The sequence below is a fragment of the Somniosus microcephalus genome, chromosome 29, assembly GCF_052327205.1.
Source record: "Somniosus microcephalus isolate GS21.2 chromosome 29, FLI_Smic_1.0, whole genome shotgun sequence".
NCBI classification, from domain to species: domain Eukaryota; kingdom Metazoa; phylum Chordata; class Chondrichthyes; order Squaliformes; family Somniosidae; genus Somniosus; species Somniosus microcephalus.
Genome location: NC_141015.1, coordinates 16129550 through 16273728, shown reverse-complemented (window position 1 = coordinate 16273728; position 144179 = coordinate 16129550). Strand labels below are relative to the sequence as shown.

General features: G+C 47.2%; 2 protein-coding genes across 13 annotated transcripts; one reads left to right on the top strand and one right to left on the bottom strand.

Moving 5' to 3' along the window:
• Positions 1-7657: 7657 nt before the first annotated feature.
• LOC147098486 (melanopsin-A-like) lies at positions 7658-24866 on the bottom strand (the record flags this gene model as incomplete). The annotated part of the gene is made up of 5 exons (XM_085969984.1): positions 7658-9235; positions 11587-11694; positions 11916-12077; positions 16596-16759; positions 24756-24866. Coding segments are annotated over 5 exons (585 nt in total), but the record flags the coding sequence as incomplete, so codon positions are not given.
• A 58677-nt stretch (positions 24867-83543) lies between these two features.
• LOC147098485 (WASH complex subunit 2-like) lies at positions 83544-136399 on the top strand. Of its 12 annotated transcripts, none has more exons than XM_085970238.1 (33): positions 83544-83677; positions 84652-84784; positions 86120-86257; positions 89084-89248; positions 94761-94826; positions 95910-96083; positions 97081-97174; positions 101982-102034; positions 103175-103240; positions 104855-104950; positions 105037-105124; positions 105307-105381; positions 107455-107570; positions 108349-108421; positions 109978-110037; positions 110962-111141; positions 113092-113204; positions 114231-114329; positions 115151-115258; positions 117252-117377; positions 119160-119335; positions 120562-120661; positions 121658-121837; positions 123175-123351; positions 123434-123553; positions 125236-125352; positions 126022-126126; positions 126448-126561; positions 126956-127018; positions 128327-128530; positions 130348-130911; positions 132588-132762; positions 135339-136399. In XM_085970238.1, the coding sequence occupies exons 3-33, from the start codon at positions 86120-86122 to the stop codon at positions 135485-135487; spliced, it is 4134 nt and encodes a 1377-aa protein (XP_085826364.1). In that variant the 5' UTR covers positions 83544-83677; positions 84652-84784; the 3' UTR covers positions 135488-136399. The 12 variants fall into 12 exon arrangements, with proteins under 12 accessions (XP_085826364.1, XP_085826368.1, XP_085826370.1 ...); XM_085970235.1 differs by having other exon boundaries at positions 83545-83668; positions 121655-121837; XM_085970237.1 differs by having other exon boundaries at positions 83545-83677; positions 107458-107570; positions 121655-121837.
• Positions 136400-144179: the final 7780 nt, after the last annotated feature.

Below are 144179 nucleotides of genomic sequence, written 5' to 3'. Positions count from 1 at the left end.
TGATAATTCAAAAATGTTTTTCTACACAAAAATTAAAATTATCTAGTGATTCGTAATAACCAACTTCATAATTAGGAACAGAATTTAATCAAACAAATATTTTTCAAAAACATTACATCCTATCATATATTCACCAATATCATAGTATTATAACACTCCCTGAAACACCCCTCATTATAACACTCTTTGATACACCACACACCTACTCACTGTAACACGCTGATACGCCCCACACCCCTTAATGTAACACTCTCTGATATACCCCACACCCCTTAATGTAACACTCTGATATACCCCACACCCCTCACTGTAACACTCTGATATACCCCCACCCCTCACTGTAACACTCTGATATACCCCCACCCCTCACTGTAACACTCTGATATAGCCCACACCCCTCACTGTAACACACTGATATACCCCACACCCCTCACTGTAACACTCTGATATACCCCACACCCCTCACTGTAACACGCTGATATACCCCACACCCCTCACTGTAACACTCTGATATACCCCACACCCCTCACTGTAACACTCTGATATACCCCCACCCCTCACTGTAACACTCTGATATACCCCCACCCCTCACTGTAACACTCTGATATACCCTACACCCCTCACTGTAACACTCTGATATAGCCCACACCCCTCACTGTAACACACTGATATACCCCACACCCCTCACTGTAACACTCTGATATACCCCACACCCCTCACTGTTACACACTGATATACCCCACACCCCTCACTGTAACACTCTGATATACCCCACACCCCTCACTGTAACACACTGATATACCCCACACCCCTCACTGTAACACTCTGATATACCCCACACCCCTCACTGTTACACACTGATATACCCCACACCCCTCACTGTAACACTCTGATATACCCCACACCCCTCACTGTAACACGCTGATATACCCCACACCCCTCACTGTAACACTCTGATATACCCCACACCCCTCACTGTAACACTCTGATATACCCCCACCCCTCACTGTAACACTCTGATATACCCCCACCCCTCACTGTAACACTCTGATATACCCTACACCCCTCACTGTAACACACTGATATACCCCACACCCCTCACTGTAACACTCTGATATACCCCACACCCCTCACTGTTACACACTGATATACCCCACACCCCTCACTGTAACACTCTGATATACCCCACACCCCTCACTGTAACACGCTGATATACCCCACACCCCTCACTGTTACACACTGATATACCCCACCCCTCACTGTAACACTCTGATATACCCCACAGCCCTCACTGTAACACTCTGATATACCCCACACCCCTCACTGTAACACTCTGATATATCCCACACCCCTCACGGTAAAATTCACTTATTTATTTTGATGTCTCCTTTATATCTCAATGTTTACTCTATGTAGACCAATGTACCACTTATGCACAACATCCTCCAGCATGTACTGCACTACCTTAATGATATAGTTCAACATTCTACTTGTCTGCGTGTTTACTGCCTTGAAATGATTGAACATGTCGCGCGCTAAGTCTTGTAACACCCTTGATCTCTTTCAACTTTGCTCTTACCTATTTTGATACTATTTGCGATGCCATCCATTTTTTCTCCTTTATGCAGTCCACCTCAAATGTTCTCTCTCACTTGTCTGCCTATTGATGTATTGTACCTAACTCGTTCTATAGGTTCTCTCTGCCTCTTCAGACTCAACTCTCCGTTCCCCAGCTTGGTGTCAGCTGCACATTTCTATCAAGCTTCTGAACTAAAGCCACTGATGTAAATTGGAAACCAGAAGGGCCCCAACACTGATCTGTGGTGTGTTCTTCTCAGCCCTTCCCACCCCCACCACCACCACCATCGCCTAACAAATGCTCTCTGCTTCCTACCCCTCGGACAATTTCTCTGCCATTCGGAGAGTTGTGGCAGATGATGCTTCCTGCTACATATACAATTAATGTATGACACATTTATTTAAAGCAGTATATGCGCTTAGATGAGAGTTTATAATTATAGAGTTTAATTTGGAGATTATGGGGGTTATTGATCGAGTTTGCACTATCGGTGGGGAGCCTTGCCCGTGGACGCACATGTTGGGAAATTGCAAGCACATGGACCATGACTTTCTGTCCATTGACAGGAATTGATAGAATGCATCTGTAATATCTCAATATATTCACCTCTCCGTGGCAACACAAACTAGAAAGGGGCCCCTTTAATACCAGTTTACGGTTTTGGTTTGAAAACTTTTTTAATATGCTTATTTTTTACCCTAAGTATTAAAGTTTTACATTTCAATTTCTTGTTGCTCAACTGTGTTTTTAAGTGGGCTTACAACAGCCAAGGTTCTAATTCTGCCATTACTGAACAGTGACTTCCGTCACCAAGTGCAGACAGTCTCACTCGTGATGCATTTTGCAATTAGATGGGCTTTGTATGAAGGAGAATGAGTTAATGTGATTTACATTCATTGCTACTATTGATCCATCAGTGGAATTAGCTGGAACAATTGACTGAACATAGTTGTGAGTGTAAAATTGGTAAATGAGCGTGAAGGAGAGTGGGGTGGATAGAATTCCCCATCCCTCACAACCTGTCAGTGCATGAGTTAGCGAGCCCTAGTCATAAAGAAAGAACTTGCATTTCTATAGCGCCTTTCACAACCTAAAGATGTCCCAGAGTGCTTTACAGCCAATGAAGTACTTCCAAAGTGTCGTCACCGTTGTAATGTAGGAAACACAGCAGCCAATTTGCGCACAGCAAGCTCCCACAACCAGCAATGTGTTAATGACTGGATAATTTGTGTCTTTAGTGATGTTGGTTGAGGGATAAATATTGGCCAGGACACTGGGGAGAACCTCCTTGCTCTTCTTCGAATCATATCATGGGATCATTTATATCTACCGGAGAGGGTAGACGGGACCTCAGTTTAATGTCTCATCCAAAAGATGGCACCTCCGACAGTGCAGCGCTCCCTCAGTACTGCACTGAAGTGTCAGCCTAGATTTTGTGCTCAAGTCTTTGGAGTGAGACTTGGACCCACAGCCTTCTGACTCTGGTGAGAGTGCTACCCACTGAGACACGGCTAACACGAATAGCCTACGCTCTTTACTCTGGAACCCTTCAGCTGGGCTCAGTTCAACTGCTCTGTGGTGGTTGTACCTCCATCTGTGTGCAGTTCATAGTAATGAGGAGCTCCTGCTGCACCGTGTCCTGGTGCTCTCTTTACCATTGAGGGCCAAACACACTCTTGCACACTATCCAAATGCCTCTGTGTGCACAGCCCTGCTCCTGTCCTACTTTCACTTACTGTGGCCGTGCCTTCAGCTGTCTTCTCCCCACGCTCTGGAATTTCCTCCCTAAACCTCTCTGTCTCTCCACCTCGCGCTCTTCCTGTACGACCCTCCTTAAAACCCATCTCTTTGACCAAGCTTTTAGTCATCTGTCTTAATGTCTCCTTCTTTGGCTCAGTGTCACTTTTTGTCAGATTATGCTCCTGTGAAGCACTTTGGGATGCTTTCCTACATTGAAACCCTCATCCATGCCTTTGTTACCTCTAGACTTGACTATTACAACGCACTCCTGGCCGGCCTCCCACGTTTTACCCTCCATAAACTTGAGGTCATCCAAAACTCGGCTGCCCGTGTCCTAACTCGCACCAAGTCCTGTCCGCCCATCACCCCACCGCTGACCTACGTTGGCTCCCGGTTAAGCAACGCCTGGATTTTAAAATTCTCATCCTTGTTTTCAAATCCCTCCATGGACTCGCCCCTCCCTATCTCTGTAATCTCCTCCAGACCTACAATCCTCCGAGATATCTGCCCTCCTCTAATCCTGGCCTCTTGAGCATCCTCGATTTTAATCGCTCCACCATTGGTGGCCGTGCCTTAAGCTGCCTGGGCCCTAAGCTCTGGAATTCCCTGCCTAAACCTCTCCGCCTCTCTCTCCTCCTTTAAGATGCTCCTTAAAACCTACCACTTTAACAAGCTTTTGGCCATTTGCTCTAATATTTCCTTATGTGGCTCGGTGTCAAATTTTGTTTGATTACGCTCCTGTGAAGCGCCTTGGAACGTTTTACTACATTAAAGGCGCTATATAAATGCGAGTTGTTGTTGTTTCTCAATGGTCTATCCAATAACTTTTATACCCAACAAACTGATGTTGACATCACCCAACATTAAACAAACGCCAGATGGGTGATTATCAGAATTCTCCCTGTGTGGGAAACCTCACTTGGCGCGAATGCATTTTGGAAAATCAAGAACATTGCGTGAACTCAGACAATTGCCTTTAGACCTATCAAGTAACAATTTTAGAAAGACGATATTTTGATGCATCCTTCTGTTAGATGATGGGAGGTTCTTACTTATAAGTTACTCCTCAAAATAATAGGGGTCACAGCACTGAATGTCAGATGTTCACAGATTTATTAAGCATACAATAAGTATTATTGACAATAATTAAATATACACTTTACAACAGCGCTTACAACAAAACCTTGCGTGTTTTTTCTGGGAAATTCAAAACACATTACAGATCCAAGCTCGGTGTACTTGGTTGGCCAGTCCTCCAAATTCAAAAGCATCTGTCACAACATTTTTCCCCCTCACTGTGTTATGTGACAAACCACACATTTCTGCATTACCCAATACTCCCTTGTCAATAACTTTAGTGCTAACGAGTTCTTTTTTTTTTAAGAACTCCCCGGCTTGGTTACACTGCCTAACTTTCCGGATCTATGGTATTTCTCAGGCAGGTGCTTATCTTCAGAGGGAGCATTTCAGCTTGCTCTGTGTCTATGCAATAATTTGTTATCAACTACAACTCTCTGACTGGAATATTTTTAAATTAGGTTTACTGACCGTTGATTGTCATTGCATCTATAATTAATAAAATAAAGCAAGCCCGTCTAATGATTACACTTTCATTCTTCTAACAGAGTCTCACTTAACAGGCGAAAGCTAAAAGTTAATATTCCTACATTACAATGGTGACTACACTTCAAAAACATTTCATTGACTGTAAAGCACTTTAGGACGTCCTGAGGTCATGAAAGGTGCTATACATATGCAAGTCTTTCCTCCATTTTACAATATAAAGAGAGACTTCAAGACCGTCTAATTAACCCTCTCCTTAAAAACAATGGTCTGGCGTTTTCGCTATATTGCACTGGCTTCCAGCACAATTCACCCAAAATCGGACAAACCAGATTAAAGATCGAGGAAATTTAAACGCAAGTTACATCTAGTGCAAATCTAGCTTTCGCAATCTTTTGCGCTGGTTTAAAAAACCATCGTGCTGGAAGTCGGCCCCGCCCACAAAACTGGCCACGCCCCCCAGATCAAATTAATCCCCATGGCGAGTTTCCGCTAATTGTGCCCATTTCTGGATCTACGAGGAGGCTCTTAAAATGTAACTTTTTTTTTAGATGCATGGACACGAATAGGCATGTTTTAAAAGCTATTAAATAGTAAAAATATTTTATTTTACTAAGAAACTGACTGCTGTACACCAATGAAACTAGTAAATGGTTCTGTATAGTTTTTTTTAAAAGTCATTTTCAGTTATTTAAAATCAGGTTACTCACTGGTGGTGGACGAGACACTCTGATTAAAAATGCTTATTCTTTGTGATAAACCCATTTTCAGCTGTATTAATAAAACTGCTCCAGGTTACCGCTCTTAAATACATCAATACATTTTTTAATGCAAATTTTCTTTAAAAAAATGGCATTCTAAAACATTGCCAGATTGCGCCGGTTCATGGAAGATTTTGCGTTCGACAATATGCAAATGAGATTGAGCGGAAAGTTGAGGAAAAAAATTCCATTCAGAAAACTAGTGTAATTGTGAGCGCAATTTGCGCCCAGATTGCCGATTTCGCCAAAAACGGAAACTTTACCCCATCTCTTTAAATGAAAATATCAGTGATCTGGTCAGAGGTGAAACTGGAGGCAGAAGTGACACGTGACAATGCACGGTTAATGATTGACCACTGAGCCCAATGCTGTGATATGATTCTGCTTATTTAATTTTTTTTATAAGGATGTATTTTGTAGGATTTGTTTGGCCCACTGGTGCTGAGGTGGAAAGGACAGGAGATGTCCCCAAGTAGTGTTTCTGCCCCTGCCTCTTTCTGCCTTCCCCACTGATTGTTGTCCAGACCCAACCCGAGGGCAGGACACCAGCCACGCCTGTGAGAAAGACACGTATTATTTTTTTTAAAAAGCCTTCAACTGAGCCAACAACTTCTATCCTCTTTTAGAATGAGCCGTCCACTTTCCTGAACCCTGTGGTAACTCTTTAGTGCTGATACCAGGCGAGGAGAGAGAGTGAAGGGGGAAGGAGGGAAAGAGAGATGCTGGGGAGGGCGGGAGAGGGAGGAAGTGGGCAGGCAAGGGAGAGAAAGAGGGGAGGGTGTGAGAGAAAAGGGGAAAGGTGAGAGGGGAGACTTGAGGGAGAACAGAGAGAGTGAGGCAGAGAGACGGTATGGAGGGAGATAGAGAGGACAGGGAGCGAGGGTAGCGGAGAGAGGGAGATGGAAGGGGTGAGGTTGAAGGGATAATTACTAGTCCTAGCCCTTTTCGGGCTACCCCGGATCAGGCACATTCCCCAGACGTTCACCTTCAACTAAAGTTAGAGATAGCTGAATCCTATAAGATGCTTAATTGGGTCTAAAGGTGCAGACTATCTCTCCCTAAAGGAAAGGAACGACTTGAAGATGTTACCATCCTCCAGATAGCACTTTCAATAAGTTTAACTAGACTGTAACCTTCCGGATATTATGAGGGACCGGAACACTCCCCCAGAATTCCGACTTGGACCTATATCGTCATTCCTTTATCGTCGCAGAGTCAAAACCTTGGCATCCCTACCTAACTGCACTGTGGGGGCACCTTCACCACACGGACTGCAACGGTTCAAGAAGGAGGTTCACCACCACCTTCTCTAGGGCAATTAGGGATGGGCAATAAATGCCGGCCTTGGCAGTGACGCCCACATCCTGAGACTGAATTTTTTTTTAATGACGATTAATAAATAACAAGATCCACAATTACACAACTGGTGATGGATTTATGTAATGTTTTATCAATCATATTGAATGTAAAATCTTTTTGCCTCTGTGTAAAGTTTTACATGGAATAAAAATCTGAAACTCACATTGCAAGTGATGGCAGAAGAAACCAGCAATGTACGTCAAATTAAGCTTAGTTATCAAAGCAACTAACCCAAGCAATAAGGCTGCCTGAAATTGCCAATGTACCACTACAATGGTCCTAAATTTGCGGTCAGCAGCGAAGTGACGGCGATCACCGCGGACCTCGAAGAAAGCTGCCCACAAAGATCGCGCGATCTCTGTGCCGAAAACTTAAGCTTTCTCGATGTTAAATTGATTGTAGCGCTGTCAAAAGGGAATCCCCAGTGCAGAGCCGCTGTGATGTCATCAAGCTGTTTAAGCAGCCAATCACATTGAAGACTTCCCGCAGCCAGCAAACCAGGAAATAAAAAGCACTGATTTAATTCACTTTTTATTTTTTTTTTACAGAGAACGAAATAAAGATTGGGACATACACACGGGGCTAAGGTGGAAGCTGAAATATCAAACAAATTAAATTAAAAAAAAAATATTTTAAAAATCTAGTAATTTTCCATCATATATCAAATATAGCTTTTCAGGGCCCGAACGGTTGTTCTGCAGCCAATACGCCATTAAAATTCCAGGTACACCTATTCCATCAAGGCTTAACTTTTAATGGGGTGTTTAACAGCAATATTAGAGCGGACAAGCTTAAGTTTTTGTCCGTTCAACTGATTTCACTGATTGCCGGCTATGGGAGTCCACAGCGCAGCCTATGGTGGAGCAGGGAATGACTGATCGCAACTTCAGGATTTCCGCGTTTGATGCGCATGCGCTAAATCCTGAAGTTACGGTCAGTCTCAGAGGGATAATGACAGCGTACGCTGACAGCTCGCCATCATTACCACCGCAAAATCTGGGCCAATGCCTCTTTAATACAACAATAGGACAATGACAGGGACATACACCAAATACCGAAAAACAGCAACATGCAGTCTGCTTCAGGTTTATGGTAGTGCTGGGGGTTTACCAAGTCACTGTATCTTTCGCCCAATAGCTTGTACATTCAATGTGCCCCATATTGTGAGTCTTACATCACCAACACAGAGGCCTCTACATCTCAATATGCCCTGAAGTGACTGCTCTATAGATAAATGGGTAAAGACCTGCGTTAGAACAAGGGACAGAGGAATGTAACCCAAGTATTTGGCAAGTAGTAACACAAACACTAATTTCTGCATTAGTACCTTAGCCATTTGTGTAAGCTACATCTCACTCTTGGAAATGGTGAAAAATTGCCGCCTATTGTTCTCTTATGAATAATCACAAGAACATAAGAACATAAGAAATAGGAGCAGGAGTAGGCCAATCGGCCCCTCGAGCCTGCTCCGCCATTCAATAAGATCATGGCTGACCTGATTTTAGTAAAGCTCCCAAAAATCCCGTGACGCCATCTGTTGATGATCCAAAATACAGTTTCACCACCATCCATCGCTCTATGCCAACGTGTTGGGATTTAAAAGTTCCACATTCATACACGAGAAAAAACAGCACAGTTGCAAAACATTTTAGTTTCAAAATCATCAATGCTAGAGCAATATTGAAACAAACAAGTTCTTATAGGACAATAAGTCAGCTCAGCTACCCTACCGAGGCGTTACAGGTGTGTATCCGTGGTGTAGATCGCGAACTACACTGGTTCATTGATGTGTGTGTGTTCGTGACTGAGTCCCCAGAGTACAGGACACACTGAGGTGTACCAATGTGTAATGTACAAAAACACAAAACTTTGCTGGCGTGCTGTTGATGTAGGGAACGTGATACAGATTACACACAGGAACTGGGTCAGCTGTTTGGACACAACAGTTGAAGATAATGATTTGTCATTAAACCAATGAAGAGGGTAGCTCATAAACTGTCCAATTTTTAAGAAGATGACCACAAAGATACGACCTCACACATTTTGGGCAACTGGGCGCTTTCCTCATGGGAACATTTTGGAACATGTTTGTTATTTACAGTACATGCAGAACCAGCTCCATTCTTTATTCCTTTAACTAACAGAACGGGTTGTTATGTACCTTGGGAGGGAGTCTCCCATCATCTCTAGGACTCACTTCAACCATCGAGATGTTGTCCATGTCAGAAGATGTCTGAAAAGAAAGCAGTCCAGATTGTTGAAATTAAAAGATGCTGAGACCATGAACCTCAAGAGATTGCTGCTCCTCAGACTGCAGCAGTTCAAGAGGGCAGCTCACCACCACCTTCTCAAGGGCAATTAGGGATGGGCAATAAATGCTGGCCTTGCCAGCGACGCCCACATCCCATAAATGAATGAAGAAAAAATAAAATCAGCTGATCCTTCAATGCTTCATTGCAAATCAAGCGATGATCCAAATCAAACCTTAAAGTTTGTTCTCCTCCAAGAAGCTTTGATAAATCCTTCATTTGATCCCCATGCATTACATTTGTTTAGGCACAGCACCAAGACCCTGTCTAATAAATTTAACATACATTGTTAAAGATAACTGCTTCTGGGCTGTGTGTCGCAGCCTATTCTATACTTTTGTTTTCCCTCTCTCCGTCTCGAGTTCCTCGTGGCAAGCACCATGCAGCAGCTGAAAGGACAGGTCTGACAACTTACCCCGAGACCGTTATTACATATTCCAAAATGGCAGAAAGAAGCCTCATAGCAGTGAGCTGGGGTGGATTATTTCACCTTATTGATTTACTTTACTTATCTGATCTTTCCTTCTTTTTCCCAGTTATTTACATGACAATAAAAGATTCTCCCCACTTACTTCTCAGGGTGACTATCTCATTCTTTTTGAAGCGGTCAATGGTGCAGCGCTACCCAGGGAAGCGATCTCCACTGTTGAAGCTTCAGTGAATCGCACCTGAACAGGGCAGGTTTGATTGATTGACTGACTGACTGGCTGACTCTGGCCGGAATGTGAGGGCTCCGTGTCAAAGTGCCACATAAGCAATCCGCTCTGGCCCTGGTACAAATATTAGTCCCCGATTCCCATGGGGTCTGTTGCCAGAGTTATGGTAGGAAACTGGCAGAACCCCGGAGGAATTTCAGGGCCTATACAGCTTTGACATAAATCCAAAAGAACAAGTATACTTTTCAACATCGCAAGTTGAGTTATTCACCTGTTACAGCATCAGGCAGTACTTAAGTTTCTTGCACTGTTCACTAAGCTACAGAACTTCCAATAAGACCTCCCTTTACAAGTCTTACACTTCGGGTGTAATTCTGACTGGTTGATAGTGTAATACGGGCTGTATTGGATCAGCCACCCGTTGTACATCTCTCCTGAAAATTGGGAAAGATGCAGAACAGGCGTCTGATCTAATAGTGCCCGTTTTACACTATCGCCCAAATTCAGAATTACCCCCTTTATTACTCAACAACTCGGAGTCAAATACTCCTAGCAAGAGCTCCCTCTACAGGTCTCATAGTTCATCACACATTATTTCAGTCGAGGCTGAATGCAATTCGCAGGTAAAATTGAGTTACAGTTTACCCTCAATGAGTTGCATCTCATTATCCTTAGCTGTTGCTACTTAAAGCCAGCTCATTACCTTCTCAAAGATGCCCGAATCATTGCTTTTCAATTTTGATTTGTCCTTGGTGTTACTTGGCTCAGTTGTATCTCTGCTGAACTCACAGGAAACTTCTCTGCTGATGGGTCATGAACTCAGACTGGAAATATCAGCCTCGTTATCAGTCCAGCCCTAGAGCAGGAATGCAGCCAAATGTTGGGGACTGTACAAGATCTTGAGTATTGAGACCAACATTCTTTTAACGAGTGATAACTTTGTGTAAACTTTCTCTTCACAGCCACTAAATATTTTGGAAGTTACCTATTTAAGAGCAGCAGACAGGAGCGCGACAGACTGCAGTCAGTCAGGCATTCTTAATTTTACTCATGCCATCAAGGGAAAACAGCCTGTGAATGTTAGATGCTTTCCCAGAGGACGGAAATAAAGAGAAAATCACTTACGACATCAACACTTTCCATTTATGTAGCACCATTAATCTAAAACGAATCCCAGGACACTTCACAGGACTAACACAAAGACAACAGGTGCTGAGCCAGCGACGGGGCGATTAGGAGGGGTGATGAAGAGAGCTTGGTTGAAAACATAAGTTTTAAGAAGGTTCGTTAAGGAAGAGATAGAGATTTAGGGAGGGAATGGCAGAGGATAGGCCCGAGGTGGCTGAAGGACTGACTTTCAATGGTGAGACGAAGGGAGGGAGTCCGCAGAAGAGGCCAGGGTCAGAGGAGTTGAGTGTTTGGGATGGGGCGAAGGTTATAGAGCTGGAGGAAATTGCAGAGATAGGATGAGGTGAGGCTAAAGCAGATTTAAACTCACGTTCTCTGGATTATTAATTCAGGATTACTAGTCCAGTAACATAACCACTACACTACCGCACCTATTGGGCTCTGCTCCATCATCCCGACTGAATTACAAGGAACAATAGAAAAAACCTTACCTGTACTTGGGATGAGTGACAGCATAGATGATTGGACGGTGAATGGCAGAGGCCTCAGCAATCACAGCTGGGACAGAGTTCATGTAAGGTGTGAGGAAACTGGCGTACCTAGAAATACAGAGTGTAAATGAATATGCAGCAACACTCAAAGGTACAGAGAGCCGTCAAGGAGTCTCACTTCTCATTTGGGCCCTGACTCCAGATTTACAGTGCCAGTTAAGCATTGGTGCGGAGCTGAAATCACTTCAGATGGATACTACGGTTGTGGTGTAAACGCACCCAGAGTGTTCCAGCAATTAGTAGGAAAACACAATAGTAAGTGTACATACCCAGCAAAAGCAGTGAGGGCCACTGTGGAACATGGGGACCAGGAGATGACATAAAGCAGGATGATTATCAAAGCAATTTGGGCCATTTTCCACTCATGCTTTATCCTCTGAAATCGTTTCTGGGATTCCTTGTTGGTGTTTCCTCCAATTTTCTCTACATCCCTGTTGAAAATAAAAACTTGTTTTGTTTGAGTCAAATTCCACAAAGATCCAAAATGGGAACATTAGTGAAGAAGTGGGCAAATGATAAATGTGACCTGCATTAGCTTTATGTATTCATAGAAAGAAAGAAAGATTTGCATTTCTATAGCACCTTTCACAACCACCGGACGTCCCAAAGCGCCTTACAGCCAATGAAGTACTAGTTACTGTTGTAATGTAGGAAACGTGGCAGCCAATTTGCACACAGTAATGTGATAATGACCAGCTAATCTGTTTTAGTGATGTTGATTGAGGGATAAATATTGGCCAAGACACCGGGGATAACTCCCCTGCTCATCTTCCAAATAGTGCCGTGGGATCTTTTACGTCCACCCGAGATGGCAGACGGGACCTCGATGGCATAGTGGTTAGCACTGTTGCCTCACAGCGCCCAGGGACCCAGGTTCAAATCCGGCCTCGGGTGACTGTCTGTGTGGAGTTTGCACATTCTTCCCATGTTTGCGTGGGTTTCCTCCGGGTGCTCCGGTTTCCTCCCACAGTCCAAAGATGTGCGGGTTAGGTTGATTGGCCATGATAAAAAAATTGACCCTTAGTGTTAGGGGGGATTAAATACGTGGGGTTACGGGGTTACGGGGATAGGGCTTGGGTGGGATGGCTGTCGGTGTAGGGGCCGGATGCTAGGGTTTGGATGATCAGCCATGATCTCGTTGACTGGCGGAGCAGGCTCGAAGGGCCGAATGGCCTACTCCTGCTCCTATCTTCTATGTTTCTATGTTTAACGTCTCATCTGAAAGACGGCACCTCCAACAGTGCGGCACTCCCTCAGCACTGCTCTGGAGTGTCAACCTAGATTTTTGTGCTCAAGTCTCTGGAGTGGAACTTGAACCCACAACCTTCTGATTCAAAGGCGAGAGTGCTGCCCACTGAGCCACGGTTGGACAGAATATGGCATTGTTGTAGTCCATATTGATGGTCACCTAGACACTACAGGGTAAATTTTGCAAGGCTCTATAGCGTTAACCACCCAAAATCAGGAGCACCACGAGTTGGGCCTCCAAACAATTGTCCATTCCGTGCTCCAGGAGCAGAGGGTTGTGAAATTTACCCTCATATATAAAGATTAATGAAGAAGGAGAGAATGAAATTTGTGCACCATATCTGCATGTGGTACCAATCTAGACTTCACACTGCCACACAAACCCCCCAAGTGACCTGAAAGTGGACCATGATAACTCGCAGTAGAAGTCAGTATGAATGAATGATCTGGACAATCCACACGGAATGTAATTTGAGTTCTTTATAAAGAAAAGGAACACACAGAGATGAGAGTTGGAAATTGAGTTGTAAACGAGTTGGAAGTCAAGGTAATGAGACTTAGAGTATTGGAATTGAATTAATAAGGGAGGAGTTGAATACAAAGAGTTGGTAAAGATAGACAAAGTTGGAGAAATTTAGAGGTTTAGACACTTTTTTATGAATAAAAGGATTTTTTTTTTAGATATAAGGTGAAACATTCAACAATCTAAACATTGGATGTCATTGGCCAAAGAAGATCAATATCACAAGGTGTGGTATAATTATTCCAAAAGTACTGCTGCATTTAACTAACATAATGGTCCAGAAATTCGGGTCGGGGGCTTCCCACGGGTGCAAGCCCCCGACCTGCACTTACCTTGCGCGCCGGCCGTTGAGCTGTGGGCCCGCGTGGAATTGCGATCCTGGGCCTCCTACAACTGCCGGCGCGCAGTGCTTGTGTATCCCAGGGGCGCAGTTAGTTTGATGCGTCCCCTGGGATCACGTGGGCCATGGAGAGCCAATGGTAGCAGGGAATGCTTCATTCATAAGTTTGACAGGAAGATCTGTCAAACCTATAAATACTATAAGCCCCAAAACATCACTAAAACTTCAAATAAATTTTAAAAAAACATCACATTTTTAAAATAAACCATAAATTACATGAAATAACTATTTTAAACAATAATTTAAATTTTTGAAAAAAATAATTACATTTTCTAACGGGGCTAAAAATAAACTTACCTTTCTTTAAAGTATTTAAAAATAATAAACCTGTGGAAAAAATGTTTTAATTTTAATTAATTCACCACTTACCTTGTTAAAAGCAGGCCTTGCGACTGCTTTTTACATGTCTAACTTCTGGAGACTTACCTTCCTGGAGAAACCGGCAAAAAAAACGTAAGTTCGATGCGCACGCGCCGCCTCTCCGGCGCACGCGTTCCACCTCTGAACCCCTTCTTTCAGGGGAACGGAAGTGCCGGTTTCCCGCGCATGCGCACAGTGCATGCACAAAACCGGCACTTTCGTTGGGCCTACGCGTGAGTACCCCGTGCGTACTCACGCATTGGGACCCGAATTTCTGGGCCAATGACTGGAAACAAGAAACAATGATGACAGGAGAAAAAGGGGCAAAGAACTACTAGGCATAGGGGGAGATGCTTTGCTCCATTCCTGGACAAATACAGTATCCCCGCATTATAGGTCTTTCATATTTCCTTACCGCAGGAGAAAAATTGCGTCGTAAACATCTCCCAAGAAGGACGTCTCCCCCTACAACATAAGGGCCTGGAGTTTCCGCTCAGTTGTGCTGTTTTTATCAGCGCAATTCACCCAAAATCGGGCAAACCAGCGCAAAAGATCGCGCAATTTTAAACATAAATTATGTTCAGCGCAAATCGAGTTTCCCCGATCTTTTGCGCGGATTTTTAAAAATATTGTGTTGGAAGCTGGCCCCGCCCACAGCACTGGCCATGCCCCCCTGGATTAAATGAATCACCATGGCGAGTTTCCGCTAATTGCGCCCGTTTGCGGTCCTTCGAGGAGGCTCTAAAAATTAAGCTGTTTTTTTAGGCGCAAGGACACGAATAGGCAGGTCTTAAAAGCTTTTGAATATAATTTGTTTTTTAATTTACTAAGAAACTGACTATTGTACACCAATGTAACTAGTAAATGGTTCTGTATAGCTTTTTAAAGTCATTTTCAGTTATTTAAAATTGGTCTACTCACTGGTGGTGGACACTGATTAAAAATGCTTATTCTTTGTGATAAACCCATTTTCAGCTGTGTTAATCAAACTGCTCCAGGTTACCGCTCTTAAATATATCAAGGGACATTTTTTAAAGCAACATTTAAAAAAAAATTCTGTTCTAAAGCACTGCCCGATTGCGATAGTTCATGGCAGATTTTGCGTTTGGTGATATGCAAATGAGTTCGAGTGGAAACTTGAGAGAAAAAAAATACTTCTGAAAACGAGCGCAATTTCGGGTGCAATTTGTGCCCGATTCGGCAATTGCCCCCAAAGCGGAAACTCCAGGCCAAGTCCTGCACTTCTCGGTCCTGTATGCTAAGGGCCTTCCCCATCCCTTCTCAAATGTACTGGTAGAGGCTTACGGTGACAAAAATTATATTCTTTGTTTAGGTTTCCGTTTGGTGGCTGCCCCTGTAAATCCAGTCATTGTGCCTAATAGAGAGTTTAACATCTAAAGCTATCAAATCAATCCCAATACAGTGTTGCAAGTTTGGTTGGTTACAGGGTTGTGAGAGCACACTACATAACTCAAGTGTGAACAATGTTATGTGACCGGTTCAGTTTGTAATTGACTGAACGTTCCTTTTTACATTTTAGGGGTCAGATTTTCAAAATCCAGGATGACCTGGTAATTTTTTTCTCTCTTCCACATGGCAGCTGTCTCGCCTTCTGCCAGCGCCATTTACACTTCATCTAGAGCCATCTTTTGTTTCTTAACTTGTCCCATTACCATCTCCTTTTGCCTTGCACTCTTAATGTCTCTTAATCTCTCCTGCCTTCCATCCTATCACAGACCTTCCCTTTTGTTCTTTCCTCCCCTCCCCCCTTTCCCTGCCCCTGCACTTGCTTAAAAACCTGCTCCATCTCCAGCTTTTTCCAGTTCTGACGAAGGGTCATCGATCTGAAACGTTAACTCTGTTTCTCTCTCCACAGATGCTGCCTGACCCGCTGAGTATTCCCAGCATTTTCTGTTTTTATTTTATGTCCTGGTAATTTTATGTCGGGATATTGAAAGACTGACAGCACTGTTTAAATTGGGATAGAGAGGGGATAGCTCAGTGAGTTTGAACTTCAAACAATTAAAACCTGAATTAACAAGGAATGGAGTGAGTTACAAGCGGAGTTGCAAAAATGTGAAAATTAAGTTTCAATGATTTGAGAGCCGAGTTAGAGTTGGAGGCCCAGCTGCAGAAAGTTGATGGAAATTTGAAGTTTATGTTTATCAAAGTTAGGCACAATCAGAAGTTAGGTTGGAGAAGCCGCAAATTGAATTTTACGGGATTCGGAAACTGTGTTGGTCATGGGCATTCCAGAGGGAACAGAGAGGGTACAGATTCCCAAAAATAAACCCTGGAGTTGTTAAAGAGTGAAATGCTAAGAATGACAGCTAGCGTTGCATTAACACTCTCCCAACGTGCACTGAATACACAGGAAGAAGCTGCTTGCTATGGGGCTCAATCGCATGCTGACCTCACCTGTTGGTGGACAGAATGGCACGGAAGATGAAGATGTAGCAGATGATGATAATTCCCAAAGGAATGAAGATGACAAAGCAGAAGAGCAGCATGGTGTAAGCCCGGACAGATGGGGTGAATGTCATGTAGTCCCAGGTACAGGAGGTCATCAATCCTTCAGGCACCTAGACACAACAAGCAAGTAGACACTGTGAGTAATCTGTCTTTCAGGCAAACATCGAAATGATGGCGCTGCCATTTTGAGGCATCGTTATGCTGATCAGTAATGTAGGTGTTGCTGTGCATCGAGCAGCCAGTGTCATATACACATTGCGTACAGCACCAGCTTCAGAGCAGCCAAAGCCAACCATCGCCTAGCTACAGGAATTCCCGTGTTTTACAGGAAAGACCATGCAAGTTGGATTTATGAATAAAAATTACAAAAACTGGGGAACCATCTCAGTTTAGAGCTTTTGTTTTTGTCCGATTCCAAAATTATTTACCCCTTCTTCTAAATGTAAAATGCTGCCACAACCTCCACACAAGTGATGTTCACAGGCTGATGAAAGAGTTTATCAATTCACTGTTTAGCAAATTAGAATGATAGAAATGTCACTTCTATAGGACACTCTTACTCTTCTTGGTGCGAGTTCACTTATGGCTGTACTGAAGAAAACAGAAAAATGATCAAGGAGTGTGAAAATAACCAGGCTAAAGTGTTTAACACAGGGGACAATCCCAGTTATGATCTTGAAGCATTCAGAAAATTGCTGTGGTGTTGAGGCCATCAAAAATTGCTCCATCTTTCTCTATTTTATATCGCACAGTCAATGAAGCACTTTTTATGAAGTGTAGTCACTTTTGAAATGTAGGGAAATGTGGCAGCCAGTTTGAACACAGCAATGTCACACAAGCAACAATGAGACAAATGACCAGATATTCTGTTTTGGTGATGTTGGTTGAGGGATAAATGTTGACCAGGGCACTGAGAGAACTCCCCTGCTCTTTAAATAATGCCTTGGGAGATTTTATGTCCACCTGAGAGGGCAGACGGGGCTCTCGGTTTAACATAAGATGACCCTCAGTTTTGCCTCCTCGTCTCCAACTTTGATCCCATCGCTGTTGCCTTGCCTTCCAACTTTTTGTTTGACACAAAGCTCTGGAGAAGTTGTAACTTCTTCCAGCCTAATGTCTGTAAAACCAAAGGCATCCATTTTGACTTCAGGCAGCACCTCCATGACACCGGCCTAGACTCCATCGACCTTCGTGGCTGCCACTTCATGCTTAGCCTGGAGTGCAAAACCTTGTCATCCTTCTCGAGTCGGAGTTAAGCATCCTACCCACATCCAATCTGCTCCCAAGACTGCTCTTTAACATCTCTGTACAACAACAACTTGTATTTATATAGCACCTTTAACGTAGTAAAACATCCCAAGCCGCTGCACAGGAGTATTTTAAGACTAAAAAAATTGACACCGAGCCACCTAAGGAGAAATTAGGGCAGGTGACCAAAAGCTTGGTCAAAGAGGTAAGTTTTAAGGAGCGTCTTAAAGGAGGAAGGAGAGGTAGAGAGGCGGAGAGGTTTAGGCAGGGAATTCCAGAGCTTAGGGCCTCGGCAACAGAAGGCACGGCCACCAAAGGTTGAGCGATTATAATCAGGGATGTTCAGGAGTGCAGAATTAGAGGAGCGCAGATATCTCCGGGGGTTGTGGGGCTGAAGGAGATTACAGAGATAGGAAGGGTGAGGCCATGGAAGGATTTGAAAACAAGGATGAGAATTTTGAAATCGAGGCGCTGCTTAACCAGGAGCCAATGTAGGTCAGCGAGCACAGGGGTGATGGGTGAACGGGACTTGGTGCGAGTTAGGACATGGGCAGCCGACTTTTGGATGACCTCAAGTTTACGTAGGGTGGAATGTGGGAGGCCAGCCAGGAGTGCATTGGAATAGTCAAGTCTAGAGGTAACAAAGGCATGGATGAGGGTTTCAGCAGCAGATGAGCTGAGGCAGGGGCGGAGACGGGCGATGTTACGGAGGTGGAAATAGGCAGTCTTAGTTATGCTGCGGATATGTGGTCGGAAGCTCATTTCAGGGTCAAATATGACACCAAGGTTGCGAACAGTGTGGTTCAGCCTCAGACAGATGTTAGGGAGAGGGATGGAGTCAGGGGCTAGGGAACGGAGTTTGTGGCGGGGACTGAAAACAATGGCTTCGGTCTTCCCAATATTTAATTGGGGAAAATTTCTGCTTATCCAGAACTGTATGTCGGACAAGCAGTCTGACAATTTAGAGACCGTGGAGGGGTCGAGAGAAGAGGTAGTGCTGGGTGTCGTCAGCGTACATGTGGAAACTGACGCTGTGTTTTCGGATGATGTCGCCAAGGGGCAACATGTAGATGAGAAATAGGAGGGGGCCAAGGATAGATCCGGGAGCGGGAAGAGAAGCCATTGCAGGTGATTCTCCGGCTATGATTAGATAGATAAGAATGGAATCAGGTGAGTGCAGTCCCACCCAGCTGGACGACGGTGGAGAGGCGTTGGAGAAGGATGGAGTGGTCAATCATGTCAAAGGCTGCAGACAAGTCAAGCAGGATGAGGAGGGATAGTTTACCTTTGTCACAGTTACAAAGAATGTCATTTGTGACTCTGATGAGAGCCGTTTCAGTACTGTGGCAAGGGCGGAAACCTGATTGGAGAGATTCAAACAGGGAATTGCGGGAAAGATGGGCATGGATTTGGGAGGCGATAACACGTTCAAGGAATTGAGGGGAAAGGGAGGTTGGAGATGGGGTGGTAGTTTGCAAGGACGGAGGGGTCAAGGCTTGGTTTTTTGAGAGGGGTGATGCCGGTAGATTTGAGGGAGAGGGGGACAGTACCTGAGGAGAGAGAACCATTAACAATGTCAGCTAACATGGGAGCCAGAAAAGGAAGTTGGGTGGTCAGCAGTTTGGTGGGAATAGGCTCGAGGGAGCAGGAGGTGGGTCTCATGGACAAGATGAGCGCAGAGAGGTCATGAGGGGAGATCGGAGAGAAACTGGAGAAAGATGTGAGTTCAGGACTACGGCAGGGGGGGAACCTTAGAGCAAGTTTGGTCCTGTGGGCTAGGGGAAGGAAGGGAAGTGGCAGAGGCAGCTGAATGGATGGTCTCAATCTTAGAGACAAAGAAGTCCATGAGCTCCTCACACTTGTTGTCAGAGGGGAGGGTGGAGGAGGCAGGGGAGAGGGGTTTAAGAAGACAGTTAGCCGTAGAGAATAGGAGCCGGGGTTTATCTTTGCATTCCAGAATGATTCTGGAATACAAGCAATTTTGGCAGATGAAAGCAGGACCCGATAATGCTTTATGTGGTCCAGCCAGATCTGGCGGTGAATGGCTGAACCAGTTGTCCGCCATATCCGTTCACGTCTGCGTCCCTTGGGCTTAAGGGAGCGAAAATGAGAGCCGTACCAGGGGGAACGGCCAGGGTGAGAGAGGGTCATTGTTTTAGTCGGGACTAGGGCATCAAAGGTGGTGGTGAGGGTGTGGTTGAGCAGAACGGTAGCTGCAGAAATGTCATGGTGAATGGAGGGCCAAAGGCTGGACAGTTGGGACTTCATAAGTGCAGTTGTAATATTGTCCGCCTCTGGCCCTAACCCTCCCCTCTGCTGCCAAGACTGTAGTCTACGTTTTCATCATCTCAAGGATCAACTTCTCTTCTTGGCAGCCTCTTTATCTTAACCCTCCATGAGACATTTGGCGAGAATTCTGTGGCCCACATCCTCTCCCACACAAAGCCCCACATCTCGCCTAACTTCCTGTATCCCATCAGATTGATCGTAAGGTCCTCATTTTCGAAACTCTCCATGGCCTGTCTGCACCCTACCTCTGTGATCTCCTCCAGCTGTACATCCCCAACGTATCCTCTACTCCTTAGGCACCAGTCTACGTCTCATGTCCCACTCCCTCTGCTCCACCATTAGCAATTGTTCCTTCAGCTGTATGCCCCAGTCCTCGGGAACTCCTTCTCAAAGTCCTTCCACTTTACCACCTTGCTAGGAGTGGGCCTTTGGCGTAGCGGTAGCATCCCCGCTGCTGGGCCAGAAGGCGTAGGGTTTCGAACCCCGCTCCAGACAGTCCCGACAAGTGGAGTCGGAGCTCCAGCTCTAAATTCTGGGTTGACATCCAGTGGGATACTTGCGTCCGTGGGTGTGGGTGGCCCCCCCCCCCCCTCGTATGGGTTGTGGGAGCCCGTAAAACCCTCCCGCCATAGGACTAACCACCCTAATGGCTGCGGTCACGGAAGGAGCGTCAATCGCGGCCAGAAATCCTTCCACCACTTCATACAGTTCCCCAAAGGGAACAGTGTGAAGACACGTATGACGACGACCACCTTGCTTCCTGCTTTCAAAAGCCTTATAACCTTTCTCTTTAACTATGCCGTTATTTCATAGAAACATAGAAGATAGGAGCAGGAGTAGGCCATTAGGCCCCTCGAGCCTGTTCTGCCATTCAATGAGATCATGGCTGGTCATCCAAATTCAGTATCCTGTCCCTGCTTTCTCCCCATATCCCTTGATCCCTTTTTCCTCTCCCTAACTCCTGATTTCCCTATAGTTTGGTGTCCACCTTTCTTGTAAACTGCATGGAGACATTGTTCGGTATGTGAGGAGTACTACAGAAATGCAAGTTGCTGTTGTTACTTTAGATCTCATTTTCACATCTTCTCACACCTCAGAATTTAAAAAAAAAGCATTTGTGTGTAGGCATCAGAAAAGGATTAGGCTCATCTGTGATGCCTCTGATGATAGATTAATCTGTCAACATTCACTGCCTGGGCTCAGAGTGACACACAAGAGGATGGTTAGCACCTGTGCAATATTACCCCAGCAACAGTGAGCTCCCTCAGGAGGAACGATGGTAATTGGAGAGTAATAAAAAAACATGAATTTATTTAAAAATTACATTTCAAATGAGTGGTGTGAATAGAACATGTGACAACCATCATTGAACTATGGTAAGTTATATTAACAGTGATTCTTATATCTGGGCTCAATAATATAGCAGTTCTGAATACTGTCCATGACACTGCACCATTTCATTCATCCATGTACAGTGCCTATCCATCCATCCATCCATCTATGTGTCAATCTATCCATCCACGTGTCTATCTTTCTATCCATCTATGCGTCAATCTATCCATCCATTCATGTGTCAATCCATCCATCCATGTGTCAATCTTTCTATCCATCCATCCGTCTATCTTTCTATCCATCCATCCATGTGTCTATCTTTCTATCCATCCATCTGTGTCAATCTATCTATCCATCCATGTGTCAATCTATCCATCCATCCATCTGTGTCAATCTATCTATCCATCCATCTATGTGTCAATCTATCCATCCATCCATGTGTCAATCTATCCATCCATCCATCTGTGTCAATCTATCTATCCATCCATCTATGTGTCTATCTATCTAGCTATCTAATATTAAAAACAATACCTCAACCCTTCAGACGCTACAAGTGGTCTATTGCGAATTTTTGTATGACACTTAATGCTGGAACCAGAATGTCTCAGCTTTTTATTTGATCTTCCCACAAAAAAGCCATGGTTCTGGTCCGCAGCCCAATGTCGAACTAATCCCATCAATCGCACCGTGTAGTCTCAAAGGGACACTCAACTACCCTAGCAGTAGAATAATACATTATTTTACAGGGTATAAATGTTCGTGTCCATTTAACATGGGAGGCCGGGGGGAAGAATTGAAGAATTGATCCTCTCGGTGCAGGTTGGATTCTAATCCAAAGATGAAAGTGTTCCAAGTTTCAAAATTTCACTCCTTTGTTAAGGCTGCGATGCTCAGACCAGGTTCGGGGTTTCTCGCATGGGCTTCTATTCTTGTCTACCTGCTTTATTCTTTTAGTACCGATATACATATCTGACTACGTGGACAGATATCAAACATTTTGATGCTTTGGTGTACAATATTTCCACCCAAAATATATATTTTTAAAACTTTTAAGTGGACTGAAAAGCTTTATGAATGAGGCTCTGAGGTGGGACCAGCAGAGATGTAATATGAGTGATCCACTAGATTGTGTTTTTACTAAAGGCCAGTGCAGTAGGTGCTCCACCTGCACTTAGAAATGGAAGTGACCTGAACTAACAGTGTTAAAATGGCTGTGTGATTCTGGCACAGGCATGATGGGCTGAATGGCCACCTTCTGTGCTGTGTGATTCTATGTATTTCTGGATAAACAGTTCCCCACCTCGACTGTCTAAAGGAGGGTGCCCCGCCCGCCACCCTTCCATCAGGGAGAGGGCACCTCTGCTCAAGGATCACTTCTTTTGTCCCAATGCACATTTTTCGATTTATTTTTCTTGACTTTAGATGCTCAACCAGATGCTGGGTCAGCAAATAGTTGCCCATTTGGGTTTCAGAGGCACAATGTTTAATTATTGTGCACCAAACGGTTCTGCCAAATCCATGTCAGCTGACCGGCGATGACCTCTTCTAGGTTTAATAATACAATGTTAGGTTTCTTTTTTCCCATTTTCACAGGGGCTGTTTTCTGAAACTTACACTTTGTACTAACCACTGGGAGATTGCGCTCACTCAAAGAACGAGGACTAGACCAGGCTTGGCTGTAATGGCCTCGTGATTGAATAGGCTGCCAACTCTCACGTCGCGCCGCAGTATTGCAGGCCTTCCTCCCCTTCTTAAAGGGGAGGGGCCTTGTGCAGCACGACCCGGGGCCCAGCTGGGCCCCCGGGGATCGGGAGTGCCGGCAAAAGAGCCCGGCACTCAAGAGAAGTGCCGGGCTCATGGAGCACAGCCGGCACTCTGCCGGGGTGGGGGGGGGGGGCAGTTCAGGAGGCCTGGGACGGGAGTGCAGGCAGGTGCTGGCAAGCGACCAGCAACAAAAATGGTCGCTCCGCTCCGCACCTTTAAATAGCGCCTCCCTGGCCACAGGTAGGCCTCCTTGACCCCGTCGGACATAGCGTCTGGCAGTAAGTTAGGGGGCGCTCCTGAAGATCGCGAGCGGGTCACTGCGCACGGTTATGACATCATTGCCGGCGCTAACCTCCCGCTGAATTTCGTGGGTGGCGCCACATCCGGGCGCTAGCTACTAGCACCCTCTTACGGCACTAACGGGAGGGGCAAAGCAACCCAATTTTTCCCCCTTTGTGTTTGGATGATGTATTAAACTCAGGTCCCCTTTGCCTGTTCAGGTAGATGTAAAAGACTATTCAAGGAAGAGCAGGAAGTTCTCCTGGTGTCCTGGTCAATATCTAGCCTGCAACTATCACCACCAAAACAGATTAACTGCTCATTTATCTCATTGCTGTTTATGGAACCTTGCTGTGCACAAAATGGCTATTGTGCTCGCCTACATAACAACAGTGACTACACTTCAATATAATTCATTGACCGTGAAGTGCTTTGGGATGTCCTGAGGAAATGAAAAGTACCATGTAAATGCAAGGTTTTCTCTTTAACTTAACCACCTGCATTGAGTTAGAGCCCAGGTGAACTCAAACTGGGATATGATCAGTTCAGCAGGGACTGTTGTGGCTAAGATTACAAACCTGACCGAAGAAGTATATTTACATTCAACGACCTGCTAATTGAACCTGCTGTTTGTACGGATGTGAATCCAGCCTCTGACAGAATAGCCTGCCAACACACTGTCTGGACTTATGCAACAGTGATTAGGGACAACTACCAGTGCTCTCATCAGCACCTTCAGGAGAGGAAGGCAGAACCTTATGGGGGTGGGGTAGTACTGATAGTCAGGGAGAGAGACAGACAGAGAGAGAGAGAGAGAGCCACACAGAGAGAGAGAGAGAGGCAGAGAGTGAGGGAGAGGCAGAGAATGAATCTGCCATGTCCTGTTGGATTTAAAGAGGGTAATTTTTCAACTTTTATGATTGGAGCGTAAAACTTGCATCATGGGTCAGGTGTCTGTTATAGAAACTGTCTGATTTTCCCTCCCATTGTTGAGAAATCGGGCGTTTTCTGTGAGGAAGCCAGATCAGGAACATAATCTTTACACTCTGGCGGATAGTTGAAAATGACCTTCAAGGTATCTGTCCAGTGATGAAGCTTGACACACCAAGAAACAATGAATGCAGGAATTTAATTACATATCGTATAAAACATTCTAACGTCTGCATTTCCCTGACAGCATCATTCAGTACTTACTCCACCCAAAGAAAGGAGGCAGGCTCCAGGCCAGCGAGTACAGCCAGACCCCCAGCAGAATGAGGACAGCTCGCTTCTTAGACAGAACTCCGATGGAGGCCAGGCGTCGGGTGATCACAAAATACCTGTCGGCGGCATTTACAACCAGCGTGATCATTGAGGTGATCCCAAAGAGGGCGCCGCAGAAAGCGTACAGCTCGCAGCCTGCAGGGAGAGGGGAGAAGGGCAGCGTCAGTAACTGAGGCAGGGCTGTCTATTAGAGGGTTAATGTCTAGCCTCAAGCTTCATTAACATTGGGTTAGTTTAATGATGTGTATGAGTGCTTCTTCGGCAGCACCTCCCAAACCCGCAACCTCTTCCACCTAGAAGGACAAGGGCAGCAGGCACATGGGAACACCACCACCGCCAAGTTCCCCTCCAAGTCACACACCATCCCAACTTGGAAGTATATTGCCGTTCATTCATCGTCGCTGGGTCAAAATCCTGGAACTCCCTCCCTAACAACACTGTGGGAGTACCTTCACCACACGGACTGCAGCGGTTGAAGAAGGCGGCTCACCACCACCTTCTCAAGGGCAACTAGGGATGGGCAATAAATGCTGGCCTCCTGGCACCCGCTGAGGGAGTGCTGCACTGTCGGAGGTCCCGTTTTTCAAATGAGACGTTAAACCCAGTCCCTGTCTGCCTGTTCAGGTGGATGCAGAAGTTCCCATGGCGCTATTCAAAGCAGCACAGAAAGCTTCCTTGGTGCCCTCACCCTCAACTAAAACCATTAAAACAAACACAGATGAACTGGTCATTGATGAAGCTTTTGATCACCTGTCCTAATATCACCTATGTGGCTCGGTGTCAGATTTTGTTTGAAGCACCTTGGGACATTTTACTGCATTAAAGGCGCTATATAAATACAACTTGTTGTCTCCACATGCGAGCAAGAAGGAACGTGCATTGATAGAGCACCTTATCACATTTTCAGGACATCCCTGTTGTACTTCACATTAAATGTAATTACTTTTATAATGCAAACACTGTAGTTATGCAGGCAAACAGAGCAGCCAAGCAGTGCACAGCAAGATCACTTGAAGGTAGAATGTTGACCAGACACCAGAAGTATTCCCTACCCTTTAATACCACAGTGTCTTTTATTTCTACCTGAACAAGCCATTGAATAGATCATCTGAAAGACAACACTTCCAACATTGCAGCTCTCTCAGTGCTCCACTGAAGTGTCAGCCAAGGTTGCGTGCACAAGTCTTGCAGCAGAGCTTAGGACTCACAACCTTCTGATTCAGAGGCAAGAGGGGCTACCAACTGAGCGGAACGCGCTACACGGGAATCACAAGTTTCTGTGAATTCGCATGGGTTGAGAAGTCTGCCAATTTTTGGGATGAAAATCGGTAACGGTTGATTAGGATTGATTTCAAAATCTGGGAATTTCCCAGCGGAAATGAGAAATAACTGAAAACAAGCAGCCTTAGATTGGAATTAGCTGTTAAATAAAGAATGAAAGCATAAAGACTAGAAATTCACAATGGAAAGCAGCTGTTAAACAGAAACTGGAAACAAGCAGATGTAATTCAGACCCTGAACTCAAATAAAGATTGAGCGTAGGAGCATAAAAACGTTAGGAATGAGAAATGGCCATTCAGGCCATCGAAGCCGATCCCTCTAATACCCTAACTCTCCCATCGAAGCCCATCCCTCTAATACCCTAACTCTCCCATCGAAGCCCATCCCTCCAATACCCTAACTCTCCCATCGAAGCCCATCCCTCTAATACCCTAACTCTCCCATCGAAGCCGATCCCTCTAATACCCTAACTCTCCCATCGAAGCCCATCCCTCTAATACCATAACTTTCCCATCGAAGCCCATCCCTCTAATACCATAACTTTCCCATCGAAGCCCATCCCTCTAATACCCTAACTCTCCCATCGAAGCCCATCCCTCTAATACCCTAACTCTCCCATCGAAGCCCATCCCTCGAATACCCTAACTCTCCCATCGAAGCCCATCCCTCTAATACCCTAACTCTCCCATCGAAGCCCATCCCTCGAATACCCTAACTCTCCCATCGAAGCCCATCCCTCTAATACCCTAACTCTCCTATCGAACCCCATCCCTCTAATACCCTAACCCTCCCATCGAAGCCCATCCCTCTAATACCCTAACTCTCCCATCGAAGCCCATCCCTCTAATACCCTAACCCTCCCATCGAAGCCTATCCCTCTAATACCCTAACTCTCCCATCGAAGCCCATCCCTCTAATACCCTAACTCTCCCATCGAAGCCCATCCCTCTAATACCCTAACTCTCCCATCGAAGCCCATCCCTCTAATACCCTAACTCTCCCATCGAAGCCCATCCCTCTAATACCCTAACTCTCCCATCGAAGCCCATCCCTCTAATACCCTAACTCTCCCATCGAAGCCCATCCCTCTAATACCCGAACTCTCCTATTTTACCATCCAGTTGTATTTCGAATGTCCCTAATATTTTGCTCCTCTAGTCCTATCTGGTCGATTATTCCCAATATTTATCACTTAAATTAAAAATAGTTCTTCGGAAGGTCTAGTTCAAGTGTTAAAACGCACAACTTTAAATTTCTATTTTCTGGCCCTGTCTTGCTGACTTCAAAGTGTGTAAGGATAAGAGTATTCTTGGTTTATCCTATCTATTCCATTTAATATTTTATATGTTAGTGAGATAGCACCTTAACCTTTCCAGACTTGAAGGCCTGAGTTTCTCGCACGTTAGAGTTGCTCTCTGCACTCTCTCCGACACTTGTGTCTGTTTTTGTAGTGTGGGACTGGGGAAACTGGGACGGAACTGTCGGTTTGCAGGTAACGTGCAATAAATTGTAATGAAATATACGAAATACTGAAGACAGCAGAAAGTCCGTATGACATTCCAATATAAATCCCGGCTGGGTGACTGCACTCTCTCTGGCTTGAGTTAAGGGGCGAAAAAGATGTTCAAAGCAGCAGAATAAGAAGTGTCGGTCAGTGTGTGGCACATGGACTTCAAGAGGAGGAAAGGGACACTCACAGATGGAGAAAGATTACTGAGGAGATTACAGACAGAGCAAAGACCGACAGAAAGACTTGCCGATAAACGGAAAGACAAACAATTGTGATTTTATTTTTTAAAAACACAGACACAGGAAGATACACAGATGGATCATTTCAAATGTTTAAAATATTCAGAGGTAACAGGCGGTTAAAGAGAAATTTCATATTGAAAGGTATTCGAAGCTGGGTGAAGATGGATAGTTGGAGAGATGAAAGGGTGGATTAACAGGGAATAAAAGCAGGAAATGCTGGAAGTACTTTATCAGCATCTGTGAACAGAAAGGAATCAATTAAATATCTTGCACCTCCAGCGTTCTCTGTTTTTATTTCTGATTTCCAGCCTTTGTTTATTTGGATGGATAGATGGCGACGCAAAAGAAAACGCCAAATTCAGATTTTTAAATAAACTGCCCAAGGAAACTAACAAAAGTCTAATTTATGTACAATCAGTGAGAGCAACTGTTGAAAGACACGAGAGATGCTAATGGCCGAGATAATATGAAGTTATACATGATGAAACTGTACAAATATTTATGAAATTATACAGATACTCATTACATACCACATACGCATTGCTTATAACAGAGGGATCTGTGCAGCCGCAGATTGAGAAAACACACACAGAACAGGGAGAGAAATGGGGAAGGTTAATTCACACCAGGAAAGAGATGGAGCTGGAGGCGAGGACTGCATTCCTACCGTGGCAGGTCGACCACTCCAGGAACGCTTCCAGATTGATTCCAGCCAGCCGTGGGTCCCACGGTCCCGGTGCAGTTGGGGTCCTGTTGACATGGACTCACTCTCCGGACGCCGAGGTCACTCATCCTCCGGCAGGCTGCCTCCCTCACATTCCACCATGCCCGAGACAGCAACACGCTGCAGGAGGAGGAGGAGGGGCTCCTGGGGAGTGAAACTGCTGGCTGACTATTTGTACAAGGTTCCTACTGGCTGAGGAGGGAGGGGAGAGCCCGTCACATTGGCCCAAAGTGCACAGTGAGGGGAGCTCTCCCTTTAAACAGCCTCGACAAAAAAACACGATGCAAACGCCCCTGCTCACCGCATTTCACGTGGACAGCAATGTGCCGGACTCCTGTGCAAAAAAAATTGCTCCCTCCCCATTTATTTGTAGACGCTTTTAGATTAAAATGAGTATGTGAGCTTTTAAACTGTAGCTTGTTCAGCCAAATATTCAGAGCATCTGATCAATGCGCAAGCGGCGCCTGACACGGTGGCGAAGCACAGTCTGATCTGGAGAGGCTACCGGTGAATAGGGTCTGTACACAAGGCTAGGTCCTGCAGTCAGAGACACTGCTTGTATCTCAGCCTCCAGACTGGTTTCACACCATGCATCTCATTGTTGTGCCACATGGCCTTTCACAGCGCGTTTGACAAAGTACCACATGATAGACTTGTTAGCAAAATTGAGCCTGTGGGATTAAAGGAGCAGTGGTAGAATGGATACAACACTGGCTGAGGGATAGAAAGCAGAGAGTGGCGGTGAACGGTTGTTTTTCAGACTGGAGGGAGGTATACAGTGGTGTTCCTCAGGGGTCGGTATTAGGACCACTGCTCTTTTTTGATATACATCAGTGACCTGAACTTCAGTATAGAGGACATCATTTCAAAGTTTGCAGATGATACGAAACTCGGAAATGTAGTACAGTGAGGCAGATAGTAACAGACTTCAGGCACACATAGACTGGTAAAATGGGCAGACACATAACAGATGAAATTTAATGCAGAGAAGTGTAAAGTGATACTGAAGGGATCATTACAAGTCCTAGCCCTGTTCGGGCTACCCCAGATAAGGCGTATTCCCCAGACGTTCACCTTCAACTAAAGTTAGAGATAGCCGAATTCTATAAGATGCTTAATTGGGTCTAAAGGTTCAGACTATCTCTCCCTAAAGGAAAGGAATGACCTGAAGATATTACCGTCCTCCGGATAGCACTTTTAATAAGTTTAACTAGACTGTAACCTTCCGGATATTATGAGGGTCCGGAATACCCCCCAGAACTCTGCAACTCCTCACCAAAGAATGTACAGAGATTTGAGTTTGCGAGTTTATACAGAAATACATTGTGAGACAATTCTAAAAATATATAAATTTATTAAAGAACTGACATGTAGTTAACAGCTGGTGAGTCCATCACATTACAGTTCAAAAACAAATAGCTTACATTTCTTATTTCTCAGAGATCCTTATTTTCAAATCTTAACTTCATTACATTTCTACATGTCTTACTTATTTCTAAATCCAGATTATCCACCAAAAACAAATTATAGTACCGTTTGATCCCCGAGACTCAAAGTTAAAAACTTACAGATGGTGCCTGTAAAGTTGAGAAACGCTTGGCTCGTTCAGCGACTTCTGACTTTCTGTTTGAAAAGGTCTATCTTTTATACCCTTTTTGCAGTGGTTTATTCTTTGAAATTCTCTGCTGATGTAAGCTAATTGTCTTATTCATTCTCTCTGTTGAATGCTTTCTATTCTTACTGTCAATTCAACTGCTGCATGCATAATTATGTCTCTACCTTTAGGTGTTTCAAAAACCATCATAAAAACAATATGACAGCAATGGTTTCTGTTTGATGCCATTCTTATCGAAGATGTTCCATTCAATTTTTAATATCACTTTTAGCTAGTTTAATAGACTTTGAGTCTCCTAACTGCTCCAAGTTCAATACAAACACAATGTAATTGCTTGGTGTATCTATTGAAGTCATATCTTCAAAGTGTTCTTGTTGGTATCATATTTACTATGTATAAATTAAAGACACTTTGACTGAGTGTTTACTTGTTTTCTAGCTATCTCAATTGGTTGCATATTTAATCTTATGTTTCCTGTCTTCCAAGTTTAACATAAAAACTATTTGACCAGCAGGTGTTTCTTTTACTTGATGTCATCTTTTCAAAGGCACATGCCTCTTTTAATGTTTGTGTTTCTGTTCAACGAACACTTCACTTGGGTCTTTTCATTGTGTTTTTCCCAAACTTCAGACCCTCTGGAATCACCAAACTGCCATTTCAATAGAGTCATTGTTCTAGTATATTTAACTAATTCCTATTTCAAAGCTTGTATGTTTACAACTTTGTTAAACAACTGATCGTTATCTCAGAAGCCTGTTTTTCTGTTTACAGCCTGTGTCTCTGAGGTTTTTTAGATTTTTAAACCCAGTTTCTCATGTATTAATAATATCAGAAATCATAGGATGGTGTATTTTTCTGAAATATGGCTTATTCCTTCACAATACATTTTGGTAGGAAGAATGAGGAGAGGCAATATGAACTAAATGGTACAATTTTAAAAGGGGGTGCAGGAACAGAGAGACCTGGGGTTGAGAAGGCTGTTAAAAAAGTATCCTGGATTTATCAATAGAGGAATAGAGGGAAAAAGCAAGTAAGTTCTGCTAAACCTTTATAAAACACTGGTTAGGCTTCAGCTGGAGTAGTGTGTTCAATTCTGGGCATCACACTTTAGGAAGGATGTCAAGGCCTTGGAGAGTGTCCAGAAGAGATTTACTAGAATGGTTCCAGGGATGAGGGACTTCAGTTACGTGGAGAGACTGGAGAAGCTAGGGTTGTTCTCCTTAGAGCAGAGGAGGTAAAAAGGAGATTTGATAGAGGTGTTCAAAATCATGAATGGTTTTGATAGAGTAAATAAGGAGAAACTGTTTCCAGTGGCAGGAGGGTCGATAACCAGAGGACACAGATTTAAGGTGATTGGCAAAAGAACCAGAGGCAACATGAGGAAACATGTTTTTTTACGCAGCGAGTTGTTATGATCTGGAATGCACTGCCTGAAAGGGTGATGGAAACAAATTCACTAGTAACATTCAAAAGAGAATTGGATAAATACTTGAAGGGAAAATATTTACAGGGCTACGGGGAAAGAGCAGGGGAGTGGGACTAATTGAATAGCTCTACCAAAGAGCCGGCACAGGCACGATGGGCCGAATGACGACCTTCTGTGCTGTATCATTCTATGAATCTATGATTCTTATCAGTTTCTGCACGTGACCTTCATAACTCAGAGGTGAGAGGGTTACCACTGAACCAATAGTGAGGGTGAGCAATAATGAACATTTTAGATGTTTATAAGCAAGCTTACTTAGTGAGTAAATAAAAATGATCCTCCAACAAATTATTCCAAAATGCATATTGATAAAATTGGAGAAGTATTGGAAAAATCTCAAATATGAACAACTCAGTAGTAAAAGGGGGCTGTAAATATTGCAACAATAAAAAATAGAAATGTTGTTCCCCTTTAAGAACTTCATCATATGTGGAGCTTTCCCTAAAGTGATTCAAAATGGGCTTGGAAGAAAAAAAAACACAACTGTGCCACAAGTACTGGGAAGTTTTGTCAAGTCTTTAAATATTTTATATGCATTCTGGAGCCTCGATGAGGCTGAGTCATGAAATGTGCAGAAGGTCTGTACCTGTTCAACCAATGGAGCTAAGTGCAGTGTCTGCTGTATGGGGCACTGTGGTCTTAACAAGCTCGGATACTGATAATGACAAAGTAAATGTTTGTATTGCATGTATCTCTTCCTCTCTCTCTCACTCAGTCTTATCATTATAACATTAAGGGACGATGGGCGGTTGCTCACTCCGCTGAAAATGTTGCCTTATATTGGGGATGATGAAATGATGCAGGGCCACCCCTTCTCCGAGATGCTGTAAGGTTGCTAAGGAGCATTGCTTAGCAAAAATGTCACTAGGAGACAGGGGGTAGGGTCACATGGCTGCGCCATTTTACAGCTGGGGCGGCTGAAGCGAGAGGATGAATCGGAAAGAGCGAGCGATGTCGCCCGTACCGAGTGCTGACGAAAGGTCATCCACCTGAAACGTTAACTGTTTCTCTCTTCACAGATGTTGCCTGACCTGTTGAGTTTCTCCAGCATTTTCTGTTTTTATTTCAGATTTTCAGCATCTGCAGTATTTTCTTTTTGTGTTATCGTGCCATCTGTGGCTCAGTGGGTTGCGCTCTCACCTCGGAGTCAGGCGATTGTGTGGTTCAAAGTCCCGCTCCAGAGACAAAATCTAGGCTGACAGTGCAGTGCAGTACTGCCAGAGGTGCCGTCTTTCGGAGGAGATGTTAATCTGAGGTAGATGTAAGAGATCCCATGGCGCAACTTCAAAGAGGGGAGAGTTTGTGAGACTTGCTGTGCGTAAATTGGGTGCAGTGTTTCCTGCATTCAGTAATGGCAACGCTCACGAATTAATCACGAGACATGCGATTTTTAATAAACAAATTGCCCAACTCGCGATCTCACGAGTCAACTGTAAAAAGTCATGATTTTCCTTTTCCCCTTTTTGTTGAACCATTACTAACTGTCAATTAACTGTAACTTAATAAAACTTTAACTAAAACTTAACAAATTAAACTAAAATTTGGTTTGCTGGAGTGACGATGCACTCCAGTCCCCGTGGCGACCATCGGTCTCGGAAGGCCTCAAGCGTGCCGGCGGACACCGCGTGCTCCATCTCCAGGGCCACCCGAGCACGAACATAGCTACGGAAGAGAGACAGGCAATCGGGCCAGACGACCCCCTCGACCACCCGCTGCCTGGACCTATTAATGGCCACTTTGGCCAGGCCCAGGAGCAGTCCTACGGGAGCAGTCCCACGAGGAGGTCCTCCGACCCGCCCGTTCCCCTCCGCACCAGGTGACCGAAGATCAGGAGCGTGGGACTGAAGTGCAACCAAAAATCAAGGAGCAGCCCGTTTAAGTAGTGGAATGGGGGCTGCAACCTCTCACATTCTATATAAACATGGAATAAGGACTCCTCGAGGCCGCAGTAAAGGCAGGCGGCCTAGGAGTCCGTGAACCTACTTAATGTTTTGTTGCACGGGACTGCTCCGTGCAACACCCTCCAGGCCAAGTCCCCAATAGAAAAGGGGAGGGCTCCCGTGTAGTGAGCCCCCCATTGGGGACCACCGCCTCCGCGAATGATTGTCCTTTTGGAGCAGAGGGAGGGTTTCAAACGGCGCCGCGCTGACGTTGCTGCACCGGAAACCACTTCAGGTTTAAATCAGTCTTGACAAAGGGTTTCGACCTGAAACATTGACTCTGTTTCTCTCTCCACGGATGTTGCCTGGCCTGCTGAGTTTTTTCAGCATTTTCTGTTGTTATTTCGGATTTTCAGCATCTGCGGTATTTTGCTATCAGATTTAAATCCATGATGTGGAGATGCCGGTGTTGGACTGGGGTGGACAAATGTAAGAAGTCACACAACACCAGGTTATAGTCCAACAGCTTTATTTGAAATCACAAGCTTTCTGAGCGCTGCTCCTTCGTCAGGTGAAGTGAAGAGATGCATATAGGCACAGCATATATAGTTCTCTGACTATATATGCTGTGCCTATATGCATCTCTTCACTTCACCTGACGAAGGAGCAGCGCTCAGAAAGCTTGTGATTTCAAATAAAGCTGTTGGACTATAACCTGGTGTTGTGTGACTTCTTACATTTAAATCCAACCGACCCCGCGCGAACACGGAAACCATTAGTTACCGCCGGCCAATAGGAGAAAGGGGCGGAAAAAAGATAGCCAATCAAAAGCAGAGTTCTGGGTGAGGCCCCGCCCCCGCTCCCGCTCCCGGGCCATTTTCAGTGACGGGCAGAAGTGCCCAGTGACGGTGGGGCCGCCTTTCTCCAGACCCCTCGCCCGGCCGCCCAGGCCGATCTTTGCCGATCCAGTACCGTCACCGAACCAGCCAGCAGGTACCCCGGCGCCCGTCTGCCCCGAGATAAAGCACTCGGTACGGGCGACATCGCTCATTCTTTCCCATTCATCCTCTCGCTTCAGCCGCTCCAGCAGTAAGATGGCGCGGCCACGTGACCCACCCCCCCATGTCTCTGAGTGACGTTTAAGCTAAGCAACGCTCCTTAGCAACCTCACTGCATCCTGGAGAAGGCCTGGCCCTGCATCATTTCATCATCCCCAATATAAGGCAACATTTTCAGCGGAGTGAGCAATTGCCCATCGTTGCTTAATGTTATAGCGGTATAACTAGCAGACAGACAAGCACCTGGAAAATCATTGAAAGAAAGATTTGCATTTATATAGCGTCTTTCACGACCCCAGGATGTCCCAAAATGCTTTACAGCCAATGAAGTACTTTTTGAAATGTGGTCACTGTTGCAAGGCAGAGAAATGTGGCAGCCAATTTGCACACAGCAAGCTCCCACAAACATCAATGTGACTTGGATACTGACTTGGATAGAGAACTGGTTGGCAGACAGGAAGCAAAGAGTTGGAATAAGCGGGTCTTTTTCCAAGTGGCAGGCAGTGACTAGTGGGGTACCGCAGGGATCGGTGCTAGGACCCCAGCTATTCACAATATATATTAATGATCTAGACAAGGGAACTAGATGTAATATCTCCAAGTTTGCAGACGACACAAAGCTGGCTGGGCGTGTGTGCTGTGAGGAGGATGCCGAGAAACTCCAGTATGATTTGGACAGGTTGGGTGATTGGGCAGAAACATGGCAGATGCAGTATAATGTGGATAAATACGAGGTTATCCACTTTGGTGGCAAAAACAGGAAGGCAGATTATTATCTGAATGGCAATAGATTGGGAGAAGGGGAAGTGCAACGATACCTGGGTGTCCCTGTGCACCAGTCGCTGAAGGTAAGCATGCAGGTGCAGCAGGCAGTTAAGAAGGCAAATGGTATGTTGGCCTTCGTAGCGAGAGGGTTTGAGTACAGGAACAAGGATGTCTTGCTGCAGTTGTACAGGGCCTTGGTGAGACCACATCTTGAGTATTGTGTGCAGTTTTGGTTGCCTTATCTGAGGAAGGATGTTCTTGCCATGGAGGGAGTGCAGCGAAGATTCACCAGACTGATACCTGGGATGGCAGGAATGGCGTATGAGGAGAGATTGGGTCGATTGGGCTTACACTCGCTGGAGTTTAGAAGAATGAGAGGGGATCTCATTGAAACTTATAAAATTCTAACAGGACTAGACAGACTAGATGCAGGAAGGATGTTCCCAATGGCGGGGGAGTCCTGAACCAGGGGTCACAGTCTAAGGATAAGGGGTAAGCCATTTAGGACAGATGTGAGGAGGAATTTCTTCACCCAGAGAGTGGTAAACCTGTGGAATTCTCTACCACAGAAGGCAGTAAAGGCCAATTCATTAAATATATTCAAGAAGGAGTTAGACATATTTATTAAGGCTAAGGGGATCAAGGGATATGGGGAGAAGGCAGGGACAGGGTACTGAGTTTGGATGATCAGCCATGATCTCATTGAATGGCGGAGCAGGCTCGAGGGGCCGAATGGCCTACTCCTGCTCCTATCTTCTATGTTTCTATGTTTCTATGTGATAATTACCAGATAATCTGTTTTAATGATGTTGGTTGAGGAATTAATATTGACCAGGACACTGCTCTTCTTAATGAAAATTTACCCCAACTCACGAAGGGTGGTGATAACATGTAGGATTTAAAAAAAGTTTTTTGTAAAGCATTTTCAAATGCAGTTTCTGTAAAGAGCTGTGACCTGATAGAGATTAAATGAAGCCACTAATAAGATTTATAAACCAAAAAATAGCAGCTCATGATTTCTTACCGAACCTCATCGGATATACAGCACAGAAACAGGCCATTCGGCCCAACCAGCCCATGCCAGTGTTTATGCTCCACTCGAGCCTCCTCCCGTCTTTCCTCATCTAAATCCATCAGCGTATCCCTCTATTCCCTTCTCACTTATATGCTTATCTAGCTGCCCCTTAAATGCATCCATACTATTCATTTCAACCACTCCCTGTGGTAGCGAGTTCCACATTCTCACCGCTGTCTGGGTAAAGAAGTTCCTACTGAATTCCTTCCTACATTACAACAGTGACTACACTCCAAAAGTACTTCATTGGCTGTAAAGCACTTTGAGATGTCTGGTGGTCATGAAAGGCGCTATATAAATACAAGTCTTTCTTTCTTTGAATTCCCTATTGGATTTCTTGGTGACTATCTTATATTGATGGCCTCTAGTTTTGCTCTTCCCCACAAGTGGAAACACTCTCTCTGTATCCACTCTATCTAAACCTTTCATGATTTTAAAGACCGCTATTAGGTCACCCCTCAGCCTTCTCTTTTCAAGATAACAGGGACCCAGTCTGTTTATCCTTTCCTGATAGGTATACCCTCGCATTTCTGGTATCATCCTTGTAAATCTTTTTTGCACCCTCTCCAGTGCCTCTGTATCCTTTTTATAATAGAGCAACCAGAATCGTACACAGTACTCCAAGTGTGGTCTAACCAAGGTTCAATACAAGTTTAGCATAACTTCACTACATTTCAATTCTATTCCTTTAGAAGTAAACCCTAGTGCTTGGTTTGCTTTTCTATGGCCTTGTTAACCTGTGTCGCTACTTTTAGTGATTTGTGTATTTGTACTCCGAGATCTCTTTGCTCCTTTACCACACCCAGACTCGCACCCTCCAAGTAATAAGTGACCTCCCTATTATTCCAAACAAAATGTAATACTTCACATTTATCATCATTTTTAAGAGATTGTCTCATGATTTATGAGGTGGTGGAGTTGGCATTACCGTACAGGACAACAGTGCTTCAAAAGTACTTAATTGGCTGTAAATCACTTTGGGATGTCCTGAGGTCGTGAAAGGGACTATTCTAAATGCAAGTCTTTTTTGTCTTTCTGTCTCTCTTGTTTCTATGTTTACTTTATCTGTGTCCATATTTTTTAAAAATTTGTTTTATGGGATGTGGGCGTCACTGGCAAGGCCAGCATTTATTGCCCATCCCTAATTGTCCTTGAGAAGGTGGTGGTGAGCCGCCTTCTTGAACCGCTGCAGTCCGTGTGGTGAAGGTACTCCCACAGAGCTGGTAGGGACTGAGTTCCAGGATTTTGACCCAGTGACGATGAAGGATCAGCGATGTACTTCCGAGTCAGGCTGGTGTGTGACTTGGAGGGGAACTTGGAGGTGGTGGTGTTCCCATGTGCCTGCTGCCCTTGTCCTTCTAGGTGGATGAGGTCGCGGGTTTGGGAGGTGCTGCCGAAGAAGCCTTGGTGAGTTGCTGCAGTGCATCTTGTAGATGGTACACACTGCAGCCACGGTGAGCCGGTGGTGGAGGGAGTGATTGTTTAAGGTGGTGGATGGGGTGCCAATCAAGCGGACTGCTTTGTCCTGGATGGTGTCGAGCTTCTTGAGTGTTGTTGGAGCTGCACTCATCCAGGCAAGTGGAGAGTATTCCATCACACTCCTGACTTGTGCCTTGTAGATGGTAGAAAGGCTTTGGGGAGTCAGGAGGTGAGACACTTGCCACAGAATACCTAGCCTCTGACCTGCTCTTGTAGCCACAGTATTTACGTGGCTGGTCCAGTTAAGTTTCTGGTCAATGGTGACCCCCCCCAGGATGTTGATGGTGGGGGATTCGGCGATGGTAATGCCATTGAATGTCAAGGGGAGGTGGCTAGAGTCTCGCTTATTGGAGATAGTCATTGCCTGGCACTTCTGTTGCGCGAATGTTGCCTGCCACTTATCAGCCCAAGCCTGAACGCCATCCAGGTCTTTTTGCATGCGGACATGGACTGCTTCATTATCTGAGGAGTTGTGAATGGCGCTGAACACTGTGCAGTCATCAGCAAACATCCCCATTTCTGACCTTATGTTGGAGGGAAGGTCATTGATGAAGCAGCTGACGATGGTTGGGCCTAGGACACTGCCCTGAGGAACTCCTGCAGCGATGTCCTGGGGCAGTGATGATTGACCTTCAATCACCACAACCATCTTCCTTTGTGCTAGGTATATGACACCAGCCAGTGGAGAGTTTTCCCCCCGATTCCCATTGTCTTCAGTTTTACTAGGGCTCCTTGATGCCTCGGTCAAATGTTGCCTTGATGTCTAGGACAGTTACTCTCAACTCACCTCTGGAATTCTGCTCCTTTGTCCATGTTTGGACCAAGGCTGTAATGAGGTCTGGAGCCGAGTGGTCTTGGCGGAACCCAAACTGGGCATCAGTGAGCAGGTTATTGGTGAGTAAGTGCCGTTTGATAGCACTGATGATAACACTTTCCATCACTTTGCTGATGATTGAGAGTAGACTGATGAGGCAGTAATTGGCCGGCTTGGATTTGTCCTCCTTTTTGTGGACAGGAAATACCTGGGCAGTTTTCCACATTGTCGGATAGATGCCAGTGTTGTAGCTGTACTGGAACAGCTTGGCTAGAGGTACGGCTAGTTCTGGAGCACAAGTCTTCAGCACGATAGCTGAGATGTTGTCGGGGCCCATAGCCTTTGCTGTATCTAGTGCGCTCAGCCGTTTCTTGATATCACGTGGAGTGAATCAAATTAGCTGAAGACTGGCTTTTGTGATGGTGGGGACCTCAGGATTAGTCCGATATGGATCATCCACTCAGCACTTCTGGCTGAAGATGTTTGCAAACGCATCAGCCTTGTCTTTTGCACTCACGTGCTGGGCTCCACCATCATTGAGGACGGAGGTATTCATGGCACCTCCTCCTCCTGTTAGTTGTTTAATGGTCCACCACCATTCACGACTGGATGTGGCAGGACTGCAGAGCTTTGATCTGATCCGTTGATTGTGGGATCGCTAAGCCCTGCCAATAGCACGCTGCTTCCGCTGTTTAACATGCATGTAGTCCTGTGTTGCAGCTTCCCCAGGTTGGCACCTCATTTTTAGTTACACCTGGTGCTGCTCCTGGCAGGCTCTTCTACACTCCTTATTGAACCAGGGTTGGTCCCCTGGCTTGATGGTAATGGTAGAGTGAGGGATATGCCAGGCCATGAGGTTACAGATTGTGGTGGAATACAATTCTGCTGCTGCTGATGGCCCACAGCACCTCATGGATGCCCAGTTTTGAGCTGCTAGATCTGTTCTGAATCTATCCCATTTAGCACGGTGGTAGTGCCACACAACACGATGGAGGGTGTCCTCAGTGTGAAGATTGGACTTTGTCTCCGCAATGACTGTGCGGTGGTCATTGCTACCAATACTGTCATGGACAGATGCATCTGCGACAGGTAGATTGGTGAGGACGAGGTCAAGTAGGTTTTTCCCCTCGTGCTGGTTCTCTCACCACCTGTCGCAGACCCAGGCTGGCAGCTATGTCCTTCAGGACTTGGCCAGCTCGGTCAGTAGTGGTGCTACCGAGCCATTCTTGGTGATGGACATTGAAGTCCCCCACTCAGAGTGCATTCTGTGCCCTTGCTACACTCAGTACTTCTTCCAAGTGGTGTTCAACATGGAGGAGTGCTGATTCACCAGCTGAGGGAGGGCGGTAGGTGGTAATCAGCAGGAGGTTTCCTTGCCCATGCTTGACCTGAAGCCATGAGACTTCATGGGGTCCGGAGTCAATGTTGAAAATTCCCAGGGCCACTCCTTCCCGACTGTATACCACTGTGCCGCCACCCCTGGTGGGTCTATCCTGCCGATGGGACAGGACATACCCAGGGATGGTGACGGAGGAGTTTGGGACATTGGTGAAAGGTATGATTCTGTGAGTATGACTATGTCAGGCTGTTGCTTGACTAGTCTGTGGGACAGCTCTCCCAATTTTGGCACAAGTCCTTAGATGTTGGTGAGGACTTTGCAGGGTTGACTGGGCTGGGTGTGCCGTTGCTGTGTCCGTAGCCGGTGCTGAGGTCGATGCCGGGTGGTCCGTCTGGTTTCATTCCTATTATTTTGTTTCGTAGCGGTTAGTTACAACTGAGTGACTTGCTGGGCCATTTCAGAGGGCAGTTAAGAGTCAACCACATTGCTGTGGGTCTGGAGTCACATATAGGCCAGACCGGGCAAGGACAGCAGATTTCCTTCCTTAACGGACATTAATGAAACCAGGTGGGTTTTATGACAATCCGGTAGTTCACCATTACTGATACTAGCTTTTTATTCCCGATTTATTTAATTAACCGAATTTAAATTGCCCAGCTGGATTACTAGTCCAGTGACATTACCACGATGCTATCGTTCCCTACATATACTGTATATGCTGAAACAGAATTAACGGTAAGGGACAAATGACTGTTGATAAAATATTCTCTAAAATGTCATTCTCTACACTTTTTTGATAGTACAGGAAACTTTTTTATCCGGCACCGACAGGACCGACGTGGTGCCGGTTGATCAAAAAGTCCGGATTACAGAGAGGTATACTTACCAAGGTACGAGAGCCCCGTACACGGCCACAGGTGCAGGAGCCCCGGTTACACGGCACTTGTGCAGGAGTCCCGGTTACACGGCCACAGATCCAGGAGTCCCTGTTGCATGGCCACAGGTGCAGGAACCCCGGTTACACGGCCACAGATCCAGGAACCCCGGTTACACGGCCACAGATCCAGGAACCCTGGTTACACGGCCACTAATATAGTAAAACGTACCTGAACCTACTCCTGAATTTTGCCGGTTAAGAGAGAGTTTCCTGTAATTTGTGTGGAAGCTTTATTGATTGACAAAGCTGCTGCTTCATACTGGGAGGTGCAGTCAGGCACAGTGACATGCACTCCACCAAGCTGCCAGACCATCAGCGGATGTTTTTCTGCAGCTCAGTCCTTTAGGAGAACATGTTCGGAGCCTGAATATCCTCTTCCCTGGAGATTCCCAAGTGCAGATTTTATTTTAATGGAGAAATTGCCAACATTTTTTCAAAAAAAGTTATTTTTTGTACTCAGCGCCATTCACAACTCCTCAGATAATGTCAGGAGTGTGATGGAATACTTTCCACTTGCCTGGATGAGTGCAGCTCCAACAACACTCAAGAAGCTCGACACCATCCAGGACAAAGCAGCCCGCTTGATTGACATCCCATCCACCACCTTAAACATTCACTCCCTCCACCACCGGCGCACCGTGGCTGCAGTGTGTACCATCTACAAGATGCACTGCAGCAACTCGCCAAGGCTTCTTCGGCAGCACCTCCCAAACCCGCGACCTCTTCCACCTAGAAGGACAAGGGCAGCAGGCGCATGGGAACACCACCACCTCCAAGTTCCCCTCCAAGTCACACATCATCCTGGCTTGGAAATATATCAGCCGATCCTTCATCGTCGCTGGGTCAAAATCCTGGAACTCCCTCCCTAACAGCACTGTGGGAGCACCTTCACCACACGGACTGCAGCAGTTCAAGAAGGGGTCTCACCACCACCTTCTCAAGGGCAATTAGGGATGGGCAATAAATGCTGGCCACATCACATAAACAAATTTAAAAAAAGATATGGGGAGTGAAAGATTTTTGTTAACTGAACACTAGTTGGCCCTCTGATGGGGGTAAGTACATTGTAGCAATTACACGCCAAGGTCTTTCTTCAACAACAACAACTTGCATTTATGTAGCACCTTTAACGTAGTAAACCATTCCAAGAAGAAGCTATTAGAATGGTTTTAAGGAGGAGAGAGAGAGAGGTGGAAAGGCGGAGAGGTTTAGGGAGGGAATTCCAGTGCTTAGGGCCTAGACGGTTGAAGGCACGGCCGCCAATGGTGGGTGAAGCAAGGGGGGGAGGGGGGCGGAAGGGATGGACAAGAGGCCAGAGTTGGAGGAACGCAGAACTCTTGGAAGGTTGTAGGGCTGGCGGAGGTTACAGAGATGGGGAGGAACGAGGCCATGGAGGGATTTGAACATGAGGATAAAAATTTTAAAATCAAGGGGCCTGAAATTCAGTACTTTAGCACCGGCTGTTAACCCAAATTTTGTGGAAAAATATGGCGTCTGCCTCGCTTCCGCCCACTTCCAATGTGGGCCGCGCTGGACACTATATTGGTGACGGCAATAAAAGAGGCATTGTTTAGCTTCATCTGAAGCAGGCATTAGGCCATTAACATATTCAAATAAGGGGCCAAGCATCTGCTTCTGCTCCCTCTTGCAAATTTGGCTTGTGCCTGAGGCAGCCAGAGCCAGCGATGTTTACTCCTGGATAAACAAATGTTAAACAGCGCTGCATGAAAAAAACTTAAGTACTTACCATTACCATCTCCGACCTCACTCCCGACTCCGACCTCCAGGCCTTCTCCGATCTCCCCGCAATGCTGGTCCCGATGGCCCTGATCTCCCCCCTCCACATTCCCCTCACCCCACCCCCAATGCTGGCCATAATCCCGCTTGCCCCAACCTTCCACCCTGCCCCCCCTGTGGTGTATGTAACCTGTTCCACCTTAAGAGAACTTAAGCCTGGTCCACCTTAAGAAAGGTACTACTTTCTTTGGCTGCTGTATACGTAATACCGGTGGTGACCACACCGGTATATAAGCACAGTGTAATAATATTGTATTCAGTATAGTCCGACCTCCAACCAGTAAAGACCTGTTGAATTTACTCTTGTGGTCTGTGTAGTAATTCTCACTGTAACACACAGGCTTAACAGTGGCGACGAGTCTGATTCTTACCCTGCTGCAGTAATTTCCACGGCGACTTCGTCCACAGACAGGACGTCGAAGAGAGGTTTCCACCCTCATCACCTACGGGAAGACACGTCGAGCGGCAGGCATCGAGCAACCGGAGTGCAGAAGACATCCTGACCTCGAAGTCTCCATCAGCGACTGTCAGCTTCTTCTACTACCTCGTGGTGGGTAAGCTGGGCAGCGACGCGACAGAAAGTCAACCGCGTTGGCTGTACAGACGGGGCTGGGAAGACGGAGGAATAAGGGCGGTGAGGTCGATCGCGACCAGAGATAAGGGCCGGGCCGCTTTCGAGCGAGTGGCGCGGCGCGGGACATCGATCACGACCGGAGATAAGGGCCGCATTCGGGCTAAAGGCGCAGCGTCTGGGGAAACTGAAGGCGCGAGAGCCGCGGTGAAGCGGAGACAGCGTCGGGGAACGGGTGAAGACCGCCAAGCGCGGGAAAACCGCCATTTTGTGGGCGGAGGACGACGGCAAGAGCGGGAAGCCGCCATCTTAGATAACATTAAAAATACGATAAATTGCTACGATGCCTAAACATGGGAACATTAATGCCTTCGACAGTGATATAGAAGACTGGGCTATGTATGTAGAACGCATACAAAACTATTGTAAGGCAAATAAAATTCCTGAGACAGATAAAGCACTAACATTACTAAACTTAATGGGTGCGAAGACATACGGGCAATTGAAACACCTGTTATCACCAGATGAACCGGCGGATAAGACGTTCGAACAGATTGTTACCGTCCTAAAAAAATCATCTTAGCCCCACGCCGCTGATGCTAGCGGAACGATTTAAATTTTACGATAGAAGACAGCGGCAAAATGAAAGCAATGCTGAATATTTGATGGAATTACGTAAGCTAGCAAAATATTGTCAGTTTGGAACGGGACTGACAGAGGCACTTCGAGATAGATTTGTGTGTGGTTTATTTAAACAGGATACACAAAGGCGACTGCTCGAGGAGAATGAGCTGTCTCTCGAGAAGGCGGTCACTATGGCAGCAGCACACGAGGCCGCAGCAAGAGGCACGGCAATAATGCAGCTACGGCCACCGGAACTCGGTACAAACAAATTGGGTTTGAGTTCTGTCAAATGTTATTGTTGTGGAAAGACAACGCACGATCAGAACCAGTGTTGGTTTAAAAACCAAGAATGCAGAACGTGTGGCAGGTTTGGCCACATAGCTAAAGTATGCCGGTCAGGAAAGAAGACCAGCAATAAAAAGTCACCGCAAGGAAAATATGCAAAGGTACACAAGGTGACAAAGAACAGTTTGACTGAACAGAAGTCAGATTCAGACGCTAGCAGTAATGAACTGGATAGCTTAAGAATACACAACGTTGGTAAGGATACAGACCTCCAGACAATTTGGGTCACTCTTAAGATAGCAGGAGTCCAAGTAAAAATGGAATTGGACACTGGATCGGCATTGACGGTCATGACTAAGAAAGATTACAGAAGGTTATTCCAACATATTCCCTTACAGGATACGGAGATTATATTGAAAACGTACACGGGGCAAAGAGTGTACCCCATCGGAAAAATAGAGGTAGAAGTGGTCCACAAGGGCGAAGGAAGCCAAGTAATGGACTTATATGTGCTACCTGAAGGAGGTCCACCACTACTAGGACGGGAGTGGATTAGGAAAATGAATATGGACTGGCACTCCTTGAAAGCACTAACGGTAGATTCTGGGGAAACAGCTGTCAAACCTAAACGATTGTCCAGAATATTGGATGAGGCTAAAGAGGTGTTCTAGCCGGGACTGGGAACACTGAGAGGAATTACGGCAAACATCAAGATTGATGAACATGCACAACCAAAATTTTTTAAAGCCAGACCGGTACCCTATGCAATACGACCTGCGGTTGAAGCGGAGCTGGAAGCACTAGAACGTTCAGGGGTACTGTCTAAAGTAGATTGGAGTGAGTGGGCTACGCCCATTGTTCCCGTTATGAAACGTCCTGCGAACAATAAGCCAGGAGATCCAGGGAAGGTTCGCATCTGTGGAGATTTCAAGATCACCGTTAATCCGGTGCTTCACACGGTGCAGTATCCGCTTCCACGGATTGAGGATATTTTTGCTTCACTGTCTGGCGGGAAACACTTCACCAAGATAGACCTGGCGCAGGCGTACTTGCAGATGGAGGTTGAAGAAGAGTCACGCCAATACCTCACGATCAACACGCATCGAGGTTGTACCGGTATAATAGGCTGGTTTTTGGTGTGGCATCGGCTCCAGCAATTTGGCAGAGGGCCATGGAGCAGATATTACAGGGAATTCCAGGCACACAATGTTACCTGGACGACATTCTGATCACAGGTGATGGTGATGAACAGCATCTCGCTAACTTGGAACTGGTGCTCAACAGACTGAAAGAGTATGGACTTAGGGTAAATCGGCAGAAATGTGAGTTCTTCCAGAAGCGGATCTCGTACTGTGGTCATGTCATTGACCGGAAGGGGCTTTATAAGTCTCCTGACAAGATAACGGCAGTTGTAAAGGCTCCCGCTCCGGAGAATGTATCTCAGTTGAGGTCGTTTCTAGGATTAATTAACTACTACCATAAATTTCTGCCAAATCTATCCACGGTGCTGCATCCGTTGAACGCTCTTTTACAGAAAGGGGTACCATGGGACTGGGGTGAAAACTGTAAGAAGGCATTTCGCAAAAGCAAAGAATTGATCACCTCAGAGGAAGTGTTGGCTCACTTCAACCCGACACTGCCTATTCGGTTGGCTTGTGATGCTTCTCCATATGGTATTGGGGCAGTACTCTCACATAAATTGCCAAATGGCACGGAAAGGCCAGTCGCGTTTGCATCCAGATCATTGACCTCTGCTGAGCGCAACTATGCGCAGATCGATAGGGAGGCCCTTAGCCTTGTATGGGGAGTGAAGAAGTTTAATCATTACCTACAGGGCCAAAAATTCACACTTCTGACGGACCATCAACCGTTGGTGTCCATTTTTAACCCTAAGAAGGGTGTTTCGGTGATGACAGCACAGCGTCTCCAGAGATGGTCTCTTTTCTTAGGGACACATCAATATCAGATAGAATTCAAAGGTATGAAACAGCATGGCAATGCTGATGGCCTGTCGCGCCTGCCACTACCTGAAGATGAAGACACGACGGAAGTTGACCCTGTTGAGTTATTTCATTCGACCATTATCGAGTGTTTACCTGTCACCAACGCAGGTATTGAAAGAGAAACCAGGAACGACCCGACACTGTCCAGAGTCTACGAGGTGACAGTGAAAGGATGGCCAACACGGGGTGATCCTCTGTTACCGGCATTCTCGGCAAGGCGAGACCAGCTGTCCGTCTGCCATGGTACTTTGATGTACGGGACAAGAGTGATTATTCCTCCCAAGTTAAGGGAAAGAGTTTTAAACGAACTGCATGAAGGTCATCTGGGGGGAGTTAAAATGAAAAGTCTTGCTAGGGCTTATGTATGGTGGCCGGGTATTGACCAACAGATTGAAGAGTTAACGAAAAGCTGCGCTGGGTGTCAAAAAGTGCAAAATGCACCTCCGATAGCACCGCTACACCCATGGGAATGCGTACACATTGACTTTGCTGGTCCATTCATGGACTCCATGTTCCTAATCGCGGTGGACGCACATTCCAAATGGCCAGAAGTCATCAAGATGAATACCACTACTTCAGAAAAGACAATTGCGGTGTTAAGAACAATATTCGCAAGGAACGGATTGCCAGAACAGATCTGTTCGGACAACGGACCACAGTTTGTATCGGAAGAATTCCAACAATTCTTAAAGAAGAATGGAGTTAAACATTATACCTCTGCCCCATATCATCCGGCGACAAACGGGTTGGCTGAAAGATTTGTCCAGACATTCAAAAAGGCTATTAAGGCCATGAATGATGATCAGATTCCGCTGCAACACAAGGTCGATAAGTTCCTGATGTCATATAGAAACGCCGATCATGCCGTGACTAACCAAAGTCCTGCTATGATGTTTTATAACAGGAGGTTGCGGTCCAAGTTGGACTTGTTAAAACCAAATGTGCGGAGGGAAGTGGAAAACAAACAGTTTCGGCATATTAACAGCAAGACCACTCGAACTTTCGACGTAGGACAACCAGTGATGGCAAGGGGCTATGGAAACGACAAATGGCAGTCCGGAACAATCCGGGCCAGACAAGGACCTCTGATGTACACCGTAGATATTGGTCATAATGTGATAAGGCGTCATGTGGATCAACTGGTAGAGTCGAGAGCAAGGGTCGAACCCATGGTTGTGACAGAGACAGCTGTGGAAGACGTTCATGAACCTGAAGCATCTACCTCAGCCGAGAATGTATTTGATGATGATGACACCCAATACATTGGCAACCAACTAGAGGAGGCACCTCAACAACAAGAATCAGAGACCACTGAAAGGCGTTATCCAAGCCGAATCAGAAAGCCTCCTGAGAGACTGAGCCTTTGAACTGTTATACCTGAAGTTATACATGTATATATGTTATGTTTATTTGGGGATATGACTGTTAAGCTAAAAAGGGAGGATTGTGGTGTATGTAACCTATTCCACCTTAAGAGAACTTAAGCCTGGTCCACCTTAAGAAAGGTACTACTTTCTTTGGCTGCTGTATATGTAATACCGGTGGTGACCACACCGGTATATAAGCACAGTGTAATAATATTGTATTCAGTATAGTCCGACCTCCAACCAGTAAAGACCTGTTGAATTTACTCTTGTGGTCTGTGTAGTAATTCTCACTATAACACACAGACTTAACACCCCCCCTCCCCGATCGATCCTGGCCACGAGTCCCAATGGGCTGAACGCCACAATAATGATAATCAGCGGGCAGCACCAAGTTCCGGTGCTGCCTGCGATCTCTTTACGGGCGCGAGCAAACCTCGCCCTGCAGTGGCACCGCCCATTTACGGGTCTTATCGGATTTCTAGGCCAAGGTGGTGGTGAACCATGAGCCAATGTTGGTCAGCAAGCACAGGGGTGATGGGTGAACGGGACTTGGTGCGAGTCAGGATATGGGCGGAGTTTTGGATGAGCTCAAGTTTATGGAGGGTGGAAAATGGGAGGCTGGTCAGGAGAGCTTTGGAATAGCCGAGTCTGGAGGCAACAAAGGCATGGATGAGGGTTTCAGCAGCAGATAAGCTGAGGCGGGGGCAGAGACGGGCGATGTTATGGAGGTGGAATGGTCTTTGTGATGGAGAGGTTATGGGACCGGAAGCTCAGTGTCAAATAGGATACTAAGGTTGTGAACCGTCTGGATCAACCTGAGACAGTGGCCAGGGAGGGTGATAGAATTGATGGCGAGTAAATGGAGGTTGTGATGGGGACCAAAGATGATGGCTTCAGTTTTCCCAATGTTTAATTGGAGGAGATTTCGACTCATCCAGGATTGCATGTCAGACAAGCAGTGTGACAAAACAGAGGCACTGCAGGGTTGAAGAGAGGTGGTGGTGAGGTAGAGCTGGGTTTCGTCAGCATACATGTGGAATCTGACGTCGCAGAGGGGCAGCATGTAGATGAGAAATGGGAGGGGAGGAGGGCAAGGATAGATCCTTGGAGGACTCCAGAGAAACCATTGCAGGAGATTCTCTGCCTATGGTATGATAGGTAAGCGTGGAACCAGGCGAGTGCAGTCCCACTCAGCTGAGCAACAGAGGAGAGACATTGGAGGAGGATGGCGTGCTCAATTGTTTCAAAGGCTGCAGACAGGCCGAGAAGGGTAAAGAGGGATAGTGCACCATGGTCACAGTCACAGAGGATGTAATTTGTGATTTTGATTAAATGCTGTGGCAGGGGTGGAACCTGATTGGAGAGATTCAGACATGGAGTTGCAGGAAAGATGAGCACAGTTTAGGAAGGCGACAAGACATTCAAGGACTGTGGAAAGGAAAGGGACGTTGGAGATGGAGTGGTAGTTTGCAAAGAAAATGGAGCCCAGGCTGGTTCTTTTTAGAAGAGGGGTGATGACAGCAGATTTGAAGGGGAGGGGGCAGTACCTGAGGAGAGGGAACAGTTAACAATATCAACTAACATGGGGGCCAGGAAGGGAAGTTTGGTGGTCAGCTGTTTAGTAGGAATTCACAGAATCACAGAAACCCCACAGTGCAGATAAAGGCCATTTCGGCCCATCGAGCCTGCACCGACACATATCCCACCCGATCCCCGTAACCCCATGTATTTAATCCCCCTAACACTAAGGGTCAATTTATCACAGCCAATCAACCTAACCCGCACATCTTTGGACTGTGGGAGGAAACCGGAGCACCCGGAGGAAACCCACGCAAACACGGGGAGAATGTGCAAACTCCACACAGACAGTCACCCGAGGCCGGATTCGAACCCGGGTCCCTGGCGCTGTGAGGCAACAGTGCTAACCACTATGCCACCATGCTGGTCAAGAGTCATGGGTCAAGAGAGCAGGAAGTGGGTTTCATGGACAAGATGAGCTCAGAGAGGGCATGAGGGGCATAGGAGATAAACTAGAGAAAGATGCTTGGGCAGGGCGGAACCTTGGGAGATGTTTGGCTTGGAGGGCTAGGGAAAGGGAGGGAAGCAGCAGAGGCAGCTGAACGGATGGTCTCAATCTTAGTGACAAAGAAGTCCATGAGCTCCTCACACTTGTTGTTGAAGGTGAGGGTGGAGGGGGCAGGGGAGAGGGGATCAAGGAGGCGGTTGGTAGTGGAAAAAAGAAACCAGGGATTATCTTTGGATTCCAGAATGATCCTGGAGTAGCGAGCAGCTTTGACCGAGGAGAGCAGGACCCGATGGTGCTTGATGTGGTCCAGCCTGACTAGCTGCTTTTATTTCCAGACCCTGTAGAATATTCCATCAAAAATAACAGACCAGAGATTGCTGACGCATTAATGGCGCTCATCATTATTAACTCGTTAAAAAATCCAGGAATTTGGGGAGTAAGAGATATGCCATGAGTTCCGATTATCTGCAAATTGCTGGACGATTTGCATCGCTCCGCCATTAGCCTCGCCGAGAAAAGTCGCTTCTCGCTGTGAGGCTCCTCATTTAACTTAATGGCGATCGTGAAATTTCTAGATTAACGACTTTATCTTGAATTATATCTACCGTAGCCATTTGGGGCCGATAACTAATATCTTAGAGGACCCTGTTAATGATGTGATTTATGGTCCTGACATGACGCTCAAGCTTGGAATCCTAAAAAGGGACTAATGAACATGTGGCATCTCACTCCAGCAGGTAGTGAATTGTTCTTCAATAAAAACAGGAAATGCTGGAAACACTCAGCAGGTCAGGCAGCATCTGTGGAGAAAGAAATAGAGTCAACGTTTCAGGTCGATGACCTTTCGTCAGAACTAAATGTAGTCTTAAGGTTTCAAAAACATCTAAGTTTGATCTTACAGTTCTGCCCCTCCCTACACAATGTCTTGTACTATTAGTAATGACCAGCCTTTGCTTGCATTTGAGGTTGTTAAAGTTCCCAAGTTTCACATTGGTTTTGATCCTTAAATGTTTCTTTACATCTGGTTAAGATATAATCTCTGGACCTCGATCACCGTTGTCTCTGATTTTGGTTTCTCACTCTCTTCTCCTCGGGGTCAAACAATAAGCTTTGATTTAAAAACAGAAAATGCTGGAAATACTCAGCAGGTCAGGCAGCATCTGTGGAGAGAGAAACAGAGTTAACGTTTCAGGTCGATGACCCTTCATCAGAACTGGAAAAAAGCTGGAGATGGAACAGGTTTTAAGCAGGTGCGGGGGCAGGGAAAGGGGGGAGGGGAGGAAAGAACAAAAGGGAAGGTCTGTGATAGGATGGAAGGCAGGAGAGATTAGGAGACAAAAGGGATGATGGTGCAAGGCCAAAGGAGATGGTAATGGGACAAGTTAAGAAACAAAAGATGGCTCTCGATGAAGTGTAAATGGCAATGGCAGAATGAAAGACAGTTGCCATGTGAGAGAGAGAAAAAAATGGAAAAAATAGATGGTGGCCGAGGTTATTGTCTGAAATTGTTGAACTCTATGTTGAGTCCAGAAGACTGTAAAGTGCCTAATCGAAAGATGAGGTGCTGTTCCTCGAGCTTACGCTGAGCTTCATTGGAACAGTGTAAGAGGCCGAGGACAGTGAGGTCAGAGTGGGAGTGGAGCGGAGAATTAAAGTGACAGGCGACCGGAAGCTCGGGGTCACCCTTACGGACTGAATGAAGGTGTTCCGCAAAGCGGTCACCCAGTCTGAGTTTGGTCTCCCCAATGTAGGGGAGACCACACCGTGAGCAGCGAATACAGTATACTAGATTGCAAGAAGTACAAGTAAATCACTGTTTCACCTGGAAGGAGTGTTTGGGGCCCTGGACAGTGGGAAGAGGGGAGGTAAAAGAAGCTTTGATTGGTTGCTCTCCCTTCCCCCTGCTGTTTCTCTCTCACCTACCTCTGTTTTTCTTGTACACATGCGCTATTAATTACTCAAAAGACTGAGGTTAAGCGAGTAACTAACAGGCTTTTATTAACAAGAGAATGAAGGTGTGCCTCGAGTGGTCGACCAGTCCAGAATACAGAGGGACTGTGGAGCAGTCACCTTTATACCTGGACTCGTGGGAGGAGTCAGCCGAGGCATGTACAGACATGTACACAGTGGAATACAAACACCCACACAGGCAGGTATAACAGTGGTTTACCACATTCACCCCTTGTTTAAAAATGAGTCCGGCGGGGTGAAGTGTATTAAAAGTTTGTGTATTGGAGTCTCTCCGGAGGTCTTGTCTGCCGCTGTGATCGACGTGGCGACGGCAGGGGTAGTGAAGCTTCCGGCGTCGAGTCCCGCGTAGGCTGGGGCACTGGTGTGTAGTCCTCGTGGGTGTCGAGCGGGTCGCGGGGCCCAGGCGTGCCGTCTGCTGGGGTTGGATATTGGATCGTGGGGGGGGGTGGTAGTGGGTAGTGGGTTACTGGGGCCCCTGAGGGTGCGAGGTCTCGTATGGAGACTGTGTCCTCCCGCCCGTCCGGGTACGCAATGTAAGCATACTGGGGGTTGGCGTGGAGGAGGTCGACCCTCTCGACCAGGGGGTCCATTTTATGGGTCCTCACGTGTCTTCTCAGTTGGACCGGCCCTGGGGACGTCAGCCATGGCGGTAGCGATGTCCCCGATGTGGACTTCCTTGGGAAGACAAACATTTTCTCATGAGGGGTGGCAGTGCAGAGCAGTGACCGAATAGAGTGGAGCGTATCGGGGAGCACATCCTGCCAGCGGGAGGTCGGAAGGCCCCTAGACTTTAAGGCTAGCAGGGCGGCCTTCCAAACTGTCGCATTCTCTCTTTCCACCTGTCCGTTCCCCCGGGGGTTGTAACTGGTGGTCCTGCTTGTGGCAATACCCCTAGTGAGCAGGTACTGGCGGAGTTCGTCGCTTATAAACGATGAGCCCTGGTCGCTATGGATATAGCTGGGGAAACCGAATAGGGTGAAGAGGTCGTTCAGACATTTAATGACCGTGGCACTGGTCATGTCCGGGCAGGGGATGGCGAACGGGAAACGGGAGTACTCATCAATAATGTTGAGGAAGTACACATTGCGGTCGGAGGAGGGGAGAGGCCCTTTAAAATCAACGCTCAGGCGCTCGAAGGGGCGAGTGGCTTTTATCAGGTGAGCCCTGTCTGGTCTATAAAAGTGCGGTTTGCACTCAGCGCAGACTTGGCAGTTCCTGGTCATGGTCCTGACCTCCTCAATGGAGTAAGGCAGGTTGCGGGCCTTGATGAAGTGGAAGAACCTGGTGACCCCCGGGTGGCAGAGGTCATTGTGGAGGACCCGCAGTCTATCGATCTGCGCGCTGGCGCAGGTGCCACGCGATAGAGCATCCGGGGGTTCATTGAGCTTCCCGGGCCGGTACAAGATCTCGTAATTGTAGGTGGAAAGTTCGATTCACCACCTCAAGATCTTGTCGTTTTTGATTTTGCCCCTCTGCTTGTTGTTAAACATAAAAGCAACTGAACGCTGGTCAGTGAGCAGGGTAAATCGTTTTCCGGCCAGGTAGTGCCTCCAATGACGCACAGCCTCCACAATAGCCTGGGCCTCCTTCTCAACAGCGGAGTGTCTGATCTCCGGGCCCTGGAGGGTTCGTGAAAAGAAGGCCATGGGTCTCCCCGCCTGATTAAGGGTAGCGGCCAGGGCAAAGTCGGACGCGTCGCTTTCCACCTGGAAGGGGATGGATTCGTCCACTGCGTGCATGGTGGCTTTGGCAATGTCTTCCTTGATACGGTGGAAGGCTAAGCGGGCCTCTGCCGTCAAGGGAAAAGAGGTGGACTTGATCAGCGGACGGGCCTTGTCCGCATAGTAGGGGACCCACTGGGCGTAATAGGAGAAAAACCCTAGGCACCTCTTCAGGGCCTTGAGGCAGTGGGGCAGTGGGAGTTCCATAAGGGGACGCATCCGGTCGGGGTCGGGACCGATGACTCCGTGTTCCACAACACAGCCAAGGATGGCGAGGCGGGTTGTGCGGAATATGCACTTCTCCTTGTTATACGTCAGGTTCAGGAGTTGGGCGGTGCAGAGGAATTTTTCGAGGTTTGCGTCATGGTCCTGCAAGTCATGGCCACAGATGGTCACATTGTCCAGATATGGGAAAGTGGCCTGCAACGCATTTTGATCGACCATCCGGTCCATCTCCCTTTGGAAGACGGAGACCCCGTTGGTGACGCCAAAGGGAACCCTAAGGAAGTGATAGAGGCGGCCATTTGCCTCAAAGGCAGTATACTGGCGGTCCTCAGGGCGGATAGGGAGCTGGTGGTACGCTGATTTCAGGTCAATGGTCGAGAAGACGCGGTACTGCGCGATCTGGTTGACCATATCAGCTATGCGGGGGAGTGGGTAAGCGTCCAGCAGGGTGTAGCGATTTATTGTCTGGCTGTAGTCGATGACCAGGCGCTGCTTCTCGCCCAACCTGGGCTCGCCAGGGGCTGGTGCTGCCCTCAATAATCCCCTCCTTCAGGAGCCGCTCCACTTCGGTTTTAATGAAAACCCTGTCCCCGGCACTGTATCGCCTGCTCTTTGTGGCGATGGGCTTACAGTCGGGGGTGAGGTTAGCAAACAGTGGGGGGGGGGGGGTGACTCTGAGTGTGGAGAGGTTGCACCTGGTGCGCGGCGGGCAATTTAGAAGCTGCTGGCTGCGGACTGTGAGTGGGGGGAGGGGTCCACCGTACGCCATCGTAACACTTTTAAGGTGGCACTGAAAATCTAACCCCAGTAGAACGGCAGCGCAGAGGTGGGGCAGGACCAGAAGTTTAAAATTATCGTACACAGTCCCGTCTACTAAGAGTGTCACCACGCAGTAGCCGCCAATGTCCGCCGACTGGGACTCGGAGGCCATAGAAATCCGCTGGTGCGCAGGCAGGACTGGGAGAGAGCAACGCCGCACCGTGTCGGGGTGGATGAAGCTCTCCGTGCTCCCAGAGTCAAAAAGGCAGGTTGTTTCGTGACCATTTACCTTAACGTCCATTGTGGACCGGGCCAGTTGGTGCAGTCTCGCTTGGTCCAGCGTAACGGAGGCCAGCGTAGGGGTTGGTGTGTCACTGCGGGTATCAGATGAGGCGGTGTTGGGGGCCTGCTGCGTCCCGGCTGGCGTCCAAGATGGCGGCGTCCATGATCCCCATGTGGCTGGAAGCGTCCAAAATGGCTGCTGTTCCGGTGGTTCGCACATGGCTGGGGAGGCCCAAGATGGCGGCCCGCACGGCCCACACGTGGTGCTGCTGGGGTTCGGGGTGGCTTTGGCCCTGCAGACGCTGACGTAGTGTCCCTTCTTCCCGCAGCCCGAGCAGATCGCATTTTTCGCCGGGCAGCGTGCTCTGGGGTGTTTGGCCTGGCCACAGAAGTAGCATTTCTGGCCTTGGGACACTGCTGCGGTAGTTGGGCCGTTGCTGGGATGTGGCTGGGGTGGCACGGCGCTATGAGACGGTCCTACCGTGTCCCAGGCTGTCGTTCCCCGCGGCGTCCACGGTGCAGAGGAGTAGGCATCCATGCCCCGGTAGGCTGCGTCCAATGATAGTGCGAGTTCAGAGGCCTTGTTGAGGTCGAGGTCACTCTGCTCCAACAGTCGCTGTCGGGTGTAATTGGACCTGTGGCCCGCTACAAAAGCGTCCCGGATAAGTTCCTCTGTGTACACGGCGGCCTTTACATCCTTACAACCACAGGCCTGGCCAAGCACAGACAGTGCCTGAAGGTATTCCTCGGTCGATTCCCCAGGTTGTTGTTTACGACTCCCCAGGAGGTGCCTGGCGTACACCTCATTCACTGGGTGCGTGTACTGGTCCTTGAGGAGCTTGAGAGCAGCCGTGTACGAGGTCGCGTCCTGGATGACCGAGTACGCTCGGTGGTTCACTTTGGAGGTCAGGACATCCAGTTTGTCCTCATCCGATTTGACCGTTGCAGCGGAGGCGATCAGGAATCTTTCAAAGCACCTAAGCCAGTGAGCAAACTTGGTGGATGCGTCCGCCTCCCGATGGTCTAAGTCCAGGCATGCTGGTGTGAGGATCTTCTCCATTATAAAAAAATCTTGTTAATAAAATTGATGCGCTATTAATTACTCAAAAGACTGAGGTTAAGCGAGTAACTAACAGGCTTTTATTAACAAGAGAATGAAGGTGTGCCTCGAGTGGTCGACCAGTCCAGAATACAGAGGGACTGTGGAGCAGTCACCTTTATACCTGGACTCGTGGGAGGAGTCAGCCGAGGCATGTACAGACATGTACACAGTGGAATACAAACACCCACACAGGCAGGTATAACAGTGGTTTACCACAACACATTATTAGAATGCTTTAAGATGATTTAGTTAATCAAACTATTCCAACATCCTTCGGCTTAAATTTATATTATTATAGCAATATGAAAGAAAGAGAAATGTTAACCTTGTCTCTATTCCGAGACCACATGTACCACAGTAAGAGATAAGCTGCACACTTACTGTACTATAAGCAAAGCTTGTAGCGCAGAGGCAAAGGCTGAAATATATAAGCTGGGTAAACACCTAACAATGCAGGATCTGCGCTTTTGTGTTGAGGGCAGATGTAGCTCAACGTAGCCCAATAGTGTAAGAATGGGACACATTTCTTCTATTAGTCAGAGAAACATGGGCAGGCGGAAGCCCACAGCCAGGCAGGCAGCCGAGAGAGGGACCACTCTGGGTCTGGGAACCAGGATTTATTATTTGCAATAACAACAGAAAAAGCTGGAAAAATTCAGCAGGCCAGGCAACATCCGTGGAGAGAGAAAAATAGAGTCAACGTTTCAGGTCGAAACCCTTCGTCAGAACTGAGAAAAAAAAAGCAGGCAATGAAACAGATGAAAAAGCAAGTTGGGGGCTGGGAAATGGGAGAGGGAAGGGAAGGTCTGTGAGAAGTGAAGAGACAGTAAGAGATATTCAAGGCGAGACGAGATGGTAATAGGACAGATTAAGAAACAAAGGATGGCTGTAGATGAAGTGTGAAATGCGCTGGCAGAGTGAGAGACAGCTGCCATGTGGGAGAGAAAAGAAAAGAGAAAAGGCACAAACCAAAAGTGTGGATAAAAAATATATAAAAATGTAATCGGGGCCGAGATTATGATCTGAAATTGTTGAACTCGATATTGAGTCCGGAAGACTGTAAAGTGCCGAGTTTATTATTTGCATATCATCTTGTGTTCTAATATAACACTGTAGAACAGTTAGATAGAATCTGATACTGTTATCAGTCACTGTAATAATAAAGCTTGTTATTAGAAAACCACTCGTGTGTGAATCATAAGCGGAGTTATCGTCGCCGGACTAACAACCCTTTGTGGCGACGGTAAGCACTAAGAAAGCCGCTAACATTGGCGTCTCCTGGGTGGGCCGCGTTAAAGGTGTAAAACTAACAAAGTGTTGGTTGGCAAAATTCCGGCCTGAGGTTGGTAAGCTGTCGGGGATACTTTGGTTGTGACCGAGTTACAGAACCTAGCCAATCCCACCAGCAAAAGAAATAAGAATGATGAGTGCACTGGAGAATTTCTGTTCGACAATCCACGCATATTGTGGAAAAATCATTTGGTTTGTGCATCCCCTTGATTGAGCAAACCGCTAACATGGAGCAGCTCGGGGCGGTGGTCAAACACGAGCCAAAGAGACGCGTTTCAAAAAGAATAAATAGAAAGCTGCAGTTGTGTTCTGGCAAGGACAGCTAACATTAAAAGTAAAAAGAAGCAAAGAGCAATCGCAGCCAGAGCCTAGAAACCCAATTAGATCAAAAAGCCAAAGAAAGCTCGACCGTAGCCGTGTCAGTAGATTATCTTCAGCCTGAAGGTGCAAGGAAATCCAGAAAATTAGGAGCATGTAAAGTGGCGCAAAAAGAGCAGGAGGGTTTAACTAAGATGTTGGAACAAACAAGAATTGGGCCGTGCACTACATGGGACCCTAAAACAGAGGCAGGAGGGCCCGCGGAGTGTAGAAGGGAAGGGAGACCGTACACACTGTCAGTTCAAAATACAGGAGTTAGAGGAAAGGCTGAAGCAGAAGAAAGGCATGATGCACGTCATAACTGCTAGTCAGACTGGTGGTGACAACTCCTCCTGGGAGGAGGTAAGTTAGGGTGATTTACTGGAGGCTGCTCATCAGTATGAGGGAGATAGGGAAGAGCAGAGACCATCTCCAGAGATGGAACCTCCTGACACTCCCACAGGGCGAATGGTGCCAGTAAAGATAAACTGAAATAGAAGGGATCAAAGCTGGGGGGGGGGGGGGGAGCGGGGGTTTCTAACATTCCTTTCGACACTATCCAACTCCAGGGCATGGCCACTGGAATCCTGCCAATTAACAATAAAGAAGATCCCAGCAGTAGTTTGGCAGCGGTGGAGCAAGGAAGTGAACTTCATGGGAGTGATGGAAAGGAATCAGTGAAACCGTTGCTTCTCCTCTGCAGCCCTGAAGTGTATGAAGCATTGCAGGTGGGGGTTAGAAGAGGAAAGGTAGACTGGGAAGGAGCCATAAATGAAGTATGGAAAGTGACGGGATTCGGGGAAGGATCAAATAGAACAGCCCTAAGAAAGAAAGAAAGACTTGCATTTTATATAGCGCCTTTCACGACCACCAGACGTCCCAAAGCGCTTTACAGCCAATGAAGTACTTTTGAAGTGTAGTCACTGTTGTAATGTGGGAAACACGGCAGCCAATTTGCGCACAGCAAGCTCCCACAAACAGCAATGTGATAATGACCAGATCATCTGTTTTAGTGATGTTGGTTGAGGGATAAATATTGGCCCCAGGACACCGGGGAGAACTCCCCTGCTCTTCCTCGAAATAGTGCCATGGGATCTTTTACGTCCACCTGAGAGAGCAGATGGCGCCTCGGTTTAACGTCTCATCCAAAGTGTTTGTTGGAATGTAAACCGGGACATGATGAGATGCCAGGAGCATTTATCAAGCGAATGTGGCACCAATACAAGTCTGCATTCCCTACCGTAGAGAGGGATGATTTAGGGCCAGATTGCATGAGATTGTGGGTTCAGTACCTGATAGGAGGAGTTGGGGATCAACATGGAACAATTAGTGACATGTATGATCCTGCAATCATCACCCACAATGAGGCCTGGCTACTGAGATGGTTGACCCGTAAATACAAGCAAATAAGAACAAAACAGGGAACAGCTAGAATGCAGAATATACAGGCCGAGATGCCCTCTGCACCCTGTAAGAATACGGAAAGGTCACAATTACGACCAATGGCTAGAAATGGAAAGGCCGCTCTGGAGTGCTGGACCTGTGGAAAAAGGGGCCATAATTTTTGGGATTGCCGAAGTGGGCAACCAGAGGGTGGTCACTACTGATGGAAAGAGGAGAGAGAACAATCTGACTCTGATAAATGCTCTGAGACAGGAAATACTGAGGAAGTGCTCAGACCAGCCCAATCCTTCTCTTCCACAGCATTTGAACGTATAACATCACCTCCCCGATGAAACAGCTCAGCCCCCCGCCCCCCCCCCGAAAGTGGGGGGAAATACAGCTCGACAGTGTCTGACCTCTCCAGTCAAGGGGGCCCTGTGTGCGATGTGTCGGGACCCTTACAGATGACCCCAGACCAACACATGGCCCGGAGGCCACCCAAAATATTGCGAGTAGATAATGACGCATGACACACCATTGTACGGGGCACACTCAATCGCCCAGTTGAATTTAAAGGCACAATAGAGTTGGGGGGATTTGGAGGAGGAGAAGATGTGGAGAGAATGGTAGAGACAGAAGTTACATTAGGAAATCACCTGGTGATGGCCCAAAACCGAAGGTGTGCCCGAACAGGTCCCTCCTGCTATCCGGAATCCATCACAGCAGGGCTTAACACAGGAGACCAGGTGATGGTCTGCATCTACCCATCTCCTGGCAAGTGGCAGCCCAAATTCGAAGGCCCCTACCCAGCAGTAGTTAGAGTCAGCCCAAGTGTTTATAAGCTGCACTGTCAAAGTACAAACCGGAGAGCAGGGAACCGATGGGTCCCCATCCATTAATTAAAATCTGACAAGGGACCGCCAGAGCTAGAGGGTCAGGAAGGCAGCATGCGCACCATAATACTGGAAACTGCAGACTAATGGAGGCCGCACCCAGAGCCTATGAATGCGACAGGCGTGGAGCTTCGAGCTCGACCCACTGCACTACCACAATGGCTTACATCCAACGAATATGCTGGCAGCATGACACCCCCCTTCGACTGGAGTCAAGAAAGAAAGAGTGCCAATTCAGTAAGAAGTACAAGTAGATATGAGAAATCAGTTCTAGCTGCAGTAAACAGTAGAAGTCAATATGTAAAATATACGCTGATACTAACATTTACTAATTGATCTAACCAGGTACAAAAACCATCTGGAGTGGATGTTGCACAAATGGTGCAGAGGAATACCTCCACAAGAAGGCTATGACTCCACGGATTTTTCTGATGGCTACCCCTTATGTACAAACCGGATGGATAAGCAAGGATGGAGTACACGTCGGCCCAGGGTACCTGGGCTGGGAAGGCAAACATATGCTAACGGTATACGCAAGTGTCGCCGTTACCAGCACCTCCGGCCCTGGGCGTTCACAGTGCTGATACGCCGCACCCTACAGTGGTTGGTACAGATATCCAACTTGCAACATAACAATGACTACGACCAGTTACAGGGTGCCAGAAGGACATGGGATATGTATTTCTTGCAGTTGTCCCTTTATATCTTCAAAGACCACATCACTGGATACACCAGCTGAGAAACAGCCAGCACCCATTTACTGGAAAAGGGAAGGAGAGGGGTCCAAGTGGACTCAGATAGGAAACAACAGGAGGATCCCAGCTCAAAGAAGGACACAGACTATGTTGGCCTCGGTTTTGGCCGACTGAACATGGCATGTTTACCTGCCAGTGTAATACCAACAGGACTAGTGCGACCCCTTGGTCTTACCCAACGTGCGCTCATGACTTTGATGAGCCCATCGAGATAAATGCCATAATGCTACAAACACAAAAGAAAAAGGTGCCAAAGGAAATAACTCCAAACCCCACCTGCCCCTTTGTGGAAAAGGGACCCCCTAATTGACTAATAGCTCGAGATACAGGACAATCTCTATAGAATGATGTACGATATGAAATACTTACGGTGATGTTTAAGTTTTTATTCGTTCACGGGATATGAGAAACAGCCACCGACGCCAGCATTTATTGCCCTTCCTTAATCGCCCTTGAGAAGGTGGTGGTGAGCCGCCATCTTGAACCGCTGGAGTCCGTGTGGTGAAGGTACTCCCACAGTTAGGTAGTGAGTGCCAGGATTTTGACCCAGCGACGATGAAGGAATGGCGATATATTTCCAAGTCAGGATGGTGTGTGACTTGGAGGGGAACTTGGAGGTGGTGGTGTTCCCATGTGTCTGCTGCCCTTGTCCTTCTAGGTGGTAGAGGCCGCGGGTTTGGGAAGTGCAGCCCCCTTATACTTTATAATAATGTGTCCATGTCAGAAAATTTATGGAACCCGACACATGTAACTTTTTGCAAACCGTTGATGGAGCGTATGATCCAGAACTTCCTGGATCAAGTTTCACTTCCAGCCCCGCTACCACAAGCGAGGTAACTCTGGTCATTGCCCCCCCAACATCCTAAAAGGCAGGGAGTGGCTGAATGGTTGGGTATTGGAGCGGGGGGGGGGCAGTGGTTGAATGGTTGGATATTGGAGCCATGGTAGGGTTGCTGCCGGGTGGAATAGGATGGACATTGAGGGGGAAAAATTGAGTTGCACCCCCTTTAGGGCGCTAACATCGCCGGGGCGCTACTTTTAGCACCCCGAAAAAATTAGCGCCCCCCACGGCCGAAATTCATCGGTAGCGCCCCAAGAGGGAAGCGGGGCGCTACTGGAAGTGCCCCGCCTCCCTCTTGGGGATCTGTGAGGGAATATCGCAGCGCTACCTGCCGCAGCGCCACACACTGTGGCACGTCATGCCATGGTACTGCAGGCCTTCCTCCCCTTCTTAAAGGGGTGGGGCCTTGCGCAGCGCGACCCGGGGCTCAGCTGGGCCACCAGGGATCGGAGTGCCGGGAAAAGAGCCCGGCACTCAAGTGAAGTGCCGGGCTCATAGAGCGCAGCTGGCATTCCACGGGGGGGGTGAGGGGGGTTGCTCAGGAGGCCAGGGACGGCAATGGAGGCAGGCGGCCAGCATCAGAAATGGCCACCCGGCACCGCGCCTTTAATTAGCGCTGTCCTGGCTGCAGGTAGGCCCCCCTGACTCCGTCGGACATAGCGTCCGGCGGTAAGTCAAGGGGCGCTACCGATGATCATGGCCGGTGCGTGAGCGGGGCACTGCGCACGAAGATGACGTCATCACCGGCGGCGCAGCGCTGCGGGGCGCTAATGGTTACCGCCGCCGCTAACCTCCCGCTGAATTTCATGGGAGGCGCTGGCGGCGCCACGCCCGGGCGCTAGTTACTTTACGCCTCGTTAGCGCCCCCTTAGACGCAAAGCAACCAAATTTCTCCCCCTGAGTCTTTGGCCGAGAGTGATGAAAAGCTGAAACGGCAGCTTAAAGAAATATTGCTAAAGAAGCGCCAGATATTGGTTGACCAGGGAGGGGAGCTTAGACAGGTGCTGTTCTGAGTGATGGACGTAGGGCTGGATTTTGTGAATGGAGATTTACTGGAGGCGGGACTGCTGCTTGTTGGGTCTCAGTCCCGCCTCCATCATGTTCTGTCCAACCAACGGGATTTTCCCCTGATTAACCTTGTTAAGCCCGCCCTGCGGGCTCAGCAGGCCAATTAGGGGGAAGTCACTGACAGAGCACGTCAACGTATGACGTGCCATCTGCTAAGACTTCTTGGAAGAAGAAATGTCAGCGTTTGACAGCTCTGTGAAGCTGTCAAACACTGACATTCTGTGTAGTTTGATAAGACCTTGTGTTCAGGACTCATCAAACCTTTCAACTTTGTAGAAAGCAGATGACTGTTGGTTCAGAGGATCCAACAGCCAGTCTGTGAAATCTACACTGAAGATGTCGGGACTTCGGAACCACCGCGGCTGAAGGCTGTTGGCAGAAACAAAGTGAACATTTTCTAACACTTAACACTCACCTCACATACTTACCACTCCACACTTGCACCCATCACTCACCTCTACATCTCACTTTCAGGCCCCTCTGACCCCCGCAGACCTCCTACGCAACTCTTCCAACCCGACGGGGTTCTCCGAGGTCGGGAAGCCTTCACCTGAAAAAGGTAAAATGGGACTAATCCTTTTTTCTGCCTGTTAACTACCTGGCAAAAGGGCACGGAGGCGGGATGGGGGCGGGTTTGTCATCCGCCCCCACTTTCTGCAACTTTACCGGCAGTCCCGCCTCCATACCTGCCTCCTCGGGGCTGACAAAATCCAGCCCATAGTGTCAAATGACCAAAATATGCAGGACAAAATTAATGCTCTCATCCAAGAGGAGGCTCAGACTTCAAGTGACGCCTCAAAGGGATTTGCTTGTAGCAAGTGTGGGGCATTCCTTCTCTCCCGAATACAACAGGGACTGGATGATATTGAGAACAACCTAATGCCCACCTTTGTGTCAGATAAACAGCTCGCAGAATGAAGGGTGACTACTTCCACGCTTCCCACTTGTGAACTGAGGAGGTTGGGCACAGTATGGGCTACGTCTCACCCGTGCCATGATAAGACTAAGGGTCTGTTAGGGATAATTCTTGCTCTGCCAATACTAGGGACCCATGTGTCCATAAAAGTATGAACAATAGCATCAGTTCGGATATTGGAGGAGCAAATGCAGAAGGAATATCATCCCGTCCCATCGTACGTGATGCAAATAAATGAAAGATGGACTGCACCAGACATGGCAGGATGTTCTTTAATCAAAGATACATGGTTGTGTCACTATGACCTGAGAGAAGTTAATTAAAAAAAGACTTGCATTTACACAGCACCTTTCACGATCACCGGATGTCTCAAAGCACTTTACAGCCAATGAAGTACTTTTGAAGTGTAGTCACTGTTGTAATGTGGGAAACGCAGCAGCCAATTTGTGCACAGCAAGCTCCCACAAACAGCAATGTGATAATGACCCGATAATCTGTTTTTGTTGTGGATTGAGGGATAAATATTGGCCAGGACACCGGGGATAACTCCCCTGGTCTTCTTCAAAATAGCGCCATGGGATCTTTTACGTCCACCTGAGAGAGCAAACAGGGCCTCGGTTTAATGTCTCATCTGAAAGACAGCACCTCCGACATTGCAGCACCGCCTCAGTACTGCACTGGAGTGGCAGCCAAGCTTTATGTGCTCAATTTCCTGGAACGGGACTATGAACCCACAACCTTCTGACTCAGAGGCGAGAGTGCTGCCCACTGAGCCACAGCTTGGAATAAGGAAACGCCAAATTGCAGCATTTCTGTAACAAGATGGCACCAGAGACAAATGAAACCCAGTTTAAACCTAGTTCCAGGTGAAACAGCGATTTACTTGTACTTCTTGCAATCTAGTATACTCTATTCGCTGCTCACGATGTGGTCTCCTCTACATTGGGGAGACCAAACACAGATTGGGTGACCGCTTTGCGGAACACCTCCGTTCAGTCCGCAAGCGTGACCCCGAGCTTCCGGTCGCCTGTCATTTTAATTCACCGCTCCATTCCCACTCGGACCTCACCGTACTCGGGCTCTTGCATTGTTCCACGGAAACCCAGCGTAAACTCGAGGAACAGCACCTCATCTTCCGATTAGGCACTTTACAGCCTTCCGGACTCAATATCGAGTTCAACAATTTCAGATCATAACCTCGGCCCCTATTACATTTTTATATTTTTTATCCACACCTTTGTTTTGGCCCTTCTCCCTTTTTCTCTCTCCCACATGGCAGCTGTCTCTCACTCTGCCAGCGCATTTCACACTTCATCTAGAGCCGTCTTTTGTCTCTTTACTAGTCCGATCATCATCTCGTCTGGTTTTGAATACCTCTTAATGTCTCTTCACTTCTCTTTTGTTCTTTCATCTCCATTTCCCAGCCCCCAAACTGGCCTTTTAATTGGTTTCATTTCCTGCATTTTTTCTCAGTCCTGACGAAGGGTTTCGACCTGAAACGTTGTCTCTGTTTCTCTCTCCACGGATGTTGCCTGGCCTGCTGAGTTTTTCCAGCATTTTCTGTTGTTATTTTGGATTTCCAGCATCCGCAGTACTTTGCTACCGTAAACCTAGTTTATGTCAGACAGGGACGTGTATTGTGTAACTGCGGCCTCAGCCTCTTCTGAGTACGGATCCCTCACCTGCCCTGTCTCTCGCTCCTCTTTCTGCTTTGCACCGACCCAGGTTACCAAGATATGAAGTCCCGATACCAGTGATCAAGCGACTAACATCACAGTGCACAGTGAAATGCTCTCAGCCACTGAAAAATTGTTGATTCGCTATGGATAGCCAATCCCCCAGCACTAAAACTAAAAGAGATTATAGAACGAACCGAGATCTCAGTAAATCACTTGGATCAGCAAAATCAAAGTTTGGTGACAGAGATTGAGGGGCTCAGAAGGAAATTAGGGTGGGAGCCGTAAATAACATCTCAATACACCCATGGATAAGAATTATTTCATAACTGTTAGTTATTTTCCAATGCTGTACGTTGATCCTGGTCTTCATCGTGTACGCATTGCTTAGTCAAGCCCTTACAAAATGAAAGACAAAGACAAGGAGCCAGCTCAGCAGAGAGCTCTCCCAAGCGTGGAGTGGGGGGGAATTCACGGATAAATATCAGCAGATGAAATAAGACCAAAGGACCCTTTGGAGCGATGCGAACATGTTGGATGTGCTGACATCGATGTAATTGTAATCGACTGTAAACTCCAGGATGTAAAGCCAGAAAGAAAGTTCATTGACCCAGAGTCATTGCTCACATTCTAGAGGGCTGGATTTTGCCAATGGGGAGCTTTTGGAGGCGGGACTCCCACTTGTCGGGTTTCAGTCCCGCCTCCATCAACTTCTGGCCAACCCACGCTATTTTCCCTTGGTTGACCTTGTTAAGCCCGCCCAGCGGGCATAGCAGACCAATTAAGGGAAAGCCGGTTACAGAGAACGTCAACGTATGATGTTTCATCTGTCAAAAATTTTTGACAGATGAATTGTCATCGTTTGACAGCTCTGTGAAGCTGTCAAACCGTGATATTCTCTGTAGTTTGATGAGTTCTTGAATTCAAGACCTCATCAAACCTCTTTCTTTAGCAGAAATTAGATGGTTGTGCATTGGAGAATGCAACGGCCATCTGTCATCTCTGCCGCGGAGGTGCGAGACTCTCCGCAGACCCACTGACTGAAGCCTGCAGGAAGAAACAAAGGTAAGTACACTTTTTCTAACACATTGCACTTACCTCAGATACTCACCTCTCCACACTTGCACCCATCACTCACCTTCACAGCGTACTTTTGGACCCCTCCGACCCCCGCAGACCCACTACTTGCCTCGGTGACCCTGGCGGGGTTCGGAGCCTTCGGGAAGCCCGCACTTGCGTGGGCAAAATGGGGATAATCCTCTTATCTGTCTGTTAACAACCTGTTAACAGGCAGTTAAGTGGCTGCAATCCCTTCCCGCCTCCAAGGAGACAGGACCTGCCGCGGGACGGCTACGCGCCTCCTGGCAAGATGGCATGGGGGCGGGTTGGGCACCTGCCCCCAGATTCTGCCATTTTCCTGGCAGTCCCGCCTTCAAACCTGCCTCCCCAGGGCTGGCAAAATCCAGCCCATGTGTCAAAAGGGGAGAAATGTTTGAATGCTTTAAGATGATTTAGCTGGTCAATTTATTCCAGCATCCTTTCGCAATATGGAAGAAAGAGAAATCTTAATCTTGTCTCTATTCTGAGACAGCACATACCACAGTAAGACATAAGCTGCATACTTACTGTACCATAAGCAAAGCTTGTAGCACAGAGGAAAAGGCTGAAAGATATAAGCTTGGTAAACACCTAAAAATGCGGGATCTGCGCTTTTGTGTTGAGGGCAGATGTAGCTCAAGGTAGCGCAATAGTGTAAGAATGGGACACATTTCTTCTATTAGTCAGAGAAACATCTCATGGGCAGGTGGAAGCCCACAGCCAGGCAGGCAGCCCAGAGAGGGACCACTCCGGGAACCAGGATTTATTATTTGCACGTCATCTTGTGAACTAATATAACACTGTAGAACAGTTAGATAGAATCTAATACTGTTATTAGTCACTGTAATAATAAAGCTTGTTATTAGAAAACCACTCGTGTGTGAATCAGTGGAGTTATTGTCGCCGGACTAACCACCCCTTGTTGCGACGGTAACCACCAAAAAAATCCGCAAACTCCTATTTCCTTCATTCTACTTTTGTCTTTGCTTCTTTCAAGTTCTTCCCCATTCCGCTCACGGCTTTGAATCATAGAATCATGGAAATTTACAGCACAGAAGGAGGCCATTCGGCCCATCTTGTCTGTGCCGGCTGACAAGGAGCTCTCCAACCTAATCCCACTTTCCAGCTCTTGGTCCGTAGGTTACGGCACTTCAAGTGCATATCCAAGTACTTTTTCAATGTGATGAGGGTTTCTGCCTCGACCACCCTTTCAGGCACTGAGTTCCAGACCCCCACCACCCTCTGGGTGAAAAAAATTCTCCTCAAATCCCCTCTAAACCTCCGACCAATTACTTTAAATCTGTGCTCCCTGGTTATCGACCCCTCTGCTAAGGGAAATAGGTCCTTCCTATCCATTCTATCTGGGCCCCTCATAATTTTATACACCTCAATTAGGTCTCCCCTCAGCCTCCTCTGTTCCAAAGAAGACAACCTCAGCCTATCCAATCTTTCCTCGTAGCTAAAATTCCCCAGCCCAGGCAACAGCCCCGTAAATCTCCTCTGAACCCTCTCTAGTGCAATCACATCCTTCCTGTAATGTGATGACCAGAACTGCACGCAGTACTCTAGCTATGGCCTAACTAGTGTTTCATACAGTTCAAGCATAACCTCCCTGCTCTTATATTCTGTGCCTCGGCTAATAAAGGCAAGTATCCCATATGCCTTCTTAACCACCTTATCTACCTGTCCTGCTACCTTCAGGGATCTGTGGACATGCACTCCAAGTCAGTTGCTCAGTCCCTTTGGGCTCAGATGCGAGCTTCTGCCTTTTGACTTGTTTCTGAACATTTTCCGGCTCGGGTCATTCAGAATCCTCTTGTTTTTCTACCTCTCTCTCCCAGGTGGGGCCTGTGCAGCTGTACCAACCCTACTTGAGACCAGTTAACTCAGCACAGGCCATGGATAGGCCCGGGATCTTCCTGATGTGTCGGACCCAGTACGACCCAGTTACCCACAGAGCTGACTCATTTTGAAGCATGTTCCTGGAGTATCCAGCTCATAGAAGTAACTCTTGCGTTCTGGAATCTGGATTGTGTATACATTTTGCCACCAGAGGGCAATCTGCCACAGCAATCCAACTTCAAAGGCATCAGATGATACCGGGGTTTAAGTGGTTAAATTATGAGGCCAGGTTGCATAAACTTGGCTTGTATTCCCTTGAATATGTTAGACTGAAGGGTGATCTAATCGAGGTGTTTTAAAATGCTGAAAGAATTCAGTCGGATAGATGAAGGCAATCTATTTCCTCTGATGGGGGAATCCAGAAAAAGGGGGCATTGTGGCAGAACCACTGAATGACTCTGGCTAACTGTATATAATTCTCTTTAACGATGTTCTAACACCAGCCTAAACCTGTACCATTGTGTTAGGCATTACTGTGTTTTGTATATAGAGTTTGCATGTACGGGGTGTGGCCCCTTTAAGAGCGCGGGAAAACGTGGGCAAACATGGTGACGTCACGTCGCAAACCACGGGACTGCCCAGGCAGTCCTCGTGGCATCTCCGTTGAGTAAAGACCTGTTTGATTGTTCTCTTGTGTCGATCTCCGTTAATTCCTACATCATAACCTTAAAACTAGAGCCACGGCATTCAGGAGTGAAACCAAGAAACACTTCTTCACACAAAGGGTAGTGGGAATCTGGAACTCTCGCCCCCAAAAAACAGTTGAGGCTGGGGGTCAATGGAAGCTTTCAAGACTGAGATCGATAGATTTTTGTTCGGTAAGGGTAATGAGGGATCTGGGTCAAAGGCGGGTAGATGGAGTTGAGGTACAGATCAACCGTGATCTCATTGAATGGCGATATAGGCCCGAGGGGCTGAATAACCTCCTCCTGTTCCTATGTTGCTAAATTCTAAGTCCTCTGAGCTCCCACATGGAGCAGAAACATTGGAGGGATCCTTCACGGATACCCAGGCCGCTTGTAGCTTCTGCCGTGGGACAAAACTGCGTTTCACACGTACGTGTGAGGGGCGAGGTCGCTGCCCCTGTTTTACCATTTAATGAGGCTGCTCCTCAACCTATGGCTCAGCTACAGCCACACAGCCCTGATCTTTGGCCACCTGGTACGGAGGGGCAGGGGGCAGATCAGAGGACGATCTTGTGGGTCTGCTCCTAGGCCTGGTAAAAACAGCTATTCACGGGTTCAGGATGAGCACGACCCGCGGGGAGGATCATCCTGGCTGCACGCCTCTGTTCCGCTGCCTTGTCCATGCCCGGATGGCCCTGGAGAGGGCACGTCCATCGGTCTGATCTGGGCCTTCCATCACCGGCGGGCACTGCAGGGTATAGAGTGTCCATTAGGCATGGATAATACTATGATTTAGCATTATAGGTTTCTCTTCATTTAATTAGACCTTATGTGTAAATTATTATATTAGTGGGGCTACCTCACATGAGGGGCCACTTGTAGAGATGTTTTTTTGTCAGTGACATTGGGCAAACCCAGTGTCACTGCATTGGTCTATTAAAAATAGACATATTTAAGAAGGAGTTAGATAGATTTCTAGACAGAAAAGGCATCCACGGGTATGGAGAGAGCGGGAATATGGTATTGAGATAGAGGATCAGCCATGATCATATTGAATGGCGGAGCAGGCTCGAAGGGCCGAATGGTCTACTCCTGTTCCTATTTTTCTATGTTTCTATGTCTATGAACATCTGGGCAAGGTTTGGAAAGATTGCAATCTCCCATAGGTATCAACTGTGGCTCAGTGGTAGCACTCAACTGGGTTGCATCATGTGTATGGGGCTGACCTCATGCTTAAAGGTTGTTTAAAGGCAGCTCGTAGATGAGGAATAGGAAGGGGCCTAGGATGGGACCTTAGGGCATTCTCAGGCAGCACAGGTGAAAGTGATTCAGCTTCTTAATGTGGCGTGCATATGTTGTCCATGTTTCACAGGCATAAAGCAGGATCGTCAGAACGGCAGCCCTGTATACATTGAGCTTGGTTTGCAGGCTGATGCCTCTTTTGTCCCAGAGACGCCCACAGAGTTTGGCAAAAGCTAAGCTGGCTTTGACAATTCCACAGGACGCTTCTGTATTGATAAGGACTTCTCTAGACAGGTTGCTACCCAGGTAGGTGAATCTATCCACAGCCTAAAGCATGTGACCACCAATTGTGATGCTAGGTGGAGTATAAATCTCATCTGGGGCTGGTTGGAAGAGTATCACTGCCTGTTTAAGGCTGATAGTCATGCTGAACTTCAGGCAAGCTGTTGCAAGGTGGTTCATGATTGTTACCATATCATCCTGGGAGCGGGCCATGAGAGCACAGTCATCAGCAAATAGGAGTTTTATATATGGTAGTTGCATGATTCAACCAGAATAGAGTTGTTGATATCAATCAGTCTACAACAGACCCAGACATGAGGTGAGGAAACCCCAGTGGTGGAGAGCTTTCGGAAGAGGTTCAAAGTCACCTGTTTCCTCCCAAGCATTGCTACACTTACCTCATCATGACTCAAATTACTCAGATACTGTATCACAAAATGTTATTTTCTGAAAGAAATCGATCTAATTTTCATTTGAATGAATCAATACTAACTGCTTCCGCCATCTCCCTCGGAAGCTTGTTCCATAGATTGACAACTCGCTCAGTGAAATATTGTTTCCGCAGATTAGATTTTAATTTACCCCCCTTCAGGTGCAGGGACACACCTTCTTGTGGACAAGGTGAAATAGCTTGTCTATGCATTCTAGAGAGAAAGAAAGACTTGCATTTCATAGAATCATAGAAACATAGAAACATAGAAGATAGTAGCAGGAGTAGGCCATTCGGCCCCTCGAGCCTGTTCCGCCATTTAATGAGATCATGGCTGATCATCCAAATTCAGTACCCTGTCCCTGCTTTCTCCCCATATCCCTTGATCCCTTTAGCTTTAAGAAATATATCTAACTCCTTCTTGAATATATTTAATGAATTGGCCTCAACTGTCTTCTGTGGTAGAGAATTCCACAGGTTCACCACTCACTGGGTGAAGAAATTCCTCCTCATCTCTGTCCTAAATGGCTTACCCCTTATCTTTAGACTGTGACCCCTGGTTCTGGACTCCCCCGCCATCATCGAATCATACAGCACAGAAGGAGGCCATTCGGTCCATGGAGCCTGTGCTGGCCCTTTGAAAGAGCTATTCAATTAGTCACGCTCCCCTGTTCTTTTCCCATAGCCCTCACTTCCAGTATTGATCCCATTCCCCTTTTAAAGTTATCATTGAATCTCCTTCTATCACGTTTTCAGGCAGTGCTTTCCAGATCATAACAACTCGCTGCGTAAAACACATTCTCCTCGTCTTCCCTCTGGATCTTTTGCCAATTATCTTAAATCATTGTCTTCTGGTTACCAACCCTTCCACCAGTGGAAACTGTTTCTCATTATTTACTCTATCCAAACCCTTGAACACCTCTATTAAATCCCCCACTTAACCTTCTCTGCTCGAAGGGGAAAAACCTCAGCTTCTCCAGTCTCCCCATATAACTGAAACCCCTCATCTCTGGTACCATTCTAGTAAATCTCCTCTGCGCCTTCTCCAAGGCCTTGACATCCTTCATAAAGTCTGATGCCAAGAATTGGACATAATATTGTGGCGTACCGATCACAGAACGGACACAATCCGCTTTCCGGTCCGTAGACTATAAATCAGGCGTCATGCCTTTAAGAAGGATCACACCTTTAAGAAACTCGATCTGCAACATAGTTAAGCCCAGAGCGGGGGAGGAGCAGTCGAAGCTGTGCACTGATGAAAGAGAGTTGTACTTTGTGTAGTCTCTGACTCCATTTTGTGTTCAGCATGCAGCCTCAACAATTAAACCGTTTCTGTTGAACCTCTCCGAGTTCAGTATTTTTTGCTAGGAGTACGTAGACTCCTACAATATTGGGCCAGAACTTCGGGTCCCCACGGGTGAGTACGCGCTGGGTACTCACGCGTATGGCCAACAAAAGTGCTGGTTTCGCGCATGCACTGCGCATGCGCGGGAAACCGGAACTTCCATTCCCTTAAAGGAAGGGGTTCACAGGTCGAACGCGTGTGCCGGAGAGGCAGTGCGTACGCCTGGAACTTCCGTTTTTTTTACAGGTTTCTCCGGGAGGGCAAGTCTCCAGCAGCTACGCTTTTAAAAAGCAGACGCAAGGCCTGCTTTTAACAAGGTAAGTGGTGAATTACGTAAAATTAAAACATTTTTTCCACAGGTTTATTATTTTTAAATACTTTAAAGAAAGGTAAGTTTATTTTTAGCCCCGTTAGAAAATGTAATTAATTTTTAAAAAAATTTTAATTATTGTTTAAAATAGTTATTTTATGTAATTTATAGTTATTTTAAAAATGTGATTTAAAAAAAAAATGTATTCGACGTTTTGGTTATGTTTTGGGGCTGGATTGTATTCATAGATTTGACAGGCCTTCCTGTCAAATTTATGAATGAAGCATTCCCTGCTACCATTGGCTCTCCATGGCCCACGTGATCCCAGGGGACGCTTCGAACTAACTGCGCCCCTGGGATACACAAGCACTGCGCGCCGGCAGTTGGAGGAGGCCCAGGATCGGAATCCCATGCGGGCCCACAGCTCAACGGCCGGCGCGCTAGGTAAGTGCAGGTCGGAGGCTTGACCCGCGGGAAGCCTCCGACCCGAATTTCTGGGCAAATACTCCAGCTCAGGCCTAACATTTATAAATGTTTAGCATGACTTCCTTGTTTTTCTACTCTATGCCTCTATTTATAAAGCCAAAGATCCTGTATGCGTTTTAACAGTCTTATCAATTTGTTCTGTCACCCTCAAAGATTTGTGCACATGAACTCCCAGGTCTCTCTGTACCTGCCCTCCATTTAAAGTTGTACCATTTAGTACAATTTTACAGCATCTTTCATAACCTCAGGAGGTCCCAAAGCACTTTCCAGCCAATGAAATACTTTTGAAATGTAGTCACTGTTATAATGTCGGAAATGTGGCAGCCAATTTTCACACAGCAAGGTCCTACAAACAGAAAATTATATAATGATCAGACAATCTGCTTTTTTGGGTGTTGGTTGAGGGATAAATATTGGCCAGGACACCAGGGAGAACTCCCCTGCTTATCCTTGATTGTGTCATGGGATCTCTTGCGTCCGCCTGAGAGGTTTCAAGTTTCATCTGAAAGACGGCACCACCGACAGTGCAGCACTGGAGTGTCAGCCTGGATTATGTGCTCAAATCTCTGGAGTGGGCTCGACCCCCACAACCTCCTGACTCAGAGGTGAGAGTGCTACCCACTGAGCCACGGCTGACACCAACATTACCCTAGAATAGTCCTAAAAACAGCAATCGGGTCGCCTCTCAACTTTGTCCTTTCCAGGGAGAACATGCCTAAATTTATGGGAGCTTGCTGTGCACAAATTGGCCGTTGTCTTTCCCACATTACAAACAGTGACTACGCTTCATTGGCTGTGAAGCGCCTTGGGACGTCCTGAGGCTGTGAAAGGCGCTATAGAAATGCAACAACAAGAAGTTATATTTATATAGTGTGGCGAAGCCACTGAATGACTCTGGGCAACTGTATATAATTCCCTTTAATGATGTTCTAACACCAGCCTAAGCCTGTACCATTGTGTTAGACATTACTGTGTTTTGTATATAGTGTTTGTATGTATGGGGCGTGGCCCCTTTAAGAGCGCGGGACAACGCGGGCAAACGCGATGACATCGCAAACCACGTGACTGCCCAGGCAGTCCTCGTGGAAGCTCCATCTTGTTAAGACCTGTTTTAGTGGCTCTCCTGTATCAATCTCAGCAAACTGTTTGAACTCGTTTAGTCTTACATGAAAGACCTGTTTGTTTGATCTCCTGAGTTGACCTCAGTTATTAGTTAGGAATTCGTCAATTCCTACATTGGTGACCCCGTTTTTTGTGAACGCTTTTCGCAAAAAGAACACGACATGGAGGCCAACGCCGTTTCGCTAAAGCTACCGCAGTTCTGGGAGCAGCAAGCGAGCTCATGGTTCATTCAGGTCAAGGCCCAGTTCACCCTGAGGGACATCGTTGCGGATCAGACCAAATATCCCTATGTGGTCTCCGCACTCGACAGCTCCACCGCCTCATGGATCATCAGCCACCTCGAGAACCCTCGAACGGAGCGCAAGTATGAAACCCTCAAGGCGCGGTTGCTGCAAGTTTTCGGACTCACTAAATCAGAGCGCGCCGATTGCTCGCTATGCCCGGGCTCGGGGACTCCAAGCTTTCGGAGTTGATGAGCCAAATGCTCACACTCCTGGGCCCCGAACCGGAATGCTTCCTCTTCCGTGAACAATTCATCAGCCAGCTGCCTCAGCAGGTGCAAGCTGCCATGGCCAGGTCCGAGGTGGAAGATGTTGTATCCGTGTGTTAATAGAGACACTGAAGACAGGAGTTGGTTTCACAGGTGTTTACTGAACAAAGTCTGGAGGGGAACTAACTGATACAACACAATATACAGGCTTATATAGCCCGAGTGGCCATTACCGGTATTACAGTACACAGGGGGCTCTTAAAGGCACATACACTACAATTCCTCTCCTTTTAGCCAACCAGTACATAATATTTTAAGTAATCATTAATTACATGTTACAAGAAAAATAATCTACACATTGCTGCAGTTAATTAATTATAAATCAGTCTCTCTGGAGGCTTCCTGACTCGGTCCGGATAACGCCTCGGTGGTGTAGTAGGTTCTTTTGGCAAGGCTGATTCGGCTTGAATGCCAGTGTCGGGTTCATCGGGTTCCAGTATCACCGGATCGGAGGTAGATATGGGTATCTCTACTTCATCATTAGGCGTATAGAGTTGTGGTGTAGGTTGTCCCTTTTCGGATGACTCTATGATTTGGTCAGCATGGCGCCTTATTATGCTTTCTCCGATGTCCACGGTATACATCAGCGGTCCTAGTCGTGTGCAGATAGTTCCAGGCTGCCATTTCTCGGTACGGTAGTCCCGGGCCAAAACTTGTTGACCTATCTGGAAGGTTCTAGTTGGCCTTTCATTCATGCCTTGAAATTGCCGGTTCTCCACGTCCCTTCTGATGTTTGGCTTGATCAAATCCAGCCAGCACCTTAGGCTTCTATTGAAGAACATCATGGCGGGAGTTTGGTTTGTAACCATATGTGTTGCATTCCTGTATGCGAACAAGAAGTTATCCACCTTGTGCTGAAGTTTTATGTCTTCATTACCCATGGCCTTTATGGCCTTCTTGAAGGTCTGGACAAACCTTTCAGCCAATCCATTGGTGGCGGGATGGTATGGGCGGACGTGTAGTGCTTAACCCCATTGTTTTTTAAGAACTTCCTGAATTCTTCAGACACAAATTTTGGTCCATTATCAGAACAGATCTGTTCAGGCAGCCCATTCCTGGCAAATATGGTCCTTAATACTGTGATGGTTTTTTCCGTGGTGGTGGAGGACATCTTTATTACCTCCGGCCACTTGGAGTGTGCATCAACCGCGATTAAGAACATTGAGTCCACAAATGGACCAGCAAAGTCGATGTGTACCCTTTGCCAGGGAGATGAGGGCCACTCCCATGGATGTAGAGGTGCTTGTGGTGGAGTGTTTTGGACCTTCTGGCATCCTAGGCAGCTCTTGGTCATTTCTTCGATGTCTCCATCGATACCTGGCCACCATACAAACGCCCTGGCTAGGTTCTTCATTTTCACTCCACCCAGATGCCCCTCGTGAAGCTCCTTTAGAACTTTATCCTGGAGTTTGGGTGGAATCACCACTCTGGATCCACACATCAAGGTTCCTCGGCACACTGACAGCTGTTCTCTTCTTTGCGAGAATGCTGGCAACAGTGGTTCGCCATGTGCTGGCCATCCCTTCACTGTTAAATCATAGACTTGTGGAGAGTCAGGTCATTTCTAGTTTCCCTTTCAATGGCAGAATTTGTTACTGGTAGACATTCGACTATGGTAGAGTGGAAAATCTCCACTGGGTCTACGGTAGGTGCTTCTTCTACCGTTGGCAACGGTAGGCGCGATAAACCGTCAGCATTCCCATGCTGTTTTGATCCTTTGTATTCTATGTTATATTGGTGTGCCCCTAGAAAAAGGGACCACCTCTGTAGCCTTTGCGCTGTCATAATGGGAACACCCTTTTTAGGGTTGAATATGGAGATGAGGGGTTGATGGTCAGTCAACAAGGTAAATTTTTGTCCGTGTAGGTAATGGTTGAATTTCTTCACTCCCCATACCAGGCTGAGTGCTTCCCTGTCGATTTGGGCATAGTTACGCTCAGCTGAGTTCAATGAGCGTGACGCAAAAGCTATCGGCCGTTCCGAGCCATCAGGGAATTTATGCGATAATACTGCTCCTACGCCGTAAGGGGATGCATCGCACGCCAGTCTGATTGGCAGTGATGGGTTGTAATAAGCCAAAACTTCTTTGGACGTGATTAAGTCTTTGCATTTATGGAAGGCACGTTTACAGTCTTCGCTCCATTTCCAAATTACTCCTGTTTGTAGCAGTTCATTAAGAGGGTGCAGAAGAGTTGATAAGTTCGGTAAAAATTTATGATAGTAATTTATTAATCCCAGGAACGACCTTAATTGTGAAACATTTTCAGGTGCTGGGGCTTTTATGACCACTTCAATTTTTTCAGGTGACTTATGCAACCCTTCCTTATTAATTATGTGGCCACAATATGATATTCGATTCTGGAAAAATTCGCACTTGGGGCGATTTGCTCGTAGGCCCCGTTCTCTCAGCCTAGTGAGCACCTGCTCCAAATTGGCAAGGTGCTCGTTGTCGTTTTCTCCTGTTACAAGGATGTCGTCTAGGTAGCATTGAGTCCCCGGAATCCCTTGGAGGACTTGCTCCATAGCTCTTTGCCAAATAGCTGGAGCGGATGCTACTCCGAAAACCAGTCGATTGTACTGGTACAGACCTTTGTGTGTATTTATCGTGAGATACTTTTTAGAGGCCTCTTCAACCTCCATTTGTAGATATGCCTGTGCCAAGTCAATTTTGGTGAAACGTTTCCCTCCGGATAGTGAGGCGAAAATATCTTCTATCCTCGGAAGAGGATACTGTACCGTGTGAAGGACCGGGTTTACAGTCACCTTGAAGTCTCCACAGATGCGAATTTTTCTCTGTTCTTCAGATTTATCATTATTCAATGCTTTCTTCATGACTGGGACGATGGGTGTTGCCCACTCGCTCCTATCTATTTTGGATAATACGCCTGCCTTTTCCAAATTCTCCAGCTCTGCCTCGACTGCTGGACGAATTGCGTATGGCACCGGTCTTGCCTTAAAAAATTTGGGAATTGCCACATCTTCCACTTTTATTGAGGCGGTGATGCCTTTCAAGGTTCCTAGTTTCTCTTGAAACACTTCTTTGGCATTGGCCAAGATGTCTTTTAATCGTTCAGGTATGACGTCATCATCGTTTTTTTCCTTACTGGTCACCGTCAGTGCCTGAATGGAGTGCCAGTCTAAACGTATTTTCGTGATCCATTCACGTCCCAACAGCGGTGGACCACCATCTTGTAGAACGTATAAATACAACTTTTGTATTTCCTTGCCATTGTATACAACAGGCACCCTTATTTTTCCTTTGGGGTATACTTTCTGCCCCGTAAATGTTTTCAAGATAATAGATGTGACTTTTAAAGGTATATGCGGAAATAGCCGCTCGTAATCCCGTCGACTTATGACGGTCAGAGCTGATCCTGTATCTAGCTCCATTTTAACTGGGGACCCTGCTATCGTGAGGGTAACCCAAATGGTCTGGTAATCTTCTTTGGCAATTACATTATGTAATTTGAGACAACTTAGTCTCTTGTTTTCGGAGTCGCTATCGCTCTTCTGGTCTTCGGAGCTACTGTCCGTCATCATTTGTACCTTTCTGTACTTTTCTTTATTGATTTTTTTTTTTCTGTCCGTGGATTTTTTTTGTCCAGATCGGCATACCCGTGCAATGTGTCCAATCTTTCCGCATTGCCTGCATGCTTTGTCCTTGAACCAGCAGTCCCTCTGGTCATGGGTGGATCTGCCGCAGCGATAACATCGCTCGAAACCCTGTGTCATTTCATGGGTGCCGAAGTCCTGTGTCTTTTGTTGTATCTCTGCAGCTCCTCTTGCGGCTGCTTCGTATGATACAGTCACACTGAAAGCCTTGTCCAGTGTCAAATCTTTTTCAGAAAGCAGCCTTTTCTGTGTTCCTTCAGTTAGGAGACCGCAGACGAATTTGTCTCGAAGATAATCTGCTAGTCCTGCCCCGAATTGGCAGTGCTTTGATAGCTTTCTTAATTCGGTGAGGTAATCAGCGTTACTTTCATTCTTGTGTTGATTCCTCTTGAAGAATTTGAATCGTTCCGCTATCAGCAGCGGTGTTGGGTTTAAGTGCTCCTGTAGGGTATCAACAATTTCTTTAAAATTCTTGTCCTTTGGTTTGGCTGGAGTGATTAAGTTTCGTAACAGCCCGTATGTCTTTGCGCCCATTAGATTTAGAAGTACTGACGCTTTTTTTTCATTTTCTATTCCATTTGCGGTGCAATATACCTCCACTCTTTCCACATATGTGGCCCAATCCTCTATCTCATTATCAAAAGCATCAATATTGCCAGACTTAGGCATCCTAGAAAAAAAAATGGCGCTTCTCGCGCTTTTCTTTCTTTTCTGCAGAAAAGATATGGCACTTCCCGCGCTTCCCCGCCGCTGCTGCCGATGACAACGCTGTTTCCCGCGGGTTTCCCTTTTTTTAATTTATTCATTTACAGGTGGAGACTCGTTCCCGCCGGACTCTCTCTGCTAGGTCTGAATGCCGACCTGCTTGCCGTGCCGGCCGTCTCCTGAGTGCTCCCTCCCCGTCTGTTACTGCTTGCCTCCGCCTTCGCTGCTTGGCCTCGATGCAGAGCCAGCCGCCGGAGCCCCAGCCCGACGCCCAGGAAGGATTATTGCAGTACCTACCACCAGCTTGGCTAGCTGGTGAAACCACAGCTTTTTCTTTTTCTTGATTTTCTTCGACTTTGGACGCCAGAGGAATCGATGTCCTTGAGGTGCTGCCGAATTGCAGGTAAGTCCGTTTCCAATTCGTCGCCACTGTTGTATCCGTGCGTTAATAGAGACACTGAAGACAGGAGTTGGTTTCACAGGTGTTTACTGAACAAAGTCTGGAGGGGAACTAACTGATACAACACAATATACAGGCTTATATAGCCCGAGTGGCCATTACCGGTATTACAGTACACAGGGGGCTCTTAAAGGCACATACACTACAGAAGACTGCGCGGCACTCGCGGCAGAGGCGGACAAAATTTTCGCGGTAACGCAGCAGTACTGTGCCGCCACGAGGCGCGCATCCCCCACAGACGCCGCCCCAGCTCGTCAGCCGGCTGGGCTGTGTTCCTACCATGCGCAGTTCGACGCGAAAGCGAGACGTTGCCACCCTCCCTGCAGCTTTCCTAAAACAAAAACAACTGCGACTACTGAGGAACGGGTCTAACCGGCGCCCCGCGGCCGCCATGGCGATCGGCAACGCGGGCAAGTTGCTTTTCATCACCGACACACTCTCCGGTCGTTGTTTTCTGTGCGACACCGGAGCGCAGTGCAGCATTTTACCCGCGTCCGCCCTCGAAGCGGCCAATAGCGGCACAATTCGGACTTTCGGCAGGCGGCGAGTGGAGTTGTGCTTCGGGGGGGCAACGTTTTCACTGGGAATTTGTTACGGCCAAGGTTTCTCAGCCCATTCTCGGCGCGGATTTCCTGTGTGCCAACAGCCTCCTGGTCGACGTGAAGAACCGGCGGTTGATCAACGTGGCAACTTTCAATTCTATCCCTTGTTACCGCAGTAACACTACGTTGCGCACCGTCGCCTGTGCTTTCCCAACTCCTGACGAGTTCGCTCGTCTACTCGCCGAATTTCCCGAACTGACAAGACCCACGTTCTCCTCCACGGCCACGAAGCATGGTGTTGAGCACCACATCACCACCAACGGCCCCCCGGTCTACGTGCGAGCCCGGTGCCTGGAACCTGGCAAGCTGGCGGTCGCAAAGGCGGAGTTCGCGACAATGGAACGGCTAAGGATTATTCGCCGGTCGAATAGTCCCTGGTCTTCACCCCTCCACATTGTCCCGAAGCCTGGCGGTGGATGGCGACCATGCGCCGACTATCGACACCTAAACGACGCCACCACTCCTGATCGGTACCCGATCCCCCACATCCAGGATTTCTCTGCCCATTTGGCTGGGAACACCATCTTCTCGAAAGTCGACCTCGTCCGGGGCTACCACCAGGTCCCAGTTCACCCACAGGACGTCCAGAAGACCGCAGTCATCACCCCATTTGGCCTCTTCGAGTTTTTGCGAATGCCGCTTGGGTTAAAAAACTCCACCCAGGCTTTCCAACGCCTGATTGACTCCGTGCTGCGGGACCTCAAGTTCCTCTTCATCTACTTGGACGATATCCTCCTTGCCAGTTCTAATAAAGAGGAACATATCTGTCACCTACGCACACTTTTTCGGTGCCTCAGCCAACACGGCCTGATTATCAACCCGGCCAAGTGTCAATTTGGCCTGCAACAAATTGATTTCCTGGGACATCGCATCACCCAGACGGAGCGGTTCCTTTACAAGCAAAGGTAGAGGCGGTGACATCCTTTCCACGCCTGCAGAACATAAAGGCCCTGCAGGAATTCTTGGGCATGGTTAACTTCTACCACCGTTTCGTGCCTAAGGCGGCACTACTCATGCAGCCCCTATACGAGGCCCTCAAGGGCAAGACTGGCAAGAACCCGATAGACTGGACGTATGACATGGCCCAAGCGTTCGCCGGCACCAAAAGCACCTTAGCCAACGCAACCATGCTGGCGCACCCGCTGCCAGGAGCCACCATCGCCCTCACCACTGACGCGTCAGATTACGCAATCGGCGCCGTGCAAGAGCAGTGGGTGAACGGGACATGGCAGCCGTTAGCGTTCTTCAGCCGTCAACTACGGCGGAACGAGCGAGCATACAGCACGTTCGACTGGGAGTTGCTCGCCCTTTTTCTGGCCATCCGCCATTTTCGCTTCCTCCTGGAAGGACGTCCTTTCACCGCTTTTGTGGACCATAAGCCACTAACTTATGCCATGGCTAAGACCGCCGAACCGTGGTCATCCCGACAGCAACGTCAACTGACCTACATATCTGAATTTACCATGGATATACAGCACGTGGCCGGTAAGGACAACCTGGTGGCAGACTGCCTCTCACGCGCGACCGTCAATACGGTTCATTTGGGCATCGATTGCGCCCTCATGGCAGCGGACCAAGCCTCAGACCCAGAAGTCCAAGCCTGCAGAACGACCGTCACTGGCCTCCGGTTGGCTGACGTCAAGTTCCATTCGGCAGGTACCACGCTGTTGTGTGACGTCTCCGTATGGGACCCTCGCCTGGTCATGCCGGTCGTCTGGCGCCATAAAGTGTTCGACGCCATACATGGGTTGTCACACCCAGGAATGAAGGCCTCCCAGAAGCTGATGTCGGCGAAATTCGTATGGCATGGCATGCACAAGGATGTCCGCGACTGGGCCAACACCTGCGTCGTCTGCCAAAAGGCCAAAGTACAGCGCCACGTCAAAGCTCCGTTGGCCACCTTCATGGTTCCGGAGCGCGTTTTGACCATGTCAATGTGGACCTGGTAGGACCACTCCCACCCTCCCATGGTTTTTCACACATCCTGACCATGGTTGACCGCACCACCAGATGGCCGGAGGCGGTTCCCCTGTCATCCACCACTTTGGCGGACATGGCCAGGGCGTTCATTTCCACCTGGGTCGCCCGTTTCAGTGTGCCCACAGATATCTCTTCCGACAGAGGACCGCAGTTTTCCTCCGAACTCTGGAATGCAGTGGCCCAAGGACTCGGTGTCAAATTACACCGCACCACAGCCTACCACCCACAGGCGAATGGCCTCTGTGAACGCTTTCACCGATCACTGAAAGCCGCCCTGAGGGCCAGCCTCCAGGACGCCGGATGGGCAGACAAGCTACCGTGGGTCCTGTTGGGCCTTCGCACGGCCCCCAAAGAAGACCTTCGCTCTTCATCAGCGGAGCTGGTGTACGGTCAGCCGCTGCGAGTCCCGGGGGATTTCCTGCCAACATCAACAAAACCATGGTCCGCGTCTGACCAGCTTACTAGTCACCAGGAGGCGGCCAGATGCTTCGCACCGGTGCCCACTTCGAACCACAGGCTGCAGAGTTCGCACGTTCCCCCGGAGCTCCACAAGTCTGAGTACGTCTTTATTCGCCACGATGCTCATAGGAATCCACTCAAGGCCCCATATACTGGTCCCTTCCGTGTGTTGGAGGCAGAGGACAAAACCTTCACGGTGGATGTCGGTGGTAAACCGGACCACATTTCGGTCGATCGCTTAAAGCCAGCGCATCTGGACCTCGACCGGCCCGTCGAGACAGCACAACCGCTGAGACGAGGTTGGCCACCCATCGCCGTTACAGCAGACCAAGTGCATCCGCCCGCCAGGCCGCCAGCCGCCCAACAGCCTCCGCCTCAGGAGTACAGGAGTCGTTCTGACAGGCTCATCAGACCAACTCACCGCTTGACTTTGTCCGTTAAAGCGAATTCTGGGGGGGCGCATGTGGCGGAGCCACTGAATGACTCTGGCTAACTGTATATAATTCCCTTTAACGATGTTCTAACACCAGCCTAAGCCTGTACCATTGTGTTAGACATTACTGTGTTTTGTATATAGTGTTTGTATGTACGGGGCGTGGCCCCTTTAAAAGCACGGGAAAACGCGGGCAAACACGATGACATCACGTCGCAAACCACGTGACTGCCCAGGCAGTCCTCGTGGAATCTCCATCTTGTTAAGACCTGTTTTCGTGGTTCTCCTGTATCGATCTCAACAAACTGTTTGAACTCGTTTAGCCTTACATTAAAGACCTGTTTGTTTGATCTCCTGAGTTGACCTCAGTTATTAGTTAGGAATTCATCAATTCCTACAATAGCACCTTTAACGTAATAAAATGTCCCAAGGGGCCTTCAGGAGTGCTATCCAAAAAAAAGTCATTCTATCTATAAAGGATATCTAGGACTATTTTAATGCTTGAGCACAAAAATCTAGGCTGACACACCAGAGCAGTACTGAGGGAGTGCTGCACTGTCAGAGGTGCCGTCTTTTGGATGAGACGTTGAATTGAGGCCCTGTCTACCCTCTCGGGTGGATGTAAAAGATCCCATGGCACTATTTCGAAGAAGAGCAGGGGAGTTATCCCTGGTGTCCTGGCCAATATTTATCCCTCAATCAACATAACAAAAACAGATTATCTGGTCATTATCATATTGCCTGTTAGTGGGAGCTTGCTGTGCGCAAATCGGCCACTGCATGTCCCACATTACAACAAGTGACTACACTTCGTACTTTATTGGCTGTAAAACGCTTTGAGACGTCCGGTGGTCGTGAAAGGCGCTGGAGAAATGCAAGTCTGTCTTTTCTTCTGTTTATTGGACAGGCTGGGATCAGCAGGAGTGACACATCTCGAGGTGTCAATCACTGCGGAGGGGGCGTGGCCAGCGGTCCCGCCCCCATCAGGTGCTCCAGGGTCATGTGACCGGCCGGCGGGGGCGGGGCGACGGAGTGATTGACAGCGGCTGGTGGAGCGGAGAGGCGAGGACAGCCCTGGGGAGGGTGAGAGAGGTACCGGCACCGGGGCCTGGGCGCAGCGGCTGCAGGTCAGGCCGGGGCTGGCGGTGATGGGCAAGCTCCGTTAGCCAGGCCCCGGGCTGCTGTTGCTGTGAGGAGCCGTTTGGTGGCTGTGGGCCCCGAGGGGCCGCGCCCACCGAGCGCCGGGCCCAGGCTGAGGCTGAGGCTGAGGGTGACGGGGTGGGATTGTCCCCGCTTCCCGGCTGAGCAACCGGCCCAATCGACGGGGGCTGACAGCCCGCGGCGAGGGGAGGGCAGGTGTGCTGGTTTGGGGGGGGGGTCGCGGTGTGCTGGTTTGGGGGGGGGGGGGGTCGCGGTGTGCTGGTTTGGGGGGGGGGGGGTCGCGGTGTGCTGGTTTGGGGGGGGGGGTCGCGGTGTGCTGGTTTGGGGGGGGGGTCGCGGTGTGCTGGTTTGGGGGGGGTGGTCGCGGTGTGCTGGTTTGGGGCGGGGGGTCGCGGTGTGCTGGTTTGGGGCGGGGGGTCGCGGTGTGCTGGTTTGGGACAGGGGTCGCGGTGTGTTGGTTTTGGGGGGGTCGCGGTGTGCTGGTTTGGGGGGGTCGCGGTGTGCTGGTTTGGGGGTCCCCGGTTTTTCTGTAGGAGTCCCATTGTTCTGGCCTCTGTTGTCCGCGTGTTGCGAGTTAGGACTTTACCCATGAAACAACAGCAGTAACGCCCCCGCCCCTCCAAACCTCCAGGTGCATGAAATTGAGACGGGCCAAGCCATCGAATAAGAAAAATTGGCCGTAAAATGAGTTGCCAGAGATGGCCCCATGGTCTTAAGCTTCTTGTTTGGGTACTGGGTGCCTGCGCACAGTCTAGAAGATTGAGCTGGTTTGCAGTGGGCGGTGGTTGATGTTGGTGTTCACTGTTGGTGGAGCTTGTGTAGATAGTGTTGTGGTATTAGTGCTTCTGTAGTGAAGACCCCAAGTGTCACTGCTGCTAGAATAAATAACTTTGTTTACGTTTCAGCCACCAGTCTGACGATAACTTTAGCCGGCAGAACTTGTGATCCACAGCTGATTCACGCTCCCATTGGGTTAACATTTCACCACCTTAATGGAAAACAGTAGAGAAGATGCACAGAGATTATTAGTCTTCTAAGGTAAACCTTGACATTATCTGTATGGGGTGTTGTGGTGGGCTAGACTTGGGCCCAAATTGAGCTCAAACTGATGATGAGATGATAATCATTCTCCAAACAGGGAATCTGCCAACCCTACCCCGACTAGTGTACGTGTGACCGAATCCCCCACTTGCGTGGTTGGCTCTTGCTGCCCTCTGACGTGGCCGAATAAGCCAATCAGTTGTGAAGATTATTGATCCCATCAACTAGGAATGGGACCATCACCCATGTAGGAATATAGGAATTGCTAGATGAGAAAGACCAAGCTCCATCTAGTTCGCATTCTACCATCCTGGCAGTCCTATGATACAATGATAATGGAGTTGTTGCCTAATCACAGCGATCAATCTCTATCAGTGAGTCTACAACAGGCCCAGATGTGAGGCGAGGGAAACCCCCAGTGGTGGAGAGCTTTGGGAACCATAGGTCCAAAGTCGCTTGTTCCTGCCATGCACGCTACACTCTCCACACGTCATGTCTTATTTTGGGATACAGTGCAGAGTCAATTGTTATTTTCTGAAAGAAATCTATCTAAATTTTGAATTAATCGATACTAACTGCTTCCGCCATCTCCTTTGGGAGCCTGTTTCATAGATTGACCATTCGCTCGCTGAAATATTGCTTCTGCATATTAGTTTTGAATTTACCCCCTTTCAAGCACAGGCCGTTTCTGCTGGTTACAAGAACCAGTGCAAAATAAAAAGCCCAAAACTACCCTCAATTCCATTCCAGCAATAAGCATGGCTAATGTGGGAAAATGCTCCACTGGTGTGGTAGGAGTGTTCCTCTGAGACAGTGTGGACAGAGCTTTATTCTGTATTTAACTATTGCTATATCTGCCTCGGGAGTGCTTGATGCTGACAGTGTGTATCTAAGATGGGGGAGTGTTTCACTTCCCATCGCCATTGACCCTTGTCTTGAGAAGCACAAGTGGCTGGCTATGGGGTGCTAGGTGGCAATGGCCTTGGTGTCGGGCCGTGTGGATGGAGAAAAGGGTTAGAAATACGGAAAATTAAGAGGGGGGGGGGGGGGAAAGAGTTGCATGAGTCATGATTAAATATAGTCTTCCCGTTTGGTCTCATTGAGCTTGTAACTGGAAGTGGATTCCTGCATGCGGCTAAAGCCAGCAGCGGCACCAATCTAATTCATGAAAGACACAGAGCAGTGTTGTGAATGCAGGAAAATCTAATTGCTCTGTGTACTGTCGCCCTGTCACATGTTGCCCTGCAGTCAGAAAGTGTTGTGTTGTCGTTGCCTTCTCGCCACCTGTCCCTGTGTGTGCAGTACATTTAACGATTTACTCTCCTGTGATAGATGAATGGACCCTCAGTAACCGTTAACGGCGCCCTTGGACAGAATGGCTGTGAGAGTGAGCCTGTCTGGGAGCGGCCGTGGACTTTAGAAGAGATTCATAAAGCCAGTGGGAGCTGGTCGCTTGGCGCAGACGCTGGGGTAAGTGCGACCGTAACAGTACGTCACAGTAACACAAATATCTGTACCTGCTTTTGGCTGCATTTATTCTGTAATGTGTAATTGTGCCACAATGATTGTGACTATTTCTGGTTTTCCTCCATCTCTCGTGTGTGGCTGGACTCTTGGAAGCGAGTGGATGAGTGACCACCTAGGCTTCTATCTGTGCTTCTCTTGGGCCAGCTGAGGGGTGATGTGACACCTACCCCGTGACAGCTCTCCCTTCGCCTGCCCCCATTTTCCCCACACACCCTGAAGTGTCACGGGAAGCTTCTGGTCTGAACTCTAATAGAGCAGCATGAAGATGGAGCAAGTAGAGTGGAGTGGCAGCATTGTCCCTGTGCTTTACAGCACCCTAGTGTGGCTCTCTTGGCCAAAGCAGGCAGTTTTAATGCCCATTTCTACAAGAGGCACAATCTAAACAGTGATTCTGCCTCTTCTGAAAGTTCAGAAGGAAAATATTGAGACTGCAGCCTGCCTTTTACTGGTCCTTGCCAGTTTCTACGGGCAAACTTTCTGGTAAATGTACCCCTTTCTCGAGGGTGGGGTGCGGGAGGGTTAGTCTGTGAAAACACAGGCAGCAACAGTCCCAGTATTAAATACTGGCATAACAACAGAAAACGCTAGAAAAACTCAGCAGGCCAGGCAACATCCGTGGAGAGAGAAATAGTCAACGTTTCAGGTCGAAACCCTTCGTCAGAACTGAGAAAAAAGCAGGAAATGAAACAGATTAAAAAGCAAGTTTGGGGGCTGGGAAATGGGGGAGGGGGGATGAAAGAACAAAAGGGGAAGGTCTGGGGGGGGTGGTGAAGAGACATTAAGAGATATTTAAGACGAGATGGTAATAGGACAGGTAAAGAGACAAAGGACGGCTCTAGATGAAGTGTGAGATGCGCTGGCAGAGTGAGAGACAGTTGCCATGTGGGAGAGAGAAAAGGAAAAGGCACAAACCAAAAGTGTGGATAAAAAATATATAAATATATGATCGGGGCCGAGGTTATGATCTGAAATTGTTGAACTCGATATTGAGTCCGGAAGGCTATAAAGTGCCTAATCGGAAGATGATACTGGCATTCTGGTTTGCTCTTTTCATGTTGGGTGCACGGCCTTTACCAAACTTTAGACAGCCTGGACTAACACTGCAACAAGCTAACTCATTGGCGTAGCCCTTAAACATTTGTTACTCTGTCCCAAATGCTTACTATTGGTATGATTCTCTTGCAGATGGTCTCGGACATCTGAGACTTGTTGTACCTCTGAAATTCAATGAATGTTGTAAAGGGGGTTTGTGTTCAATATATTTTGCTCTGGCCCTAACCTAAGTCCTAACGCGCGGCGTCAAATGTAGGACCGGAGCCTTCGAGTTCAGCCGGCATTTTTTCCAGATTCTTATTGTTGAAAGTTCACGAATTGACCCCAGTTTACTGTTTAATCTGTAAGGAGAGTAATAGTTGGTTGCAAGTGATTGCTCTCCGGTGACCCCTGCGGGAAAGTGTGTGGGATGTCGGGTGCGGACAGCTATGATGCTTTCCACAGTCGATGGGCCTGCCGACTGTCACTAGGCTCTCGTGCACCAGTCGCTGAAGGTAAGCATGCAGGTGCAGCAGGCGGTTAAGAAGGCAAATGGTACGTTGGCCTTCGTAGCGAGAGGGTTCGAGTACAGGAGCAAGGATGTCTTGCTGCAGTTGTACAGGGCCTTGGTGAGACCACACCTTGAGTATTGTGCGCAGTTTTGGTCGCCTTATCTGAGGAAGGATGTTCTTGCCATGGAGGGAGTGCAGCGAAGATTCACCAGGCTGATACCTGGGATGGCAGGAATGACGTATGAGGAGAGATTGGGTCAATTGGGATTATACTCGCTGGAGTTTAGAAGCATGAGAGGGGATCTCATTGAAACTTTTATAAAATTCTAACAGGACTAGACAGATTAGATGCAGGAAGGGTGTTCCCGATGGTTGGGGAGTCCAGAACCAGGGGTCACAGTCTAAGGATAAGGGGTAAGCCATTTAGGACAGATGAGGAATTTCTTCACCCAGAGAGTAGTGAACCTGTGGAATTTTCTACCACAGAAGGCAGTAGAGGCCAATTCATTCATTAAATATATTCAAGGAGTTAGATATATTTCTTAAGGCTAAAGGGATATGGGGAGAAAGCAGGGACAGGGTACTGAATTTGGCTGATCAGCCATGATCTCATTGAATGGCGGAGCAGGCTCGAGGGGCCGAATGGCCTACTCCTGCTCCTATCTTCTATGTTTCTACGAGATGCTGGCGAACTGCTGGTCCCTGTGGAATTGGACGCAGCAAGAGTTGGTGCTTGGGATGGAAAAAAAACACCGGGTCGACTAAAAGTGTGAACAAAATATACCGTCCAATTAATGGGTGCCCTTCAGTCATTTGGGCCGCGCTGCTGTTGCTATTTTTTCCCCTCACTTGATTGCGTTGGGCTGCCACTAAATATTGAGAGTTACAACACTAGCTTGGTGGAAGGTCAGGGGAAATGTCCTGTCTGTTGTGTTGCTGCACTGTCACCCCATGGATTGGGCTTGGGTACGAGCGTTGGGTGAGGAATTTCGGGCTTTTGGCATCTGTGGAGTCCACCTGTGCGGTGGGGGGAGAATATTTTAGTGACTGGGGGGGGAGGGAGAGAGAGAGGTGGAGAAAGGTAGTTCCCGCTGGGAGCTGCCTCCTTACTTTAAGGAGATCCAACAAGCAGCAGTTTGAGACTCGATATTTTGCACGGCCTTGGTGATTCTGCACTAATTTGAATGTTCGTGGTGATTGATTTTCTATATTTTTTTGCCAACAGCTGCTTCTGTTTCTGCAAGATTTCTCACAGCGGATGCTCTCCCGCACACATGAAATCGAGAAGCAGCTCGACGGCCTGATCCAGCACACGAAAGCCACGGACTCCCGGCTCCACAATGTCTTCAATGATTTCCTGATGCTGTCAAACATTCAGTTCATCGAAAATGTGAGTGCGTGTGGCAGCCTTTTGCTGATTTGCTTGCTGTTGCAAGTCCTGTGTCGAGTTGAAGGCAGGGCAGTCCGCACGGTTTTGGGGGGCGGTTTGGAACAGGTGTGCGATGGGGACGGGGGTCAGGGAGAAGACTGGGAGATGACCAGTTGTTTCAGAAATAATGCATTATAATGAAGCGCGATAGTAATTGCTACAGCCTGCTAAACGATGGGCTGTAAAGCAATCCTGCTTCTAATGCAATCAAGTACTGTACTAGTGTTTGGTAAGTCAGTTACCATAAGCAGGCTGGAAATATACCTTTTCCATTCTACTGTCACCTCCGCCGGCTCTTGCAGATGTCTGAGCATTGTCACACTTCTATTCCGGGTTTCCTGAACCTTGTGCACCAGTCGCTGAAGGTAAGCATGCAGGTGCAGCAGGCGGTTAAGAAGGCAAATGGTATGTTGGCCTTCGTAGCGAGAGGGTTCGAGTGCAAGAACAAGGATGTCTTGCTGCAGTTGTACAGGTCCTTGGTGAGACCACATCTTGAGTATTGTGTGCAGTTTTGGTCGCCTTATCTAAGGAAGGATGTTCTTGCCGTGGAGGGAGTTCAGCGAAGATTCACCAGGCTGATACCTGGGATGGCAGGAATGACTTATGAGGAGAGATTGGGTCGATTGGGCTTATACTCGCTGGAGTTTAGAAGAATGAGAGGGGATCTCATTGAAACTTATAAAATTCTAACAGGACTGGACAGACTAGATGCAGGGAGGATGTTCCCGATGGTCGGGGAATCCAGAACCAGGGGTCACAGTCTAAGGATAAGGGGTAAGCCATTTAGGACAGAGATGAGGAGGAATTTCTTCACCCAGAGAGTGGTGAACCTGTGGAATTCTCTACCACAGAAGGCAGTGGCGGCCAATTCATTAAATATATTCAAGAAGGAGTTGGATATATTTCTTAAGGCTAAAGGGATCAAGGGATATGGGGAGAAGGCAGGGACAGGGTACTGAATTTGGATGATCAGCCATGATCTCATTGAATGGCGGAGCAGGCTCGAGGGGCCGAATGGCCTACTCCTGCTCCTATCTTCTATGTTTCTATGAATATATCCCGTGGCCTCCATGCAGTCTTTTCCCAGCTGGGACCCATTCAATCACTTTCTAAGGGTGCAATCCCCAGCCAGTATTTGATTTGGTGTGATGAACCCATTTAAAATTGTTTTTCATTGTTGGGGAGGGGGCTGTGAGGGGAGAAACACTAGGATGTTACTGCTGGTGTACTCTGTGACTGAGTACGTCACCAGGTGCCGAGTCTGGGGATCCCTCAGTAGTCTTCATAGGAAACCTTTTTTTCCTGAAAATCAACAGAAATATTTGAGATGCTGCAGTGCCTTGACGACTATATTTTCTGAAGTTAAAGGAACTCTTAAGAGTAGACAGCATGAAATTAAGGATGAGCCACTAAAGCAAGCAATTGCAAGTGATTTCCCCCTCCTGTAGAGTAATAGAAATGGAACAAACGTCAACCAAAACAGATACAATCTGTGGTTGGTAAAATGTTCGAGTCCATTATTAAGGAGACAGTAACGGGACATTTGGATAAACAATTTAATAGGACAAAGTCAGCATGGTTTCATGAAGGGGAAGTCATGTTTGACAAATTTGCTGGAGTTCTTTGAGGAAGTAACATACAGGGTGGATAAAGGGGAACCAGTGGACGTAGTGTATTTAGACTTCCAAAAGGCATTTGACAAGGTGCCACACAAAAGATTATTGCTCAAGATAAAAAAAATCACGGGATTGGGGGTAATATTCTGGCGTGGGTGGAGGATTGGCTCTCTAACAGAAAGCAGAGAGTTGGGATAAATGGTTCATTCTCAGACTGGCAATTAGTAACTAGTGGTGTTCCGCAGGGGTCAGTGCTGGGTCCCCAACTCTTTACAATCTATATTAATGATTTGGAGGAGGGGACCGAGTGTAACATATCAAAGTTTGCAAATGATACAAAGATGGGAGGGAAAGTAGTGAGTGAGGAGGACATAAAAAACCTGCAAGGAGACATAGACAGGCTAAGTAAGTGGGCAGAGATTTGGCAGATGGAATACAATACTGGAAAGTGTGAGGTTATGCACTTTGGCAGGAAAAATCATAGAGCAAGTTATTATCTTAATGGCAAGAAACTGGAAAGTACTGAAGTACAAAGGGATCTGGGGGTCCTGGTGCACGAAACTCAAAGTTAGTATGCAGGTGCAGCAAGTGATCAAGAAGGCCAATGGAATGTTGGCTTTTATTGCTAGGGGGATAGAATATAAAAACAGGGAGGTATTGCTGCAGTTGTACAAGGTATTGGTGAGACCGCACCTGGAATACTGCATACAGTTTTGGTGTCCATACTTAAGAAAAGACATACTTGCTCTCGAGGCAGTACAAAGAAGGTTCACTCGGTTAATTCCGGGGATGAGGGGGTGGACATATGAGGAGAGGTTGAGTAGATTGGGCCTCTACTCATTGGAGTTCAGAAGAATGAGAGGCGATCTTATTGAAACATATAAGATTGTGAAGGGGCTTGATCGGGTGGATGCGGTGAGGATGTTCCCAATGATGGGTGAAACTAGAACTAGGGGGCATAATCTTAAAATAAGGGGCTGCTCTTTCAAAACTGAGATGAGGAGAAACTTCTTCTCTGAGCGTGGTAGGTTTGTGGAATTTGCTGCCCCAGAAAGCTGTGGAAGCTACATCATTAAATAAATTTAAAACAGAAATACTGTAGATAGTTTCCTAGAAATAAAGGGAATTAGGGGTCACGGGGAGCGGGCAGGAAATTGGACATGAGTCTAGGTTTGGAATGGTCATGGCCCTGTGGGTAGTGGAGCGGGCCCAGGGGCCGTGTAGCCTTGTTCTGCTCCTACTTGTGTTCTAATTCTGTTAGATTTCAGGAGATGGTTTTATTGCTGTTCCTGGCTGGGGTGGAGATCGCCTTTACAGAAGGTAAGTACTGTAGAAAATATAGGGACAGAGTGATCCCCTGGACGAGTTTCGATCGCCTAGATGGTTCGGAGAGGAATTTCCCAGATTTTTTCTCCCAAATTGGCCATTGTTTTTTTTTTTTAAATCTGGTTTTTCGCCTCTCCCGGGAGATCACATGGGTTCGGGTGGGATGGAGAGTGATAGTATATTTGAGGTTAGGATCAGATCAGCCATGATCTTGTTGAATGGTGGAGCGGGCTCGGGGGGGCCGATTGGCCTACTCCTGCTCCTATTTCTTATGTTGGACAGAATGGAGGGAGCTTTACTCTATCTAAACTGTGCTGAACCTGAACTGGGTATGCTTGATACTGACAGGAACAGGAGTAGGCCATTCAGCCCCTCAAATCTGTTGCACCATTCAATTAGATCATGGCTGGTCTGTATCTCAATTCCATCTTCCTGCCTTGGTTCTGTAACCCTTAATACCTCGAATAACAAAAATCTATCAGTCTCAGTTTTGAAATTTTCAATTGACCCCCAGCCTCAACAGCTTTTTGGGGGGGGAAGAGTTCCAGATTTCCACCACCCTTTGTGTGAAGTGCTTCCTGACATCACCCCTTGAACGGCTTAGCTCTAATTTTAAGGTTCTGGACTCCCCCCACCCACCGGAGGAAATAGTTTCTATCTACCCTATCAAAGCCTTTAATCATCTTCAACACCTCAATTAGATCACCCCTTAACCCCTTAATCTTCTGACACAGAATGCCCAGAACAGAAGGTGGTCCATTCCCCAGTGCTGCTAAACCGATGAACAGAACCTCGAGTTATACTACAAAGATAACACTTGGGGACGGGAGGATTGCCCCATAGTTGTAGTGTCGGTTTTGATTTAACATTAAAATGTGATGAACAACTTTTTGTTTCTGTACAGCAGGTTCATGTGTATCAGAAACCAGTACAGGACAGTAGGGAGTGTCCCAGCATCTATTGTTGGAGGGCTCTTTCGGTGCATTCCCCGGAGCCTAGTTGGGCACATAAAAAGTTTAAATCCATCAACGTGCCCAAATCCCATGTTCTGGATACCGATGGGTCTTGATGTTCTGATGTCGGATTTATCCGCCAATGAGACAACAGCCCTTTTCAAACCTCCAGGCACACCAAATTCAAACAGAACAAACCAGTAATGAGAAATGGGTAGGGCTCAAGGGCTGGAAATGCCCCACAGGCCATAGTGTGCACACCCCTGCAGTACATGAAAGAAGCGCCAAAATCTTTTCCTTCTTAAGCAGTCCCTCAGAACCAAGGATGACTTGCTTCCACATTAAAAATTAGTTCTCAGGTAACTGAGTCCAATGCGGGACCTACAGTCTCTGTCACAGGTGGGGCAGACGGTGGTTGAAGGGGCGGGTGGGTGGGGTGCTTGGGTTGACGTGCGCTCCTTCTGCTGGCTGCGCTTGCTCCCGGCGAAGAGACTCGAGGTGTTCGGCGCCTTCCCGGATGCTTCTCCTCCACTTTGTGCGGTCTTGGGCCAGGGATTCCCAGGTGTCGGTGCGGATGTTGCACGTTTTCAAGGAGGCTTTGAGGGTGTCCTTGAAGGTGTAAATAAAATAAACTACCATTCATTACTATAAATGCTAATAAGTTGCAACACATGGGGCGACCATTAGTGTAAGGCCCATAACTGCAGCTGTACTATACTATGTTTCTATAATGCTGACTTGCTAGAAGAACTGGGTGAATAGCTGCTTGATAACAGGACTGACCATTGTAAGTATGCACTTAAGTGCTAAGATACTCCTGTGGAGTGGTATAGCACCAATTTGGGATCCTGTGGCGTGCAGATGGCCATGCTCATTAATAAATTGTATTGTTAGAATAATATCCAATTCTTAATTGTTATATTCAGGGTCAGGAATAAACATTTTGTGTCTACTTCATCTCAGCTGGTTATGTTAGGGAGAGTCCATGATGTTCCAGTTGGTTAAAGCAGGTCCTGGCAAAAATGACTACTTATTTTGTACTCATTTAGGTGATGGATGCAAGCACTGCTGCATGGAGCACTTTCTATTTCAAACACCCCGTGTCACCATCGAGCACATACAGAGTGGCTACAGCTTGGTTCGAGGCAGAGTAAAGTCCCTTCTACTCTCCCCCAGCTATGTACTTCAGTCCCAAACCTCAGCAGCTCCCTTTACTCTGCCAACGGGGCATTTCCATACCAGCCATCCTGTGGCCTCTTGAGTTTGCAGATTACGGGTAAATTTATGTTTACCCCTCTCCCATTAGGAACTGTCCACACTCATTTCACACAGGCGCTTACAGTCTGCAGACAGGAAGCTTTTAATCCCATCCTGATAGCTCAGTCCACACTTGTTTTTGTTCTGCAATCCCCGGAGTACTGAATCAGCAATCGGCACATCCCTGGACAGTGTTAGCTGATGGTGAACGAGCATCGTTTGGTTTGTCGGTTCTGTGCGGTGGGTAGCGCAGTATTTTGGTTTTTCTTTTGCTGCTTGTGCTGAAATGTGGAAGCAAACTGTGGCTGTTCGTTGTTGCAGAGAGTGTACGATGAAGAAGTGGAGGAGGCAGCTAAACCGGAGAGCGGAGGGAAACCAATCGAGCCGGTATGTAACAGCGATTTAACGGCGGGGAGAGACCTTGTATTTTGATGTGTGAATACCAAAATATTAAAGGCTTTTTAAAAAATGATTTAGTTGTAATTTTTGTTGTTGTAGTTTAAATCTTGGGCTGTTGGTGCATACCCACAGGGGTCTCTGCTCTGATTACCTCAGTCTGTACTGACTATTCCAATGCACTCCTGGCTGGTCTCCCACGTTCTGGCCTCCATAAACTTGAGGTCATCCAAAACTCTGCTGCCCATGTCCTAACTTGCTCCAAGTCCAGTTCGCCCATCACTCCTGTGCTCGCTGACTACATTGGCTCCCGATTAAGCAACGTCTCTATTTTAAAATTCTCATCTTTGTTTTCAAATCCTTCCGAGATATCTGCGCGCCTCTAATTCTGGCTGGTTGAGCATCCCTGATTTTAATCGCTCCACCATTGATGGCCGTGCCTTCAGCGGCCAAGGCCTTAAGCTCTGGAATTCCCTCCCTAAAACACTCTACCTCTCTCTCCTCCTTTAAGACGCTCCTTAAAACTTAACTTTTTGACCAAGCTTTTGGTCCTCTGCCCTAATTTCTCCCTATGTGGCTCGGTGTCAAATTTTGTTCTGTAATGCTCCTGTGAAGCGTCTTGAGACGTTCTGCGATGTTATAATAAGTGCTCTATAAATGCAAGAAGTTGTTGTACTGGGTTGTCTGAGCCAGCACAGCAGGGAGCTGATGTAATTGCCATTAGTGTCCCTGGGCTAGGGGTGGGATAAATCAGTCAGGGTTCCTATTCCTGCTCGCTGTTGCGACCCCCCCCTTGCTGGAACATTTGCACGTGTGGTGCCCTTTGACGCTGACATGTACAAAACCAGCATTCAACATGCAAAACTGTAACTGAGAATTGTTTTTTCTTGTTGAAGCTCAGGCAAATGCATAGCATTAGTCAAACTTTGGGTTTTCCAGTTGTTTCAAGGTTACCTGGAACGTAGAATTGTCCTATCATTGGGCGACGGCACGTTTTTGAATGTCAGTTTTGATAAATATGCACTTGTTCACTGGCGCTCCTTCAGCATTGGCTTCAATGTTTGTCTCGTGCAGGAGAGGACGCGGGAGCAGAAGGAGGCGGAGCTGATCCCCAAGGTGCAGGAAGCTGTGTACTATGGGCTGAGAGTGCTGGACTCTGCCTTCGAACAGCTGGATATTAAAGCTGGAAACTCTGACTCGGAGGATGAAGAAACAAACGAGAGAGTGGAGCATCTGCTGGAACCCAAGGTGAACGGAGACGGGCAGCTGGCGGAGGGGGAGGGTGAACACGTCTCTGTAATCATTTAATTCAACCTCACGTCAACCTGACTGCCTCTCCAAATTGGAAATACATTCATCATGGCAGTAAACTGGCTAGTTGTTTCTGGGGATTTAGTTCTCTTCTGCTATTTTCTCTCCTTCCCCGATGCTGTTGACTTTAAGAAAGAACAAACTTGCACTTGCAGGAAACTTTTTTTTTATCCGGCACGGACGGGACTGACGTGGTGCCGGTTCATCAAAAATTCCGGATAACCGAGAGCTATAGTAAAAGATACGGAGCTGAGAGCTCTGTATAAAGCAACAAGCCCTGTTGGTTCAAAACAATGGCCACAAGTTGCAAGCGTCTCTGTAGCTTAGCAACAGCTGCAGCCACACCCTTGCACAGCAACACATGGAGGAAGGCAAGTAATAAAAGTTACTTGAACCTACTCCTGAATTTTGCCGGTTAACCGAGATTTCCGGTTATTTAGGTGCTGGTAAATTGAAAGTTTCCTGTATGTAGCGCTCTTCACGACCGCAGGGCATCCAAAAGCGCGTTCCAGCCAGTGAAATACTTCTGAAGTGTTGTCACTGTTGTAATGTAGGAAACATGGCAGCCAGTTTGCGCACAGCAAGCTCCCACAAACAGCAGTGTGATAAATGACCAGATGATCTGTTTTAGTGATGTTGGTTGAGGGATAATTATTGGCCATGGGATCTTTTACTTCCACCTGAGAAGGCAAAAAGGGCGTTGGTTTAACAGCTCCTCTGTCAGTGCAGCTCTCCCTCAGTACTGCACTGGAGTGTCAGTCTGGATTATGAGATGTTTAAAGTTCCATCTAGCCATTGAGATGGGTCGTGTCTCCCTCACCCCATGGCTTCTTCGCATAATTGTACCTAAAGGAGGAATGAAGTTGGTGATTTATCTTTTGAATGTATTGAGTAACAATTACATTTACTCAGTTTGTTTCTGTGCCGATTACAGGATCTGTACATTGACAGGCCCCTGCCATATATCATTGGGTCTAAGCAATTTATGCAGGAGGAGGATGTCGGCCTGGGTGACCTCTCCAGTGAAGGTACTAAACAGTCATGGGTGAAGAGAGACCACCAGGTCCATCCAAACGTGCCCATCTTTTGTGTACTACAGGAAACTTTGGTTTATCCGGAGGTTGTATGTCCGGAATACTCGATCTAACGGCAAAAATCAGGAGCCGTTTTTTTAGTTCTCTTTTTTTTTTCCCCCCCAGTCAGGCACTGCAAGGTCTGTAGCTATAGCAACAGCTTCAGCTAGAGACACTTGCAGCTGCAGCTGACTCTTTAGAAGCTGTTGCTAAGCAACAGTGTTTGTTGTCAGATACGGAGATGAAAACCTCCGTATGCTTCAACATTAACTTTGTATGTCTGGCAGTTTTGATAGATCGGCAACACGCCAGTCCCATCGGTGCCGGATATCTCTCAGTTTCCTGTAGTCCCTGATAAAACGTTCTATGCAAAATCTCTTTCTAGACATTGTAACTACTGCGGTGGCTTGCGAGAGAGATTTTGAGTGGCACCCTGTTGTTTCAAGGTGATATTAACTTAACAAAATGTGTCAATTCAGAAATAATAAGCTACAGGCCAATTTGCATTTACATATCGATTGTCATGTACAGGAGCATCGGAGAGCTTTAGAAAAGAGAGGCTGCACACTGAGTAGGAAAGGAGGAATTCGAGAAGGAGACGAAAGGTGCTGTCGAAGAGGGATATTTTTAGGAGGCTTTGGGAAGTTGGGCGAGTTAGCTGGGTGAAGTGTATTTTGGGACAGAATTCCAGAGGGTGGGAAGCAGTAACTGAGAGGTTGGCCTCTGATGGAGCGAGGAAGAAGCCTAATCTAGAGTCGAAGGAGAGGAGGATGCAGCCTAGGTGTTAGCAGGCAACCTCCTTCCTCCTCTGAAGCGATAGCAAAATACTGCAGATGCTGGAAATCCGAAATAACAACAGAAAACGCTGGAAAAACTCAGCAGGCCAGGCAGCATCCGTGGAGAGAGAAATAGCGTCAACGTTTCAGGTCGATTAACTCTGTTTCTCTCTCCACGGATGCTGCCTGGCCTGCTGAGGTTTTTCCAGCGTTTTCTGTTATTTCCTTCCTTCTCTGGTTCATAACACATTTCGAGTAAGCACGAGACACTTCATAGTGTAGTATATGGAACAGACTTTATTGATGCACAGTACAGGTGATCAGCCTAACTGTGTGGAGAGTGGCTTTTCGGTTTCTGTATCTTTTGAGCCCTCAGAAGAAATGCTGAAAACCATGCTCTTTTTATACAGCATATTTTGACATCATCAAAGAAAAATGTCACAGATAAGACTGTATGACGTATCTATTCCCAAATCCTTTGAAGGCAGACTATTGATGTAAACATTTGCCGTTGTTTACCCCGCAGCTATTTCCCTGATCTAACCATCCTTGAACCCTTTGAAGAAAATGCTTTACCAACTGTTACCATTCCACACTATAGCTAATGGATTCTCTACCCATGTTTTATCACCCTAGCCCCAAAAGTTACATTTTAATCACTCATGAATGACGTCATTACTGTCATGTATTTCCTTATACAAGCACTTTTTGCCTCAGTAGACAAGCTATGCCTTCCTTTCACGGCACTTCAAGGTCATCCTGTTTATATTGGAATGCCTGTTGCTGTAAGATACAAACGTGTGACTGTTAACCCTTAATTCCCTTAAATACACCCCTCCGGGGCGCCCCACGTGCCCCCCCCCCCCCCCCCTCCGCAATCACTAGGAGCGGCGTGTACTGTTATGGGGGCAGGTCTTGAAATTGAGTGGCTAGAACACGGAGCCGGCAGAGCTTTATAAGACTGGTGGTGGTAGCTGTTGAGGAACTTTGTACAGGAAACTTTTTTTTATCCGGCACAGACAGGACCGACCTGGTGCCGGTTCATCAAAAATTCCGGATAACCGATCGCTATAGTAAAAGATACGGAGCTGAGAGCTCCGTATAAAGCAACAAACCCTGCTTCAAAACAATGGCCACAAGTTGCAAGCGTCTCTGTAGCTTAGCAACAGCTGCAGCCACACCCTTGCACAGCAACACATGGAGGAAAGCAAGTAATAAGTTACCTGAACCTACTCTTGAATTTTGCCGGTTAACCGGCATTTCCGGTTATTTAGGTGCCGGTTAATCGAAAGTTTCCTGTACATGAAATGCCTGGAGCCGCAGAGTTCTGGATTAACTGGCTTGTTGTGGGTGAAGTAGGGAGGCTGGTGGGAGGGCACTTGAGAAATTAGGGTTTCAGTGGCGGGGGCAGGGAAAGTGGTCCATAGGGGGAAAGACGGGGATCTTTGTGACTGAGTGGATGTGGGGTTTTAAATTGAAAAATAAACTCGACTGAACAGATTGCGAAGGGTAGACATCAATGACAAGTGGAAAGGATCGAAACACTCTTCGGGTTTGTAAGGTGATGGTGCACGTGAGCAGGAACCATTTGAGAGCATGTAGTGACTGTTGGGAAAGAGAAAGTCTAGATGGACTGTGTGTGGAAGAGATGGTGATGTGCTCAACAGTGGCGAAGTGTACTTGGGAAATGCAGCATCTTTTGGGACTGCCCCGTGACGTGGTGGGAAGGTTTTGTGTGCTCAGAGAGCTATGCAGGCGGAAGTGTAACTCCTGGTAGGGCCATCCCAAGCCAAACCGGTCGAAAGTTTGGAGCCTGACTGAAAGCTGTGCATCGCTTTCCTGGTGGGGGTTTGTGAGTCAGGCTAACAACATGTCCACATACAAATGCCTTTTGTTAGAGATAATGCGTCTGTACAGACTTACAAATATAAACCTCAACTGTGGAGAACCACAATTTGCTGAATGATGGGCAAGATGACACTCCAGTCAGCGTCGAATATCTTGCTGTGGACAGACCGTGGAAGAAACTGGTTGTCTTCTGTGCCACTAGGCTCTAGCTCCGCTCTGGAGCTCTGTGTTATGAGAGTCTCGGTTGTCTATAAGGATGAATTGATCTTGTAAAAAAACTAAATAGCTGGTTTAGGTTTGAGCTTAGGCTGGATAGCTCTCTTTCAGCCTCCTGTGCTGTAAATTTCTACAATTCTACGCCTTCTGAATCAGAAACTGCTGGATCAGCATCTTAAAAGAAACAAAAAGACAAACTAATGCCTCTGGTTAACCTGAAGGCAGCAGAACAGGTGGATAAGGTGGTTAAAAAGGCATATGGGATACTTGCCTTCATTAGCCGAGGCATAGAATATAAGAGCAGGGAGGTTATGATGGAGCTGTACAAAACGCTGGTAAGGCCACAGCTGGAGTACTGTGTGCAGTTCTGGTTGCCACACTATAGGAAGGATGTGATTGCTTTGGAGAGGGTGCAGAGAAGATTTACCAGGATGTTACCTGGGCTGGAGCGCTTCAGCTATGAAGAGAGACTGGACAGGCTGGGGTTGTTTTCCTTGGAGCAGAGAAGGCTGAGGGGGGGGACCTGATTGAGGTATGCAAAATTATGAGGGGCATAGATAGGGTGGATAGAAAGGAACTTTTCCCCTTAGTAGAGGGGTCAATAACAAGGGGGCATAGATTCAAGGTAAGGGGCAGGAGGTTTAGAGGGGATTTGAGGGAAAACTTTTTCACCCAGAGGGTGGTTGGAATCTGGAACTCACTGCCTGAAAGGGTGGTAGAGGCAGGAACCCTCAACATTCAAGAAGCATTTGGATGAGCACTTGAAATGGCACAGCATACAAAGCTACGGACCAAATGCTGGAAAATGGGATTAGAATAGACAGGGCTTGATGGCCGGCGTGGACGCGATGGGCCGAAGGGCCTCTTTCTGTGCTGTATGACTCTATGGTCCACCAGAGCTGGTTTTCAGTTAAGAACAGTTGACATTCTGAACTGAGGGACTGAGGTTGAGGGAGGGAGAAGTCGGATGGTATGGCGGTACACTATCCTGACACTCAAACCCCACCCAGACTGATGCAAGTCTCCTCTGCTACCCATGAACAACAGGTGAAGAAATAAGTTTGAGCAGTCCCAAACCCATTCTTAGTGACACTTGCTGGCACTAGCTCAAACTGGTGTTAATTTGTCAATGTTAGATTATCATTAGCAGTGGTGAACAGTGGGACATGGAGCGGGCTTGCTTTTCTGGGGTGGGCCGAGTGGTGGGCAGCTTCACTCTGCGCTAGCTATACTAATCCTGATCCAAGAGTTCCTGGAATGGGAGAGTATTCCTTTCCCTAGCATTGAATATACTTTGTGTTGTTGGCGCAGGAATTGAAGGAAGGGGTAATTCTTGATTTGGGTGCTCCCTCTGTGCAGTTTCCCTGTTTGTTGTGTCTGACATTAACTCTGATGCTGTGTATTTGATGGTTGGTCTTATTGAGCAGCGGCTGACCAGCAATGTTGGCTCCACCAATGGGTCAATGGACCACCTCGACCAGGGAGGTCCCAGGTTGGGTTCTGGGCTGGCAGTGGGGCTGCTGCAACTGGCCTGGGTGGCTCAAAGCGAGGGTTCACAGTCCAGTAACCCCTGCTGGAAAGTGCACCTGTGGGAACAGGTTTGGGGTTGGCTGTGATGCTTTTCTCTCCACACCTCCTCCCGCACCACCCCTCCATACAAGGTCATATGGAATGGCCACAGGAGAGTAAGAGACACATCTTCCAAGGGATGGGAAATTGAGGCAGAAGTTGGCAAAGGAAAATTGAAAATAAAATAGATTTTTGCCTAATGAGGAAATTTCAACATCTTCGTTCTCGATTCTTCTTAAAATATTAACCATTACTCCCATCCTTTTTAATGCAGCCCTGTCAGTTCTAGCTTTGCACATTCCCGATATCCCTGCTGCGTGATTTTTCTAATTTATATCTTCTGTTTTGCGCAGAGTCTGTGGACAGTGAACGTGGCAGTGTTATTGAAAGCGAGGAGGAGAAAGAGGTGAGAGGAAAGGAAGAGGTTTGTTGGGAAGTGATTGTCAGTGACTGGCACAGCCCGTGCAGTGTGGGGTTGGACGGCCTTGGGCGCTATCTCTCTCACCTTGCTGTAACACGCTACAGTTGTGGTCCTGTTCCGCAACTCAGTCCCCTGCAGGTGGTTGCCCAAAAGGATGTGCTCACTTCAAGTTTCACCTTCCAGCCGCTGGGTTGACTTACAGAAACATCCTCGCTCAGCACAGCCTAATGCTTCGTCTACTTAACCTGGCAATCCTAAGGTTCTAATGATACTGTTGAGATCAGACGTCTTTTTTTTTGCATCTTCCTCCCACCTTCCCCCCCCCTCCCCCCAACACCCCCAACTCGGTGTGCTCACTCTGGTAAGATGACCATATGTCCCCCAGCTCCACTACCTTGTGCAAGGTCTGTGCTTCTCCAGGGGCAGCATAGTGGTTAGCACTGTTGCCTCACAGCGCCAGAGACCCGGGTTCGAATCCAGCCTCGGGCGACTGTCTGTGTGGAGTTTGCACATTCTCCCCGTGTTTGCGTGGGTTTTCTCCGGGTGCTCCGGTTTCCTCCCACAGTCCAAAGATGTGCGGGTTAGGTTGATTGGCTATGATAAATTGACCCTTAGTGTTAGGGGGATTAAATACGTGGGGTTACAGGGATAGGGTGGGATATGTGTAGGGGTTACGGGGATCGGGTGGGATATGTGTCGGTGCAGGCTCGATGGGCCGAAATGGCCTCTATCTGCACTGTGGGGTTTCTGTGATTCTGAGGTGTGTGCTCAGTAATGGGGTGCTGTCTTCTTATTCACTTTATAGTCTTGTAGTCAACTTGCTACATAGACACTAACACTAGATAAAATATAAGCATCTGTAGAATGTTCATTAACCTTGAGCACAGATGAGATGGGCCGAATGGCCTCCTTCTCTGCTGCATGATTCTATCACTCTGTCAGAGCTGGTTATTTCCTACTTGTGTAGCAGAATGCCTTGAATTGTAACTGCCCAAACCATTCTTGTCTGATTGTAACACATCTTAACCCAGTGCCAAGTGCAATCACTGATTGAAGTGTGAGTGAGTGAGCGATGGCCAAATCTCTTCGGTCACTGGACTGTTTTGTTATGTGCAACTGATGCAGGAGTCTGAGGAGGACTTTGCAGACGAAAGCGAGGAGGATGAGCAGAAGCTGCCAAAGTCGGTCCGAGTAAGTATTTCTAGTTATCGTGGATGCTCATGTCATGTTTAAAGCTGTGGAGCTACACATTTCTGTGGCTTGTTTCAAGAGAAATTAACCTTTTTTAAAAGAAAATACTTGCACTTCAATTTTACTTGTTGATTCATTTGTTTTAACTGCATGAAGATCAAGGGATTTGGTGTAAGAAAACTACTAGGCACTTGGTCTAAGTATTAAACAAGGCTTTAATCAACTGTTTTACAACATGGAGATCTAGTTGTGTCCTTCACTAGTTCCTGTTAAAGAATGTCCTGAGCAAGCTGGGCCCATGCCAGAGTATTTATACTCTCCCTGGACAGCGCCACCAGCAGACCGCCCAGTATTATTTCATAAGTCATTTTCACATGAACGACCAGATTCATGTAAGGATTATTATATTTTAAAATGCAAATCCAAGTCCGCTCTGAGCTTCTCTGTTGGTCTAGTGGTGAAAAATACGCGAGTACCGAATCCCGCGCCAGGCGGCGCGAGTACCGAATCCCAAGCCGGGCGGCCCGAGTACCGAATCCCACAAATAGAAGGTCCAGGTTGGATCTTCAGTCTGTGCTGAGTAAACTGATCTCCGCTAGGGCAGCAGCTACTCTTGGCCTCTGCCTCCCCAGGTGGAGAAGGAGCAAATGTCCGTTTCTGCCCCTGATCAAACTATGCTGAATCCTGTTGGACGAGAGTGCGATTGGATTTGGATTTGTCTCTGTATCTGTGGAACCATTCCCTTCAATGAGTCAGCACCTTCAGCAAAGATGTGCAGAAAATTCACATGTTGGCGAGTATAAACCATTCCGCTGGGTGGTGTGTTGTTGAGGGATGAGGCACAGTTTGCTCCTGCTGTTCTCCTCGTACTGTCACACTGCCAGGTTAAGTGGCAATGTTGAGTAGAGGCTAAGCGCATATGGGCTACAGCAAGCCCTGCAGGAACATCTAATGAGCTTTCCTGCACCTGGCGTGTGGCCTGTGCTCATATGGTCTTCCCGTCCTGTTGTCTAGGGGTGGGTGAGGGTACAGGAGACCATAGGTCAATAATAGAAGAGCTCTTTTTTTTAATAAGTTGCCAAGCATACTTGCATAGTAAAGAGACAGACCTACAGGGAGCATGCAATCACAGATTGCCCTTTAAAATATCTGAATAGCTGTCAAGTAGTTGGTTGACCCTTTAAGGAGTGCTTTGAAATGATTTTACTCTAATCACCTCGATTTTAAAATTCTCATCCTTGTTTACAAATCCCTCCATGGCCTCGCTCCTCCCTATCTCTGTAATCTCCTCCAGCTCCACAACCCTCCGAGATCTCTGCTCCTCAAATTCTGTCCTCTTGCACATCCCGGAATTTCATCGCTCCACCGTTTGTGGCCGTGCCTACAGCTGCCGAGGCCCTAAGCGCTGGAATTCCCTCCCTAAACCCCTCTTTGCCCCTCTATCTGTCTCTCTCTTTTCCATCAAGACACTCCTTAAAACCTACCTCTTTACCTGTCCTAATATCTCCTTACATGGCTCGGTGTCAAATTTTGTCTACTTACACTCCTGTGAAGTGCCTTGGGATGTTTTGCTAGTTAAAGGTGCTATATAAATGCAAGTTGTTGTTGTTGTAGAAACAGCAGCTGATCAGTGACGAGGATGAAGATGACGACTCCGATTTGTTTCATGAATCTGAGAAAGAGGATGATGACGGGGACGTAACAAGCACGGTGAGGAACCCTTCACAGTCTGGTGAAATTGCACGGAGGAGTAATTTTAAAGGACGCCTTTCATTGATAACATTCGTTCATTGCAGAAAAAGATGGGACAAACCTCCTTTGCAGAAGAACTAGCAGCACGGATTCAAGCAGAAAGCCCAGAGAAACCAGATGAAGAGAGAGCGTGTAATTATTTGTGGGTTTTTTTTGGCTGTTGCCTTGGGGGCATGGAGAGATGGCAAGTGGGTGTGGGGTGGTGGCGCGGGTGCGGTGAAACGATGGATCTCTTTATTTTTGTGATCAGTTTCCCCTGCACCACACGTGGTCCAAAGTCTTGTCCTAATTCTTTTTAATTAATTGTCCCACAGCTTTGACATCAGTGGGGTCGGCAACAAAGAATCGAGTAAATGTCAAGAAAGAAACTCGAAAGGCTAAACGTCAAGGTAAGAAATCAGACTTGGAACAGTTTATTCTGACCGGAAGCTTTGGGCTAAGGGTTAATACGCAATGGTTGACTGAACTGGGAGCTCCCTGTGCGAGTGGGAGCCCAAGCAGGGACTTTATTGGTCACGTTAACAAAGTCTGGTTGGATGTTCCCCTGACGGCTTAGCGACATTTTACAGAATTTGTCCCAGATTGAACCGCTGATCTGTGCTGAATTGGTTGACCCCAGACACTAATCGCCATCGGTTGAACAGCCTGCCAACACTCTTCATTGGACGGAGCTTACATATAAACGCCACTGGAACCCAGCAGAGAGTTACTGTCTTTAGGTGAGAAGGAAAGGCCAACACCAGATCCAGTCACCAAAGACTTGTGATTTTAAACCTTGTAATGGGGCTGCTTTTGTTTAAAGGTAAAATGTGTTTTAGACAGAATAAAGAAAGACAGACTTGGATTTCTATTGCGCCTTTCGTGACCACCGGACGTCTGAAAGCGCTTTACAGCCAATGAAGTACTTTTGAAGTGGAGTCACTGTTGTAATGTAGGAAACGTGGCAGCAAATTTGCACACAGCAAGCTCCCACAAACAGCAATGTGACAATGACCAGATAACTGTTTGTGATGTTGATTGAGGGATAAATATTGTCCCAGACACGGGATAACTCCCCTGCTCTTCTTCGAAATAGCCCCATGGGATCTTTTACATCCACCTGAGAGAGCAGACAGGGCCTCGATGGTTTAACGTCTCATCCGAAAGACGGCACCTCCGACAGTGCAGCACTCCCTCAGCACGGCACTGGAGTTTCAGCCTAGCTTTATTGTGCTCAAGTCCCTGGAGTGGGTGCAAAATATTCTTGTACATTTCTAGTGGGGTTTTGAAATACTGAAAACACTTTGAGCGTTGTGTTTGAATGCCAGAAGCACAAGAATATAAAATATACAACCGTGTGCATGTTGGGCCATTTGTCGATTGAATTAATAAAAGGCAATTGGGTGACCGGTGAATCCTATTTGTCACTACATTTACCACATCAGGTGGCGGCTGCCTTAGCTGCACATGAATTAGAATCGGCGAGTGGGAGCCAGGGCTCTTGACCGACAGGAGCTCTTCGCTCGCGCACTGTTACTCCAGGCAGCTAAAGGGAGAAGCAAATCTGAGCAGGAACTGCCTGCTGCAGAGAGCTGGGTCAGCGGGCTGCATCCAAACTCGCTCTCCTGACCAAGAAAAGTACAGGAAGAAGTCTTTACGCCAAAACTTTACTTAATGGTAGATTAACATTTTTGAGAAAAGGGAACTCTTCGGAGCACAGGTACACTGATATCGGATCATAAATCGTAACCTATTCTTCCTCGGTGTCCACACTTGGGATACTGACGACGGACTGTGAAGGCCAACAGATTCCAGAGAGAAGCTCGGTTGGAGTTGGTTGCAGCTTGCTGCGGCCCTTTGGTTACAGCTCGTTGCTTGCTGCGGCCCCAATATTGCTATATGTGGGTGTGGTGTTCTGTATTGGGCGGGGAGAAGACAACTCCTATTCTCTGCCATGAGCACAGCATTAGTTAAGCCATTGGATCAGTTGTGATAGGGAGCATATACAGTGGGCGACCTAAAGTCTATCAAGTCGCAATAGGATGTGGCTGCGATGCTGGAACTGGTTAGTCCCTGTCATGCTGGGAATTCTCCACTGCTATATTCAGGGTGAATAACTGCTTGCACTGCCATTAGCCTTATTAAAGTATTGATCGATCGACCAGGTTAGAGTGAGGGGGGAGGGAGAAGAATCTTACACGTGATTTTTCAGTGTCTTTGTGCTTCTTGTGCACTGCTCTTAATTAATCACCAAGTTGTTCCCATGACCTGTAACAGTCCAGTACTGGTAACCACCAGTACTTCACCCAGACAGCATAAAAGACCAACCCCCCCGCCCCCCCCCCGACATAACCCTCGTTTCGGAGGGCAGAATCTGTCATTGTACTGGGTGTTTATCACAGTTTGGACATGTGACAGCCTCACAGCACTTTACTGAAATGCCTGTGACCACTCGTGAAATGCCCTTTTCTTTCATGTGTCAGAAGATGACGAGAACTTATTCACATCTGAGAAAGCTGATGAAGATGACGACTACTTGCCATTTTGCAGCAAAGGTGGTCTCTTCAGTGGAGGGAAAGGCCTTTTTGACAATGACGAGGTTGGTACGGATATGTTGCTGTTTAGACATTTATAATTTAGAATCCAGATAGTAGTAGTAAAAATTGGAGTCAGATTTCTGTGATACAGATTAACTAACACGTCTTTGCGATGTGGGGAGGACTATAAATGCAAATTGTTCAGCACACTGTCCTACCAGCCCGGGGCCAGGGTATGAACCTGGTGCTGAGCCTGTGTACTAATTTAATCTCAGTTACTGCAGAATTGCTGATACTTTGGTGTCGGCCTATTCCCACTAGGAACTGGGTTGGGACTTGTTTTTACAGCTGACTGAAAGGAGGCAAGCTTCTGTTTTCTCCTGTCCTCCTGATGTCACTGACCTGCTGGGATCCGGTTCCATCAGTGCTGTTGCTCACTGGACCTGGCCCAACTGGCTGCTATTCATGTGTGACCTTGGGTGACATCAATAGGCTATTCAGATGTGCATGCCTACTTCCTCCGGTCCCCACCTCCCCACTCCCACCCTGTTAATGATTCAGGACCCCATGGTTTCCCCCCCCCCCCCCCCCCCCCCCCCAAACCCACCCACATTCCTGAGACACTGACATCAACTGCTGTGCCTCCAGTCCTGCCCCAGCTGAGATTATAAAAGTCAAGGATGGCACCTGGGAGCCTCTGGTTATCTGTCTCAGTGCACTTTACCCCTCCGCTCTTGGGGCAGGGTGACGAGGCTGGATTGAAGCCTAGGTCCCAGAGTTAACATGTCACTGTGTTTAAAACTGCAGTTTAATTTACAAAAATGCTGCTTTCTTTTCCAGGGTGACCTTTTTGCTGAGGCACCAAAGGAAGAAGTGGACACAGGGAGGGAAGTGACACGAGTTGTTAGTAATGGTGAGTGGCCGGCTTATGATGTGGCGTTGAGTGCTGAGAATCACTTCTATAATAGGTTACTTGCAAGGATTTAAAGTGTTGTTTGTCTGAAAAGCAGCTAATATTCCTAAATGTTTCATGTGCAGTTTATCTTGGGCCTGATTAAAATGATTTGTCCAGCATTCGATCGTGTGGCAGTGCAGTTCTATGTTGGTCTTGATGCTGAGAGATGTTGGACTATTCTAATGAATGCTGGAATTCAGTTTGTGGGGGATCTTTTTAAAAATAATTGCTTTTCCTCTGAGTTGGTGCGTAATCGTAACATTGCAGTTGCTGATTCAGATTGTAACCAAACTACTTCCTCTCAGACGCTTCATCTGTCCCTGAAACCTAATGATGGGACCTCCAGGAAAGGGTGCTTACTAACCTCGCATTCGGAACCCCGCACTAAATCTGCTGGAACGCTGGCGCAAAATCCAAGCTCTGACATGTCCCGTGTCCAAGTACTTCACTGCTTGTAGGAGTTCAGTCCCCAACGCTTACGGAGGGTGTGATGGTGTTCCCGCGGTTTGCCCGCTATACGAGGTGGACGTTAAAAGGAGTAGCGCTTCTCAAACATCAACTTCTCATTCAGAATGCCACCCAATCACATGTTTGCTGATTAGCGCAAGCTGTAACCTAACACTACTTGGAGGGGGGGGGGGGGCTTGGTATCCAGGGTAACTGCACCTTAACGAGGTGCGAACTGTTGATTGAACAGCGGAGTCTGCCCAAAATAGCTGTCGTGTTTATTAAGTTATAAACGGTGCATTTGTAATTAACATCCATGGTAAAGGCAAAATAGTTAGCGTTGCCCACTATAGGTGGTTGCCAGCTGACATGAATCAGTCATTCATGAAAGAAAGACTTATGAAATAATACTGAGCGGCCTACGGGTGGCGCTGTCCAGGGAGAGTATAAATACTCGGGCACGGGCCCAGCTTGCGCAGGACATTCTTAACAGGAACTAGTGAAGGACACAACTAGACCTCCATGTTGTAAAACTGTTGATTTAAAGCTTTGTTTAACGCTTGGACCAAGTGCCTAGTAGTTTTCTTATGTCACCTGCCATAGCCATTGGCGGCTTGGGTGGTGGGGATTGTAGCTTTGTAGCTTGTGGTTTAACTGCTTTCGGCCTCCCCACCCCTCCCCCGGATTATTTCCCCGCTATTCTCCGCTTTCTTGTGAGTGGGCTTCATGATATTGACAATAGTCTAGCTTAGATGGTTGGGAGTTTCTTTTTGTGGATTGAAAGATCTAATTCACAGAAGACTTGTTGGTTTGAGGAAATGTCGGCACTGATGCTTTTGAATGTGCTTTGTGCAGCCACTGCAGAGACCTGGAGCTTGCCAGGAGTGAGGCACCTTCCTGGAGATCAGACTAAATGAGGCCAGTTTCCATGATCGTTCTTGGACTGTAATCCTATTGTATCAAAGTCGTGTCTGAAAGCAGGCAAACGTATTTAGGGTCTGAGGTTGTGTCGGCTTCTTTTGATTTATTCTCCCATTTTAAACTTTTTTCTTTAATTTTAAAATCAGAACCTGCTGTAAGAAAATCTGGGAAAAAAGTACCAGTTGGAGCAGTTTCTATTTACCCCGGTAGGTTTTCTGTAATTAACAACAAATGCACCGATGCTGAACAACAGTCTTGTCTTGTGTCTAACTGTCTGTGTGCGTGTATTTATTCTGTGGCTTCTTTATTCAGCCCGAGGTTGGAGACTTCCATGCAGTTTGCTCTCTGTACATGAGCGTAGCGGAACATACGAAACGTTTAAACTCCCATCAACTATTTGCTGTTTGCCTTTCTGGAATATCCCACACCATGGTTGACTGGCCTGATGCTGTCTAGACTTGCAGATCGAGATTGGCTATTTGGTGGGAGGCTCCAGAGGTGGCTGCTGTCCCTACCCAGTACCTTTTCAGGTGGGAGGAGGAATAGAGGGAAAAAAGAATAACAGGATAATGCTTTGATCTATCACTGGGGTCAGACAGGGCTTCTTTAGCCCGTGGTTGCGCTTGAATTATAGGGCAGGTTTTACACATTTGCACCCCTGATGTGGAGCTCGTTACACCAGGAGTGATTATTAGGAAATCGGCTGCAGAGCTCGGTGTGCCTTGCCGGGTTTTCCACTCATTCCATAGCCAAGTTTCCCCATAGCGTTCCTTCACCAGGGACAGGAATTATAAAACCTTACCAAAGAGACTTTATGTAGAGATTGAAAAATGACAACGGTCGGAAGTCTGAAAGAAACAGAAGATGGCGGAAGTGGTCAGCAGATCGGTCAGCCTTTGAAAGTGAAAAGACAGCTTAATGTTGAGAGGTGGAGGAACCTTCATCATCACCCAGCATGGTGAAGGGTTCCATTGAAAAGTTTAACCTCTCCACCTCCTGCTGTCAGAACTGCTGCGTATTTCTACAATTTTCTGTGTTTAATTTCTAGCCATGCGCCTTTATTTCATTTTGCTTGTGTTGCTGTGCAGGGACTCTGTTTGTTTGTGACCATTTCGATTTCTCCTTTTCAGTTGGAGACTTATTTGGTGCCAAGGTGGTTTCTGAGACAACCCATGCGAAGGGAACGAAGAAGGCGGTGGTGGCGGCGGCGAAGGCCCCGCTGGCTCCAGAACCGGCAGACGCCGGCGGGCTGTTCGATGATGAGGAAGATGACGACTTATTTGGATCAAACGCAAAAACCTCAACGTCGGGTAAATCTGGGGCTTGTTTCAAACTAACTGACACCTGTAGCTGCTGCCGCATTTAATTAAAGCTGGGTTTAGAATAAAACCTGACTCCCTGCACACCTGTAGCAGTAGTAACACCCATAAACTATGCTTCATGGTAGAGGTAGAGGTGTAGTCTCTCTATCTCTCCTCCTTTTAAGACGCTCCTTAAAACCTACCTCTTTCACCAAGCTTTTGGTCGCCGGTCCCAATATCTCCTTATGCTGCTCGGTGTCAAATTTTGTTTGATAATCGCTCCTGTGAAGTGCCTTGGGACGTTTTACTACGTTGCTATATAAATACAAGGTGTAGATCAGACAACTACATAACAAGGGAAATCAGATCATCAAAACTTTCAGACTATTCCAGGGACCCCCCCCCCGGAAAGCTGCCATTCTTTTCATTGGCATTGTGCGGACTCTGTGGTGTTCGAGCATTGTCTAGTAGGTTGTATCAGGGACACAGATCGTTGGTGCTTGACTTGATTCAGTCAGCAATAAAACTGGGTCAGTCCAGGATACAGACTGTTGGGGAATGCAGGGACGCTCTGTTGCGCCCTTCGAGAGCCGTGGTCTGTCTTTGCCTCCCTGTCAAGTGATTCTTGTGGTCTTGTCGGCCTTGTGCATGTGCCGATATCAGTATAAATCACATTTATCTGCTCCATTGGGACAGATGGAAGTTAGATTTGTGTTTTTTTTTTAATTTGGAGGGTTTCTTTCAGCCCCTGCATGGCTTTGGGACTCTCAAATACAACACTTCACACTGCATTTTCTAAAGGAAGAGTTTAAAGTTTACGTGTTGTTTCATGACACGTAGTGGCTGAATGTCTGTTCAAGCAGAAGGGTAATTAACAAACTTTACTGAAGATGTTGCCAGGGCCTGGTCTATCTATTATCACTTTGTATTTCCCACAAATAAGTGTTCTGTTCAGAGTTCAAGGGTCAAGGTTGTCTTCCTGAAAAGCTGCAGCAGAACCAGCTGATGCTCGGCGGTGAGCTGTAGAAACCTGAGAGAGGCTGGGTACAGTGCAATCTTGCGGGTCCTGCTTGGATTCAGTGCTGGAGAAGGGTCCAGATTAGCATCTGAGGCCTCGGCATAGCTGCAGGTGCAGGCCCCAGGCCTTGTGTAGAATTTACTGTATGGTGGTAAATAATGCACTCTCACTAGTGTGGAAAAAAATCTCATCTGTTTATAAGTTTTTAAATTCATTCTCGGGATGTGGGCTTCGCTGGCAAGGCCAGCATTTATTTCCCATCCCTAGTTGTCCTTGAGAAGGTGGTGGTGCGCCGCCCTCTTGAACCGCTGCAGTCCGTGCGGTGAAGGCGCTCCCACAGTGCTGTTAGATAGGGAGTTCCAGGATTCTGACCCAGCGACGATGCAGCAACGGCCGATATATTTCCAAGTCAGGATGGTGTGTGACTTGGAGGTGGTGGTGTTCCCACGCACCTGCTGCCCTTGTCCTTCTAGGTAGTGGAGGTCGTGGGTTTGGGAGGTGCTGTCGAAGCATCGCCCAGTCTTGCTATTAGGCTATGATGTTCCTGTACCACGTTCAACAATATGTGATGTTGCTGTGACCAAACCCTGCCCGAGTGTGCTAGGACCTCTGAACACTGTGGCAGGAGGCCGTGCAATCACTTCTGGTGATCACACCTCCTCATTTGGGAGTGCAGAGAATCCTGGTTTGCTTAATGTTTAGGAACACTCGGCAAGAAGGAGGGAAGTGCAAGGGATCCCGTCCTTGTCATGGGGTATTAGTGGAATTTGTAATCTTTGTCTGAGTTGGGTATGAAGGCTTTGGGTGTCTTAATACATTTGGTAATGAATACATTTGAACTTGGTCATATTTGGCAAGACTGCTGATTATTTCCCTGTGGTATTAAATGATTTTGCAAAGCCTTTGCATCGACATTTCTTCCCTTCTACTTTTCCTGTTAGCGCCGACTGAACCCAAGCTGGCCGCCAGTTTCTTTGATGACAGCGAGGACAGTGGACTCTTTGAAGCAAGTATCACGCCTAAACCAGCCAGAGCGAAATCGAGAGCGCCGCAGGTGAGCGAGTGTCTTGGAGCAGTGGTTCTCGGACTATTTTGGTTGAAGGACCCCTTTTCAAATCATTTAGTAATCACGGATCCCCCCTTTTTAAAATTATAATACTCAATATGAAAGTGATGCATGTAAAGAGTGTTTTAATAGTGCTTTTAAGAAAACAGGTATTTACGTCCAGATATCGTGAGGTGAGTGTGCCTGCTTCTCGCACCAATTCTCAGTGCTTCGCACCAACAGATGGCTACTATTGGCCACTTAGTGCTGGACAATTTTTAAAACCGTCAGCAGGATGGCCAAGGTGAGTGAGTCCACGAGCTCTCCCACACATGCTGGGATGCTGCTGGAAGCATGACTCCCCACCATACCGTCGCACCGGCAGGTTCTGTAACCGCTGCACTCTGGGATTGTACGTGTTTGCGTCAACACGTCCAGGCACGTGTTTGAAAGGCCCCGCAGGCACTCTGATCACGTGCCACGAGGACAGCACAAGGTCGTGGCCCCAGGGCGAGGAATCGGCTCGACCTGCAGGGAGCGTTCGTTGCAAAGTGAGTGAGAACTGTGGGCCTCTGAGGAGGCGGGCCCAGCCATTGAGACTAATTCGCAAGAACTGAATCTGTGTCGGTTTTATAATAAGGAGCAGGCTTGAAATTACCTCCGGTCACGGACCCCCTGGAAAGTATCTACTGAACCCAGGACCCCAGTTTGAGAAACACTGTCTTAGAATGACACTGCAGTGTGTGAAGTGTAAATACTGGTTGACTTTAACATTGCAACCATTCCACATTTATCATCTTAAACCATCCATAACGTGCCACTTTATATGTAAAAGTTTTCTCCTCTCCTGAAAGCAGCAACTCTTCATTTGGGTGAGAGGCTGCAATGCTGGGACTGTCATTGAGTAGGTACTTTCATTAGAGGACGGGGGCAGGCTGGCTGGGGGTGGTGGGTGGTCGAGGTGAGGAGAGAAGAGGGACGTTGGTGGGAATTGAGTTATTTGGATACTGAATCTGCTTTTGTCGTATTTCCAAGAATGCAGAGCCATACTCTGAAGTAGTGGAATCCTCGCCCCCGCTTGCCGAGAAGTCCCAGACCAGCTCTGGTCTCTTCTCTGATGAAGATGAATCTCAGGTAAGGGAAGTGGCCGCTGAGACTCCCAATATCCTTCATGTGGTACAAAGAGGCCCACGCGACTGTTACAAGTGGTTCGCTGACACTTCCAGGAATGTGCTGCTTTGTATCCGCTGAGTATTTCTGTTCGCAGAAAGTTTTATTCTTTCGCTTTCCCAGAAATATTGTTTTAGAAACCAATTCTTGTGAAATCTGCCTCGTCGGGTGAAACTCTGACCTTGTAGCAGCCGATCAGCGCACGATGGGCAAGTTACAGCCCCAGGCAGAAAAATCCCACGTAAAACTGACCGTGTACCAAATACCGTATTTCTGAGTCTTCAACTAAGGCTAATAAAAATTAAGCTAGATGTTGGAGGCTTTACCACGGGGGGCTGGCTGCCCTCTGGTATCTGACCAAACTCGTGTCAGCCGGCTATTTTCCATGAATGGCACCCTAATCCACTTCCATTGCATTCCAAGAATTTCAGCCAAGCCAGACCCTGTCCTGATTTCACTGGCAGGCTTCCAGTTGGTGTCACTGGGTTGCAGTCAGACATGGGACCCCTGCTTGATTTTTCCCTATCCCTAACCCAGGGCCATTGAGGCCAGTTACAGCTAACTTGATACAGACTGCTGATCAAACCGTGGCTCTTCCTGGTCCCTGCCGTACAGGTAAAGTATCAATCATTTTTTTGTCGCTATAATCTTTTGCATTCATTCTCTGGACGAAACTATAACTGAGTTTGGAAGGAAGCGGAAGTGTTGAGCTGTTTCTCAGACTGCGCAGGTTAGCCTCTCAACAGGATCCTCGCCTGCCTCTAACTCCATCTCGTCCATAACAGGACTTATTCTCTTCAAACAAAGACACAAAAAGACACCAATCAAAGCAATCATCCTTAGGCCAGATCAGATCCAATCAGATTCCAATCTCGTTCTTCGATGATGATGAGGTAAAATAATTTTCTGTTACTTCTGTAATTTATCAATAATCATCCTTCTAATATTGTGCAATCCTTAAAGTAGTGTATTAATTGAATAATCTGCAGAGGTACCAGGAAGGGAGTTACCAGAGAATCTCATGGAAGCGTTCAAATTACATCACTGGGAACCACAAGAATGAGGCTTACCTGGGCCACAAGAATTGATCTGACTTTTTTTTTTCAATCCATTCACCTGAGAAAGAAACATGGCTTTCCTCAGACCCTGTCATTTATTTTTGCGTGTCTTTTTCTTTTTTCTTTCTCTCTCTCTCTCCATCTCTTTTTCTCTAGCATTCTTTCTGTCTATCTCTTCTCTCACCCTTTCTTTTTCTCTGTTTCTTTCTCTCTCTCTCTCTCTCTCTCTCTCTTTCTTTATGGTAATTTTTCCAGTATTGTTGGGAAGGTGATATAATGAGATAATTACATAGGGCTGAGGATACAGTGCAGTTTGGCCCGAAGAAAGGTTCTTTTTCACAAGTACCCGAGTCACTCGGTCAGACATCCCTGTGAATTGTATGTAGTAAATTCCAAACTAACTGGACACTCTGGACTGAACACTGAATGGAACGGTTCTGCTTGATGGTGATGGCAATGAGTGTGTTTCTTCTGTGCTGCAATGAAACCTCTAACCTACACTGCTGGTCTGTTGCTGCTAAGTTCACCTCACTTACTATTATCACTTCTAATTCGCCCTAGAAATGTAAGAAAGCATGGAATGAGAAAAGGTTATTCAATACATTCTTCTATCACCTCATGGATTCTACCTCACCCATTTAACTTTGTGGGTCCGGGTGTAGTCACTCACACCTTCTCCTCGGGAGAGTAATGAAGCAGAAGAGTTTTCACCCATCCTCGTCGCTCCAGTATTCAGTCTTGGCCTGCTGCTCTTTGCAGACATTCTGTTTTAGTTCCTAAACACCTTCAAGCCCTCAACCAGGAGCACAGGACCCCACTGTGTCCTTTCATCTTTTCAGTTGACTCTGTACCTATCCCGATAGTTCTCCACCTCATTTCCCAACCGGCCCTTTTATCTGGGTCCATTTTTGAGGGGTTAATTGACTCAACCTCGCCTGCTGTTGTTGGGCAGGTGTTCCACTGATGTCCTACCTGAGGATGTCCGACCACCGTCTGCCCCACCTGTGACAGAGACTGTAGGTCCCACATTGGACTCATCAGTCACCTGCGAAATCATTTTTAATGTGGAAGCAAGTCATCCTCGGTTCCGAGGGACTGCCTAAGAAGAAGACGACCCGAGGGGCAAGGGCAAGAGTGATGATTTCTTTCTTTCTAAGCAGTTGTGTATTATCCAGGAGCCTTTCTGAACACAGCTTATATTTGATGTGCCAAATGGAAGCAGGCGTTTGCTGACCTGTTACTGAAATCATAGAATCATACAGCACAAAAAGAGGCTATTCGGCCCATCGTGCCAGTGTCAGCTCTTTGAAAGAGCTGTCCAATTAGTCTCACTCCCCTGCTCTTTGCCCCATAGCCCTGCAGTTTTTCCTTTTCGATGATGTATCCAATTCCCTTTTGAAAGTTACAATTGAATTTGCTTTGACCGCCCTTTCAAGCAGTGCATTCCAGATCATAAGACGCTGTGTAAATCTTTTTATCCACATCTCCTGTTTTTTTTTGCCAGTTATATGAAGTATAGAAAGTAAACATGTGACTGACTTGTATTACTGGTAAATTTCAGTTAATGCGTGTGTCCTGTCTGCATTAATGAATGGGTGCCTGTGTGTTTTGCAGCAATAGTAAAATGTAATGCATGGTGAAGAGCCCTTGCTGATACACTGGCTTCTTAATAGCCAGGATTAACTGGTATAATCTGTATGCAGGAAGAGTGAATGTTTGGCTTATCCTCCCTGTGCGAATGGTTGGTGAATGTCTGGGCATGTTGAAGGGTTGTGGTGTCTCCTCCTGTGAGCCTGGTGCTATCTCCTGTTTGTGCTGGGTTTTATAGGGTGATCTCTTCGGTTCCACTCCTTCGAAGGCTATTTCTCCAACGAAGAAACCTAAGCAGTCGGGTGAACCTAAACTTCCAGCCAGCGGATCAAAATCCACTGCATTGTTCGGCAGTGATGACAAGGTAAGGAGCTTGGAGAATTTGCACACATCTCCCAAAATTCCTATCCTCCTGAATGCTTGCCCAACTCAATGGTGTGTCTCCTTGGGGGTGTTCCTCGATCCTGAGCTGAGCTGCAAATTCCACATCCAGTCCATTACAGAGACTGCCTACTTCCACTTCTGGAATATTGTCCATCTTGCCCCCACTGCTGAAACCCCCCCATCATACTTTTACCACCCTAATCCCTCCCTCTCTGCAATGCCTTCTTTGCTGGCCTTCCAATTTTTTACCCCATCTAAATTAATTCATCCAGAGCTCCGCATCCTGGAGTCACAAAATCCCACTCGCCTATCGCCCTGTTCTTGTTGATCTTCATTGGATCCCCGTTCCTCAGCACTTCAACTTCAAAATCCCCATCCTCCGATCACTCCATGGTTTCTCTCCACGCTGCATCTCTAACCTATGTCCTAGGTTGCTCTTCTAATGGTCTGATATGCATTCCCTACTCCCTCCATCATGGCAGAGCCTTCGCTATCTCACTCCCACACTCTGGGGCTCCCTCTATAAACCCCTCCACCTTGCTATATCCCTGCCTACCTGTTTGATTCCTTTAGTCACCTCCCTGCTGCTGACTCCTGCTCAGACTGTTATAGCATCGTACAGCACAGGAGGAGGCCATTCGCCCCATCGTGCATGTGCTGACTCTTTGAAGAGCTATCCATTAGTCCTGTTCCCCTGCTCGTTCCCCATTGCCCTGCGCATTTTTCCTTTTCAGGTATATATCCAATTCCCTTTCAAAAGTTACTATTGAATCTGCTTCCATCACCCGTTTAGGCAGTTAATTCCAGATCATCCTAACTCGCTGTGTCAGAAGAATTCTCTTTGTCACCCACCTAGATTTTTTGCCAATTTTCTTAAATCTGTGTCCTCTAGTTACTGACTCTCCTGCCAGTGAAACAGTTTCCCCTTATTTACTCTATCAAAATCCCTCATGATTTTGAACACCTCTATCAAACCTTCCCTTAACCTCCTCTGCTCTAAGGAGAAGAACCCCAGCCTCTACAGTCTCTTCACATAAGTGAAGATTGTTGATCTCCTTATCTGAGGAACGACCTACTTGGCTTAGAGGCGGTACAACGAAGGTTCATCCCTGGGATGAGAGGGTTGTCCTATGAGGAGAGATTGAGTAGAATGGGCCGATACTCCCTGGCGTTTAGAAAAATGAGAGGTGATCTCATTAAAACACAAGATTGTGGGGGGGGGGGCGGGGGGGAATTGACAGGGTAGATGCTGAGAGGTTGTTTCCCCTGGCTGGAGTGTCTAGAACTAGGGGGCAGAGTCTCGGGATAAGGGGTTGGCCATTTAAGACTGAAATGAGGAGGAATTTCTTCACTCAGAGGGTTGTGAATCTTTGGAATTTTCTACCCTAAAGGGCTATGGATGCTGAGTCTTTGAGTATATTCAAGGCTGAGATCGATTGATTTTTGGACTCTAGGGGAATCGAGGGATATGGCGATCGGGCAAGAAAGTGGAATTGAGGTCGAAGATCAGCCACGATCTAATTGAATGGCGGAGCAGGCTTGAGGGGACGTATGGCCTACTCTTGCTCCTAATGCTTATTTTCCCCTTAATCAGCTCTTGCCTTAAGTGTCAGTTCTTCAAGATTTAATATCTAGGAACAATCACCTATTCTTGTAAGTCACTCGAACTTTTTCCAGCGCTCCCAATTTATAAGTTATCTTTGCAAACCTCACTCATTGCCATGCCAAAAGCTAGCTGCTTATAGTACGGTTTCCTTTGCAGAGTGAATGGCAAAGCCCAGTATCACAGGCACCCGTGGAGAGTGAGGCTGTGCAGCCCTCATTGAGAAAGGAAGTGGCACCAAAGGCTGCTGCAGCCTCGAGAGCACCAAAGAAGACCAGTCTGTTTGACGACTATCATGAAGAGGACTACTTGTTTGGCGTGACTCAGAAGGAAAGGTGAGACCAGAGAGCGTGCAGTATTCTAAAAGCTGCAGTGAATGAGACATGCTGCCGTTTGTCGAGTTGTATTGTGCTTTTCTAGGCAGAGAATTGATAAAAGAATCAAAACCATCAAGGAACCTTGTACTGACCAAGAATTTATCTGTGGTCATCTGAACCAGGCAAGGTGCCATGCTGTTTGCCCCTCTCCCAAATTTAAGGCCACAAAACTGCAGAGAGGGCACGGTGCTGGTGGAGCAGACTGGTGTCTGGTGCATTCGATGAAAAAAAATTGGTTAATATTGGAGGGCAAACCTACAGAACGAGCACCATGCTCTAGTGCACACATTGTACAGAGGGTCTGGTTTATCATATGTACAACAACAACTTGCATTTATGCAGTGCCTTTAGCATAGTAAAATGTTCCAAGGCGCTTCACGGGAGCGTTATCGAACAAAATTTGACACCAAGCCACATAAGGCGATATTAGGGCAGGTGACCAAAAGCTTGGTCAAAGAGGTTGGTTTTAAGGAGCATCTTAAAGGAGGAGAGGTAGTCACACATGTGCAGGAGATGCCTTGTGTACTGTGGTATTTCTACTGCCCCCAAAATCAGTTGGTGTTTCCCTGGGATGTTAATTTCTCACCTCAGTAAATGCCTGAGGTGCTAAACCAGACTTTCCAAGAGTACCTCATTGATCTGCAGGTTCAGTTCAGACGCAGTTGTTGCTCATTCTCCTCTGTGCCGAGTTGTCTCCAAATTTAACGTGAAACAAACCACACGCTTAGCTGCTTTTGGTATCGGGTTGGAAGCTATACCTACCGACTTCAGGTGTCTGGAAACATTGGCTGTTGAATGTGTCAAGTTAACCTTTTCTCTGCTGTATGGGTGTGTTGTCTATTTAGAAGCTGTTCATTAGTCTGTAGCCAAACTTGGCTTTGTTTCAGAAACTGGATTTTCTAATATAAAAGGCATGTGTGTGAAATGTTGAAAATGCAGCAAGCAAGAAATGCACAAAGCATATGTTTTCATCTTTAAAGGTGCATTCCTTCCCTTCCCTTGTACCGCCTGCCCTCCCTCGCCCACAGTTTTCTCCTCCATCCTTACTTCTGTGCTCCCATGGTGGTTGAGGTTGAGAAAGGTAGTGCAGGCTGAGATTTTGAATACATTTAAACTGCCCTAAGCTTTGTCAGATATAAGTTTCTGTACGTTTTTATTAGTAATCACTTTCCTTTTTTATCTAGTCAAAAGAAATCGCAGAAAGTGTCCCTCTTGTTTCAAGAGGAGGATGAAGGTGATCTCTTTGCATCTAAGCCAGCAACCAACAAACCTGCTGCTCCTCAGGTATTGAGATTTCAGTGCTGTGTGATACTATTGGCTTCTGTGCACAGGTACGGAGGGGACAAGTCAGCCTGGTGCCTGCTCCTGAACATTACCTCAAGTGCACATGTTGTGGACACTGTACGAGGGCAGGAGCGGAATCTGTGCTGCTGCTGCCACCACCACCCCATCATGTCCCACATTACAACAGTGACTACACTTCAAAAAGTACTGCATTGGCTGTAAAGCGCTTTGGGACGTCGTGTGGTCGTGAATGGTGTTCTATGAATGCATGTTCTTTCTTCGTATCGAGTAGACTTCTGAATTTTCTGTCTAGGTTTATACATAAGAAATGGGTCCTTGGACAGCCAGCATCTAGAAGAACAACTTGCATTTACATAGCGCCTTTAACTTAGCAAAAACGTTCTAAAGTGCTTCACAAGAGCATTATCAATCAAAATTTGACACCGAGCCATGAGGTATTAGGGCAGATGGAAGAGGTAGGTTTTAAGGAGCGTCTTAAAGGAGGAGAGAGAGGTAGAGGCGGAGGGAGAGGTTTAGGGAGGGAATTCCAGAACTTTGGGCCTAGACGGCTGAAGGCACGGCTGCCAATGGGGGATGGCTCAAGAGGTGAGAATTGGAGGAAAGCAGAGATCTGAGGGTTGTAGGGCTGGAGGAGGTTAGAGTTGAGGAGGAGCAAAGCCATGGTGGGATTTGAACAAAAGGATGAGAATTTTAAAAATCAAGCGTTGTCCGCCCGGGAGCCATTGTAGGTCAGCGAGCACGGAGGCAATTGGCGAACGGGACTTGGTGCAAGTTAGGATATGTGCAGCAGAGTTTTGGAAATGTGCTCCAGTAGGAGTTTGCTGCCTTCAGGAAAGGGGGCAGAATACTGTGGATGGGGCAAGGATTCTTTAAGTGCACTTGTTGCTCTGTACAGTGTTTTCTTTATGCAGCTTAAAACACGCGCTTGGCTGCTTTGTACTCATTTATTTATTTTTTACTCTGTTTTGACAGAAGCCTGCTGCTTCTCCCCAGGGGTCGTCACTGTTCAGCAAAATCGTGGAAAATGACTCTGTTGAGGAGTTTGATGGGAAGAGGCAAGTGAAACAAGAGGCTGACTCAAAACCAAAACTGGTGGGAGCAGTCCGCCCGTCGGCTAGGATTGACGTTCTAGAGCAACAAGGGAGCACAAAAGTGGTACGTCAAACTCCGCAAAAATTTAATATTTTTCTGATGATGTGGGCTTCACTGGTGAGACCGGCATTTGTTGCCTTGAGAAGGTGGAGGTGAACCACCTTCTTGAACCGCTGCAGATCGCAGTTTGATGAGAAGCTTACGAGGCCTATTCAGGGGGCAGTGAAGAGTCAATCACGGTGGTGGTGGTGGGACTGGAGTCACAAAAAGGCCAGACTGGGTAAGGACGGCAGGTTTCCTTCCCTAAAGGGCATTACAGAATCTACAGTGCAGATAGAGGCCATTTCGGCCCATCAAGCCTGCACTGACACATAGCCCACCCTATCCCCGTAACCCCATTAATGAACCATTTTTACAACAATTCGATAGCTTCATGGTCACATGAGCCCAGTGCCACCTGTGAAGACATCATGACAAGTGCCTCTCTGAAGAGTAGGGCACGACTAATACAAGTGGCCCAGTCAAACTAAGAGTGCATGCATAGGGTGAACAATTCACTTTGCACTATTGGAATTGGAAATTGGATGGAAAAGCACATGGAGATTGAGCATTCTGTTAGAAACCCTGGAACTGGCACTGCTTGCCTCACTTGGGTCGTGCTGCTTGCTTTAGTTTGCGATTGAGTTGTCTGCATTCCTTGCCAGGAATGGATGGATTTGGGGGGTGGAGGGCAGGGAGAGCTAGGTACAGAGAGGAAGGGGGGCACTGACTATTTTACTCAGTTACCAGAATGAGACTGGGGCTAAAAGGGTTAAATTATGAGAACAGGTTGCATAAACTAGGCTTGTATTCCCTTGAGCATAGAAGATTAAGGAGTGATCTAGTTGAGATATTTAAGATGATTAAAGGATTTGATAAGGTAGATAGAAACTCTTTCCTCTGGTGGGGGGAGTCCAGAACAAGGGGGCAGAACCTTAAAATTAGAGCTCGGCCGTTCAGGGATGACGTTAGGAAACACCTCGTCACACAAAGGGCAGTGGAAATCTGGAACTCTTTTCCCCCCCACCCCCAAAAAAGCTGCTGAGGCTGGAGACCAATTAAACATTTCCAAACTGAGATTGATAGATTTTTGTTAGGCAAGGGTATTAAGTGTTCTGGAACCAAGGCAGGTAAATGGAGTTAAGATACAGATCAGCCATGGAATTGAATAGCTCGAGGGGTTGAATGGCCTCCTCCTGTTATGTTCCAGTGGCTAGTGGATTTTAATTTCTTAATTTATTCCATTATTACGTTTAGTACAGAAGTGTAAATTATCATTGGTAATGGATTTCAGGATCTTGTCATTAATAAAATGTAAATTTAGCATTCAGATATATATTTTTTTGTTACGATATTTTCAGCTGGACTCTGACGGTGTAACTTCCCAGGAAGGCAATGCTCTGTCCAGATCGAGTGCCACTGGTTCGCAGGAGGAATTGCAGAGCAGTCTGAACTCGGTAGTCAGCCTGTTTGATGAAGAGGAAGGGGGGAAGCCGGAGGATACGCTCAGCCAGTGCAGTCTGGTTAACGATGAGAAGGTAAACTGCGGAGTAGAAGGTTCCCCGATCTCCAGAATTAGTGCTTCACAAATGGCAACTTAATCGTTTTCTTCTCCTTCAGCTTGCCGAGAGTGGTGTAAGTACCAGGGTGTTCCAGGATGAGGAGTTGCTCTTCAGTCAACACCAGCAGAAGGACAATGACCCTGATGTTGACCTCTTTGCTGATGCTCTAAAACCAGAGGTTAGTTCTGAACTCCGTCATTAAGTGGGAAATCCTGTCTGATATCACCTGGAGCAAGGGGCGTCCCAACGCACCCCCCCTGCGGAACAGGTCCACCCAGCCGAGGGAATGGCTCCACCCGACCCGCGGTGTACTGTGCTGCGTGTTTGCAACGTCTGGGACACTCCTGCGGTCGAAGTCATGCGTGGTCCTGACCTCTCAGTTACACACTGGAACATAGACACACAGTGATTGCGGAGCTGTGCGTCTCTCGGCGCTTCGCACTGGGGATGATTGCGGGCCGGGGTTAGCCGGGTGGGGGTTGCGGGATTGAGCCCTAGTTTCAGCGCTGGTTCACTCGTGACTGCGTGTGGGAAGCCACACGACCTGATTTTACATCGTAAGCTCCAACCACCGCTGCTCGTGCTGGGCTAGGAGAGGCGGGGAGGGGAGCAGCTCTCAGGGCAACAAACCCCTGCGACAAACATCTCCACTCCTCGCTCGGGATCTCAGAGTTTGCAGCTGGAGCCCGAGCTTCAATCAGCAGCAAGGGAAACAGCTGAAACATGAGATTCGAGGTGGATATCCGCTATTCTGGCGGCAGGGATCGTTTTTCTAAATTATTTTTTTGAAGAGCATCGAATTCCTCCATGTTTTGGTTTGTTTTTAAATGATTGGAACGATAACGAGATGGATTGAGCATCTTACTCAAAAATGCGATGTGTGGTAAATGGGTTTGGTTTTAATCTCTTGTGTACGTCTATCCTGCACCGCATGCTGAGAAAGTCAAATTGGCTTTGGTTCTGGGTTGTTGTCTTGTTCGGTCCAGGTGTAAATTGTTTTTGGAGTCGGTGATAAAAATCTGGATCCCGCAGTATAGTAAAGTAGCAAGTAGTATGTCTACACTACACTCCGAAGCACTTCCCTTTTTTCTATGATTTTAGAGATGTAAGCAAAGGAAAGGGTGAGTTTGTAAATCTGGTAAGAACCAGCCTGACGCTCGCTATCTGGGCTCTCACATGCAGAGTGCCCATTTGATGCCCTGTGCACTGAATTGAGCTTCCAGTTTTACTCAGATATATTTCCATTTCCACCCCCGGGGGCGGGGGCGGTTTGAGGCCCAATATACAGGAAACTTTGGTTTATCCGGAGGTTAACTGTCCGGAATGCTTGACCCACCGGCAAAAATCAGGAGCCGTTTCGTTAGGTTTTTTTTCTTCTCGTTGCTTTTTTTTTTCACCAGTCAGGCTCTGCAAGGTCTCTCTGTTGCTAAGCTACAGAGACACTTGCAAGGTACGGCCGACTGTTTAGAAGCTGTTGCTAAGCAACAGGGTTTGTTGCCAGATATGGAGCTCAAAAGCTCCGTATGTTTCAACATTAGCGCTGGTTTGTCCGGCAGTTTTGATGGGACGGCAACAGCTCGGTCCCGTCGGTGCCGGATAGCGCAAAATTTCCTGTATGTGTGAATATTTGGGAAATTCTGCTCTTTGGTGCTCTTTGCATCACTTCCATAGTTAGACTGATAAAGAAATTGTAAGCCACTTCAAAACGCCGTGTTGTAAAATGTCTGCCTGAGGGACTGGATTATGTGGTTCATTTTAAGAGGCAGCTTTTAAAGGATTCTGAAGTTAACCTGAAATGCCAACAAACTGATGCAAAGGAAAGCTGTGTTCATGCCTCTTGACCCTGGGATCATGTTGCAGGTTAAAAAGCCAGGAATAAAGCCTCCTGTTAACCCTCCGCCTGCACCTCGGACAAGGCCGACGGAGCTTCCGAGCTCCGATCTCTTCGACACAACCGACAGTCTGTTCAGCACAAAGGTAATTTTTTAAAAATGAAACTGCCGGAAATCTGAAATAAAATGAGCAAATACTGGAACTAGATGGCCGAACGAGTCAGAATCTGTAATGGGACAAAGGGATGAACATTTTAGATGGAAGCTCTGTCAGAAATGTTTGCAGCTCCATTCCCAACCGACTAGCTACTTTAATCCGATTTTCAAGTCGGGCTGGATGCTGCTTCTCTCCGATGTTAAACTGCAAAATGGATAAAAACGAGCTTTCCAAAATAAACTCTTAACTCGCACGTGCAGTAGGAATAAATAACATGAAATGGCCCTGGGGAGAACTGGAACCATTTTAAACTTTACTGATCAGCAGGAATGTGCGTTGCAGGTTAGCGCACTGCACTGTCCTCTTCGGGTTCCAATCCGGGACAGACCAATGGGGTGAAAGCATCTCTCTGCTCTGTGTTGTTTACCTGGTAAAACCCGGTAATATTGGAACCTGCAGCCTGTCTGGTTTGTGGATGACTAAGTGATATTGGGCCACTTATAGCGAGTGATGTGATGTGGAGTTTAAAACTGCTGTGTGTTGTGGATTGAGTCCACGTGAACCAGCCAAGAGTCAATTTGCATAAGCTGGGTATTTTAAAATTTTTGTATTTCACAAGTTTCATTATTAAAATTTCAATTTTTTATTTTTGTGAAGCCGGGTTCGGCAAAGGCGCCGTCATCCACAGCAAGTATTTTTGAAGACCGAGGGAACGAGGATCTCTTCAGGCCTGTCCCTGCGAAGCCACCTGTGACACACACGGTAATTCTTGGCATTTACAAACATACAGAAAGAAGGTTTAGGGTAAGGTCATCGAGCCTGCCCTGTCCAGACAACAGGGCTACCACATCCACCAATGATCCATCCCGTAACCCCCCACACTCCCGAGGGGCGGCGGGAACTGCTGAGCCATTTCAGGAATAAAAAAAATCCTCGTTGTCGCGTGCAAGGGTCCGGGAGACCAGTAGCCCAGGGGTGGGTCAGCCAAACCGCCGGCACAGGGTCGGCCAGCCTGTGCCGTGTAGCATCTGAACGACAGCAAAGGTCATGACCTGTAATGACCCCTCTTTCTTTCATTGCAAGAAGCCAGTGCTTAAGGGAAGACCGATCTCGCGGGCTGCTGCCCCCAAAGCCAGTGAGCGTCCTAAGCAAGCAAGTGGCGAAGTGCTGAGCAAAGAGAGACCAGAGGAGAAGGAAGTAAGGAAGCTTAATGTGCCTTTTAAGCTTTAAACCCAGATTGGCACCACTTGTGTTAGGTTTATGTTGCTTCACGTAGAAACGCTTGTGTTTGCCGTCACCCCTGGTGCTGTGGATTTATACTGCAAGATAACTTCTGGAACGCAAGTGGCAACACACAAACAACTGCACGTTTTACAAGTAATCTATCCTGCAGGACTGCTGCCTAGATCAGCACTGTCCGGTAAATTGATATCGTGTGGTGGAAAGTGGGTATTCGCAAAGTTATTCAAATGACGCCATTTAAAAATGTGGACTGCGGTGGAATATTCTAGTTCTGTACATTTTTGCCCAGTGTTTAAGATTTGGTGTTGAAACTGACTGATTTCATTTCCTGATTCCCCTCCTTCCACAGAGACTCACCAACACGGGTCCCATTAAAACAAAAGGGCTTTCCTCTCGGATTGGAGCACTCCAAGTAACTGTTTTGGAACTTTTCATATTTCTAAGATGAATAAAATTCTTCTTTTTCGCTTTCGCACTTCCTGCTTGTTGCTGCCACGTCGTCTTTAGAGTTCTGCCCCCCCACAGCGATGTCTCGTGTTGGCATTGAGCAGTGTTTTGAGTCTGGTTTCACTGTTCTTTCAGCAGCAGCTTACATCCGTCGAGTCGAGGGGAGGGCAGGTGGTCAGGGAAGACGAAATAAGAAATAAAAATTCTGAAGTGAAATGGTTGCCTTTTGGGCGTAAACCACACCCGACTCACTAGCTTCTAGGTCTGTCCACGTTTGAAGTTCTGGGATCATTCGGGTTTTTTTTCCAACTCTCTCCTTGCTTTGCCAAAGCTGCTGCTGTTTGTTGGGGTGCCAATTCATGGCTTGTCTGATATCTCACTCAAGTGGCTTTCTTGTCCGATCCCAAGGTGGTGGCTGTCGTCTGATTATTTGACCGATTTATTTAGCCGAGGCTGGGCGAGAATGGGATCAGCCAACAGGCGCGCACTTTCTGACGGGGCCACCGATTGATTGATGTACTTCCCCAACCCCGTTCTTTAGCACCAAGGTTAATTGCAGCACCCGAACTGCTGCTCCGGCTGAGCCCAGCTATCTCCGCACAGATTGGGGGAATCCGATCAGGGATCGTCTAGTCTGTGTGGCTTAGTGCTACATTGTCTGGTGCCCTCGCCAACTGGGGAAGAGCAGTGCAGGATCTAGGTACAGATATCGCTGACCGCCTCGTGCTAGCTGTGTGGTTTTCTTGACCCTCGCTCAGCCCTTGTTTCGTTAGCATTGATTCCCAGGAAGAAACGTTCTTAAGATGGATGATCAGTGTAGTTGAGAGTCCCTGAACAGAGATTTGTTGCAGGTAGGCAGCGGACCAGTGACTTGACGGTTTGATTTCCTTTACTTCTCTTCTGCAGGCTGCACAGCATTGCTGCTCCGTGTTACTTTTCCACTAACAGTACAAGTGCAGCAGCGAACACTGATGAATTTTGTAAAATCCTTCACTGTTGAATATAACTGCATGCTTCAGTGTTGCTGCACAAAGGACAGCAGGCTTTTTAACCAGTTCTTTGTGGACACTTTTATTAAATGTTAAAGGACTGTCAAACCATCACTGCTTAAAAACTAACGGCACTTTAGACAGCTTTTAACTGTACAACGGTGTCAGTGTGCACATGCTGATCGATCTTCCTCTTCTTCAGGTATTTGCCTCTCTGTTTTCCCTCAGTTTTGTAATTTCATATCTGGTTATATCCCAGATTCCCTAATTTTCCTCTCTCTTAGGCAAGCCTGGCGATTAACCCAGCGAGCCTCCTGCCCGGCGCATCGTCGAAAGTTGCTGGTGTTACGGCTGGGTCGGCGTTCCTTCCGTCTCCGCCTGAGTTATCTCCGAGCGTTGTCGCAGCTTCGGGACCAGCTACAAGTGAGGGCATCACTGTGAGCTTTGATCAGCCAATGCAGGTGGACACTTTGCCCAGTGTTATTAAGGTAAGGTGTGACAAAAACGCAGCATTTTAAATATTTAGCTTTTTTTTAATTGTCTCCACATGAGTTTAAAAGTGAACTTCACTCACTGAAGTCGTAGCTTAACTTGATAAAATGTTGAGGGAGGAGACAAGCCACTCAATTCAAATACAAGTAGGCTGCATGATTTGTTCAGATTTGGTTGGTTGGCAGCTTTCTGATTAAATGTAGTTATTCAAACTCATGAAGCACTGGTTACTATTTGGGGGTATTTCAGTCTACTTTTTAAAGAACTGGATGTAATCTGGAGTCTTTGAAGAGATGTTCCAACTGGAAAAATAAGATAAACCAGTGAAAAAAGTTTTGTTTTTTTTAATCTAGTTTTAGCACTAAGTTGCAAATTGTTTTCTTTTACTAAAGGAGTTTGCATAGTGCAAAAACATGTGAACATGTGTTACTGCTGCTAACGATTGTTCTCTTGCTGTTAAATAAGTCTGTTTGGTAATTAAAGCCTAAAACAAGGTCTGATTTGGCGTTCTGCCTATAGAGCACTGTGTTCGGTTCTGGGCTCCACACCTCAGGAAGGATATATTGGCCTTGGCGGAAGCGCAGTGCAGATTCTGCAGAATGATACCGGGGCGAAAAGGGTTAAATTATGAGGCTGCGTAGACTAGGCTTTTATTCCATCGAGCATAGAAGATTACGGGGTGGACTAATTGAGGTGTTTAAGATGATTTGAAGGAGTTGATAGGCTAGATGAAGAAAAACTATATCCTCTGGTTGGGGGGGGGGGTCCAGAACAAGGGGGCGCAACCTTAAAATTAGACCTAGGCTGTACAGAGGTGATGTCAGGAAGCACTTCTTTGCACAAAGGGTAGTGGAAATCTGGAACACTTCCCCCAAAAAGCTGTTGAGGCTGGGAGTCGATTAGAAATTTCCAAACTGAGATTGACAGATTTGTGTTAGGCGAGGGTATTAAGGGTTACAGAACCAAGGCGGGTAGATGGAGTTAAGATACAGATCAGCATGAGCTAATTGAATTCTGGAACAGGCTTTAGGGCTGAATGGCCTCCTCCTGTTCCTATGTAGCCGAGGCACCTTTGAAGGCAGGAGAGTGAGCCAGTGCCTGCAGAACGGGTTCTCTTCCAGGTGCATCACCAATTTTACTGAGATCCTGGCACGCGGAAACACTCCTGAGGATGTAGGATACTGGGGATGGTCTACGCAAGTAGTCTGAAACATGGAAGCCAAAAATGTGGCAAGTAAAAAGGATAGAAGACGAAAAAAGTAACGCACGTGTGTAATAAAATGAAGAATGTGATGTGAAATTTATTATTGAATGTGAAGTTGGAAGTTACACAGATCCGATTCATAAGATATAGCATATTGTGTTCAGCGCCTTACTCTTTATGCTGTACGTGTGTGTGTATTTTTGCTAACTGCACAACAAACAGCAAGGTTTAGCAGGGGCTTGCTGTACAGTTAGGGCATTTTCTTGCTGCAATGTTCGTTGGCTATTTTTCAAATCTGGAATAATTATTTCAGCATCCCTTTGCATGCTGGATTATTTTGTGAAGAGGTGACATCTCAAGGGGCAGGGGAGTTGGGGTGGGAGATGATCAGTGGGGTGGGCTGGGCTCTTGAGAGCAAAGCGAACGGGGTGGGGGGGAGAGGTGGATCAGAGCGCACGAGGGGTTATGGAGACTGGAGTCACGTGGTCCGAGAGCCTGGTGGGTGGGAGAGGGAGACTGGCAGCAGCATTGGGGGGGCCAATGGGTATTCTGTAAGGCTTCTTTCTTGTCTTTAGCAAGATTACCCAAGCTTATCCTGTTCTCTTACAGAGCCGTCCAAGAGTAGTGAAGAAGCGCCGACCTCCGACGAGGGGGGCACGGAGACTGGCAGCTCAGCAGTCCGACGAGACAGAAGAATTGGACCAGAGATCGGAAACCGATGGCGCTTTATCAGAAGAGGGCAGCATTGCAGACATTTCACCGACGGTCGCGGCCCAAAAAACAAATTCGGACAAGACGCCCGCGGCAAAGCGGTCACCGCCGCCTGAAGCGTCACCCGGTAAAGATGCCAGCCCACTCTCTCCCACCGCCCTAAAGCAGCCGGTGCATTCCGACCTCTTCGGTTCAGGCGACCTGTTCAAGCCAAGCTTGGCCCAGGGACCGACTCCTGCAGCTGGGAGCAGGGAGGACTCCTTGCCCAAGAAGGAGCCAGCCCAATCCATATTTGCACCAAGCGAAGGGGACCTTTTCCAGCCAAGTAAACGGATTGTGATGAAACCCAAAGCAATTGCTTTTCTCGAAGAGGACGGTGGTGACGATCTCTTTGGGACAGCAAAATCAGGGAAAACTAAACCAACAACACACAATGGTTCAAAATCACTAGATATCTTTGAGGTAATCGTTTTATTGGTTAAAATGGATGCTTGATGAAACCCTGTGCTCCAGTCTTAAATGACACCAGAAGTGACTGATAACATAAGAATTAGGAGCAGGCCCCTCGAGCCTGCTCTGCCATTCAGTCAGATCATGGCTGATCTTCGACCTCAAATCCACTTTCCTGCCCTATCCCCATATCCCTCGATTTCCCTAGAGTCCTAAAATCGATCTCAGTCTTGAATATACTCAACAACTCGGCACCCACAGCCCTCTGGGGCAGAGAATGCCAAAGATTCACAACCCTCAGTGAAAAGATTCCTCCTCATCTCAGTCTTAAAAGGCCGACCCCTTATCCTGAGACTATGTCCCCTAGTTCTAGACTCTCCAGCCAGGGGAAACAACCTCTCAACATCTACCCTGTCAATCCCCCTCAGAATCTCCTTTTCTGTGTTCACTTTTATTACCAATTTTCTCTCTTCCCTCTCCTTTCTTAAAGTAGTGGGTCAAGTTGCGTACAGTTCCTCAAGAACTGGTAGCTTCTCTCTGCCTCATCCAAGTGTCCATTTGTCGTGTGGGAGTCTGGATGACGTGTTGACAGGCTTTTCTGCTGGTGCAGGCATTACAGCCAGGCCCAGTACCTGTCCTTTTCTGGATATTTGCCTATGCCTTCAAACATGGGTCACTGGATGGTGATTGGTTTCAGCAGTGGGTGCTGTTTACAATCAAGATTTGCTAATTATTAGGTTTGGGCAATAAATGCTGGCCTTGCCAGCGACGCCCACATCCCATAAACATTTTTTTTTTAAATAGCCAGGCCATGTACCGTGTCTTTGGACTGGAAGCCGTGGTCGAGATAATCCCAGAATTATACTATGGGAGCTTCCTGAGAGATGCTTTAATAATAGTGGCTTTTCGGACTGAGGAAATTTGGATTTTAAGATCTTGGGTTTAACCAGAAAAATTGGTTGGTGAATTTTGCAAGTCGTCCTTATAGAGCTGACCCCTGGGTCGGAGGGGACTGAATGCTTTCAACTTGAATATTTCGCAGTGTGAGGGAGCTGGGTCTGGTTAATGCTAAAGTTGTATCGAACCTTGGTTAGACCACACTTGGAGTACTGTGTGCAGTTCTGGTCGCCATATTAAAGAAGGGATATAGAGGCACTGGAGATACCAGAAATGCGAGGTTATACCCATCAAGAAAGGATGAACAGGCTGGGGCTCTTTTCTCTTGAAAAGAGAAGTCTGAGGGGTGACATAATCGAGGTCTTTAAAATTATGAAAGGTTTTGATAGAGTGGATACAGAGAGAATGTTTCCACTTGTGGGGAAGAGCATAACTAGAGGCCATCAATATAAGATAGTCACCAAGAAATCCAATAGGGAATTCAGAAGAAACTTCTTTACCCAGAGAGTGGTGAGAATGTAGAACTCGCTACCACAGGGAGTGGTTGAGGTGAATAGTATAAATATATTGAAGGGGAGGCTAGACAAACACACGAGGGAGAAAGGAATAGAAGGTTATGATGGTAGTTAGATGAAGATGGACAGGAGGAGGCTCGAGTGGTGCATAAACGTCGGCATGGGCTGGTTGGGCCAAATGGCCTGTTTCTGTTCCATATATTCAATGTAATAATGCTGCCTTTTTTTTTAAGTTTCAAATAATTGCCTGCTGAAACGATTCTTTTCCTTTGTCAGGACGATTTGTTTGCCACGGAATCTGTTACCGTAGCCAAGAAAAGCAACGAGGAAAGCACTGATGTCAACCTCTTCGATGATCATGTAGACATATTTGCTGACTTAAAAGTAGCACCAAAAGAGAAGAGGAGCAGGAAGAAAGTAGAAACCAAGTCTATATTTGACGATAACATGGGTATGTATACACCAGATGGGAAATGGGGCACACCTCCGGTCCTGCTGTGTAGCATAGACTCATAGAATCGTACAACACAGAGTCCATTCGACCCATCGTGCCTGTGCCGGCTCTTTGGTAGAGCTCTCCAATTAATCCCACTCCCCTGCTCTTTCCCCATAGCCCTATAATTTTTTTTTTCTCCACGTATTTATCTAATTCCCTTTTGAAAGTTACTATTTAATCTCCTCCCACTGTGCTTTCAGGCAGCACGTTCCAGATCACAACAACTCGCTGTGTTTATAAAAAACATGTTTCCTCATGTCGCCTCTGGTTCTTTTGCCGATCACCTTAAATCTGTGTCCTCTGGTTACCGACCCTTCTGCCGCTGGAAACTCTTTCTCCATATTTACTCTCTCAAAACCATTCATGTTTTTGAACACCTCTATTAAATCTCCCCTTAACCTTTACTCTAAGGAGAACAACCCCAGCCTCTCCAGTCTCTCCATGTAACAAGTCTTTCATCCCTGGAACCATTCTAGTAAATCTTTTCTGCACCCTCTCCAAGGCCTCGACATCCTCCCTAAAGTGTGGTGCCCAGAATTGGAGACAGTACTCCAGCTGAGGCCTAACCAGTGTTTTATAAAGGTTTAGCATATCATTCTTGCTTTTGTACTCTCTTTCTCTATTAATAAAGCCAAAGATGCCATATGCTTCTCAACCTGTTCTGCCACCTTCAAAGATTTGTGTGCGAACACCTGCAGGTCTCTCTGTTCCTGCACCCCCTTTAACATTGTACCATTTAGTTCATATTGCCTCTCCTCATTCTTCCTACCAAAATGAATCACTTTACACTTCTGTGTTAAATTTCATCTCTCATGTGTCTGCCCATTTCCCCAGTCTGTCTCTGTCCTCCTGAAGTCTGTTACTATCCTCCTCATTGTTTACTACATTTGAGTTTTGTATCGTCTGCAGACTTTGAAATTGTGCCCTGTATACCCAAGTTCAGGTCATTATCTATCAAGTGATCCTAATACCGACCCCTGGGGGACACCACGGTTGTTTTTCAGACTGGAGGGAATTATACCGTTCACCAATACTCTCTGCTATAGAAACATTATAGTTTTACAGCACAGGAGGAGGCCAATCGGCCCATCACACTTGTGCTGGCTCATGAAAGAGCTTTCCAGTTAGTCCATTCCACTGCCCTTTCCTCCTCATTTAAAATGTTTCTCTTGCAAATATTCATTCACTTCCCTTTTAAAATTTGTTCTGGATTCTGCTGGTAGTGCATTCCATGTCCCACAACCCTCAATAAAATCTAACCTCCCCCTTCTTTATCATGCCCTCTAGTTACTGACTCACCGACCTGTGGAAATAGTTTTTCCTATTTACCCTATAATTTTGCAAACCTGTCCGATCTGCTCTTGACTTTTTCTGTTCTAATGAAATGGGCCTGTTCCTCTAGTCTTTACTCCTAATTAAAGCTTCTTATCCTTAATGTCACCCTAGTGCATCTCTTCTGCAGCCTCTTGATATCCTATCTAAGGTAGCACATAAACCCGGGGACACGCCACTCGAGTGGAACACCTCGGGAGCAGTGTGTTTGTATGTAGTTGGGTGCACTCACTGTTTACAACAGTGGTCCCAGTCTTTCTAAGAGTTTAATTTTATCTGATTTTAAAAAGGTGTTTAAAAGCATTAGGAACATTAAGGATGAAGAAAATGTCACTCCGCCCGTCAAGCCTGCTCTTTGCACAGACCCATAAAGACTCTACCCCCATCACAATCCACCTCCCATGGTGAGCAGAAATAAAGGGCAGGAGGTGCCCTGCGAACCGTCACCTCCGAGAATGTAGCCCAGGAACCAAGTCTTTTGGTGTGGAAAAGACGAGATCTTTGAGGAACAGGAGAAGACCACAGGGCCCTCCAAGGACATCTCGTTCTGATTGCTGAGCTCGGCTCTCTCAAAGTTTGCTTCAATTCTCTTTTTCCACCCCCCCCCCTTTCCCCAACGGCCTTTTGAATCTGCTTATAGTATGTGTGTCACAATTCAGCTGCCCAATTCTTCTGTTTGACTTCCTTTCATACTGCTCATTTTCTCAGTTTAGATGTATTTAACAGTTCACCTAGATCAACTTTATCAATCCTCTGGAGGAAAGGAGTCCTCCGTATCGGACACTACTTCTGGTATTGTGGAGGACAACTTTGAGAAAAATAACATTCAAACCACTTTCTGACCTTTGAATCCCAGCTGGCTGACGGGAGGGTGGGAGAGCTCCCTATCTCGAACAGTATGTGGTTGCATGAATAAGCTTAACTTTTCATCCAATTTAAAATAACCTTGATCAGGGGGCTTCCCCTTGAGGTTTTTGTCTTGTATCACTCTCTTGGAAGGTCAGGCTGCTCCATGGGGCTAATGTCGTTACTGGCCGCTGTTTAACACCGGACAATGCGAACGGGCGATATAGCTGGAGCGCCCTTTTTTCTTCCTCCTCCTCCCCCCATAGCTTTGTTTCTTGATAGTGGGATCTAGGAGTGCGAGGGGCTGTGTTTCTTGCCCTTTTATCTAAATTGTTGATGACCTTTTATTTCAGATGATATTTTTGCTTCTGCGTCCTCGGCCAGTACCAAGAAACAATCCAAACCCAAGACCAGATCAAGCCAAGCTGCCGTTCCGATCAGCACGCCGGATAACAAAGCTGCGGACATTTTTGACGATCCTTTGAACGCTTTTGGACCATAAGATTCGGTGAAGAGCAATGTTAGAGTTACGGGGAGGAGGCGGGTGGAGAGAGAATGTTTCTTGCTGTTTGACACAAAGGAATTGTTCTACTGCAGCAAATTAAGAAATACTTTGTCTAAATAACATTGTGGCGAAACCATACACAAGCTTGTTTCTTTAATTATAGGCGCGACTGGCTGCTAATGCAGACTTCGATACTTGCCTCGGTGGAGGGGCAGTGTGGCTGCAAACACCTTGTGTTTAGGATTTGCTACTGTGGTCACAGGAGTAGTTCTGAACACGTCACTCATATTTCCTTTGTTCTCCTGACCTTGTGATGTGCTCCTTTTTTCCCCCTCTTTCTCCTCTCTCTGCCATTGTTGGTTCCTTAATCATTGTTGTGTTTTGTTACCTTTTCGTCCCAGTTCTAATCACCCTCACATTTTACAGTAGTGAGAATTCTTCTCTCTCAAGTCAGTTGACCTAACCGATGGAACGTTTTGACATTAAGCACCGCATCTAAAAGCTGATCGGTGGGTTTGTCACCCTTCTGATGACCTTTGGTCATTGAATTTTATTAGATTAATTCTCCTGCGAATGTTTTGTGATATCAGTTTGAGATTGTTATTTTCATGAACTTTGTTCCAAGTTTCATACGGGGACTGTCTAAGATCAGTGCAATATAATGTAAATACTTCTCCTGAAATGAAAGATGTGCTTCGTAAATAAATTCATTGCAGTCTTACAAAGGCCACAGAAGAATGGATCTTATGGCAATTATTGGGTGTTGAGTTCAACAAATTGCTGTCGTATCTGTTACTTTCACAATGAGGCCTTTGGTTCTGTTTAATCCTGTTTTGAGTTTAAGTTGCTCAGAAAAATAAAACTGCACAGTGAACAAAGCTTTGCAATAAATGTAATTGATTTCCTGCAGCTTTTAGAAATTGTTTGCTGAGTCTTTGCAATGTATTTCTTTGGGAGTAATCTTTTTTTTACGTATGAGCAGAAGAACATCCAGCTGGCTCGGCGAATAAATTCATCATGTGGTCTGGGATTGACTCTCTCAGACCAGGGAATTGTTTAGTTCAATCCCCTGTCTGTGCTGCACTCCTTAATCTCAACTGTGACCGCAATCCGGGCTCCCTCTCCTGATTACTGTCCGCTGTCCCCTGCTGGGAAGTGGACCTGGCTGAGGACAGTGTGGCTAGAGTGTGGAACTCGCTTCCGCAGGGAGTGATTGAGGCGAATAGCAGAGAGGCATTTAAGGGGAAGCTGGATAAACACATGAGTGAGAAAGGAATAAAAAGGATAGGCAGATAGGGTGAGATGAAGACGGGTGGGAGGAGGCTTGGGAGGAATAGAAACGCCCGCACAGACCATTTGGGCCGAATAGCCTGTTTCTGTGATGTAAATTCTGTCAGATGAGGATCAGCTGGTAGAATCGTGTCACAAAATGACAGTACAGGAAACTTTTTTTATCCAGGACCGACGTGGTGCCAGTCGATCAAAAAGTCTGGATTACAGAGAGGTATACTTACCAAGGTACGAGAGGCCCCCCCCCCCCCCCCGTACATGGCCACAGGTGCAGGAGTCCCGGTTACACGGCCACAGATCCAGGTGTCCCTGTTGCACGGCCATCGGTGCAGGAACCCCGGTTACATGGCCACAGATCCAGGAACCCCGGTTACACGGCCACAGATCCAGGAACCCCGGTTACACGGCCACAGATCCAGGAACCCCGGTTACTCGGCCACAGATCCAGGAACCCCGGTTACACGGCCACAGATCCAGGAACCCCGGTTACACGGCCACAGATCCAGGGACCCCGGTTACACGGCCACAGATCCAGGAACCCCGGTTACACGGCCACAGATCCAGGAACCCCGGTTACACGGCCACAGATCCAGGAACCCCGGTTACACGGCCACAGGTGCAGGAACTCTGGTTACACGGCCACAGATCCAGGCACTCCGGTTACACGGCCACTAATATATAGTAAAACTTACCTGAACCTACTCCTGAATTTTGCTGGTTGAGAGATTTCTGGATATTTAGGTGCCGGTTAAAAGGAAGTTTCCTGTATCTTCAAAATAAAAGCAAAGGAGTTCCAGAAACAGATTTGGAATGAAGTTGCAGCAGTTTATCGGTACAGCTGGTTGTGTGTGAAGACATTGAATGGAGTGTGCAGTAGAAATTACCAGGGCAAGAATCCAGTTATTCCTCTCTGGATAGGAGCAGTAAGTATGGAGGATCATTGGCCCTGGTGTCTGTCATTGGCCCTTTCTCATCCTTGTTCTGAAAGTGTCAACTCTTGTTGGGATGCAGTTTGAAGGACACCTGGGGTTCTCCTATTACCCCACCCTAAGTGGCCATTCTGCACGTCCGAGCCTTCATGTTCGTGTTGGCTGGCTATTCAATAATGGGGGATGTCGCAGCTGAGCCCACGGCTTCCACTGTTTGTAAACTTGTGATTCTCAATGCTTCAGGTTTAAAGTTGACCCCGTTTCCCTCCTGTGGATTTTTTGGTTAGCTGCTCTCTCTTCCTGCCCCCCAAACTCCACGTATCTTTCTCCCATAGCCTTCATCTTAATTCAAAGCAGCAGCAGCAGCGCAGACACTTCTTGTTCAAAGCGTTGATCATGCCTGTAAGCGGTAAGGTTTTTAGGTCTAGTTGGTACCTTTTTAAACTGGAGGCTGGTGATTTTGAAAAAGGCCCCGAGGTTCTAAGTGGGATAAAACCTACACCTGATGTCATATTAATGATTCTATTTGAGGTGAAGGCCACCTGAAAGCAATGGAGTTGATGGGCGATGAGGCAGAGCTGGGGAACTATAGGCCCATTAGCTTGACTTCCGTAATAGGTAAGATGCTCAACGGCATCATTAGGGATTTCCTATATGACCAGTTAGACAGAGGAAGCCTCATCAACGGCACCCAACACTGCTTCCAGAAAAGGTCATGTCTTGCAAATGTGATTGCATTTTTTGAAGAAGTCATCAGGTTAGTGGTTGGGGGGTAACCCTGTAGACATTGTCTATCTGGTCCTTCAGAAAGCTATTGATAAGGTACAGATAGAGCTATAGCCAGGGCTAAGCGATCCCACAATCAACTAATCAAATCAAAGGCTCCAGGAATATCCCCATCCTCAATGATGGTGGAGCCCAGCACCCGACTGCAAAAGACAAGGCTGAAGCATTTGCAACCATCTTCAGCGAGAAGGGCCGAGTGGATGATCCATATCGGCCTCTTCCTGACATCCCCACCATCACAGAAGCCAGTCTTCAGCCAATTCGATTCACTCCACGTGATATCCAGAAATGGCTGAGCGCACTGGATTACAGCAAAGGCTGTGGGTCCCGACAACATCCTGGCTGTCGCGCTGAAGACTTGAGCTCCAGAACTAGCCGCGCCTCTAGCCAAGCTGTTCCAGTACAGCTACAACACTGGCGTCTATCCGACAATGTGGGAAAACTGCCCGGGTATGTCCTGTCCACAAAAAGCAGGACAAATCCAATCAGGCCAATTACTGCCCTGTCAGTCTACTCTCAATCATCAGCAAAGTGATGGAAGGTGTCGTCGACAGTGCCATCAAGCGGCACTTACCAATAACCTGCTCAGCGATGCTCAGTTTGGGTTCCACCAGGACCACTCGGCTCCAGACCTCATTGCAACCTTGGTCCAAACATGGACAAAAGATCTGAATTCCAGAGGTGAGAGTGACTGCCCTTGACATCAAGGCAGCATTTGACCGAGTGTGGCATCAAGGAGCCCTAGTAAAATTGAAGTTAATGGGAATTGGGTAAAATTCTCCACTGGCTGGAGTCATACCTAGCACAAAGGAAGATGGTTATGGTGGTTGGAGGTCAATCATCTTAGCCCCAGGACATCGCTGCAGGAGCTCCTCAGGGCAGTGTCCTAGGCCCAACCATCTTCAGCTGCTTCATCAATGACTTTCCCTCCATCGGGTCAGAAGTGGGGATGTTTGCTGATGACTGCACAGTGTTCAGTTCCATTCACAACTCCTCAGATAATGAAGCAGTCCATGCCTGCATGCAGCAAGACCTGGATGACATTCAGGCTTGGGCTGATAAGTGGCAGGTAACATTCACACCACGCAAGTGCCAGGCAATGACTATCTCCAACAACCGCGAGTCTTGCCACCGGCCCTTGACATTCAACGCCATTACCATCACTGAATCCCCCACCATCGACATCCTGGGGGTCACCATTGACCAGAAACTTAACTGGACCAGCCACATAAATACTGTGGCTACAAGAGCAGGTGCGAGTGTCTCGCCTGCCGACTGCCCAAAGCCTTTCCACCATCTACAAGGCACAAGTCAGGAGTGTGATGGAATACTCTCCACTTGCCTGGATGAGTGCAGCTCCAACAACACTCAAGAAGCTCGATACCAGCCAGGACAAAGCAGCCCACTTGAGTGGCACCCCATCTACAAGATGCACTGCAGCAACTCGCCAAGACTTCTTTGGCAGCACCTCCCAAACCAGTGACCTCTACCACCTAGAAGGACACGGGCAGCAGACGCATCGGAACACCACCACCTTCAAGTTCCTCTCCAAGTTGTACACCATCCTGACTTGGAAATATATTGTCGTTCCATTGTTGTCACTGGGACAAAATCCTGGAACTCCCTCCCAAACGGCACTGTGGGAGTACCATCACCACACGGACTGCAGTGGTTCAAGAAGGCGGCTCACTACCACCTTCTCAAGGGCAATTAGAGATGGGCAATAAATGCTGGCCTTGCCAGCAATGTCCATGTCCCAGGAACGAATTAAAAAAAAAAAAAATCACAATGTTACTCCACAGGATAGAACCTTGTGGAATTGGTGTTATTCTGCTGCGGTGGGTTGAGAATTGGCTGAATACCCGTATGCAGAAAGTTGTCAGTAGATTTGGTTACAGGTTACCAGTGGTGTCCTGCAGGGATCAGTGTTAGGACTTTAGTTATTTACTGTTTTTATTAACAACCTAGATGTAGATGTTGGGGGAATGATCCACAAGTTTGCGCATGACTGATGTGTGCAAGAGTCCGGCCTGTAGGGGATGTTCAACTACTGCAAGCAGATCTCGATGTGTTGAGGAAATGGGCCCATGGTTGGCGAATGATGCTTAACCTAGAAAAGTGTAGTGTTATGTACGTGGGCAGGGCGATTGCTAAATATACATGCAAACTATAACGGACACAATTGAAGCCGGTGGCAAAAGAAAGCGATCTGGGTGTTGTCGTGCATCACTCGAGGTTCCTGACCAATGTTCTGAAGCTTTAGCTAAAGTGAGCAGAATTCTAGGTACATAGTACATCGTATTTACAGCACAGAAACAGGCCATTTGGCCCCACAGGTCTATGCCACTGTTTATGCTCCACAAGAGCCACCTCCCACCCCTCTTCATTGAACTCTATCAGCATATCCTTCTAATCCTTTCTCCCTCATGTACTTATCCAGCTTCCCCTTAAATGCATCTATGCTATTTGCCTCAATTACTCCATGTGGTAGCGAGTTTGTATTCTAACTACTCTGAGTAAATAAGTTTCTCCTGAATTCCTTACTGGATTTGTTAGTGACTACCTTATATTTATGGCCAGGTAGATAAGGTGGTTAAGAAGGCATACGGAATGCTTGCCTTTATTAGCCGTGGCATAGAATGCAAGAGCAGGGGGGTTATGCTTCAACTGTATAAAACACTAGCTAGGCCTCAGCTAGAGTACTGCGTGCTGTTCTGGTCACCACATTACACGAAAGATGTGATTGCACTGGAGAGGGTACAGAGGAGATTTACAAGGATGTTGCCGGGAGTAGAGAATCTTGAGGAAAGACTGGATAGGCTGGGTCTGTTTTCCTTGGAACAGAGCAATGTGGTTGACTCTCAACTGTGGCTCAGTGGATAGCGCTCTTGCCCTCTGAGTCAGAAGGTTGGGGGTTCAAATCCCACTCCAGAGACTTGAGCACGAAATCTAGGCTAACACTCCAGTGCAGTACTGAGGGAGCGCTGCACAGTCAGGTGCTGTCTGTCAGATAAGATGCTAAACTGAGGCCCCATCTGCTCTCTCAGGTGGACGTAAAAGATCCCATGGCACTATTTTGAAGAAGAGCAGGAGTTATCCCTCAGCCTGGCAGGCAGAGCAAATATGTAATGGCACAAGGGTATATGGCAGGCTGGATGGCATTTATTTTAATGCAAGGAGTCTTGCGAGTAAGGCAGATGAATTGAAGGTGTTGATCAACACATGGGAGTATGATATTGTTGCTATCGGAGACATGGTTGAGGGAGGGGCAGGACTGGCAGCTCAATATTCCGGGGTATAGAATCTTCAGGCGAGACAGAGGGGGGTGTAAAAGAGGAGGGGCTGTCGCAATATTAATCAGGGAGTCAATTACTGCTGTAAGGAGGGATGATATCGTAGTAGGTGCCTCTAATGAGGCCATATGGGTAGAACTTGGCCTTAGAATAGATAGGGCTTGATGGCCGGCGCGGACACGATGGGCCTCTTTCTGTGCTCTATGACTCTATGGTGTCCTGGCCAATATTTATCCCATAACAAAAAACGATTATCTGGTCATTATCACATTGCTGTTTGTGGGACCTTGCTGTGCACAAATTGGCTGCCGCGTTTCCCACATTACAACAGTGACTCCACTTCAAAAGTACTTCATTGGCTGTAAAGCGCTTTGAGATGTCCGGTGGTTGTGAAAGGTGCTATATAAATGCAAATCTTTCTATTTCAACTGCCCTCTGAAATGGCCTAGCAAGCCACTCGGTTGTATCAAAGAGCTAGGAAAACACCTCACAGACTGCAGCGGTTCAAGAAGGCGGCTCACCACCACCTTCTCAAGGGCAATTAGGGATGGGCAATAAATGCTGGCCTTGCCAACGACGCCCGCATCCCATGAACGAATAAAGGAAAACAAAATCCCATCTGAGAGGGGCTCCTGATAAGGTTTGTAATTAATCTCCTGAAGTAGGTTTCACTCTTTTATCTGGCAAAGGTTGTAATGGCTGCAATTGAGATTACGTGTATTGCTTGCTTCTCATGTGTTTTATTTCCACTGGAAAGTTGCTTATTCCCTAGCAACAAGTCGACAATGGCTATAAATGTGGGAGGGGTTAGAGTAAGCGGCTGTCTGGGTAGTCTTATGACCATGAACAATTTATCTTGGAGTTGCCGTGTGCAGCCGTGTGGAACTGATTATCTTGCACATGAGCTAAATGGAAACAGAAAGAACTGGTCTTAGCATTCTCCCCCTCCCTGCTGTCATGTTAAGGATGGGGGGGGGGAGAAGACACACAACTGTAGTGCCCAGCAGGAGGATGCACACATCAACTTGCCCTTACTATAACGGCAGCAAAGAGCTGTGGGTTGTCGGCCAGCCTGGAGCTGGAGCCCCGCCAGTGTATCGGCCCCATTGTGTGCTATTGTAACCTGCTCCGTTGCTCAACTTGAGGTCCAGTGCCGCACCGGGAAAAGGGAACCATCGACTCTCTGCACAGAATACTGCTCACAGCTGATAAAAAAATGCCCTCTTTGCACCTTCCTTCCTCCCCACCCCGACACATTTATCCTGAACCCAACTGCGAAATGTGACATTCCTGTTGCATCGCAGTGTTTTTAAGACTCTATGCATCATGGCGCATAAATAGTTCGAGGATTTAGTCACTTGTAAGCAAACATATTCAGAAAGAAAACCAACCCACTCTTAACATTTTTTTCACTTCCTACCTTTTCTATATAACCAGATGATCCCCATTCTGTTTCAGTGTGATTTCTCTAATTCATTCATATCATAAAACAGTTGGGAATGGCGCTGAATTCTCCGTGGAATATTCTGCTCCAACTCCAGACTCGCCCATGGGAATAACAACAGGCTGCGGTCGAAGGCTATAAGCTTCAACCTGTTTTCTTTTTAAACCAGGCCTTCTCAGCAGCTGGATTTTGTGAATCCAGGCGGTTTACATCGGGGTTGTCCTTTGGGAACCAGTGGCACTGACCCCAAGCAGCTTTAGCTGTGTAAGAACAGGTGGGACAACTCGGGTTAACTAACAGCCAGTACTGTAAACAACTAAACAGCATGGGGGGTCGGGCTACCCACAGGTCACTCCTGTTAAGCCGTCTAAGATGCACATTTTTTTTCTAAATAGTCATCTGTTTGGCACTGTTTTTATAAAATATATTGAGATATAAAAAATATTAGCTGAATTGCTTTATGAGGTACAGTCACTCTATTGAAAAATGCAGCTGTCAATTGGCACACCGCAAGGCCCCACCAACACTAAATGAGATGAACAGCCAGTTAATCTGTTTTTGATGGTGTTATTTGAGGTGATGGAAGAATATTGACCGGAAACCGGAAGGATTGTCAGCAGTTCTTTGAATTAGTGCCATGGGATGTTACAACCATCTGACCAAGCGCATGGGACCTCGGTTTAACGTCTTCTCTGAAGGACGGCACCCCTCGGCAATGCTGCACTTCCTCAGTATTGCACTGAAGTATCGGCCTGGATTATGGGCATTCATTCCACGACCTTCTGACTTGGAGCTGAGGATGCTACCAACTGAGCCAAGCTGACACTTAGGGGGGAGAAAATAAACATAGGTCTATCTTGCCTTCTTTCTATCCTAGCGATTGTAACCAATAAATGTGTTCTTCCAAGGTTCTGGTCCAGTTTTACCCTGCAGAGATCTAAGTTACA

Bases quoted from the DNA above. Each gene is read 5' to 3' on its own strand.
- LOC147098485 (XM_085970235.1), top strand. From the start codon at position 86,120: ATGAATGGACCCTCAGTAACCGTTAACGGCGCCCTTGGACAGAATGGC. The intron at 108,422-109,977 runs GTGAGTGGCCGG...TTTTAAAATCAG, and splicing joins GACACGAGTTGTTAGTAATG to AACCTGCTGTAAGAAAATCT. The intron at 114,330-115,150 runs GTAAGGGAAGTG...CGTCCATAACAG, and splicing joins CTGATGAAGATGAATCTCAG to GACTTATTCTCTTCAAACAA.